The sequence below is a fragment of the Lampris incognitus genome, chromosome 8 (genome assembly GCF_029633865.1).
Source record: "Lampris incognitus isolate fLamInc1 chromosome 8, fLamInc1.hap2, whole genome shotgun sequence".
Taxonomy (NCBI): Eukaryota; Metazoa; Chordata; class Actinopteri; order Lampriformes; family Lampridae; genus Lampris; species Lampris incognitus.
The window spans coordinates 23,243,810-23,387,988 of record NC_079218.1 but is presented as its reverse complement, the minus strand read 5'-3'; the positions used below and the strand labels follow the sequence as shown (position 1 = coordinate 23,387,988).

Sequence of the window (144,179 nt, the reverse complement as noted above, 5' to 3'; positions counted from 1 at the left end):
CTGGAAGGTTCTCCCATCTCCACAGAGGAACGCTGGAGCTCTGTCAGAGTGACCATCGGGTTCTTGGTCACCTCCCTTACCAAGGCCCTTCTCCCCCGATTGCTCAGTTTGGCTGGGCGGCCAGCTCTAGGAAGAGTCCTGGTGGATCCAAACTTCTTCCATTTACGAATGATGGAGACCACTGTGCTCTTTGGGACCTTCAAAGCTGTATACATTTCTTTGCACCCTTCCCCAGATCTGTGCCTCAATACAATCCTGTCTCGGAGGTCCACAGACAATTCCTTTGACTTCATGGCTTGGTTTCTGCTCTGACATGCACTGTCAACAGTGGGACCTTATATAGACAGGTGTGTGCCTTTCCAAATCATGTCCGATCAATTGAATTTACTACAGGTGGACTCCAATCAAGATGTAGAAACATCTCAAGGATGATCAGTGGAAACAGGATGAACCTGAGCTCAATTTTGAGTGTCATAACAATGTACATGCAATATTTCAGTTTTTTATTTTTGATAAATTTGCAAAAAAATTCTACAAAACCTTTTTCACTTTGTCATTATGGGGTATTGTGTGTAGATTGATGAAAAAAAAAGGAATTTAATCCATTTTGGAATAAGGCTGTAACATAACAAAATGTGGGGAAAGTGAAGGGGTGTGAATACTTTCGGGATGCACTGTGTATGGAGAATGGCTTATAATAGTGGCCCTGGTACACCATACTACCACAGTATTCTGTGAGAACTTTTTAAAGCTTTGGCATAGGCTTTTTTTGGGGGATGCTGAGTAATGGAATCCCCGCATAGCTGGTGCACACCCTCTGCTCCCCATTTTACAAGTGGAGCCCACCACTCTGCAGATCTGCCACTGCAGCTCTTAGTTGTAATCACTGCAAAAAAGAGTCGTCCACCAAACATTCCACCCAAAACCTGATTTCATGTTTGGGTTCATCAGGTCTGTTGGGCATGCTCCCCTAACCCTCAGGTGGAGATCATTTGACACTGAGCCCCCTCCCTTGATAAAAGTATCTAGAACACATGGTCCCAGGACCAGTGAAACAACCACTAAGCCAAAAACCAACTGCAATTTAAGTCAAAGCCTTGGTGGGTGCCAGATTTTGGTGGGAAACAGCAAATAGTGTTTTTGTTTTACTCCACTCTTAAAGAGGTAGTGAATCTTTTTTTTTGTTAAGCTGAAAACATGTTAGTTTTACGCTCTACTACTACTACCATCGGCTACTCCCAGTAGGGGTCACCACAGCGGATCATCTGTTTCCATCTCTTCCTGTCCTTTGCATCTTCCTCTGTCGCGCAGGCCCCTTGCATGTCCTCCATCACCACATCCATAAACCTCCTCTTTGGCCTTCCTCTCTAGGGTGGTAAAATGATTTACCTATAGTGATAAATTCAACAAAAACGAAACATCTATGCAGTCTCTTTCTTTCAGGGAAAAACATACATTACCATCAACCCTCCTAAATTGTTTACATCATACGGGGGTCGGGGGCGGGCACACACATGGAGTCCAGTATGTTAGACCAAAACATATGATGCAAGTAGAAAGGCGACATGGAGGCGTTAGCCAGCTTAATTCTGGGTACACTTGTGAGAAGCTGGGGTATGGGCTTTTTTTTTGCCTTTATCAAAACATTATGGTGCTATGGTTCAGTTTTTCGTAAATACAATGACAGGGTCTCCCCTGAAATAATTGGACCATATTTTGGAAACTTCCTACCTTGTGAGTATTGAGATAAATTTGGCAGTGGAATTTGCAAAAATATTATGTAAATTAGCACAAAAAAAAAGTAGGTTGCACTTAATGCTCCATCAGGCAGATATGTTCAGATGGAAGAATTGCATGTGTGTACCAAGTTTCAAGACTAGCTGCAATGGTCTGGATCTTTTTGGCCTAAAGGTGGAACCATGACTGGCCAATCATTGTTATTTTGCAAATCTTGAGGCGCATTATCAAGATGCATCATCTGCCAAAATTTCTTGGTTTCTGAAGTATTGTGCATGATGGACAGATGGACGGAGACCAATCAACAGTTCACGACTGGTGCAATGATAAATTATTTTAGATTATGATCAATTCTTCTCATCATACAGGGGGATGATATTAAAAACGGGTAATTGTTATGATAACATGGGCTATTTTGTAGTATAGTCTTAAACATGAAATAATATAGTAGACACATATGATTGATTTGCTGCTGTCTCAGAAAAATACTTGAGGGAATATGAGCAAAACAACGAGACAGAGTCATTACACGGCTGTTTGATTTTGGCCATGGCAAAAAAAAAAGAAAAAAACCCTATGAGTTACACAGAAAAAAATGAAACTCGGCTGGTATGTCCACTGATCCTGCTTTAATTTAAACTTAGCAATTGTACCAATCTGATCTTCCTATAGATATCTTTTACCTCCTTTTGTTTTGGTATTAATTAACTGTGAGTTTGGACCAAATCGAGATAGAAATACCCTAACTCAGCCAAGGAGGCTTTAGTGTTTGATATTCAGAAGAGTTCCTTGGTCAGTTTCTCTCTTTTCTCTCCCTCCCTTCCTGTCTCATTGTATCAATTATACTAACTGCAGCCCAGAAGGCTTTCCCTGGTATATTTCCACCTTCCCGAATCTGTCACACAAAAGAAAAATCGATCTGCTGCAATTTTATGGCCTCCTGCATTATTACAGCTCTCAGGTAATATACCTTAACCTTGATACTATTTTAGGCATCACTCTATAGGCCAGTTTCCTTTTCCCCACTGCTAACACCAATGCTTGATGTTATTTGATGACAAATGGCATTTCTTTCAGCGGTGGCTTCTTCTGCCCTAACATTTGGATGTTTGTCCCTGGTACCCAAGGGTGTTTCTTGCAGGGAAATGATTTCTAGAGCTGAAAAGGTGCTGTGAATGACAATATGGGTGCATTACGGTCAACACAAGACCAGTTTCCCCCAAGCATTGATTGTTTTTGTACCAGCCAATCCTCCCAGATACTAGAAAAGAACAATCAGGCAACATCTTTATAAATGCTTTGTTCCCACTTTCACCCTCTCATGTCAATTATGTATTGCCACCAAGAAGTCAGCCGGATTAATGTGTTGTGTCAAGTATAATGCTGAATGACACAAAGGCCAGATATAGCACATCAAACATTCCTGAACTACAACTTGTTGACCCTATTCAAGACCTATACATAATAAACAAGTACATGCCAGAAGCCAAGCTGGAATCCACTGCAGACAAGGCTTTAAATCATTCATTGATTTAACTGAACAACTCGGGCAGAAATGCATAGAATGCAACCAGAGCAAGTAACAGCATTTCCAACCAGAAAAACAGCAAGCCTTGTTTTGTGAGTTCTCCACAGGGACCCTGGTGAAACAACAGTAATGCTTTTCTATAAGATCATTAACAATTGCTTTCCAGGTCAGTTGTTTGTTGGCTTGGATCAGTTGAAGGTATTTAGGTGCATGTGAAATATTTACAGTAACATTTTATTCGTTTTGGTCAACCTGACTTGCAGTGTTTCCCACAATTTTTAATTGCAGTGACTGACCCAGTCTATCAATAACAACCTATTAGAAGGGATAGTAAATATTTCTTTAAATTTTTTTGTGGCAAAAACATGTTGGTATGAATCGACGATGGTAGAAGTGAACATCCTCATGATAAATTAAACTAAAAACAAGACACATTACATGGCCCATCTGAGGGGGAAAACCTATGCTTTTTCTTATGCCCAGGGAAAGAAATGCATTCCTATCAACCCCCTCCAAATTGTCTTGTTTAGTATGTGGACATAAAACACACCGCGACCCATGTGACTCAGGCAACATGTGGGGTCTAGTGTGTTAGACTGATATAAGACAAGTAGAAAGGCAACACACCGGCATTAGCCAACTAAACTCTCTTGGTAGACTTGTGAGAAGCTGGGGTGAGATGTTTTGCTACAGCATTGCCACCATCACCCCCCCCCCCGACTCCCACCATCACCATCACTGACCCTCTTATCTGCAAGCCTTTTTTTCTCCAAGTGCTTACTTACTCTTTAATAAGGTGGTGTGGATTGTCTGCATTTAGTACTTCGGATTGTGTCACAGAGTACACATGCAACTGTCGTGACTGATGTCTATATAGCATTAGTTTGGAATTTTGGAAAAAGTGTTTTTGTGGGAGGTACCTGAAGATCCAGGCCCAAAAAGGGTAGAAGGTGTTGGTCTGCACCATGTGTATGCACAGCATGAGATATAATTCTGTAGGTGCCACTGAGTTCAACATTGCCCCCAGTTGACATTTCCAGTGCACTGACTATTTGCAACATGCTGCTTGGTTGCATCTACATTGTCTTTGTTACGACTGGCCTTAAAACTAATATACTGTTCACTATTGGCTATTTTCGTTAAGCAAGTGACCATTATGCAACAGCTTTGGCGTCTCCCTCGACTTCTCTAAAAAAAAGATTTATTCATCCTTTACTGACAATGTCAGGAAATGTCGAGTTAATGTTTCAGTTAGCCATCTAGCCAGGTTAATGCTAACATGCTATTCTGTTAGCACCAGGAAGTAACACCATCACTCACCTTTCAGATGCATATCACTTTCAAAACATTAAAAGGAAAAAATAATGAATGCATGAGAAATCTATTTGGGCCACCCTAACAAAATGGGAAACAGTATTATTACAGTAGATTACTGTAATAAAGATATTTGCAAGTGGGACATCTGGGTAGTGTAGCGGTCTATTCCATTGCCTACCAACACGGGGATCACCAGTTCGAATCCCTTTGTTACTTCCAGCTTGGTCGGGCATCCCTTCAGACACAATTGGCCGTGTCTGCAGGTGGGAAGCCAGATGTGGGTATGTGTCCCAGTCGCCGCACTAGTGCCTCCTCTGGTCGGTTGGGGCGCTTGTTCGGGGGGAGGGGGAAATGGGGGGAATAGCGTGAGCCTCCCATGCGCTATGTCCCCATGGCAAAACTCCTCACTGTCAGGTGAAAAGAAGCGGCTGGCGACGCCACATGTATTAGAGGAGGCATATGGTGGTCTGCAGCCCTCCCCGGATCAGCAGAGGGGGTGGAGTAGCGACCGGGATGGCTTTGAAGAGGGGTAATTGGCCAAATACAATTGGGAGAAAAAGGGGGAAAAATCCACGAAAAAAAAAGAAGGTATTTGCAGGTGCCAAACTGTCAGAATATTATCAACTATTATGTTTGACTAGGGGGTGGCACGGTGGCGCAATGGTTAGCTTGGTTGCCTCACAGCAAGAAGGTCCTGGGTTCGAGCCCCAGAGTAGTCCAACCTTGGTGGGTCATCCCAGGTCGTCCTCTGTGTGGAGTTTGCGTGTTCTCCCCATGTCTGTGTGGGTTTCCTCTGGGGGCTCCGGTTTCCTCCCACAGTCCAAAGACATGTAGGTCAGGTGAATTGGCCATACTAAATTGTCCCTAGGAATGAATGGGTGTGTGTGTGGGTGTGTGGGTGTGTGGGCCCTGTGATGGCCTGGTGGCCTGTCCAGCGTGTCTCCCTGCCTGCTGCCTAATGACTGCTGGAATAGGCTCCAACATCCATGTGACCCTGAGAGCAGGATAAGCGGTTAAGATAATGGATGGATGGCTGTTTGACTATTATAATTTGCTAATTCTCTTGTTATAATTTAAGATTTTTTAGCTTGCAGGGAACAGAATGAACAATTATTTTCCGTCATTTGCATGAATCATTAGGACGATGGATTATGATATTAACCATGTGTTAAGCTATTATGTGTGCTATAGTGATGCTGCATTTTAACATGCAACAGTGTGCCATGTGTTTCTGAAATGGCCTAACACCCAACGCATACCCAGCAGAAGGCAGACCATCAGTCAAAATTGGCTTAATGACTAAATAGATCAAAGGAGGCTGACAGGAATTGTGTGCAGTTAGTCTCCAGCTACTCAGCCAACATCCCAGTACAACAGTAGTGAGAATTGACCGATAAAAAGAAACTTGTATCGTGAAATGAACAAGACAGTCAACACTTCAGAAGAATTTGGTTTCTTTCAGCAAAATACCAGACATTACAGTTGCAGGACCGCTGCACAACCACCAGATATTAATCCAATTGAAGATTTTAGGGATTAGTTGAAACGAGCTACAGTATGTCAAGGAGAAATCTGCAAACAGCCAACTCTACCAAACTGTGGGTAACAGTGGTGTCAGCATTTAGCCTGCATCCCTGTGGAATGCTTTTAACACCTTTTCTGTGGTCAAGCAGGGGTGCAGCCACTAAAAGACTCAGCCAGTCATCAGTCGTCCACAATTTGCTGAATGGAGTCTGCAGATTAACACTGGGGAGCATAGAGGGATATTATATTTGGCGGGATATTATATTTGGATTAAAAATAACTTGCCCCATCAAATTGGAAGAAAAGCAATATGCATACACACCAATTATGACATGTGCACACGCACACAAAAATTAACACATTTGTATCTCTATGTGATATACTAAATTCATATACTAGCCTTTCCTTTTTATGGAAAGATCAGCTTCATATAAGTCAATATAGATTTTTATCAATCTCTCTTTCTCTCTGTGTCTCTGTGTGTGTGTGTGTGTGTCTCTCTCTCTCTCTTTCTCACACACACACACACACACACACACACACACACACACACACACACACACACACACGCACAGCATATCAGAGAGCAAATCACACAGAGAGCAGATCAAATGCCTCCAGCACCTCAAATCTGCCTGAGACGGCAGTGGGCATTTCATATTGAGTAACTCCCACATCAATATGGGAGATTGTTTTTCTGCCCCTGTACACGCTGGAAAGGTAGGGCTGAACCAGCGGCGCAAACCTTCTACCCTTTTTTTTTTCCTTTGACTGGAAAGAGTAATACTTGTGTTGAATGCAATATCAGATGTTAAACAGGGATGAGAGGAAGTGTTGACTTTGATAGAGTAGCCAATGTGAAATGGAGCCAACACAGGCTCTCCATCCGCTCTCCATCCCCTCTTCCCTGAACAACTCACCTTCACTGACCTCCCACCTCCCACACCTCCCTACAGGATATTTGTTGACAATTTCAAGATGTTGGTGGTGGAAAGTGGCTGGGTAGTGAAGGGAACAAGGCCCTTCCATTTTACAGGCTATCACCAATAAATTTAAGTGGTCAGGGGCGTCCAGGTAGTGTAGTGGTCTATTCCATTGCCTACCAACATGGGGATCTACGGTTCGAATCCCCATGTTACCTCTGGCTTGGTCGGGCATCCCTACAGACACAACTGGCTGTGTCTGCGGGTGGGAAGCCGGATGTGGGCATGTCTCCTTGGTCACTGCACTAGCACCTCCTCTGGTCGGTTGGGACTGGGGGCGGGGGAACTGGGGTGAATAGCATGATCCTCCCACACGCTACGTGCCCCTGGTGAAACTCCTCAATGTCAGTTGAAAAGAAGCGGCTGGCGACTCCACATGTATCAGAGGAGGCATGTGGTGGTCTGCAGCCCTCCCCAGATCAGCAGAGGGGGTGGAGCAGCGACTAGGACGGCTCAGAAGAGTGGGGTAATTAGCCGGGTGCAATTGGGGAGAAAAACAGGGGGGGACAAAAAAGAGGTGGTCATTGTAACGTAAGGGATGATGCCAGAGCCTATTGGTGTCAAATCAGGCTTTTGTTGGTTGCCTACATATACGTATGAGTGCTTTCCCACCACCTTTCCAACTCTTTGTAGCTTCTTAAATCCTTCAGATGGACACACTCTATTCTGATGTCTCGATATGGTCTGCTTTGCTCCAGCCCTTCCCATTGCTATGTTCTATCAAACTCTCATCTCCTGTATTCCTTTACCTGCTGTTGCTGGGGGGGTTGATTTAAAGATGGCAATGTTGAGATCTGTTGAGTTTATTTAGCTAAATCTAGTCATTAGAGAGGATGCCTGTGCTATAACAAATACAAAACGGATCTGCATTTTGTTTCAAGATCAGAGTCTCTGTACCAGCATCCCAAATTAATTGAAACAAAGCATACTCTGCGTACCACTCCTAAGCAGAATTGTTGTGAGGCTGAGTTGTAACTTAGAATAAATGAGCCCTAGCTGCTCTCCTGTGATAGAAACTCATTGGTGCATCCTTGTAACAGTGCTGAGTTGGTCTTTTTCAGTTCCCATCAGTTTTCTGGGGCTGCAAGGATGCATTTCATTTTGCATGGATATATTACTCTTATTCAGAGTTTAAAATCACCAAATGACCGACTCATAACTCACTAAGAGGCCTTGTGAGACTCACTTTTTTTTTAGAATAGCTGCCTAATTGGAGCATGGAAAGAGAATATGAATATGAACCAAAACAGCAGTATAGTTATTTGTTGTGATATACACAGTTGTTGCACAAATGAACCCCACATTTGTGCATAAAACTAAGGGGGACGCATTATGTGTGTGTGTGTGTGTGTGTGTGTGTGTGTGTGTGTGTGTGTGTGTGTGTGTGTAACACTAGTAGTAGAAACAAGTTTTTCTTTCAAGTTTTTCTCTCGTCAAGTCACTTTATGGAAATGTATTGATGTATTGTACAACTTTTCCACCATATTAACCTAGTTTTTCCTTGTTGGCATGGCAAGATTCCACTATTCAGAAAATATGTCATCTATTGTAAGAATCCTATCCAAAACCATATTGCTATTTTGAGAATAAAATGCAAATTAATAGGAAATTACCAGACTACAACTGATACTGGCAGACAGGCACAACTACTGAGGGGTAAGGCTGAAGTCTGTAGGGTATAAACACCACAGTGTTTCATAGCATGCAACTGCTCATTGTATTGATCACAGGAATTGGGCAATATTACAATCCACAACACTATTTGACAGCCTTCTCAAAGGCACTGTGTAATATTTCAGCCTTCCTGAAACATTGTATGACTGTAATCATCGGTATGGGTTGCTGAGGGGTTGTGATTGAAACAAAGTGAACAACTCTTGGCCCCTGAGGACTTGACTTGTCCAGGCATTCCATAGGGAACTACCCAGCAACCAAAGCAAACGGATATTTACTAAAGGCATTAAAAAGGCAGATGCTAGCAATTGTGCAGGGTATACGCTAACTTTCTATTTAATTAAACTCGTCTATTTTGGATTTGTTGTTAGCTCTGGTGCTGAACAATAGGGGTCAGCACTCGGGTAGAACTTGAGTCAAGAAAAAGAGGAAAAAGGTCTGAACTGTATTTGGGACATTTTAAAAGTAGGTTCACAAACTCCAGTGGTGCTCATTCTGGTCCTCAAATACCATTGGTACTGCCGGTGGTCCCCGAGGAGTGGATGTTCTCACCTGTTTTCTGTTCAATGGGTGAATGTGATGAACCACCTGGTGGTGGTGGGGGGGGGGGAAACCCCAGCTGTACTGGCAGTACCTGGGGACCGGATTGAGAATCGCAGCATTTCTCTGTGTAGTATTTTTAGGTGTCCTAAATGCCTCTTCTCTGCTCTGTTCTGCTCCATTTCCCCTGTCTGTGTCAGCAAGCAGAAATCATCGTACTCTCTCTCCTCTTTAGTGGTGATTCTCGCATCAAGACCTTGATATTACCATCCTCCTATGTAGCAATGGAAAAACAAACAGCAAATTACACAGGACCTTTTTAATTTTTTTTTTCTTGGATCCCCCCCCCCCTTTTCAACCCAGTTGTACTTGGCCAATTACCCTATTTTCCAAGCCGTCCTGGTCGCTGCTCCACCGCCTCTGCTGATCCGGGGAGGGCTGCAGACTACCACATGCCTCCTCCGATACATGTGGAGTCGCCAGCCGCTTCTTTTCACCTGACAGTGAGGAGTTTCACCAGAGGGACGTAGCACGTAGGAGGATCACGCTATTCCCAGTTCCCCCTCCCCATGAACAGGTGCCCCGGCCAACCAGAGGAGGTGCTAGTGCAGTGACCAGGACATATCCAGCTTCCCACCTGCAGACACAGTCAACTGTGTCTGTTGGGATGCCCGACCAAGCCGGAGGTAACACTTTCTGGATCCTGGTTCTAATCCCCGTGTTGGTAGGCAATGGAATAAACCACCACGCTACGTGGACGGCCTGACCTTTTTAATTTTTTTGTGGTGGAAATATTGCACTATATTACAGCATAAACAGCACTGATTTAGAACTATACTGTAATTTAGAGGTATGAAACCTAAGGACACCTTTTCAGCACAATTTATGTTCTGGACTACAACTGTGCAAATATTTAGCCTATACGAGGACGCAACTAAGCTGCGAGTTTTCATCATGAGCTTGTAGAACTTGTAACCCTTGTAGAACTCAGCACCCACATAATAGTTGTGCATCTGCCTACACAACATTACAATCTTTGGAAGCACCATCAGCATTGCTTGGCTATCAATTTAGCCATATGTCTGCTCTTGGTGAAAACGTGCTATCTATTAGATGGTCAGTTTTTCATTGACAATTATGCTGCTAACAATACTGCCGTGGAATTTACACATATATACAGTGCAGTTTGCAAATATGCTCTTGGCTGATTTAGATGGCAATGCGCAAGAGAAATAGCTGGCTGATGTCGTTGTTATTTGACCTGTCAAGTAAAGAAGCAGCCATCCTTGAATCTGTTCAGATGTCTTGCTGCTCCTTCACATTTCTCTGTTGTGGGAAGGCAGCACCAACATCTAATTGGTGCCAGCTTTTATTTCTTCTTTTATCCCTTTCTTTATTCACCTGTCATCCTTCCTTTGATCATATCTATTTTTTTTTCTTTTCTGAAGGCTGAGGCTTTGGAGCTCTGTCTGCCTTTGTTTCAAGCACCAAGATGACAAGGTCTACAAATGCTCACAACATTTTTTTTCACTTTTCCAGGGAAAATTCCTGCAGAGGCATTACATTTCACTGATAGGCTACATAAAATATATAACTTCTCGTGCTCTGACCAGATTTACAAAAAGTAAAATACCACTTTTGCCCTAAAAGGGAGTTTGGCAGAGAGCCAAAGGTGAAAACAAGCTAGCGAAACCACTGCATGTATTAGATAGCTAATGGGGTGGATTTTGTGTTGTAGCATCTCAACACATGTATTAACTGGAACATATGGCAATGTTTATTCGTTAAAATTTGACATAATGGGATTTTAAACTTAGTTACGCCTTGCAGTGCAGAACTAACATGTTCTCAGAACCTGATTTTTTTTTTTAATAAATGGATTTCCTGGCTACTGCTTTTCTATTTTAATGAGTCAGCCACGTTGATGTCTGCCCAAATAAAAAATAGAAACCTCTTTTCATCAAGATTAATAGTGCACAGAAATTGCTGTGTTTTTGGGGGATCTGCTCCCAGGTGATTTTATTCACCTGCTGATTTGCCTCTTGGATGAGCAAAGCTTGTGAAGCAGTAAATATCTTATTAATGTTAACATTTTCTAAATAAATGTTGCATATCTGCTTGAGAAATTAGCTTTTTTGCCTACAGTAATCACACTTTTCAATCTCGCAACACTTTCGGAAATTGACAGTTTTGGGGGGTTGTGTAACACAAAAACGGTGATTTATAGGACACACCATTCCTTCATATAAGGCCAGTCTTCCACAGCCAGGCAATGAATAGGTCAGTATAGACTGTTTGTTCTGCTCCACACACATACAGGAACTTGGGGTTCCTGTATTCGTTTTAGGAATTATTTCAAGAACAGTGCAAAAGGAACTATTGAAAACAGATTTTGACCTACATTTTCTGGGAAGATCCAGCCACCGAACGGAAAGACTTTTTTTTAACAAAAAAGAAATCAAGGAATTATCTTGAGCCTTGACTGAGGTCATTGTACAACTTGAGTGTGTGTATGCACGGATGACGCTATACGTGTGCATGTTGTGTGTCTGCGTGGGCTAACAGCTGGTGTTGCAAGTACAAGCGTCTCGGCTGGCTGGTGGCTCAGCAGTCTTGTAAGCCATGCTGGTAATGATAATCTTTATCTGCAGGGGCTCAAATCAAAGCCCACACCGTGCTGTCATATTTCTTGCTCAGCAGTCCTTCCAGTCATTTCCCTTTCTGAAGTGTTTTCTTTCTCCATGCGCTAACAGCCACGTAATGAAATACTGACGCTTTCTAGTTGAAGACAGCAGTAGCCCATTAAGGTTTGTACGATATTGGAAGCCACTCAATACATCTAACAGGGAAACCTAAAGTGGAATTTTTATTTCTTCCTGAGTAAATTTGATTTTAAGTAGCCTATTTAAAAAACATTCCAGCTGAAATTGTCTGCTGTATTTCAAGTAGACTCTGACACCTTGCATAATTTTAAGTAGAGTTCGTCTGCATTGACGTCTGGCATTTGATGCAATGGCTGACTTCTACACCTGGTCTCTTAGGTACAAAGCCCTTGTAATCAGTGAAGGGGTTGAGTAGCATTGCTCTTTACGACAGACTGGAGAACGGAGTAAGATACAAGAGTTTTACCTGTTTTTTTTTGGTTTACAAACTACTGGGTTCAGAATTTTAGAATAAGTGACATTATGCGATAGATTAGTGTGTATGTCCGTGGGATACTCAAGTACCCCAGAAAACGATTTGAACCCTTCACGTTATTGACGGAAATTACTGGGGTGCAAAGGGAAAAATAGAATTACTGCTCTAACCCATGACCTATAATGTTATCCAAGAAGGGCTACAGATGTTAGAGAGAGGATCAGATTCTGATCTGATCTCATTCACATCTTGGGAGATGCACAAGTTTTCATGAATCCGTCCTTGTAATTTTATGAAAACGAAACAGTAATTAAACTGTAAATTCTCAATTTTTTTCTAAATGACCGGGAGCAATCCATCACTCCTTTTTTATGATGGGGAATTTTTTTCTGGAAACAGGCCTAAGCCTAGAGTTGCAGAGCAATTAAACAAACTATGGTTCCTGTCTTCAACAACTGTCAACTTACACCAAAGGTTGTAAATCGCCCTCAGTCTCAAATAATGTCTTGTGGGACATAACTGGCTTGGACTCGGACACAAGTCTTCAATTTTTTCAAATGTTTAGTTTGTGATATTGAACTGATGACAAAACAAGGAACTCACTATTATTGCAAGTAAGAGACCATTTGACTACATGTGATTTGTTACTGTTCACATGAGCTTTTCTAAAACGAATAAAAAAAAGTTTCTAAAAGCTCCTCCTCAGTGCAGCATCCATTTTGCCATTATTTGCAATCAAGTTTGGATTTCCAAATAATAGAAAGTTAACCAATGGCAAAAGATCAATTAGACAATTTAGAGGGACTAAAACACATTTTCTGCAGTGTATTGTCAGATTTTAGACAGCCTATTTCATGCTTCCTGGTTTTCTCATTTTGTAGATTTCTCACTTAAAGTTGTTCTAAATAATGGTTGGGGTGATAAACCTCTGAGTTCGCCGTGTGAGCACCGGTTATAAACCAGTGATTGTGTGGACTCAACAAGGCAAGAACAGCAACAAAGACATGTCGGTTACTAACTTCAAATGGTGTGTCTGTCATTTCCTGTGTCTGGATTTCCTTTGACTTGCATGGATGATGAACTAATAATTCAGATGGTTCTATTGGACATGGACTGTCAGTCTGAGAATGAACAATCACCCTGCCCTCAGGGAATGACTGGCAGATCTACAGACCATCTGAAGTTGGTTTAGTGAAGACCTGTTTAAAGTGGCACTTTCATCTCGAATAGTAAATACTAACTAAACCCAAGATTTCCTGACATCTACAGGAGAAAAAAAAAGAACATGTAAAAGTTAAAATCATGCCAGGCTGGTTTTGGTACTCTGTGATGTTAGCATAGCAGGATAAATATAACTGGGGTTATTTTTTATATTTTGCGTTACATCAATCCTAATTGTCAAGTGGCTCACCAGGAAAACCCCCGGTGCTCCAGATGGCCAGTCCGCCATTTCTGTCAACCATTGAGAGGGGCTTCCTAGGCCTATCATACACCCATGTCTATGTGAGGTTCATGTAACAGCAGATATTTAAAGGTGATTAGCTTGTGTTCTACCTTTGTTTCAACCATTTTTTGATCTCAGCCTGTCACTACTGCCACCGACACTTTACACTTTACTCATACATACTATTTGCACACTTGTATAGTGACTGCATATTGTACATCGCTATTTATCAGGATATACTTTCTGTATACTCAACCGATTTTTCACTTTTTTCATTTTATTTTATTGCTGTTTCACTTCTTTTGCCGAACAGTTTTCGGAGTTTACAAAAAAAAAGGTAATTTCTCTGCTCATTGTACGTGTATGTGAAGCATGTGATGAATAAACCTTTGAATCTTGAATCTTGTCTTGGTTGACATGGGCCTCGGTCTTGGTTTTGATTTAGACGTTACTCATTACAGCCCTGCTGGTACGCCTTAGCGAGAAGCTCCCCCCAAAAAACTGTTCCTGTGGAGATAATGCCAGCCAGCCATGAAGGACAGGTTGCAGATGGGAATGTGCGTAAATTTAATATGACAAAGCTTTGCAGAAAAGTACAGTTGACAGTTCTCCTGATTTTACAGAACATTAAGGCCAGTGATCACCCTATTAACTTCTATTTAGAAAGGCTGTTTTTTTTTTCAAAACATGGTGACAAAGCAAGTTACATAGGAGTGAAAACATTCAATTTTCCCATTGTCTCAACATAAACACAAACAGTAGATGAGTTGCTATTTTCAAAAAATGTGAAAGAAATAAAAGTAAACCAAAAAAGAATGGCTGTAAAAATAAAATAATCAGAAAAAAAAACTGTGACAGCATGTCTGAAAAAAATTTGTTTTTAAGAATTGATTTAAAAGGTAATCTTTACTGTGTTTGGCAAACAGCAAGGTTTAGTTAGTCAACAATCCCTGATGAACACTCTTGTTTTCATTCCAGACACTGAAGGACCTACATGTGGACCTGAGCCGTAGTCTCTGGGATTAAAAAGTCTTTGTTTGGTGCCATATTTATCAGTACCCCTACAGCAATAAGTAAGGTCTCAAAATCACTTCTGGAAACGTAGGTCACCAAATCTTCTTATGGTGAAGATACTTTAATTGGCATCGTGACCCTGTCCTGTGAAAATTGCAACTTGTATTGTATGGAGCCCAAGTAAATCCATAGAGACAGAATACTGAAATGAATAGTTTCACTGTAGGCAGGATTCATGCATCCAAAGCTGCCAATTGCCCATCTACTGCCTCCCACAATAAAAACAGATATAATGGTGATCCCAACCCACTCAGTGTATCGGCCAGAAGTGAAATTATTATGTTTGTGTGTGGTAATGTGAGTTACATTTCCCTACTGGCAGGTTGGAAACAAAACAGGCTTCAGCTTTGTGAAAAGGCAGTAGGATAGCAGGCCCGCACTCTTCTGACCATGATTATCATGCCTCTCATCTTCTTCTCATGTGGTTTGTGTTACATTTGCATGCAACATTCTTCGTTTTGTTCATATCATTAAGGGTTCAACTCTGCATAGTTAATTCTGGATTGCGGTGTGATGGTTTTGGTTTGTGCCAATTTGTTTTAATTTCCTCTAAGATGATCCATAACAGATTTTAATGTCAAACTAGAAGTACTTCTCTAATTGTGATGACGTCATCCACTCTAGCCAGGCACAATACACACCCATTATAATTTCTGAAAAGTGCATAAAACTTAAATTGCAATTTCTCAAAAACTATGTAAGATATCCAAAAGCTGTTTAGAGCTCATAAAGTAAAAAGCGCTGACTTGTTTAAAACTTTGAATGAAGTTTGTAGTTTAAAGTATAAAGGAGTAGTTAGAGTTAAAAAAAAGTATGGTTTGAACATTCAATACATAGACTTCCACTGTTAAAAAAAATGTGAAAAAAATAAAATAAAAAAAAACTAATAAGTATGGAGAAAAAGTTGAAAGTTCAAAAAAAATGCATCAAGGAAGCTGAACATTTTAAAAGTAGACAAAGTTTTCTAGCTGAAAATGTGAAAGAGTAGGAAAAGTTGAGAAAATGCTGAATTTTGACAAATATGTCCCATTCATTCCAATTGTAAAAAAGTATCAATAAAGTCGAATAAGTCAAACAATATAAAAGATACCAAAGAAGTTGTATAGAATCTTGCATCACACAAATAAGCTGAAATTTTTAAAGTTTGAACTAAGTTTCTTGCTGAAAGTGTGTGAAAATAGATAGCGGATGAAAAACATGGACAATAATAATGAAGAGAATAAGAAATAGTGGGAAGAACATAAGTGTGCTACCTTCCAGGTATCCCACTAATAAAGGTGAAATGTAAGACACATTTATGAGTTACTGCACAGAAAACACCATGACCTCAATCAGTTAAATGATGGTGCTTTCATTAAATGTTAACTAGATAAAAAAAACATCTCCCACACAGAGTTCTATGAACCTGAAACTTGGCAAGAATATGCAGCAGGATGTATTCTGCAGCTTTGCCAAAGGAACCACCCATGCTCACTATATTCAGCTTTGTGCTGTTAGGACTTCTTTTTTTTTTTCCTGAGACTTTGTCAACTTTTCACCTACAGACAACAAAACTGGTATACATTTCTCACCCAACATTAAAGAGATGCCTCAAATTCTCAAAAAAGAAAAAAAAAGGAGCTTTTCTGACCGTCAGCTTATTCACATGAACTGTGATGGCCATCTCAAACTTACTGATTTTCATGCTATTTGCAACAATTTTATTTCCATCCTCAGGGCTTTGGTAATTTTTTACCTTTTGATACCAATACGGTGCATGTCTAAAAAAGACCCATCAACAAAGCTACACTATAAACTGACCCAACTGTAATAAACTGACCACCATTGACTGATTAACTTGTCAAAGCTCATGCTAAGCCACAAAAAGTCATAACTCAGTAATTGGTTAAATTAATAGAATATAAATTGAATAGCGATAAGAAGATATACCAACAAAAAAAGGGGGGTATCCATACTGCATCGCTGTGATAGTTCACATAGCCATAGCGCTCACAGCTGTGATTCATCCTACTGATTGCTTTTCAGTTCCTTTGTACAGCCATACACAAACCTCTCCATCTTTTTCTCTGAAGTCTGACCAGATATACTTCACCCACATAACTGCACTCCAGTCCTCTAATGCCTCATAGGCAGTCATGGATAGATTACTGAACAGGTCTGTTGGGCACAGGCCGAGAAGTCCAAAAGGGTTCAGGCTGCCCTAAGCCAAAGCCTGAAATTGCTGTAATTAACTTTTCATTTCTCACTGCAGAGTTTAAGGACTCAATCAATAGCAGCTTGCCACCACCGTCTTTATTTGGCTATGCCTTTGTTAAGATTAAAAGTGCTGCCCTTAACGGATCTCATTTGTGGCGATTTTGTTAATGTGCTCTTGGCTTTAATTGAATGCACCTGCTGTAAATCCTTTTGGAAGGGGGGTGGGGTGCTTTAGGTGTCCTTGTCTGTTTTCTATTGTCTTGTAATCTATGAGAAGGCAGTGAATGTCTCTAATCAAATTCATGGAAAGATGGTTAATTTCCACAAACCATTATATAAAGGTTGTAGTATTTGATATGAGTCAGAAAATTATGACCTATCGTCTTACCCATTTAAATATCCATCCATCTATCCATCAACATCTGCCAACTGGATTGATGATATGTCACTTTGTCTCTGTTAAAAGTTGGCTGTACTGACTGATCAACCCCCTCAAGTTATCTCTCCTTAAGATCTCCAACCCTCTAATCAACACATACAACTATAGTTTTACTTTGCATCATTATTTCAAGTAAGACCCTGTACTAGGGTTATAATTAGACTCTCACTTAAGTAAGGCAACAACTGTATGAACGTTGCCATGTTATGGCAATGCCATGTTATGACTGGATTATTTTTAGTCACTTGCTGCTGTGATAAGGGAACATTGAATTTATGACAAGAAGTCACTATACAATAGGATTTTAAGACAATTCAGTGCAAATCTATCCACAAAAAATTATCTATTCCTACCTGACAATGATTCATATCAACAGATGATTCACGTCGACAACACTGGAGCACCACCTCTTTACAGCCTCCCACATGACAACCAGATAGACTGTAGTAACGACGACCCCAACCCACCCACAGGGTATTCTTAGCCTGGTGCAGAGGAGTACTACATGAAATGATTTCACTAGAGAACAGCCCCCCTCCCACCAACCACCAACCACCACCAACACAACACACACACACACACACCCCTTTCTCTATTCTTCTGAAGCGCTTTCTGCCCTGGGGCGCCTCTTTTGCGGACTAAATGGGATGTCTTATTTTCAACTTCATATGGGAGCTGGTCTAATTTGTGTTCACCACAGTGCACTGACAACTACTTTATAAGCAGGAGACGGCCCCGTGGAATCCACAAAGTGAAGGGTGCATTTTCCACTCCTCTAACCCCAATTCCAGTCATTACAGTTCACAAACCTCTCCTCATCTGACCCTGTAGATGGTGTCAGACATCAGCTTTACTACTAAATGGTGTAGGTAAATTGTAACTGTAGAGGCAGGCGCAAAGTAAAAAAGACATGTAAATTGTGATAAGCAATAGGATTACTCTGGCCTGGATTTTGATGAACTTTCAATAGCAGATCTTACTCTTTGTACATTGCAAAAATTGAAAGAATAATGACCTATCTAAAGCAATTGCTGTTCAGTTATTGACCAGTGTATAAGAAGCAGACTTCAGTATCTCAAAAGACTGAGAGGATCCAGAGGAGGTTTCTATAAGACAACAGGTGAAGCAGTGCTTCACCAAAAAACAAACAAAAAACATAACACACATATCACATAAAACATCTTTTTTAAGATGCCAACATTTCATTAGAATTACTATTTCCTCTGTGAATCAAAAAAGAAAGTGTCACTGTAAAAAAAATGTGTTGTGGGTATTGTGCAACACAGCGCCTCAACAGGTGACACAGGGGAGTGTTCTGCTTCATTAACCTAATGTAAGTGAATTGAAGTGGACGTAGTACCTTACACGTTGTTGATTGGACAGTTATGGTTTATGACGCGTTTTAATGCCCCCCCCCCCAGTGAAGCAGTGCTTCACCTAGTCTTTCCTCGATCCGAAAATGATTGACACCCGTCCAACCAATCAGAGAACACCAGTTCAGCCTTTCCGATCCTATATTGACTTGTTCTCCAATCTTTATCATACCTTTTGGTATTCGAAGCGTGGTGAAAGTTAAGGTAAGAAAGATAAGAAAATGGGTCCGCGGTGGTGTAGCGGTCTAAGCATCGGCTTTGTGTCGATGCAGTTGCCCACTGGGGACTGGGGTTCGCGCCCCGGTTTCGTCAGATCCGACTATGGCCGGACTCGATGAAGCAGCAATAATTGGCAAACGCTGTCTTCGGGAGGGGGGCGGAGTCGGCTTGTGTTCGTCACGTGAATGCGTCTCTGTGTGTGTCGGAAGAAACAGTGGTTCGGCCTGGAGTTGCCTTGTCACGAAAGTGGGGAGACGGTCTCCTTCGAGACTGCCGGCCGGAGAGATGCAGTTGGCGAATGCATGCAGTACGAGGGTGGGTGTTTGAATTAAAATAGGGATCGATTGGCCACTAAATTGGGAGAAAAAAGGGAAAATCAGAAATAAATTAAAAAAAAGAAAGATAAGAAAAAGAGATTAGCCTAAGATATATTAGTGATTACTTGTAAATATAATAATCAATCAATCTGTTCAGATCTTTATTGTTCTTTATATTTGCATTTTTTTTATCTTGACCTTGTGTAGTAGCCATGTACTGTAGGCTAACGTTAGTTGTTCTAACTAGCTTAGCTAGCTAGCTGCTCCTGTCCTGTCTTTCGCAATTTTTGCAAAGAAGAATTATGATGGATGCAAACATCGTGGACCGGATCCTACGGCAATCTTTTCACACTTTATCCTATGAGGAACAGCTAGGAGTGAAGGCACAGGGGAGACCAAAACCTTCCATCAAGCTGGTGCAGAGTGGGCTTGGTAAGTCGGAGTTTTAAGTGTTCTAGGTATGACAAGGTGGAGTGGCTAACGGGGAGTGTGCTAACAAACCGCTTGTATTGCTGGCCTTGCGTGATGTTTAAGTGTGCTGCTGCAGGAGATGGGTGTTCTTCAAAGTTTGAAAGACATGGATTTGAGGACCTGCGAAATTTTGACAGATCTGTTAAGCTTCATGAAAAATCAAAGGAACATGTCAGTGCAGCGGTGCAATTAAGTCTGTTGGGAAATGTGAGGATTGATGAAGGCAAGCGTCTCCAGTTGGCAAAGCATAACGACACGTGTCATTATTGGGTTGTCAGGAGCAGGCATTTAGTGGGCATGATGAGAGTGAATAGTCTGATAATAAAAGAAACTACAGAGAGACGGTAGAAGTGTTTTCCCTCTATAATAACGTTCTGGCTGCTCATTTGAAATCAGTGAGGGATGTTTTAAAAATATAATGGGGGGGGGGACTTCACCAAACATTTTGGTCAGCAACCACCCCTGAGAGGATCAGACGTCACACACTTACTATCTGGTGCTTATTGCTATATTTTTGATTGGCTTGTGTTTATAGGTGAAGACACCCAATAACATATCACATACGGAGACAAGGCTCTTACTGAAGTAAAGACAGGACTCAGAGGCTACCAATTCCTGATTCCATGCAAATGAAAATCTAATATGACCGCCCCTAATGGCACCGACTAGATCTGATCTTGAAAACCCATCGCGGGGTAGCGTAGTGGTCTATTCCGTTGCCTACCAACAAGGGGATTGCCGGTTCGAATCCTCGTGTTACCTCCGGCTTGGTCGGGCGGCCCTACAGGCACAATTGGCCGTGTCTGCGGGTGGGAAGACGGATGTGGGTATGTGTCCTGGTCGCTGCACTAGTGCCCTCTCTGGTCGGTCAGGGCACCCGTTCAGGGGGAGGGGGAACTGGGTGGAATAGCGTGATCCTCCCACGCGCGACGTCCCCCTGGCAGAACTCCTCACTGTCAGGTGAAAAGAAGCGGCTGGCGACTCTGCATGTATCAGAGGAAGCATGTGGTAGTCTGCAGCCCTCCCTGGGTCGGTAGAGGGGGTGGAGCAGCGACGGGGACGGCTTGGAAGGGTGGGGTTATTGGACGGGTACAATCGGGATGAAAAAGGGTGAAAAAAAAACCCCATTGTGATGGCCAGCACATTATACACTTTAAAGTTGTGTAGCTAAAATGATGCATGGAAAATGCATATTATTTAGCATCTGACTGCATCTAACCGTTAAATTATTTTAGCAGAAAGCAGAGAATATACCAAAACACTAATTCATTTTGTGTCTGAAGCTGAAGGCTCTGTAATACTGTGTTCTAAAACTAACATTACTTTTCAATATATCTTATCAGTCAATAGTATTATTCTCAGACCCTTCGTAGCTGGAGATATAATCCAGAGGTTTTTGTCAATCCACATTATGACTCACTTTCTAGTGTAGTTATCCGACGAGCCTCAGGGTAGGTTCACAGAAAGTTGAATCAGTTCATCTGGGCACAACGTTTATTGGGAGAAACGTTTCCACACTCATTTAAATTACTCTTAGATGAGTGAGGAAGCGTTTCTCCCAATAAACGTTGTGTCCAGATGAACTGATTCAACTTTATGTGATTTCTTTGCCTGGATTATTGCACATGCATCAAGACACTCAGGGTAGGTTGCTCCTGCAAATACAGCTGTTGTATGATAGTTTTACAGATACTGGATGTTTTTGACTTAGAATTACACGACAACTACATTGACAAACTGAACAAAGCAGGAACATGCAGGAAAAAAGACTGTGGTTGTACATTGTGGCTATTAGCCTTGTGCCCCAATTTCCCCCCTTGAATTCCCGCCTCCGTAATAATAAAACCGTGAAGGTAAAACCCTCAATCTGGGAACAACCTCAGTTTCACCCTATTCAGCTTTCTCCAGAGTTGAAGTTAGCTGTTTTTTTTTTTAAACTCAACTGTTAAACTGTGTCACTTCTGTTCTATTTACATGTCCCTCCAGTACACCAGGAGGTGTTGGCTGACAAGTCAATATGTTGTCAGATACAAAAATTAACCACCTCATGTCGGTGAGTCAAGTGATGGTGGGGGTGGTGGTTACAGAAATTGCTGAATACACTTTGTTTGCATTTTGTTGCAGAGTTGTCTCTAAAGTGTCATATTGCTTTTGATGAATAAAGTAGCTCTCTATCCTTCTCTCTATGTGCTAGCACCCTTGTGACAGCTATTGCATTAACAATGTATGAAGCTTTCGCCTTATCATAATCATGACAGTTCAGTCACAAATAAGAGGGAAACGTGATTGTATTTTTTTCTCTTTTCATTACTGAAAAGAATGTGGTCAAGTATTCACTTGTGGACATAATTGGAGTCACTTGTGTATTCCCTTGTGGACATAATGCGGTTAAGTATTCACTGAATTAAGATAATAAACACAAAATGCATCCTACATAGTGACTATATCCATTCCATTCCATTATCCAAACCACTTATCCTGCTCTCAGGGTCACGGGGTAGTGAGTATATCTGTGCGATTTAATTGCACAGAACTGGGAGTGATGCCGTGCTTATGTTATCTGCAGTTTGTCACAGTTTGTACAGTAAGTGAACAGGTGAGAGCTCAGTGTCTAGAGAAGTACACTTAGACAACTCATGTTTGCTGTGGAGTGTGAAGCAGTATTTTTTAGAGACATGAGTTGAGCTATTGGCCAGCGCTATCACATTTGTAACTCATAAATTGTTGGGGTTTACCGAGTGTTTTCTCTTTGTTGGCATAGTTTTTTTTTGTTTTAAGCTGTGGTTAAGTTTTGACTATGCACATTGGCTAAAAAGTAAAAAGGTTCTTTCATTGTTCAAAGAAAGTTGAATCAGTTCATCTGGATACAATGTTTATCAACAGAAACGTTTCATCCCTCATCTAAGTGACCTATTCAGTCTAAAGAAGTTTTTAACATAAGTTTTTTAACATAACAATCCTGACTTTTTTTTCGAACATTTTTATAGTTTGCTGCCTTCTGTTGTATGTTTCCTTGTAAGCCATTTTTTACCCGCCCCCCTTTTTTTTTTCTTCTTCTAATTGATGGCCTGGTGGCCTGTCCAGGGTGTTTCACAGCCTGCCGTCCAATGACTGCTGGGATAGGCCCCAGCATCCCCGCGACCCTGAGAGCAGGATAAGCGGTTTGGATAATGGATGGATGGATGTACCCAGCCAAGGGGCGTCCGGATAGCGTAGCAGTCTATTCCATTGCCTACCAACATGGGGATTGCCGGATCGAATCCCTGTGTAACCTCCGGCTTGGTCGGGCGTCCATACAGACACAATTGGCCATGTCTGCGGATGGGAAGCTGGATTCGCTTCACTAGCACCTCCTCTGGTGGGTCGGGGTGTCTGTTCGGGGGGGACGGGGAACTGGGGGGAATAGCATGATCCTCCCACGCGCTACGTCCCCCTGGCGAAAGTCCCCACTGTCAGGTGAAAAGAAGCGGCTGGAGACTCCACATGTATCGGAGGAGACATGTGGTAGTCTGCAGCCCTCCCCTTGGAAGACTGGGGTATTTGGCCAAGTACAACTGGGGAGATAAAGGGGGGGGGTTGTACCTGGCCAATTACCCCACTCTTTCTGAGCCATCTCGGTCGCTGCTCCACCCCCTCTGCCGATCTGGGGAGGGCTGTATGATCAACACTTGCCTCCTCCGATACATGTGGAGTCGCCGGCCGCTTCTTTTCACCTGACAGTGAGGAGTTTCGCCAGGGGCACATAGCGCGTGGGAGTATCACGCTGTTTCCCCCAGTTCCCCCTCCCCCCCGAACAGGCGCCCCGACCGGCCAGAGGAGGCGCTAGTGCAGCGACCAGCACACATACCCACATCCGCCTCCCCACCCGCAGACACGGCCAGTTGTGTCTGTAGGGAGGCCCGAACAAAAAAAGAAAAAAATCATACCTTTCTCCCCTTGGTTTTAAAGTGGACACAGGATGGGCGGAAGTCAAATTACCAATCTGTATTTTGTTTCTTTGCAGATGTAGCACTGGTTAGATCTGGACAATTTGTATGCATTTAGGATAAAGACAAACATCACCTGTAGGGAGTTTAAAAAAACTTAACTGACTGCTCTAGTCAGAATAGGGTTCTCGGCTCCTGCACAACCACATGATTGGCTGATATAAATGTTCAAAATCTAACTGGTGGCTTGAAAGCTTGTTAAATGAAACTCTTAGCCTAATGTGACTGCATGGCTTCGTAACCACGTCTTGAAAAGTTCAATCAAGATCCGCTCGAGCAAAGGGTCACTTGTAAATCTATTAAGATAGTCACTGATCCACATTATTATTCAGTCCACTGAAGAAATTGACTTGTGTGTGTGTGTGTGTGTGTGTGTGTGTGTGTGTGTGTGTGTGTGTGTGTGTGTGTGTGTGTGTATATACAGATGTAGGAATAACTTTTAATACATAGCAGTAGAAGCTTGTTTCATGCGTCACGCACTCATCAGCAGCTGATGAGTGCTGCGTATTAAAAGTTTTTTCCCTACATCTATATTGATATTCCGCTCCTCATTTGTTGAGCACTTTTATCAACCCATTGACGGTTTCCAGGAAAAAAAAACTATACTAATATATATATATATCCATTATCCGAACTGCTTATCCAGCTCTCAGGGTCGCGGGGATGCTGGAGCCTATCCCAGTAGTCACTGGGCGGCAGGCGGGGAGATACTCTGGCGGTTTGGATAATGGATGGATGGATGTGTATATAGGTATATATGATATACCTAAAAACTCCTCAGATAATTTTTAACTTTTTTTAAAATTGTATTTTTTAATTTTTATTCTCATTTTATTAATGTTGTTGTTCATTTCTTTTGTTGCATAGTTTTGGAGTTGCCAAAAAATAATTTTTACTGCATATTGTACATGAAGTATGTGACAAATAAACCTTTGACTTTTGAATGTTGTTAGCTTGCATAGTATGGTTCAATTTATTTTTTTTCCTCTAGAAAAAGTACAGCTTTCATTAATACAAACAAATCTGTGGAGGCACTTACAATAAATTCACATAACTGCTGCCCACCCCACGCATTCCACATAAGATGAGAAATTTTATTATTTCCAGTTGGAAAATCTCAGTGGGCAGCAGCAAGATAGATATTAACAGTAAAAACACCTATACAATACCACATGTACACAGTTCCAATGAAAGTACATTTAATTCAGATTATTCTCATCTTCAAACGTCAGGCATAATTGCAGAAGCACACACAGTCAATGGTCTGCAAGGCTTGTCGTGCTGGACACCCCCTCATTCTCATTCTCCTCACACCACCCCTCTAGGTGGAGACTGTGGTGACCTTGCAGCCTGCTCGTGAAACTACATCGACTCAGTGTGGCACACACATATAAGCTATTTCTTTAGCTGAAGAGTGTGTGTATGTTCTTGTGAACGTCTGCGGACAGAATTTATCACCTGGACAACCTTCCTCTCTGGACACACACGCTTTCATGCATGCACACATACACACACAGTTAGATAGATGGAGGACTTATCATTTCTCATCCCACACTCTCAGGCCCCCTTGGCAAAATCAATAGGAAAATACCCAGATCTTTTGAGATCTTTATAAGTGAAACATATTTGATTGCTGCCACTGCTATCTGGTTGTCAATTAGAGGTGCATGTTTGAAGAATGTATGGCAGATTGCATTGGCGTTATGCAAGTGTGGGCGTTTGTGGGTGTAGTGGTCGGAGAAGGGAAGACCAACAGAATGAGAGCGTAGTGGCAAATTGCATGTTCTCAGCCCCAGTGATGTGGGTGTATAATTGAAGGTTTATACTTAAATATGAGCGATGTCATCCATTCACATGAGCGTTGAGGTGTTTCTGGCCACAGTGTGGGAGTGTGAGAAATATGACTGTACACACTGCCCTGCGAAGTGAACAGTAAGCAAAAGGAAGCCTTGGCGTGTTCTGTGTGTATCATATGTATGTAACATGGGTTTGTCTGTATTAGCTTATCTGTTTTGTTTTGTTTTGTTTTTTACCTGGAGCACAAGGCTCGGATATAGTCTCTACTGGGATAGCAAAGCAATTGCACCTACCCACACACGCATTAAAGTATATCTCAGCGAGTCAAGTGTTAGGCTGTGCTCTACTATTTGGGTTAGCTAAAACTATCCACTCTCAAGTTCTGATGAATAGTTGTAATTCCCCACCCATTACCTCACTGACAGCTGATGCAATTTCACCTGAGGACAGAGATCCATAGTCATTTTGAACATAGCTGTCTTTTCCCCTAGAAAATGGCTTAGGTTCAATGGTTTTGTTGATAGATGTCTATTGACCGTCAGTGATTACACACTTCTTCTTTAATAGAAACGGCAACAAGGCACCCTCTCACTCCTTACACCCTATACCAGTGGTTCCCAATCTTTTTCTTTGGAGCCCCCCCTATTTGTTTCTAAGAAAAGCTGAGCCCCGCCCCCCCCCCCCCGGCCCGCACACACACACCAAGAGAAAAGTGATTCCTTCCAAATATTTATTTGCAAAAATTAAGATAAATTATAGTTTTTTCCCCCACCTTTATCTTTAATAAATGTCTCGTTTCCATCCTCAGAACATCTGTGTTTAAATGTGTCTTGTCTTGTATAAGCTTAACATTTTTTTTCTTTTAACAACAGTAGGCCTGTTGTCATCTGACTCAGGCTCATTGAAACATCAAATTATTAATACCGTTGTCATTTTACAACCCAACAGAGTAGGCCTGTTGTCATCTGACTCAGGCTCATTGAAACATCAAATTATTAATACTGTTGTCATCTTACAACCCAACAGAGTACATAGTATTAGTTTTCATCTGACTCAGGCTCACTGAAACATCAAATTATTAATACTGTTGTCATTTTACAACCCAACAGAGTAGGCCTGTTGTCATCTGACTCAGGCTCACCGAAACAACAACATATTAGTACTGTTGTAATCTGACATCCACATGCACATCATGTAAAGTTGTGAACACTGTTTTTTGACAGACAGTAGGTCTATGTGTTATTTTGGCTCTAACAGTAACATTTTTACTGATTCTGTGCCATCCTGTTAATTCATAAACTAATAACACTGTTTTTTGACAGGCAGTATGTGTTATTTGGCTCACACAGTCACAATAACAATAACTTCTTCCTTACATTTTGTGACTGAGTTTGTGCCATCCTGTTCATTCAGAAATTAATGGCGACCTTGGACTTGCATACCTTTGACCAGGGATGGGGTGTCAGCTGCGATGCTTGTGACAGCCAGCCTAAAGTCCTGATGTACTCCGAGTCTGTTGCGGGCTTTTTGTTTTTATCGTTACAAGGGCACTGAAGGCTGTCTCAGACACATATGTAGTGCTGAGTGGGAGAATAACCCTTGTAACTGTGTGTTTGGCTAGTATTGGTGCAACAGCGTGTCCTTTGACTATCCAAAACTTTTTGTATCCGTTCTCCTGGAAATATTTCCTTGACACTGAGTCAGCTTGAAGGTCAGCAAGCTCATCATAGCTGCAGCCCCAGCCGTGCAGCATGCAGCAAGGTTCTTGTAGGGCAGATTGTTGGATTGAAGATAGAAGTCCACAGCCATAAAATTATCCTGGCCTGTTGTTGTTGTGGTTAGATTGGCAGACATAAGAATGTCTTGTTTCAAGTCATCACCGTCAACATATTGAACATAAACAATGAGCACGGACTCGTCTGACACTGTTGTTGTTTCATCCAGCTCAGTGGCAAAGGGAACATTCCTAAGCTTCTCGTGCAGCTGGTTTTGACAATCTCCAGCCATTTTATCAATTGTGTCTTTGACGGTGTTGTCAGAGAGTGGGACGGTTTTCACTTTATCAACCACGTGTGGGCCACACAGCCTCTCTACAACGTTCAGACAGGCGGGTTTGATAAGCTGCTGTCCAATAGTGTGTGGCTTTTTAGCCTTGGCAATTAATAGTGAAAACTCAAATGATGCCTCTATGGCTCTGTATAAATCACTGCCTGCTCGTTCAAATGCTTTTCTGATGTTGGCGGATCTTCTTGATAGCGCCACCTGCCTTTTCCTCTCAAAAAATCCCTGACTTTCACCAATAGTCTCTTGATGTTTTGTCTCTTGGTTTCGTTTCATTTTGCTTGGCTTCATGCTGTCATTAGCTAGTTTCTCACCACACATGACACATTCTGGCATATTCATATTCGAGACTTGTCCTGTCCTTCCTTCAAACCAAAATTAAGGTAGCTCTCGAAATAAAGCCTTACTTTCTTTCTTGACACTGAGTCATCCGCACTTTTATGTTTCTCAGCCATGTTGTTTCATTCATAAAGTGCTGCTGCTGACTGCAGAAAAAAAACGAAGATGAGCTAACATTAGCTGCTAGCTGAATAGCTACCTGACAACACTGCCCACTCAGTTTGATAGCGCAGATTGACGGGTCACAGAGGTGTGGTTACTAGGTGTAGCCCAACTACATTTTAGAAGGGGGGGGGCAAAAATGTGTCTTTTAAAATATTTTATATACAGACTTTTGGATAAAATAAATTATAAAGTAAGTGAGTTACTATGCTTTTATTTAACATGTGCACTTTGACAACCTCAGAGCAGAAAAGCCTCGCACACCCCCTATGATCTTTGGCGCCCCCCCTCCGCGCAGACAAAGCCTCGCGCACCCCCTGGGCTCTCAGGCGCCCACCCAAGGAGTGCACGGACCCCAGGTTGGGAACCACTGCCCTAAACTATAGGGTGTAAGGATTAAAAAAATGTCCCATGTATCTTGTGCTATAGGGCCTATAGCACAAGATACATGGACATTTTTTAATTCCAAAAGAGAGCAGTCAGTCCAGTAGTAGGATAGGCATTACAATATGATACTGATTATCTGAGTTTAAACAATCGGCCTCCACTCAAAATGTTAAAACATCTTAAATTTAATTTTCCCATTCCATTAAACCAACCTTTGTCTTTTGATTTATAATACATTGGGTGGGAACATAGAGCGGTTTCACCTTATGACTATCCATCATCCGTCATGTACTGAAAAGATGTGAGAGTGTAAGTAGGAGAGGAAATCTGATATTCTGTCCTGGTCTATAAAGTGAAAGAGAATTATGCTGAGGTAATGGCAACGTGACAAATGCACCACTGACTTGAGTCAATACCAGTTAATGTTCAATGCACAATGCACAGCAGCAATTCAGATTGATAAGGGAACCATGTATTTTGCGGCCTTGGGATCTTGGCTTCTGTAAAAATAATACATTATTTTAGGTGAAAGTGTAAACTTTAAAAGAATATTCAATATTCTCCTCTTCCTTGCTGGAAGCTATAACATTTTGTTTAGAAGTGGAGGATCTGAAAGCTAGGATGACTGTAGGCCTGGCAGTGAGAACATTATGCTACAATGCATGTGTATGAGTGAAATAGGTTTATGAGACAGATGAGAGTTGGTCTTACTGTGCCAGAGAGAGACATGGTGGAGGAAAATGTGACAAAAATAAGATGTTTTAGAGGAGGACAAAAAAAGAGCGTTTACCCTTTCTTCCCATTTATACTCTTTTTCAATACAATTCACAATTTCATTTAGCAGATGCATTTATCCAAAGCGATGTACATCTGAGAATTAATACAACAAAAGCAAGGATCTAGTCGTCATTTTTGTTCTGTGGCCACCTTGTCAGAATCATGTTTGTCACCCTCTGTAACTTTGTGTCCTCTTTTGTAGTAGATCTAATTGAGGTCAGTCGCTCTGTAGAGATGGGAAGGTAGTTAACCATGTTCACAGTCTCTAACTGTCTCAATTTCTCCCTTAGTGCTCTCTGGTAAGTATGCCCTACTCAGCGTATCTGCCAGTAACATATCTCGGCCTGGTACGTAGATCACTCTGATGTCATACTTTTGCAGTCTCAGTAGCATCCGCTGCAGTCTCTTTGGTGCACTGAGAAGTGGCTTACTGTGAATCAGTGTTGGGGGTAACGCGTTAGTAATATGTTACATTTAGGCAGTAACGGAGTGATATAACGCGTTACTGATACAATATCGGTAATATTATTACAGTTACTGTGCCCATGTAATGCGTTACCGTCTTCTATTTCATCTTTTATTTCACGAGTTTCTGAACGAAATGCCACTTCCACAGTCAGCGTCAACACCAGTCAGCACGAGATGCTATCTGACGCTAGAGCGCCGCGCGCATGTCTTGTTGATATAAATTCTACTGTCACTGAAGAATACTGTTCCTGAAGAAGCGTGCAATGGCGACGACAGCAGAGCCCGACTTTTTCAAAATGGATATACTCCCACTACTTTCAGTTTGTCCGAGCAAAAGAGAAGAACATCACTGTAAAGTGTAAAGTGTTATGTATTGCCGATCAGGAGCTATCTGCTGCTAGAAATAGCACAAGCAACCTGAAGAAGCACCTGGAGAGTTGCTATTAATGACCGCAAGCAGAGTGACCAGGAGGATGGCGCGAGTACATCGAAACAACTAAAGCTGGATTTTTCCAGACCCGAGTCAAAGTTGGTGGACCCAGGAGAAGTGCGAAGGCTGGTGGCGGAGTATGTCGTGGAGGACATGCTGCCTCTTTACTATGGTGGAATCACCAGTGTTCTGAAAACTTGTAGAGGTCAGCAGTAAAAGGTTGATTGTTCCTACTGTAACCAGGTGGAACTCAGTCTAGGAGGGTTACCCTCACCCACCGTTTAGGGTTACCCTCACCTACCACGTAGGGTTACCCTCACCTACCGTTTAGGGTTACCCTCACCTACCGTTTAGGGTTACCCTCACCTACCATGTAGAGTTACCTCACCTGCCATTTAGGGTTATCCTCACCTACCGTTTCGGGTTACTCTCATCTGCCATATAGGGTTACCCTTACCTGCCATTTAGGGTTACCCTCACCTAACGTTTACCCGTACCTTCACCCGAACACCTACAGCTCAGGCGGAACTTCCCCTTACTGGGTGACGTCATCCTTGTACTGGGATGAGGTTGTGTATCGTAGTGCTACAGGCAAATGTTCTGCACTATGGACCAGCCGCTCTACAATAGCATCAGAGTACCTGGAAGAGGTCAGCAGTAAAAAGTTGATTGTTCCTACTGTAACCAGGTGGAACTCATTCTATGAGGCATATGCCCGCATTACAGAAATGCCCCTCACTGTCATCAATAACCTCTGCACAAAGCTTCAGATTAAATTTATGAATGACAGGGAGTACCAGTTTCTAAAAGAATACTGTTCTATAATGAGACCTTTCACAGCTGCTTTAGACATTTTGCAGGGCGAGGAGAATTGTTTTTATGGAACACTTCAGCCAACATTAGAAATTCTTATGGCCAAAACCCTCGCAATTAAACATGGCCTATCGCAGATGACCAGTGGACTGCCAGACATCATTGTGACCGCAATCAAAAGTCGGTTTGCAACAACTCTTGACTCCAAGGAGGCTTTGCTGGCTGCTGTCTTGCTCCCCAAGTTTAGGCTCCGCTGGTTGAAAGAGGAAACGAGAAAAGACAACATTAAGCTGCTGCTCATTACGGAGTGCCGCTCATTTACAGAAGAACCAGCAGCCCTGACGCCTAATCCTCATCCACCTGTTGCTGCCTCCAGTGAGGATGACTTTTTTTCCTTTGATGCAGAGGCCAATGTAACCAGTGCAGCTATGTCAGTGGAAACAGAGGTGGTGGACTATCTCAAATCTGATCCTCTGTTGGAAAGCCTGCACAAGGTTTCCACGAATTAAAAAAGTGGCACTCCACTATAACACAGCAACACCATCCAGTGCACCAGTGGAAAGACTTTTCAGTCTTGGGGGACTTGTTCTCACTCCAAAGAGAAACCGTCTCAGTGAAGCACACTTTCAGCGCCTACTCCTGCTGCGTTTTAACAAGTTCTTTAGCAGTATGTGGTAAAGCCTTAGGTCAAAGCTAATTGCCTTCTATAGTTTATTTTTATTTATCATTTATTATTACTATCAGCCTTTATAAGGCTGTATGTTTCCCTTGCTTGTACTGCAGGTCTACCCTGTTTGGCTGTAGTGTTTTTTTGTTGTTGTTGAAATAATAGCCTACACTACAAGCTATGCACTTGTTTATTTAATGAAGTTGAGGTTATGTATTATTTTTTTCTTCATCCAGGACTTAAATGAACCATATTTTATAATTAATGAATGATGCACTAATATTTGTTGCTGTTGGTCCCATACTATTTCAGGGATGGAAAAAATGAATGCCCTTCTGGTGGCTGTATGTTTAGTGACACTCTAACATGAAGTTGTTGAAGTCCAAGCAATTAAAAAAAGCTTAGAAAAATATATTTTGTGTCTTGTCATGTATTTGTTTGTTGTGATGTAATTCTGTGTAATCAGCTCCAGTTAATCTGAGCCTCTGTGCTTCCATTATTCTTCATGAAAGAAGTAGTATGTGCTTTGATTTTTTAATGCCTAGGTTTCGGTGTTTAGGTTGGTGAAAGTAACTCAAAGTAATATGCAATCAGTAACTAATTACTCTCCACCTAAAGTAATATTGTAGTGTAAGTCATTACTTTTAAATGAAAGTAACTAGTAATATGTAATATATTACATTTTGGAAGTAACTTGCCCAACTCTGCTGTGAATATTCTCCAGCGGCTTATGGTTGCTCTTTAGAGTCACCTATCTGCCATAGGTATATTGGTGAAACTTTTCCATCCCAAACACTATTGCCAAACATTCTTTCTCGATTTGGGCATATGCCCTCTCAGTAGGTGTGAGTGCCTTACTACCGTATGCTACTGGTTTACCTCTCTGTGTCAGGGCTGCTCCAAGTCCTGTTTCTGATGCATCACACTGTAGCGTCAACTCGTCATCCTGGTTGTAGTATTTCAGAACCGGTGCATTGGCTATTTTGTCTTTCAGCTTCTGAAATGCTTCTTCCTGTACATCTGTCCATTCCCACATGTTCTCTTTGTGTGTGAGTTGTCTCAAAATCTCACAGTCATCTGACAGCTGATCATAGAATTTTGACAGGTAATTTACCATACCCACCAGTCTCTGTACCCCCATTACATCTGTCGACCTTGGCATCTCCCTGACTGCATGTACTTTTCCTGGGTCAATCCGCAGTCCCTCAGTCATCAGCAGGTGTCCAATGTAGGGTACTTCCGGTCGTCGTAGCTTGAATTTGTCTATGTTCAGTTTGATGTTTCGCTCTCTGCACCTGGTCAGAAAGCATCTGAGTTTCTCGTTGTGGTCCTGGTTTGCCGCCTCCTGTGTCATCCCTTCACCTGTGATCAACACATCATCCGCTATGATGTATACTCCAGGTAAGCCCTTAATTGCCTGCATGAGCTTCCTTTGGAAGATTTCTGGTGCTGGACTTACACCCATTGGCATTCTCAGCCAATGGTACTGGCCAAATGGGGTGGAGAATGTGGTGAGGTAGCTTGACTCTTCCTCTAATTTGATGTGCCAGAAGCCGTGCTTTACATCACAAACTGTGAATACTTTTGCCTTTGACATCTCTGGGAGGATGTCACCTATTGTAGGTAGGGGAAAATGGCTCATTTGAAGTGCTCTATTCAGTGGCTTTGGGTCTATACAGATTCTTGGCTTCCCATTCGGTTTTGTCACTGAGACCACACTACTTATCCAGTCTGTGCTTTGCTCTGCTGGTGTGATGATCCCTCTTTTATCCCGATCCTTGAGTTCCTCGTTAAGAGGTGTCATCATAGCAACTCGCACTCTGCGTTTTGGCAGTTTCACTGGTGGTACACTGTTGTCTATTTCAATGCGATATTCCCCCTCTAAACAGTCATCCCCAGTGAACACATCTTTGAACTCTCTTTTGATTTTCTCCATCGTCATGTGTCCACCACATCTCTCCTCACTCGCTACATGACTCAGTTCTTTTTTCACTATGCTGTCAATGGCCAGGCTATTTTTGTACTGTACCTTTATTAACTTCATGGCTTTGCTGGCTTCCTGCCCAGTAAAGGAATTCTGCCTTTCTGGTCCACCACTTGAAACTCCAGTCTGTACAATTTATTGTTTCTGGGGTTTCTGACCTTGATCTTACATTTACCCAGTGGACTAAGCCTGGTGTTATTATACATCACAAGCAAGCACTTTCTCTGTGTGCTCCAGCTGTGTGTCTGGGTTTAGGAGATGTACTGGAATCACATTGCAGGCAGCTCCACAGTCTATCTGGAAGTTAACTAGTTTCTTGCCTATCATCATTCCTGCACAGTTGTTGGCCTATGCTGTGACTCTGTTATACTTGGTTTAAAGTCTCCTCTGTTATGGTCGTAATGTCCTCATGCGTGTCACTGTCCTGCTGTGAGACAACATGCACTGACTTATATTTCCTGCTGTTCTCTGCTCTTGATTTGCATTGTAAAGCAAAGTCATTTTCTTTCCCACACTTCTTACACTTTTTTTCCCAAAAGCTGGGCTTTTGTTTTTGCTTCTCTCATGGGTTTTACCACAAAACTTACATTAGATCTAATTTTCTTTGCTTTTCATGGCTGTCTGTTTCAGGGCATGCACTTCCTCTACTATCTGTCCTTGAAGTGTTTTGCTGTTCTCTCTTGACAGCTCTGTAGCTCTACATATTTGCAGACATGTTTCAAGTGTCAGATTCTCTTTCCTGATTAGTCTCTCCCTCATTGCAGAGCTATTTGTGCCACACACATTCTGGTTTCTTATTAGCGAGTCTTTAATGTCTCCAAAATTACAACTACTGGCTAGCATTCTCAAGTCTGTGGTGTATTTGTCAACGTTTTCTGGTAATCCTTGGTTTCTCATAAAAAACCTGTATCTCTCAACAGTCTCATTTACCTTTGGATTACAGTGTCTGTCAAACAGCATCACCATTGAACTCATGGTTCTCCTCGCTGACGTGCTGCCACTTGCCAGAGTGTTCAAGGGCTCTCTCCCACTCTCTCCTATGAGATAGTAGAATAGCTTGACTCTTGTACTTTCCTCTGCATTGGGCATGGTAAGGTCCGTGTAAAACGTAAACTCCTCCCTCCAACTCTTCCACGACTTGGCTAAGTTTTTGAAGTCAAACAATGCTGGAGGTTTCAGTCCTTCCATTGCGGCGTCAGCTGTTCCCCCCCCCCCCGTTGCATTGGGTGGTTAGCCAGTCGACTAATCAAAGCTAATTAGCTAGCTAGCTGCACTGCTACACTCATCCACATCAAACGGCAAATAAAACTGTTGACACCCCTGCCACCATGTTTTATTCTGTTCCATTGTTTACTTAACCCTACAAAATGGACGGTTAAAGCTTTACTTTCTTACTTACACTCACCGGCCACTTTATTAGGCACACCTGTCCAACTGCTCGTTAACGCAAATTTCTAATCAGGAAATCACATGGCAGCAACTCAATGCATTTAGGCATGTAGACATGGTCAAGACGATCTGCTGCAGTTCAAACCGAGCATCAGAATGGGGAAGAAAGGTGATTTAAGTGACTTTGAACGTGGCATGGTTGTTGGTGCCAGACGGGCTGGTCTGAGTATTTCAGAAACTGCTGATCTACTGGGATTTTCACACACAACCATCTCTAGGGTTTACAGAGAATGGTCCGAAAAAGAGAAAATATCCAGTGAGCGGCAGTTCTGTGGGCGAAAATGCCTTGTTGATGCCAGAGGTCAGAGGAGAATGGCCAGACTGGTTCGAGCTGATAGAAAGGCGACAGTAACTCAAATAACCACTCATTACAACCGAGGTATGCAGAAGAGCATCTCTGAACGCACAACACGTCGAACCTTGAGGCAGATGGGCTACAGCAGCAGAAGACCACACCGGGTGCCACTCCTGTCAGCTGAGAACAGGAAACTGAGGCTACAATTCGCACAGGCTCACCAAAATTGGACAATAGAAGATTGGAAAAACGTTGCCTGGTCTGATGAGTCTCGATTTCTGCTGTGACATTCAGATGGTAGGGTCAGAATTTGGCGTCAACAACATGAAAGCATAGATCCATCCTGCCTTGTATCAACGGTTCAGGCTGGTGGTGGTGGTGTAATGGTGTGGGGGATATTTTCTTGGCACACTTTGGGCCCCTTAGTACCAATTGAGCATCGTGTCAACGCCACAGCCTACCTGAGTATTGTTGCTGACCATGTCCATCCCTTTATGACCACAGTGTTCCCACCTTCTGATGGCTACTTCCAGCAGGATAACGCGCCATGTCATAAAGCTCGAATCATCTCAGACTGGTTTCTTGAACATGACAATGAGTTCACTGTACTCAAATGGCCTCCACAGTCACCAGATCCCAATCCAATAGAGCACCTTTGGGATGTGGTGGACCGGGAGATTCGTGTCATGGATGTGCAGCCGACAAATCTGCAGCAACTGTGTGATGCTATCATGTCAATATGGACCAAACTCTCTGAGGAATGTTTCCAGTACCTTGTTGAATCTATGCCACAAAGGATTAAGGCAGTTCTGAAGGCAAAAGGGGGTCCAACCCGGTACTAGCAAGGTGTACCTAATAAAGTGGCCAGTGAGTGTATTACTTTATTAACAGAAATCCTTAACTCACACAGTTCAGTTACTTTCATCTCTAACCAGCATCACTCGGGGTCTGTGTCACACTAATTGCTCCTCGGAACCACAAACTAGGAATAACAATCCTATTGTTGACTACAAATACCAGGTGCTGTAAGCTTTTTATCCCTCCTACTACCATCTCAAACCACTTTTGCTTTTACTCAATTCCAATTCATAAAGTCAACATACAGGAAAAATCAGATTTATACATTTTGGTCAAAGATTGATACAAGGTCTTCTCAATGGCTGTCTCTTACCTTTTAGTTGTATTCTTGCACTTAACAGTTGACTCATTCGACAACAAAAGCGATAAGATGTCAAGGAGTTTGTCATGAACGCAGAAACTCATGAGACATGCTGATAACAGAAAGACGAAAAGCGGTGGTTGACTCATATATAAACGAGAGGCAAATTGCGGCCTAAATGGCTTATGGCCATACCACTCTGATGATGCCTGATCTTGGAAGCTAAGCATGGTTGGGCCTCGTTGGTACTTGAATGGGACTCCGCCTGAAAATACCAGGTGCTGTAAGCTTTTTGTCCACCTTGCTACCATCTCAAACCACTTTGCTTTTATTTTACTCAATTCCAATTCACAAAGCAAACATATATGAAAAATCAGATTTATACATTTTGGTAAAGGTTAGTACAAAGTCTTCTCAACGATCGTCTCTTACCATTTAGTCATATTTTTGCACTTTACACTTGACTCGTTCGACAGCAAAAGCAATAATATGTTACCGAGTCTGTCATGAATGCCGAAACTGGTGAAATGAGGCGATAGCAGAAAGATGAAGCATGCCGGCCAAATCACATACAAAATAGTCGCGCGCATTTGCTTCAACGGCTTACGGCCATACCACTCTGACAACGCCCGATCTCGTCCGATCTCCGAAGCTAAGCAGGGTCGGGCCTGGTTAGTACTTGGTGATAGCAGAAAGATGAAGAGCGCTGGCCGAATCACATATAAAAGACCCGCACGCGTCTAGCACAATGGCTTATGGCCAGTAGAGAAGATTAAGGAATAGGATTAAAAGAGAAGAAGGATTATTTCAGGGTGTTCGATGTGAATTTAGGGATTGAGGATAAGGAAGGGAGAGATATACAGTATGAAGAGATATTGAATAAGATTAAGAAGACATGGGTTTTTTTGGAAACTTAAGGGGGTTGAACCTGAAAGGGAAGGTGGTGGTTGTGAATTGATTAGTTATGAGTACGATTGTGTATAATAATAAAAAAATCAAACTTATATAGCGCTTTTCTAACACTCAAAGTCGCTTTACAATAAACGGCGGTGAACCAAGACAGCAGATAAACATAACACAGACATACAGGAGTGGATGGGAAGGGGGGAGGCTACGAGAAGGAGAAGCGGCAGCCACACACGACGCCAGCAGTACTCTCCGACTTAAACAGATACAAAAGGGCAAGAAAAACAAAAGCACTGTAGACGTCGATTTTCTGTAGGGGTTTACTCCCGTAGCCTAGTCCTCTCCCGAGGTATGCACTAGGCAGTGGCACTATTTAATCCATAACTGGGGGATGGTTCGTGGGCATCAGGGACTATCAACACACCGGTGGGCCTGCGTACTGCACGTCTAGGGGCCAAACCTCCTCCCAGTCCTTAGTAGTTCAGCCAGGGTCCAAGGTGTACCCAGTTACCGTGTATCGCCACGAGGAGGCACTACATAGGGCTTGCTGTTGGAGAGGCTATGTACTGGCAGGGAGAGACTTGAGTGCTCAGCTCTCCTGTTCGCATTTCTGCTAGCCAGCGGTGAAGGTTGAGAGTGAGACGTGACAGGCACAGAACACTACACCAACACACTAGACACTTCACAACAACCCAATTTCTTACAGAAGAATGTCAGACACACAGGACTAATGAAATTCTGAAGAATGTCAGAGTATGTAATGAATGTATTGGATGTGCCTGAGAGAGTGTTGGAGGTGAGGGAGAGGAGGAGGAGGAAGAAGAGATAGGGACAGGAGACAATCCTGGTGGCATAGAGACTGATGGCGAAGCGGAAGAGCCACAGTCAGCTGCATGCCAGGAGATGGAGGAGGAGAGCAAGGTCGAGGAGGAGGGAGGAGGAAGCAGCGGTGTGACTGCGGCCTTTGAGAGGATGGGAAGGAGGCTGACGAGAGACTCTATTCTGGCACACGGGTCGCTGAAGAGTCAGGCTGTAACAGCATCGGGGGACAGGAGCCGCAGCAACCAGAGAGAGGGAAGCTCGGGCACCCTGGCGTCCTTGCCTTGCGGGCAGCCGGGGCAGAGCAGGCCTCTACAAGGGCAGGGGAGTGAGAGACGAAGGCTGAACTCCAAGGATTCGGAATGGGAGGGAGTTACTAAGGGGAGGGAAGGGGGAACAAGTAGAAAGGGAAAGACTAAGAGGGGTAAATAACAATTGACTGAAAAGGGTATGCATCATGTTTTTTGTCTGGGGATTATTTTTCTTTATCTTTACCACTCACCATGGTCAAAATAGCATCATTCAACGTACGTGGACTACGTGACATAGACAAGTTCACCAAAGTCATAAAAATGTGTGATGCAGAAATAATCTGTCTTCAAGAAACCCACTGGGACACTGACTGTGAAACCAAGTGCAAGAAAAGGTGGCCTGGATTTTACTTTTCAAGCCATGGAACTCTGCGGGCACGAGGAGTAAGCATCATGGTGATTAGCCAAATTGAGGCTGATGCCACTCTAATAGACAAAGACATTGGGGGGAGGTGGGTTAAAGTGGGCTTTGTTTTTGAGAACACTGCATACAAATTATTGAACATCTATGTGCCCAACCACGAGGGGGACAGGTCTTCTTTCTTTCAAGAACTGAATATTATAGCTAAAGACTGTGACATCATAGTTGGGGACTTCGAATGTTAAGATGAGCAGGCTTGACATCAGTGATAACGGTAGTTATAAACAAGACTGTTCAAGAGCGGCCCTGAATTTGTTTATGGACAAGAATAATTTATGTGATTTATGGAGAACCAGAAATCCCATAACACGAGAGTACTCAAGAGTACAGCCACAAATGGACACTGTACGGCAAAGGCGGATAGATTTTTGTTTAGTCAAGAAACCACAGATCGACCTTTTTAACACTGTGCGCTATTGTTTAAATTTTATTAGTGATCATGCCATCCTGCATGTGGGAATGGGGGGTAAAAGGAGGGGGAGGGGGGAGGCGTGTGGCACCTTAATGCTAGTCTGCTGAACGGAAGGGATTATGTTGAATGTATCTCTAAATTGATCTCATTTGAATGTTCATAGCCTGGGTTTGCAGAAAATATTATAGAGGGGTGGGAGAAATTAAAGGTGAGGATTAAACAAAAAGCATTTAGTTTGCAAAAAAATTGAGCTTTAAAACTAGAGAAAAAGAAAGATCATTAAGAAATACAATTGTTAAACTAAATGCACAACCGGTTGTTAATGTTGAAAGGCTTGTGAATATTCAAAATGAAATAAATGAAATTGAAAGGATAAAATGTGAAGGTGCTATAGTGAGGAGCCATGCTCAGTATGCAGTAGAAGGGGGAAAAAGTACAGCTTTTTTCCTCAACTTGGAAAAAAGAAAACAAAATCAGTGTTATTTGCAAGAAATCAAAAATAAAGAAGGTAAAGTAGTGACCAATTTCGTAGACGTTCTGGAAACAGTGCAAACTTTTTATAGTGACTTGTTCAGAACTGAGAGTTCAGACATACAAGTTACAAATGAAATATTGGAAAAGGTGAGTGCTAAACTAAATAATGAGGACAAATCAATGTGTGAACAGGAAATAACTGAGAAAGATATAGAGTGTGCAATAAATCAAATGATGTCAAATAAAAGCCCAGGTAGTGTTGGGTTGACGGCAAACTTTTATAAAGCTTTTTGCAACGTGCTCAAACCAATATTACTGAAATTGTATAAAACAATGGAAAAAGAATAGAAGGTACCGGAGTCAATGACTCTAGGCTTAATCACTTTAATATTCAAGAAAGGGAAGAAGGATGAACTAACAAATTATAGGCCGATCACTCTGTTGAACAGTGATTACAAAATACTAATGAAAATATTCGCAAACAGAGTCAAACAAATATTACACACAATAATAGAACCCACCCAGGCTTATAGTGTGCCAGGGAGAGAAGTCACTGATACAGTACGCACAATAAGAGATGTGGTGGAGTATTTAAAGGAGACAAATCAAGCAGGTGTCCTTCTGGCCATTGATTTCAATAAAGCCTTTGACCGAGTAGAGCATCAATTTATGTTTAATGTATTAAAGAAGGTAGGTTTTGGAGACAGATTTCTAACTTGGGTAAAATTGCTATATAGCAAAGCTACAGGTAAGGTTAAATGCAACGGGACGTCCGCGGTGGCGTAGCGGTCTAAGCATCGGCTTGGAGTCGATGCAGTTGCCCACTGGGGACTGGGGTTCGCGCCCCGGTCTCGTCAGATCCGACTATGGCCGGACTCGATGAAGCAGCAATCATTGGCAACGCTGTCTTCGGGAGGGGGGCGGAGTCGGCTTGTGTTCGTCATGTGAATGCGTCTCTGTGTGTGCCGGAAAAACAGTGGTTCGGCCTGGATTCGCCTTGTCACGAAAGTGGGGAGGCGCTTTCCTTCGAGACTGCCGGCCGGAGAGATGCAGTTGGCGAACGCATGCAATACGAGGGTGGGTGTTTGAATTAAAATAGGGATCAATTGGCCACTAAATTGGGAGAAAAAAGGGAAAAATCAGAAATAAATTTATAAAAAAAAAAAAAAAAATGCAACGGTGCAACCACTGATGCATTTCCTCAGGAAAGGTCAGTCAGACAAGGCTGTCCACTATCTTCAATCCTGTACACAATAATAGCAGAGCCGCTAGGAATTTTATTAAAGAAAGATAACTGTATTAGTGGCATTGAGTTACCAGGGGGAGGATCCTGTGTCATCCAGCAATTTGCTGATGACACGACCCTAACAGTAAAGAACATGGCAAGCATAGAGAGAGCAATTGCAGTAATAAACATGTACGGTCGAGCCTCTGGCTCCCGCGTAAATGTAGGTAAGTCAGAAATCATGTTTATTAACATGGCTGAGCCTCAGCAGGACACCACACCTTTTAAGATACAAAGTAAGTATATAAAAATTCTAGGCACCTACATCGGTAAAGATGTAGAGGCAGCTCGTGATCTGTCACGGACAGAAATTATTAATAAAATAGAAAAATGTTTAAATTATTGGAAACTGAGAGAACTGAAACTCAAAGGTAAAGTAGTAGTTCTAAATAACTTAATATTGTCAAAACTAAATTATGCATTAGCAGTTATAGAACTACCCTTATGGGTATTAAATAGAATAAATGAAATCATAACTAATTTCTTGTGGAGAGCAAAAGTAAGCAAAATAGCACGAAAGACTTTAATAGGTAAGTACAGAGAGGGAGGACGTCAATTAGTAGATCTAGAAAGCAAAAAAAGAGCGTTCCGAATCAAAACTGTGAAAAAAATATCTGAGTGACTCCACAGCCCACGGCTGGAAAAGCCTGATGGCATACTTCATAAACAAGGTATTTAACATAGGCGATTTTGTGTTGCTGATGCAACTAAAGAGACCAATGATGGCGGGGCTACCAGGTTTCTATAGAGAAGTCCTGTCCGCTCACGCGGAATTCCTAAAGCATATAGACTATGCATGTGATTCGGTAAATGTTATCAGAGAAGTGCCAATCTTTCTAAATAGGAAAATTAAGAAGACAGGTAAGCTTCTGTGTAATAATAACATGTTAAGAGCAGGTTTGGTCCAGTTGAAGGACGTCATGTATGAACTGATCCCGGGTTTTCTTCCTCCCCAAGCCATATATGATAGTATAAAAGAGATAAATTATGAGGCCAAAATTACAGAAACAACAAGCTATTACAATGATTTAAAGGAAAGCATTCCAAAAGAATGGCGGACAACCATAGAGCAGAGAGTAGTACAAAACAGAGAGGGGTAGCTCCCAGCTATGTTGGTTGAGCAAGGAGGAGAGTGGAAGAGTATACATAGGTTGACAAGCAAACAGATTTTTAAAAAAAGTTTCTGGTACAGGCGTCGCAACGTCCGACCTCTCTGCCGTTCTGGGGCAAAGTTATGCCCAATTTGAATGTGGGGCAAATCTGGGGACAATGGAGGGTGAGAGGGAACAGCATCGAGGCAGAAGACAACGACTACAAAATCTGATACAATAAAGTGTTCACTAACGTTATTCTGCACCAGTTTGACAAGGGGGTCGGCAGGGAGTGTGACGTCTGTGGCCTGCTGCCTGAAACATTATTGCACATGTACGGGCACTGTTCGGAGCTTGCAAGTTTCTTTGAAACTTTGAAAGAGTGCTTAGTCCAAAACTGGGATTAACTTGGGACAGCGGGGATTCGTGGGATGTATTTTTTGTGCTTGGAGTGTGGGAGAAGAGCAGGGTGAAGAACGCAGCGCTGTGCAAATTCCTCTTAAGTCACGCCCGGTGGGCAGTCAAATCATGTCGGAACATTGCGCACTTTGAACGCAGAATCATCCTGGTTTGGAACATTTTCAAAAACATGGTCAAAAGACAAATAAATTACAGATTGACGCACGGCGATGCGGACTTCACCCTGCTCTTCATCAGAGACAGCCATCTCCTCTCCCTCAACAGCAGGGGGGAGATTGTGTGGAACTGGTGAGGGAGGGGAGGGGAGGAAAAGGTCTGAAATGATGTGAACGGGAAAATGATGACTATTGGAAGGGAAAATATAAACAGTTAAAGATGAGTTATGTTTTTTTTTCATTTCTCTGTTATGTTCTATTTAAGTTAAGGGGAGGATGGGATCATTCTGTTTAATGTGGAATGTGTGTGCTTTAAAATCTCAAAGTGGTGTTTTAATTTGGGGAAACAAGTATTGTAATGTCACTTTCTTTTAAAAACACAGTCTAAGGTTTGTTCAAAAGGGTTGATTTGTTTCATTTTCTGTTCTGGTTCCAAAGCACTGATTTAAGTCGATGATTTGGAAAGCATGGCTTTATTTTATGTGTAAAGAGAGACGGATACTATCTTGTGTAAGCGAAACAAAGTGTAAAACAAATGTAACAATGTGGAATTGATAGACAATACATGCAATCAAAAATGTATTTTTAAACAAAAAAAAATTTTTTCATAATAAAAAAAAACAACGCCCAATCTCGGAAGCTAAGCAGGGTCGGGCCTGGTTCCCGCCTTGGGAAAGGGTCATGACCCCCCCAAGTCCATATCCCTGGGATCCTAGGTTGAGCAAATCCTGGGATATCATGCCTTCATATGGGGAATTTGTGCCATCTCCTGGCAGGAAAAGGTATGACAGCTCTAGGCTAGATCAGTGCGCTAGCGTGCTCGCCCTGTAAACGGAAGATTGCTGGTTCAGTTCCCCGACCGGGTCATACCAAATACTCTAAAAATGATACCCATTGCCTCCCTGCTTGACACTCGGCATCTAGGTTTCTATTTAATGAAAGTAAATGGGGACTACAGGTGGAAACAATTAATCTTGCTTACTGTGGTGTATTAACAGTTCATCATCTATTCTCTGTTCGTTATTACATGCTGCCTCATCATTACACCATTCCAGACTTAGCTTGTGAGACATAGCAACATTGTTATTGTTGCTATGTCTCACAAGCTTCGTCTGTATTTTTTGCTTGTGACATGGCAAAAGGGAGACCTCAACATTCCAAATAGAAAATGGCTACATTGCATCATATGATATGCTAAATTATATACCAAATAAGCACATTTTACTAACACTTGTTATCTAGAAGACAGTCAATTGGATTGTTTTGAGTGGCAATCTCAGGTTAATCTGATGTTTCCAGATGACCCAGCCTTTCCACACAAGTCTTCATTTCAGGTCGCATTCAAGTAAGCATGCTCAGATTTCAGATTTTTATTGACTAACTGGACTGATTCCCAGAGGCTTGCTGGATAGTTTTGACAGCATCTCCTAGGATAAGAGGCATGGGACCAAAGCAGAAGACACTTCCTGTCATGGTCACTTCCAGTCATTATGGGGACATCTTATTTCAACAATACTAAACTTGCATTTAGTACACACACGGACATTGACAAATCTTTTATTGACAAAATTATTATTTTATTATTACTTATCAACTCACCAAATTTTAACAGTTTAAACAGCAGAATTAAAATGAAAAAAAAAAAAACAGACAGTGGGCATTTTTCTTCTCCGTAAATTATTATTTCATTTTAAAAAATCTCCATTTCACAGAGACCCATAAGAAATCACATATGTTAAAGCAGAATACAATTTTGCAAACAAATTAACAACTTCAAATATTGTTAAAATATATATTTTAAAATACAAATTTAAATATTTCTTTCTGTGTTACTGTTGGCATGTTGACCTCATCACTACATTGACTTGAGCGCTTTGCCTAATGACAGACAATCCCACACTTCTCAACATTAAAATGCCCCATGTTTGTCCTTTGTTTAAACTACCTATACTATGATTAATATAATTAGCCTTTTCACAACATTATGCACCTCTTTTAAACATTACCTAGGACTTAACTTGCAGTGCAATAACTTTAAAATAACAGTGCAATAACAGAACTTTGCAAAATAAAATGTAAAAGAAAAAACTGAGCCACAAATAACTCACTTTACTCACTACACCAGGTTTGGTGGAAGAACGATCCAGCATCGGATCCAGCCAACAGTTGAGCCCCCCCCCCCCAGTATTAATTGGTGTGTGCCCCGATCAGGAAGAAGAGAGAACAGGTGATCAAAGAAGCTGGCATCATCTGTGTTTGGGGCATATACGTTGGCCAGGACAACATTTGTATTAAGTTTTCTTTGTGAATTGGAATTGAGTAAAAGAAAAGCAAGGTGGTATGAGATGGTAGTAGAAGGATTTTATCCAGCATCCCCCGTGACCCTGAGAGCAGGATAAGTCGTTTAGATAATGGATGGATGGATGGATGGATTTGGCAACATTTTACGTCGGATGCTCTTCCTGACGCAACCACTAACCCTATGGATGGGGGCACAGGTAAAGCTCTGGATGCCATCCCAGTATTCATAGACTTGGGCCCATGTCAGTTGCAAAAAACATATTTATACATAAATAAGTATACATAATATTGTGTGCATATGATTATTACATGTACAGGTAAACAAATATCTAGAAACTGAAAGCACAATTATTTCCATGGGTATAAGCACAGAATAAAGTAATTTGTATGTCGCCACTTTACAGAGATGGGAAAGAGGCGGGGCCCAGGAAACGTTAAAATGGATCGGACCAAAGGTAATTGGCTGGGAGAGAGGCTGACAGATTTAGTACCCAACCGCAGGGGGCCGGCAGCCCACTTGCCTGTGTCAGTCAGGCACATAACACTTGGTTATTTTTGTTTAAGTGGGGGCTGGGTTATTTATATTTTGTGTTGCATCGACCCTAATTGTCAAGCGGCCCACCGGGAAAACTCCTGGCGCTCCAGATGGCCAGTCCGCCTTTGGCTGTGACTGATCAACTTTATACCTCTGTAGTTTCTACAGCTCTGCACGTTACCCTTATTCTTGAAACGAAAATCGGTACCAGTATTCTTCTTCTCCACACTTCAGGTGTCCTCTCAATTTCCAAGATAATGTTAAGCAGTCTAGTTAAAAACTCCACTGCCATCTCCTAAACATCGCCATGCCTCCACAGGTATGTCATCTGGACCAACCGCCTTTCCAATCTTCATTCATGGCTGCCCTAACTTCCTCCTTGCTAATCCACTGCATTTCTTGATTCACTATCCCCGCATCATCCAACCTTCTCTCGCTCTCTCTCTCTCTCTCTCTCTCTCTCTCTCTCTCTCTCTCTCTCTCTCTCTCTCTCTCTCTCTCTCTCTCTCTCTCTCTCTCTCTCTCTCTCTCTCTCTCTCTCTCTCTCTCTCTCTCTCTCTCTCTCTCATTTTCTTCATTCCTCAACCCCTCAACGTACTCCTTCCACCTTCTCACCACACTCTCCTCGCTTGTCAGCACATTTCCATCTCTATCCTTCATCACCCTAACCTGCTGGACGTCCTTCCCAGCTCGGTCCTTCTGTCTCTCCTTCTTTAGTGTCTAACCTCTCATAAAACTCACCATACACCTTTTGCTTTGCCTTTGCCACCTCTCTCTTCGTTTTATGCTGCATTTCCTTGTAGTCCTTTCTAATTTCTTCATCTCTGACTATCTCACTTCTTTGCCAACCTCTTCCTCTGTATACTTTCCTGTATACTAAACAGATTATGTTACAATCAAATACTCTCGAACAAATTTTTCAAACCAGCAGGTAGCGTTAATGTGACACTTTGGATACCAACTGCCACCAAAAAATAAAAATCAAAGAAAAAGAAAAAGATTCACAGAAACTCTCCCGATCCAATGTGATTTTAGATCAAACAGACTTGTCGGGTATTTGAATGCATCATTTTGCTTGAAATTAAAAAAAAAAAGAAACCTCTAATCATTTCGTTGTTTTGAGTTCCTAAGTTTTGGGAGCCATCAAGTCGTGTTTAGATTTGCGAAACTCTTGTGGGATTTTTAAACTAAACTTAACCTATCCTCAACCTAACCCTAATCTTAACCTAACACTTTTGTTCTTTTAAACTAACTTTTTTTTACCTAATACTTGTGAAGCACTACTGTGCTGAATCAAGTGCGCATGTGCAAGAGTTTCGCATATCTAGGGTAACCATCTAGACACGAGTACAAGAAATGGTCTGTGCTAGACTGGATTGGCCAGAGGGATGCTCTCACTGTGAATTGTTGTTTTGCTGTCAGGGAACTGGTGACGCTGTGGGCATTTGGTTGAGGTGAGTTGTTAAGGTTAGGATGAGGGTTAGCTAATCACAGGCATGAGAAGGCAGTACTACATGATAACACATGACACACCCACTTCAGGACCCCCGCCCCCCGATAATATTTCCCTAAAGGTAACATCATCAAATATGTCTCCTGCTTATCTTAGGTGTGCATAGAGTTTTACACCTAGACTTAGACTTAGACTGCTTTTATTGTCATTGCTTTATATGCATGTCTCATAAATACAAGGTAACATTACGTTTCACATGGACCAGAGTGCCACATAAAAACAAATAACATGCAATAAATATTAAAAACAAAAAGTGCATTAAAAACAAAAATTACTTCACAGACCTAAACATCACAAGCACACCTGACACAGACAGTGAGTGAGAAGGTCAAAAAGTCATTTTATGGAAGGTCTAAGTGTTCAGGCTGTTGAGGAACCTCACAGCCTGAGGAATGGAACTGTTGCATAGTCTGGTGGAGGCAGCACGGATGCTCCAGTACCTCTTGCCAGATGGTATGAGGGTGAAGTGGATGTGGGAAGGGTGGGTGGGGTCCTTCACGATGCTGAGAGCCTTCTGGGTGCACCATGCATCATAGATGGCCTGGATGGATGGGAGAGCAGTTCCTATGATCTTTCCAGCTGTCTTCACTATCCACTGTAGGGATTTGCGGTCGGAGGCCTTGCAGGTCCCATGCCAAACAGTGATGCAGCTGGTCAGAATGCTCTCTATGGTGCCTTTGTAGAATGTGATGAGGGTGGATGGGGGGGGGGGGGACTCGCCTTCTTCAGATGCTGCAGGAAGTGAAGATGCTGCTGGGCCTTCTTGGAGAGTGCAGTGACATGTGAGGACCAGGAGAGGTCCTCTGTGATGTGAACTCCCAGGAACTTAACACTGACTCCCTCCACGTCCATACCATTGATGGTCAGAGGGGTATGGTGGGTGCTGGTCTCTCTTTTTTTTTTTTTTGTATTTTTCTCCCCAATTGTACTTGGCCAATTACCCCACTCTTCTGAGCCGTCCCGATCGCTGCTGCACCCCCTCTGCCGATCCGGGGAGGGCTGCAGACTACCACATGTCTCCTCCAATACATGTGGCATCGCCAGCCGCTGCTTTTCACCTGACAGTGAGGAATTTCACCAGTGGGACGTAGCGTGTGGGAGGATCACGCTATTTCCTCCAGTTCCCCTGCCCCCCCCAAACAGGCGCTCCGACCAACCAGAGGAGGTGCTTGTGCAGCGACCAGGACACATGCCCACACCCGGCTTCCCACCCACAGACATGGCCAAATGTGTCTGTAGGAGCGCCCGACCAAGCCGTAGGTAACACGGGGATTCGAACCGGTGATCCCCATGTTGGTAGGCAATGGAATAGACCGCTACGCTACCCGGATGCCCAGTGCTGGTTCTTTCTAAAGTCAATAATGACCTCTTCAGTTTTTTTGATATTTAGGGAGAGGTTGTTGTTTTTGCACCTCGCCTTCAGTTGATCCACCTCCACTCTGTATGATGATTCATTTTTGTTGCTGATGAGACCTACCACTGTAGTATCATCAACAAACTTTATAATGAGGTTGGAGGTGGATGATGCTGTGCAGTCGTGAGTCAGCAGGGTGAACAAGAGTAGACTGAGCACACAGCCCTGTGGAGTGCCAGTGCTCGGTGTGATGGTCCTTCATAACTGGATGGATATTCATAATTTCGCCCATAATTATACATTTTCCCACAAAATCTTTATCATCATCCAACTATTGTTCTAAGGGCATATCAATTATAATTTAATAAGATCGAGTCTCACATTTTTACTTTTGGAGAAATACATTTTTTTAAGGGCCTGCATACATTAATGTGTGCTTTGGTGCAAGTCAAAACAGAGGAACAGGTTGGATAGTGAGCATGATCACCCCAAAATTTGAAACTCTTATCAGGAGTAAAGCACATCCCCAACTATCTCATTAGCCTCCCCAAATGCCTGTTAAGTGAAAACAGCCCGTTTAGTAGGCCTACTCAGATATTATCACAGTTATGCAGTTATGAGTTGTGATGTTCACACTCATCAGTTTATTAATCAGGATCAATTTGTTATTGCTAGAGAAATGTTCTCTGAATTTAGGGATGGAAATAGTTGTTTATTTCATGTTAAAACAAGGTTATGATGACATTGTGTATGTGTGTTTACTAGCCCATTTTTGAGAACTAAATTTGCTTGGTTTTAATTCTATAAAAGTGGGTCACAACTTAATGACTATAGGAAAATGTGGGTCCCAAGGCCAAACCAGTTGAGAACCACTGCTGTAGTGTGCACCAGTCTTTGGGCCTGTTCAGACCTGGCATTTTGTATCCAGATATATCCAAATTGCATCTAGATCAAGGCGAGACACCTAGCTGTACACACTTGGCATTAGGCTACAATATGTCTCTAATGTGTCTCAAATGTCCATGTGTGATCGGATCTCGGGTCACTGCTAGATATGCAAATAATCTACATATAGTTTCTGTTTATGTAATATACCAAACATCAACAATGCATGCCATCGTCAATTCTTTTCTTGGCTTTCCAGTGTGCTGAAAATAGTTGCCATACTGTTAATATATGGACCCCCCCCCCCCCGAAATATTCAGATATCATGGACAAGGCCACAGAATTACTCCTAATCTCCGTAACACACTGAAAAATGTCTTCCATCTTGTCTTGGCCCAACTGAAGTTACCAAAGATAATTTTGTCCCACCCATTATTATAATTATAATTATTAGTCAGAATATTATTAAGGGGGCAGACTATGATTTTGATTTGAGATTCCAGCCATCCCCTCCCTTGTTTGTCCCACTTAATTTTCATGCAGTTGTTGCTGTCTGGACATTTTTTTTCTTTTATCCGTGCTGTAACTCACATACGACACACACTGCTGGTGGTGGATGAACCCAGAGTCAAATATGGAGCAGAGCTTATTACAATTCTCATCTTTCAGTTTGTATCCTTTGAAAATGTCTGACAATGCTGTGGCATTAAATCTCATGAAATCACTATCAATTGAAGTCATTCCTTAGATGTAATATTATCAAAATACTTTAAAACAAAGCTTGCTGATCCTGTCCTGTGCTTCTGTCTTTTGCACTGAGTGGGGACATTTGCACTTCAAAGGTTTTGTCAAATGCGCTGTTGTCTACACGAAATGCCCCCTTCTCCAAAGACATGCAGGACTCAAATCGGTGGCCCCACAGGATCTCATCCTCTGTGTATGATGTCCGGGCTTGGCATGTCATGCCTGCAACACAATGAAGTGAACAATGCTGTAACAAAATGTTTGTTTTCTTAGACATCAATCTCAAACTGATACCCAGAACTCTGAATAGAAATTCACAATATTTGGTCACGTTTTTTTTTCTCCTTTTTTTTTTGTGAAGAAAAACTGCATGAGAAGGGGGATTGAAACAGCAACAGGAAATTTTGGGGATTTTGGCAACGATCTTTTTTTGTGTGCCACTATCGTAAAGACACCCGAGATGAATTTTCATCGAGTGTAATCTTCATAGTGTAGCAACAGGATGTACTACTGTGCAAAAGACTTAGGCATCCTAGATTGTTTATATAAATGGTCTTGGATGTTTATTTATGTTTTCTGAATTAGTGTTACTAGAAGAGAGCAAATTTTAGACTTCTAAACATTAATTTTCCCAAAAATTAAATGTTGCAGACATTTTTGTATTTCTTTAAAGAAAGCAACATATTAATAGACAAATTTTCAGATAAAAACTTGATTACTTTGTAGGCATATAGCCCAGTGCATGGTTAAACAAAGATAACAAACAAGTGCTAATGATCAATGACATAATGAGTTGATTGGACCAAACGTATTAACTGAAAACAGAAATGGATATAGAAAGAATCAAACTTGGAAAGGACAACCAAACTAAAAGTTGAGGGTGTGGCAGATGGTTAATCAAATCATCAATTCTTACACCATGGCAAGATTGAGCATAACAACAAGACACAAGGTGGTCATCCTGCATCAGCAAGGTCTCTCCCAAGCAGAATTTTGCAGCAAAGAGGATTTTCGAGATGTGCTGTCCATGCTGTTCTGAAGAAGCACCAATAAATGGGCATGGTTGAGGACCAGAAATGCAGTGGTTGGCCACAGAAACTGAGTGCAGCAGATGAGAGGTACATCAAACTGGCATCCCTCTGAAATCGGAAGAAGTCCGGCAGTGCTATTGGCTCTGAACTCACAGAAACCACTGGAACCCAAGTACATCTCTTTACAGTCTGCAGGACCATGTCGGTCAGAAGAAGAAAGATATACTGTGTGTGCGCAAGAGACCAGGTGGAAGCAGAGTAAGGCCAGGAGCATTGGAGGTGGGTTCAAACTCTTCTACCATGGTGTGGATGGGAGGAGAAATGGGGTATGGGTAATCCTGAAGGAAGACTATGCCAAGTGTGTTGGAGGTGAAGAGTCTTGGACAGAGTGATGAGTATGAAGCTGGAAATCGAAGGTGTATTGATGAATGTTATCAGCGCATATGCCCCGCAAGTTGGGTGTGAGATGGAAGAGAAAGAAGAATTCTGAAGTGAGTTGGATGAAGTGGTGGAGAGTGTACCCAAGTAGGACAGAGTGGTGATTGGAGCGGACTTCAATGGGCATGTTGGTGAAGGGAACAGAGGTGACAGAGGGGTAGGAATGTGGAGATGAGTGTCAGAACTTTGAATGTTGGCACTATGACTGGTAAAGGGAGAGAGCTGGCTGATATGATAGAAAGAAGACAAGTAGGCATACTGTGTGTGCAAGAGACCAGGTGGAAGGGGAGTAAGGCAAGGAGTATCGGAGGTGGGTTCAAACTCTTCTACCATGGTGTGAATGGGAGGAGAAATGGGGTAGGGGTAATTCTGAAGGAAGAGTATGTCAAGAGTGTGCTGGAGGTGAAGAGAGTGTCAGACAGAGTGATGAGTATGAAGCTGGAAATCGAAGGTGTGATGATGAATGTTGTCAGCACATATGCCCTGCAAGTTTGGTGTGAGATGGAAGAAAAATAATTCTGGAGTGAGTTGGATGAAGTGGTGGAGAGAGAGTGGTGATTGGAGTGGACTTCAATAGGCATGTTGGTGAAGGGAACGGTGGTGATGAGAAGGTGATTGGTAGGTATGGTGTCAAGGAGAGGAATGTGGAAGGACAGATGGTGGTGGATTTTGCAAAAAGGATGGAAATGGCTGTGGTGAACACCTATTTCAAGAAGAGGGAGGGACACAGGGTGATGTATAACGAGTGGGGGAAGATGCATACAGGTGGACTATATCACATGCATGAGGTCAAGTCAAGTCAGTTTTATTTGTATAGCCCATTACCACAAATTACAAATTTGCCTCAGTGGGCTTTATAGCAATACAACATCCTGTCCTTACACCCTCAGATCAGATAAGGAAGGAGGTGCTATCTGAAAGATTGGAGACTGCATGGTGGTGACAGGAGAATGAGGCCAGGCAGCATCAGATGGTAGTCTGTAGGATGACTTTGGAGATCAAGAAGAGGGAGAGGATGACAGCAGAGCCAAGGATCAAATGTTGGAAGTTGAAGAAGGAAGACTGATGTGTGGAGTTCAGGGAGAAGTTAAGACAGGCAGTGAGTGGGTGGTAGTGAAGAGTTGCTGGATCGCTGGGCAACTACTGCAGAAATGTGAGGGAGACAGCTAGGAAGGTACTCGGTATGTAATCTGTACAGAGGAAGGAAGATGAGGAGACTTGGTGGTGGAAAAAGGAAGTACAGGAAAGTAAATGGAGGAAGAGGTTGGCGAAGAAGAAGTGGGATAGTCAAGAGAGATGAAGAAAGTAGACAGGAATACAAGGAGATGCATTGTAAGAGATAGGTGGCGAAACAAACAAAATTGTGTGTGGTGAGTTGTATGAGAGGTTGGACACTAAGGAAGGAGAAAAGGACTTGTACCGATTGGCTAGACAGAGGGACCGAGCTGGGAATGATATGTAGCAGGTTAGGATGTTGAAGGATAGAGATGGAAATGTGCTGACAAGCGAGGAGACTGTGATGAGAAGGTGGACGGAGACTTTAAGGGGCTGAAGAAAACGAGAGAGAGAGAGAGAGTACGTTGGATGATGTGGGGATAGTGAATCAGGTAGTGCGATGGATTACCAAGGATGAAGTGAGGGCAGCTATGAAGAGGACGAAAAGTGGAAAGGTGGTTGGTCCAGATGACATACATGTGGAGGCATGGAGGTGTTTAGGAGATGGCAGTAGAGTTTTTAACTAGGTTGTTTAACACAATCTTGGAAAGTGAGATGATGCCTGAGGAATGGAGAAGAAGTGTATTGGTACTGATTTTCAAGAATAAGGGTGATGTACAGAGCTGTAGTAACTACAGAGGTATAAAGTTGATCAGCCACAGCATGAAGTTATGGGAAAAAGTAGTGGAAGCAAGGTTAAGAGGGGGGGGTGATGATTAGCAATCTGCAGTATGGTTTCATGCCACAAAAGAGCACTACAGATGCAATGTTTGCTTTGAGAATGTTGATGGAGAAGTATAGAGAAGGCCAGAAGGAGTTACATTGTGTCTTTGTGGATTTAGAGAAAGCTTATGACGGGGCGCTGAGAGATGAGGTGTGGTATTGTATGAGGAAGTCAAGAGTGCCAGAGATGTATGTAAGTGTGGTGCAGGATATGTATGAGGGCAATGTGACAGTAGTGATGTGTGCACTAGAGGCGATGGGTTCAAGGTGGAGGTGGGACAACATCAAGGATCAGCTCTGAGCCCTTGTTTGCAATGGTGGTACACAGGTTGATGGATGAGATCCGTCAGGAGTCTCCATGGACTATGATGTTCACGGATGACATTGTGAACTGTAGTGATAGTAGGGAGCAGGTTGAGGAGAGCCTAGAGAGGTGGATGTATGCACTGGAGAGAGGAGGAATTAATGTCAGTAGGAGCAAGACAGAATACATATGCGTGAACAAGAGGGAGGACGGCAGAATGTTAAGGATGCAAGGAGTAGAGTTGGTGAAGGTGAATGAGTTTAAATACTTGGCGTCAACTGTTCAAAGTAATAGGGAGTATGGGGGAGAGGTGAAGAAGAGAGTGCAGGCAGGGTGGAGTGGGTGGAAAAGAGTGTCAGGAGTGATTGTGACGGAAGGGTACCAGTAAGAGTTAAAGGAAAGGTTTATAAGATGTAGTCCATGGGCCAGACGATATTTCGGTACACTCAAGGTGGCAAAACTTACTTATAATTTTTGAAAGGATCCATGTCTGTAGATGATATTTTGGTATGATAGCCATTCCTGAGTGGCAGCTGTATCACAGTTATCAGCTCATGAAGTTAACCACCCGCTAAACTAAATTGCATTTTAGACGCTGGTGCATATCCTGGTTTAGCCTCATGGTCAGGACATTTTTCAATGTTCTATAATATTGTCTTTGGTATCATTTTAAAGGGGACCTTCTTAGCTTTCATTCAAGCCCTGTTGTGGATATTTCTCACAAATATAGAGGTCACTTGAGCTCTTCAACCCGTCAATAACACACATCTTTCTGCAGTTTTCGCCTAAACTATATACTTTCTTTTAGCCCTGTGGCATCTAGGAATATCAGGGACACAAAACACAAAAACTGGAATACTCACAGGACTGTAAAGATTCAGAAAATGTATAATATACCCATACTATTTCATTGTGTGAGGTGATTGTGAGCCTTAAATGAGAACTAGACCAAAGCCAGTTAGGTCACAAACTGGTTTTTTAATATTTTAAACAACATTGACGTTTACATATACTTAGTCAATGATACATGTAATCCCATATCATTAGTGGGTATATGTAATGGTAATGGGTAGGGTAATGGGTATATGTGAATATGGTTACATTATTGTTATCAAGCTCTGGGTAACCAAGTCCAGAATCAACATCCTGTGCATCAATAGACTACTACCACAGTAATACCATCAGAATCATCACACTGTCGTTCATCAAACTGCTCGTTTCTCTCATCATCTGACTCCCCAAGTTCAAAGTCCAGTTCTGGACCATCCTGCTGTTTTTGGTTAGTGCAGGTCTGTAACCTGCACATGTCTGTGCATGGAAGTCCATTTGACAGGCACATGCAGCTTGGCATTTTGCATGAATGCACACACTTGCATGTTAGCATTTCCAAGACCACATCTGGTGCAGGTGGGGAGCGCATCCAGTAAATGGCCAGCTTGCCTTCATCGTCTGTCCATCCATACTCAGTAGGGCTTGGCACCACAGGGTTAGCCTGCAGACAGCACTTCCATATTGCTGCCTGATAGTTGGCTCGTTGAACATGCATAAAGAGACAGTCTCTACATGGTGGCAGCTGGCTGGACTCAACCTCTCCCCTTTTGGTGCAGAAGAGCTGGTAACGCAGTTTGTTCACCTCAGCAGTGCTGCTATTAGCAACATACATCCGACAGGTGAACTGCTCAATTTTCTGGAACAGCTCATCACTCACATTCCATGTCTGTCCCAGTTGACTAAAAGTCTCTTGGCAGGAAGTGTGCTTTCTCACTATCTTCAGGGCATTCAGCTTCCCTCGACCAGCAAATGCACTGACAGTGTCACAGCCTGTGAAGGCATGTAAGCCAATTAGGCTGTCACAGATGCTGTCTCCAAGTGAACTTGCCAGTTTGGTGATGTCGACAAACCGTGTGCGGTTCTGAGTCCCACACTTCTGGTAGATGGGACAGGTGATGTCCTTCTGGAAGCCAAGACAAAGCACCATGACATCAGTGTCCTCAGCTGTGATGATAACTGACTTTGAGCCCGCATTTGCTGCATGCAATGCATGCAGGAGCAGACGGGTGTCAGCTTCTTCATGTGTGGAGTGCAGTTCTGCTGCTTCCTCACACCCATCTTCTGTCAACTTGTAGCAGGTTTCCTCACAGGTCATGTACAACACCTTGCCATGCAGCATAGCTCTGTATCGTGGGAGTTTCCACTCTTCCACCAGAAACTTGATGAGACTGGTCTTGTTGGAGGAACTGCACAGAAATTTTCTCCACTGCTGGACGTGGTGTCCCCCTGCAAGATTCTTGTACTGGAGAGTGATGTCTCCACCCCGGTTCAGTCGTTCAGCATCTTTGATCGAAGTCTGGTGATAGACATCAAAAACAACATCAATCCTCCCACTCTGTGCTCCCTCATGGAGGACCTGGGTCAAGGCTGACTCTGCCACCTGTGCAAAGGTTTTGTTGTTGCCATTCATTTTTTGGACCAGGCTCATCCCATCAATGATGGAAGTAGATGGGATTGGGATGTCTTCTGCAGGAGATACATTCTTTTCAAGCTCTCTGGCAAGTGCAGCCTTGTTTGTTTTTCATAAGGACCCATCAGCATTTGCCAGTGCCTATGGTAGTGGGCCCAATGGGTAGGCAAGGACATCCTTCAGATTCACCTTCCTGCTTTCAGCCACCAGGATCATGTGACTGAAAAGGTTTCTATCTGCGTTCAGAACCACATCCTGTGCTTTCTTTCCATGAGCTTGTTTTGTGCTGACATTGGAGAATGTTTTCAGACTTTGCTTTGTCATCTTGTCGTGGAATTTCACAGGTGGTGGGTCTGCATCTAACCTTGTTTGCTGGAATGCTTGGTAGGCCTCTCCTCCTTTCTCAAGAGCTCTCAAGAGATCTATGGTCACATCAGGTGGAGCCATGTTGCCAGTGGAGAGGCTAACCAAATCAATCTCATCAGGGGACATAGGATTGAGCCAGTTATTCTCCATAAGGTCCATGAGAGACTGGACATCTGCTTCATCTCTCTTGATCCTTGGACTCTGTAGATCTGGATGAGACCATTTGCACCTGCCTTGACCTGTCAGGTCTCTCAGCTGTCTGAGGTACATGCTTCTATACTCAGCTGTGAGATAATATTCGGTCACAGCTCCTGGCTTCAAGCTGAATCCCTTTGTCCCTCCAGCTGTTTGGGTGTCTTTGTTCACCGTTTCTTCTATAGCTTGGTCAACAGGGATTCGGCCAAAGGGATTGGTGGAGCCCAGTTGGACTGAGAAGCCTCCTTCCATGAATTCTGTGTACACATCTGGGTGTGTGATGGGCAGCTCAGACATCTGGGCGTAGTAGTAGGGGAGGTAGCGTGCATAATTCATGCTGTCATAAGCAAAGCACCATGGGATCATTGCTCGAATGCTAGCCAAGTGTAGCATCCAGTCTCCCTCTCTGGATGCTCGGATGAGCCCCAACAAGATTTCAACCATGTCCAAATAGGACATCCAGAAGTTCGAGAGGCTGCCGTTTCCACCTCTAAGGAACTCACGGTAGACTTCAAATAGATCCATGATGCGTGTACAAGAGCTGTTCTCGAGGACCTCCTTCAAAGCATGTTGTGAGACTTCTTTCCCAAGGCTGTCAATGGTCTTCAGTGTCTCATTCAGGTGAACCATGTCATTCCTGTGAGTTTCTTCCAACCAGGACAGGAAACCATTCAAGGTCAGTCGCATGAGAGCCTCATACAGGAGCTTGTGTAGTCGCACTGCCCTGTTGTACTTGCGGCCATCCATAACACCAGCAATTGAGCCTTCTGCAATCATGCCAGACTCAATGCAGAGGTCTTTGAGTCCAGCATCTTGGAAACGCTTTCCTATTATTGCCAGCAGTGTGCAGATGGTGTGGAATACCCCAAGCCTAACGATGATATCATGGAACTTGTCATGGTGTTTCCATGTGATCTCGACAGCCTTCGCATACAGGGCTTGGTCAAAGACACAGACAATCTTCCTCAGGGCTAAGCACTGCATGATGCTCAGTGACTGGTTAAGCACCTCGTTGACAGTAGACATTTGTGTCGCTGGAGCATTGATGGTAGGCAGATAGCCTATATTGTCGGGGATGACCGTCATCTCTCCTCGAGTCAGGATGTTGAAGCCTGTCCAGCTGCTGACTGACTGTTCTTCTTGTTGTGACATGCGTGCTAGGACCCAAAGAAGGTTTTTCTCTCTGGCAAGCTTAGTATTGGCTGCAGTATCAGCATCTGACTTTTTGCTTTGTGGTGGCCCTACCCGTTGTCCAGCATTGTAAGTTGGTAACATTGGTGGGGGTCCATCAATGCTTCTCTTCTTTGTTTTGGGAACAGTGGGCATAGGTTGGACAGGAAGTGGGTTGACTGGCTTTGCTTGCACAGCAATCCCATTGACTCTGTGAGATGTCCCCTCACCACTGACAGTTTCTTCAAGACGGTCGATATTGTCCCAGGCTAAAGTTGTGAATATGCCAGGATGGATGTTAGCTGGAAGGGCAATGCCACTCCCTGATGATGAGAGTTTCTGGAGACACAGGGCAGTGTTGATCTCTTCCATCTGTGAATAGAACACACTGTGACCAAGTCGGTTGAGGATGTTTATCAACTCTACATTTCCTGTCAACGATTTGACACTGAATGGCAGAACAATGTGCTTGGAAGGCTTGGTATTTCCACATGTCACTGCATATACTATGTCATGGCCAAATGACTGCAGAAGGCACTGCACTCTCTGGGATGCATGATCAGGATCATTTGAGCCTGTGAGTAGAGAGTACAGGAAGATAATGAGCGACTCTGGAATGGTAGGACATTCTGCTTCTGGTTTGACTTCAGGCGGCCAGGTTTGAGGAACATCTTGACTTTTAATGTCTGCTCTCAATTTGATGGCTGCTTTGGCTATAACATCTTGTGCACTGACACTTTTCAGGGTCTGCAGCTCCCTTTTGAGACACTGATTTTCTTTGGCAAGTTCCCTCATGGACAAGTTATCGGGATAGAGGAGGAATTTTCCTTTCTCATCAGGGAATATCTGCAAGGCTCCAGCAAACTCACTCACCAGGTTTCGCCTTATGTGCTTCTTGGTTGATTCCTTGACTTGGGCAATGCCTTGGGAGTTCATTGAAGCTACCAGTCTAGAAGAGAGATCAGTCCTTGTCATCACTTGAGGATTGCCAAAAAGCTCCATCCTGATGAAGAGGAACAGCTCATTGTATGCCTTATTCACAGCAGCTTCATACTGGGCTGCAGCATCATCATCTTCATTGCTGGCAACCTCTCCTTTGGAAACCTCTTCTTTGGTGTAAAGTCTATAGCATGACCTGTGGTAGTGCCCTTCAGCTGCTACAAGGTCTCTACTCACAATGGCAAGGATTCTGCTGTCCCTTTTCTTTGTGGCTGCACTCCTGATCTTTGCATCAGCTCGCAGTTCTCGACACTGCACCAGTACTTCTCTCGTATTCTGTCTCTTGGAATATTTGCTGTTTTTCTGACAAAATATGCACTCTGCATCATAAGTCCTAGATGTACTTGGAGCATGTCGAGCTACTCTCTTAGATTGTTTCTCTTCAGCAGAGACACAACTTTTCTTTTCTTTTGCAAGGAGGCCATCAAGAATTTGCTTCATAGTGAAGATACTGCGACACTTTCTGTGGTAGTAGATTGCTGGAATCTGTCCCTCAGGAATGTCTTTTGCCAGTTTCAAAACTGGTGCATGATTTCGTATCTGAGCTGCCCTGAGCAGAGTTCTCCATGAGTCGACACTTTGTAGTGAAACCAGCTTATCTGTATCATCAGAACAGTGGATAATGCACTCCACCCGTGGGCGCTTTGGTATTGGGTAAAAACTTGCTTGTTCACCAGTGGCCATATTCAGTCAGTTTTCACCTGCCACATACAAACAAATACATGTAACTTAGGTGTATGAACACTACTAAAACAAAGTTTACTTTGCTTCACCAGCGTCATATTACCATTATTTATCTTACATAGCCACAAATAGATACATTACCTAGTTGCTATGCAACAGCTGTATTTTGTCCACATGAGGCCGCTAAAATCAACACAAGATGAAAGTTCCTCGTAGCCACTTTAACTAATCATATTAACATATACATTAAAAGAACATGCTAACATTATGGGAAATTAGCTTACAATCTTCTCCAGAGTGAGACAAGAAGATAGATACCAGTTTCCTCTATATGTGTTTAGTAGAAAGCTATCTGGCTGCACGTTAGCCTAGCTTAGCACAATGAATGGAAGTACACAGTACTGGTTATCCTTGGTTGTTGGCCAACTAAGAACTGTCCCAGAGTTTAAGCTAGGCTAATCAGTACCAGGGGTGTTGAAATGCTATATTTGTAAAAATCTGGGCAAATACACAATCGTGAGAGGCACAGAAACAGGTTTCCTGAAAGAAAAATGAAATAGGTGCTCATTTGGAAAGGTTATCATGTATTATTATCTTCTGTTAGTGTACCAAACAAAATGGCACCAGTGAAGTTGTGTCACCTTGGGTGATATCGATATCTGGTCTGACCCATGGACTAACTGGCTTTGGTCTAGTTAGTTTCTTAGTAATAATGCCCTTCTAATTTAAGGTTCACAATCACCTCACACAATGAAATAGTATGGGTATATTATACATTTCCTGAATCTTTACAGTCCTGTGAGTACTCCAGTTTTTGTGTTTTCTGTCCCTGATATTCCTAGATGCCACAGGGCTAAAAGAAAGTATATAGTTTAGGCGAACATTGCAGAAAGATGTGTGTTATTGACGGGTTGAAGAGCTCAAGTGACCTCTATATTTGTGAGAAATATCCACAACAGGGCTTGAATGAAAGATAAGAAGGTCCCCTTTAAAATGATACCAAAGACAATATTATAGAACATTGAAAAATGTCCTGACCATGAGGCTAAACCAGGATATGCACCAGCGTCTAAAATGCAATTTACTTTAGGGGGTGGTTAACTTCATGAGCTGATAACTGTGATACAGCTGCCACTCAGGAATGGTTATCATACCAAAATATCATCTACAGACATGGATCCTTTCAAAAATTATAAGTAAGTTTTGCCACCTTGAGTGTACCGAAATAGGAAATTTTGGGCTCTGGCCCATGGACTAATGGTAGTGACATCAGTTATGTTGTATGGTTTGAAGAAGGTGGCACTGACGCATAGCTGGAGGTGGCAGAGTTGAAGATGCTAATATTTTCATTGGGAGTGATGAAGGGCAGGATTAGGAACGAGTATATTAGAGGGGCAGCTCAGTTTGGACAATTTGGAGACAAAGCAAGAGAGGCAAGATTGGGATGGTTTTGACATGTGCAGAGAGAGGTGCTGGGTATATTGGGAGAGGGATGCTGAGGATGGAGCTGCCAGGTAAGAGGAAAAGAGGAAGGCCAAAGAGGAGGTTTATGGATAAGAATAAGATGAAGAAGAAGAAGAGGGAGGAGAAGGAGAAGGGGCCGGAATTAATGGAATCCTCAAAGCTGAGAAGGACAAGCAGATCCATCCATCATACAATACCATCAGGGAGGTGTCTGATCAGTTCCAACTTAATTTTGCAGCAGGACAAACACATGGCCAAGGTCATAAAGAACTACCTTCAACAAAAAAGAAGAACAAGAAGTTCTACAACAGATGGAATAGCCAAAGTCTGGTCTGCAGAAGAAATGTAGCAAGTTCTCCAAGATGCTTGGAACAACCTACCAGTCGATTTTCTTATAAAAAAGCATGACACTGTACCTAAGAGAATTGATGCATTTTTAAAGGCAAAGGGTGGTCACACCAAATAACAATTTGATTTAGTTTTTAACTGTTTACTGCTCTTTATAGTAAATTGTAATACTTAGAAACTTTTCATTTCATCAGTTTTGGAAACGTCTTTGCTTTACTTTGTTTTAAATTTATTTCATATTTTTCCCTTTTTTCTCCCAATTTAGTGGCCAATCGATCCCTATTTTAATTCAAACACCTACCCTCGTACTGCATGCGTTTGCCAATTGCATCTCTCCGGCCGGCAGTCTCGAAGGAGACTGCCTCCCCACTTTTGTGACAAGGCGACTCCGGGCCGAACCACTGTTTTTTCCGACACACACAGACGCATTCACGTGATGAACACAAGCGGACTCCGCCCCCTCCCGAAGACAGCGTCGCCAATGATTGCTGCTTCATCGAGTCCGGCCATAGTCGGATCTGACGAAACCGGGGCGCGAACCCCAGTCCCCAGTGGGCAACTGCATCGACACAAAGCCGATGCTTAGACCGCTACACCACCGCGGACCCTGCTTTACTTTGTTTTCATTTTATTTTTAACATATGCAAAAGACCTTTGCACAGTACTGTACGTGCATTCCTTTACAGGCCATAGCTCAAAACTATGAAAGAAGTGGAGATATGTTTGCAACTGAGGTAAAGTAAAATTGTTATATGTGTGCCATAAACCAATCTGTGTTTCCAGGTAGTTTTTGTGCCTGGTTGCAGACAAAATGCTTAGCGAAAGCAAGGCTTCTAGGGAACTGATCTGAACAGTGATTGTGTCATTCTCCCATCGCCACCACACTATGCAACTTGAATTTAATTGCATGTTAAAGCAAAAAGTTTCCCTGGTGTTACTTTAAATATGCATGACAATATCCCAACAAACCTGATGCTTCCACGATGCCCTCAAGAATGATGATGATCTCTAATGTCTCCCTTCTCAGGCGCTCAGCCCCCACCTCCCAGAAGGGGCTACTTTCATTGATGATATGGGTAATGGTCTGAGGTTCCACTAATAGGAGCCTGTCTCCCCCAGTATCGTAGCCCAAGTTGATCTCTGACTGCTCCAGTGGGATGAACTCACCCTCCTTGGTTTGCCTAGACTTGATAAGCTTTGCACGGATCTTGGCATCCACCATGTGGCTCTCCCTCAGGTCACCAATACGGAAGAGCAAGCAAAGCTTCTCATCACGCTCAGATATGACACAGTGCTTGCCAAAGATGAGTGTCTGGGCTCTCTTTTGTGGCCGGGAAATCTTGACAAACATGCAGCCCACCATGAGGGCATCAATGATGGAACCTAGAATTGACTGGGCCATCAGGAGCATCACGCCCTCTGGGCAGTTAGCTGTCACCATTCTAGAACCATAGCCAATAGTCCTCTGGCTCTCAACTGACAGTAGTAGCGCTGACAAGAAACTGTCCACGTTGTCAAAGCACGGTTGCCATTGTGGGTCTGCAACATGTGACAAATCATCACGTAGCCAGGCATCCAGGAAGTAGATTGCCGCAAAGGCCACCCATGTGAGAATGTAGCACATGGTAAAGACAAAAAGGAACCAGCGGTACTTGAGGTCCACTAGTGTGGTGAAGATGTCAGAGATAAAGCGGCTTTTGTCCTCAATGGGACCCAGATTGACCCTACACTTGCCATCCTTGGTTACATAGCGCTGCCGTTGATTACTGGCTGTGCCGTATGAGGGTTGCTCATCACCAAGAAGCTTACAGTGCTTCTTAATGGTCTTTTTAATACACATGTTCTCCATTGCACCATTAGCATGGATTGAGATGTTGCTGCCACCGATTTGACTGCTTGCGTACCACTTAGAACTGAAACGCTTAAGGTGTCGACTGCGGTGCGAGCGTCGAGGTTTCTCTGTCTCCTCTATTGGTTCAAAGGGGGCTGCATGGATACTGTAACAACAAGGGGTATCTTGGTTTGTCAAACCCCGAGGACACTGGTTGCATGGGTTCTGAGTCTGAAGGGAAGGAAAGGTCTTCAGAGATAGTGCGGAAGCCGGGGAGTTTTGGTTGCTGCAACTCAAGCTTGGGATGAGAGGGACTCTTGTGCTTAGGATGTCAGCCATGGTGGACTTAACAACAGTCTGAATTGAAAGAAAATAATAGCATCATTAGGATTTTTCACGTTTCATTTTTCACACAATATGCACATGTTGTTTCCAGACGTAATAAAGTGTAATCAACTTTATTAATTAAGACGCGATTAATTTGTAAGGAAAGCTGTACCTTATTAGGGGAAGAAGTGTTGCACACAGAGTCTGGTGATCTGGGAAGGTAAGCCAGTAGATGTTTAGCTTTGAGAGTCTGCGTGGGAGGAACAGAGTTCCTTCGAGGGTCAATTCTTGTGGGACTTCTGTTTTGACTGTTACTTTTAGTATCTTGTGGCATGACGTTGCTGCACATCATTGGGAGATCATTGACGATACACAATGTCTTTGGATTTTTAAGTATGCTGTCAATGGCTCCTGAAGTTGCAGTTCTATCCCAGCATAGTCTCTGTTCCTGTTTCAACAAATAAATCACATTGAATCATAGGCCTTGTTGATGTCACTCAGTTTTGCAATAACAGCTGCAGATGAGGTGGAGATGAACTAAATCCCTTCAATCAGTTCAGCCTCTACTGTAAACTTAGGCTTTGTGGAAAATTAAATGTGGTATTTAATTACGATGGCTCAAGTAAAGACAGTGCTATTACTTCAGACATTGTCATTCGAGAAGCTTTGAGGAGAATTTAAATGATATAAATTTCATCAAAATGCAAATTTTCTTGCAAAGCACAATTTCAAATAAACTAACCATGTTTTCAATTGATGTTAACTCCAGCTTCACTTTTTTCAAACGTTATGATAAAACCTCAAATAACCTGAGATACACTATACTGTAGTAGCTGCAAGTTTACTGGACTTTACCAATAATTGTCAAATGTTCCTGTTGTATTAAGTTGCAACAGGGAAACCTCCTGTTTATTATACCATGCAGGCTCTCTAGTCTGATGTGGACGATCGTTGTTAGTGTCCAAGTCATGCTTAAATTTACTACACATCAAGGGATTATCACTACTCCTCCAAATTAATCTGAGAGAAATGAAGAAACATGACAGTAGATTTAAGGAGATTACTGACTATTTGCCAGAAAGAAGGCTTAGGCTAGATAACGTTTTGACCAGATGTGGTCAAATTAACAGCAGTCAATATCTTGTTTCTTATGAAAATTCCACCATGTCTTGATAGTGCTGTGCATTCTGTACCTACAGTATCAGACTGCAACAGACTATATAGTATGAGCTACGAAATATTTGATATAGTTTTTTACTGTCCCAGGGAGCAGATAGACTGGACAGTATTGTTCTGTAGAGAAACCCTACAGACTCCAATATGATCAAACTGAAAGACACAAACTGGCTTGTAGACAATTTGTAATTTCTCAGAATTATTCATAATCTGTGATCCTGAAAGAAGCCCTGTGAGATAATGAATTTTACCCAAATCACGAAGACTTTACAGTGACTGAAAATTATTGGGTAGCAACACTTTCCTTTCAAGAAGTTATCAAAAGTTGGAAATGTTTTTAAAAATAAGAACACCTGCAAGAAATTACGATATAGCTCTTGGGGAGCAGCGCATAGTAAAGTAGGTCAGCCATATTGAAAAAGCTAACTGTCAAAAAATTAAACCACCTTCAGCTATGTATGTAAAGCATACCTTAAGCAGAAGAACACAGCTGCTGTCAAGGCTCAGCTTCCACGTCCGAGATAGTGGGATACCAAGTGAATGCAATGTGGGTGTTCCAAGTGATGTCAGAGCGACACTGGCAAGACGATAGACAGTCCAGTCATAGATGAAGGGGGATGTACATATATACTGACCTCAACCCCCTGCCAATCTCCCTCAGCATCATTCAGCTTATCTCTGTCTCTCTGACAGCATTGACACACATCCATTTCAAGGGTTAGCATTTAATCTTGTTGTTACACAGGAAAAAAATAAGAATAAAAGGAAGCTATATACAGTGCATCCGGAAAGTATTCACACCCTTTCACTTTCCCCACATTTTGTTATGTTACAGCCTTATTCCAAAATGGATTAAATTCCTTTCTTTTCTTATCTATCTACATACAATACCCCATAATGACAAAGTGAAAAAGTTTTTGCAGAATTTTTTGCAAATGTATTAAAAATAAAAAACTGAAACATTGCATGTACATAAGTATTCACACCCTTTATTCAGTACTTGGTTGAGGCACCTTTGGCAGCGATTACAGCCTCAAGTCTTCTTGGGTATGAAGCTACAAGCTTGGCACACCTATATTTGGGGTATTTCTCCCATTCTTCTCTGCAGATCCTCTTGAGCTCTGTAAGGTTAAATGGGGAGTGTTGCTGCACAGCTATTTTCAGGTCTTTCCAGAGATGTTCAATGGGGTTCAAGTCTGGGCTCTGGCTGGGCCACTCAAGGACATTCACAGACTTGTCCCGAAGCCACTCCTTCATTGTCTTGGCTGTGTGCTTAGGGTCGTTGTCGTGTTGAAAGGTAAACCTTCGCCCCGGTCTGAGGTCCTGAGCGCTCTGGAGCAGGTTTTCATCAAGGATCTCTCTGTACTTTGCTCCATTCATCTTTCCCTCGATCCTGACTAGTCTCCCAGTTCCTGCCGCTGAAAAACATCCCCACAGCATGATGCTGCCACCACCATGCTTCACTGTAGGGATGGTATTAGCAAGGTGATGAGAGGTGCCTGGTTTCCTCCAGATGTGACGTTTGGCATTCAGGCCAAAGAGTTCAATCTTGGTTTCATCAGACCAGAGAATCTTGTTTCTCACGGTCTGAGAGTCCTTTAGGTGCTTTCTGGCAAACTCCAAGCGGGCTTTCATGTGCCTTTTACTGAGCAGAGGCTTCCATCTGGCCACTCTACCATAAAGGCCTGATTGGTGGAGTGCTGCAGAGATGGTTTTCCTTCTGGAAGGTTCTCCCATCTCCACAGAGGACCGCTGGAGCTCTGTCGGAGTGACCATCGGGTTCTTGGTCACCTCCCTGACCAAGGCCCTTCTCCCCTGATTGCTCAGTTTGGCTGGGCGGCCAGCTCTAGAAAGAGTCCTGGTGGATCCAAACTTCTTCCATTTACGAATGATGGAGACCACTGTGCTCTTCGGGACCTTCAAAGCTGTAGAAATTTCTTTTTACCCTTCCCCAGATCTGTGCCTCGATACAATCCTATCTCGGAGGTCCACAGACAATTCCTTTGACTTCATGGCTTGGTTTCTGCTCTGACATGCACTGTCAACAGTGGGATCTTATATAGACAGGTGTGTGCCTTTCCAAATCATGTCCAATCTATTGAATTTACTACAGGTGGACTCCAATCAAGATGTAGAAACATCTCAAGGATGATCAGTGGAAACAGGATGAACCTGAGCTCAATTTTGAGTGTCATAGCAAAGGGTGTGAATACTTATGTACATGCAATATTTCAGTTTTTTATCTTTAATAAATTTGCAAAAATTTCGACAAAACCTTTTTCACTTTGTCATTATGGGGTATTGTGTGTAGATTGATGAGAAAAAAAGGAATTTAATCCATTTTGGAATAAGGCTGTAACATAACAAAATGTGGGGAAAGTGAAGGGGTGTGAATACTTTCCGGATGCACTGTATATATGTGTGTGTGTGTTTGTGTGTGTGTGTGTATGTTTTGTCCTATGTATATTCAAAATTTAAGAGGCAACTGATATGACTTATGGCATAGCGCCATTGACCCATAGGTTAGATGAAGATAAAATCCAATTTACAGGGTTTTGAACTTCTGCAACTCCATTTCAGTAATAATACTTTGTTTAGTCTGACACTTTTGGAACAAACTATGAAGGGTTACCTTTCTGGAGAGAAGATGGTCATGTATATAGCCGAATATGTTGGAGAGCTACAGTTATTTTAGTTTGGGTTAAGGCTGGATGATATATCGATATTATATTGATGTCGGTGATAGACTTGATATCGTGTGGGATTTTGAATGTCGTAATAACGTGATAAGTGAGTGTTGTCTTTTCTTGGTTTACAAGGCTGCATTACAGTAAAGGTATGACATTTTCTGAGCTTGTTAAGACTATTGTAGCTGTTCTACTATATGCTTCTGCCTGCTTGGTCATAATATCCACATTAGCAGTGACTGTTAATTGTGATAATTACCAGTCCGCGGTGGTGTAGCGGTCAAAGCATCGGCATTGTGTCGATGCAGTTGCCCACTGGGGACTGGAGTTCGCGCCCCGGTCTCGTCAGATCCGACTATGGCCGGACTCGACGAAGCAGCGATATTGGCAACGCTGTCTTCGGGAGGGGGCGGAGTCCGCTTGTGTTCGTCACATGAATGCGTCTCTGTGTGTGTCGGAAAAAACAGTGGTTCGGCCTGGAGTCGCCTTGTCACGAAAGTGGCGAGGCAGTCTCCTTCGAGACTGCCGGCCGGAGAAATGCAGTCGGCGAACGCATGCAGTACGAGGGTGGATGTTTGAATTAAAATAGGGATCGATTGGCCACTAAATTGGGAGAAAAAGGGAAAAAATCAGAAATAAAATATAATTTTTTTTTATAATTGCCAAAAAGCTCTTGTTTGTAATATATTTTATGAAAGCATCAATAGTCATCCCGACTGTTTCGTCATAATATTGATAGAGGTATTGGGTCAAAGATATCATATTTGATTTTGTCCATATCGCCCGACCCTAGTTTGGGTACATAATTTCTAGCTATGGGCTCAGAAATCAAGGGGTAACCTATGGCGTTAAACTAACCAATATGAATTATAAGCAGTAGATTGACAAGTCTTTCACATCTTGGGTTGCTAGACTGATGAGATACAGCCCTTTGTGTGCCAGTTAAAGGTAGTCACCATATGCTACTCAGTTCAGCGGCAGCCATTTGTCTCTTTGCTGCAAGACTGGCAGCAAAGTGGAGGATGCGGACACTAATTGCTCATATATCCCAGTGTGAGCCATAGCAGGGGACAGGAGGCATGCCACATCCAAGATTGATCTTAAGATCCCATTTACCTTATTTCCATATAATGAGAATTAAAAAAAATGTAGTAAACCAGAAAACTGAGGTGGTTTTCACACAATCCCGAATTTACACTCTGAGTAATGCATCCAAGGCTGAGACGTAGGGCCTACAGAAGGATTACCTAATTTCAGACACTTACCAGGCCTTGAAAACATCCTCCGTCTGCAAAACAGACTTCTTCAGACATTTGCCTGTTACATCAGTATTTCATAAAAAAAATGTGATTGCAACACAATGAGAAAAGAATTGCACTGATTTGAACTATATAAAATAATACTGTTACTGAACAGGTGTACTAAAAAAGGATAAAGATGAGGATGCCAGGATTGTACATCTATAGATTTTCGAAATTATAGCATTTTACAGAGTAAAGGAAAGATTAAAGAGGCTTTTTGACACTGTAGCTGCAGTATACACTAAACCAAACTCGAACTATTGCTACTGCCAGTGTAGCAGCTGTAAGATGGTTGCTCACAGACCGAAGAACACCAGTCACACCTGGAATCAGGATCTGCACATTTATTCTAAGAAAAGTAGCATGGGGCACAGTCAATTCACACACAGTGGCAGGCTGTCTCTAATCCCCCATTACAAGAGCTTCTCAACTTTGCCGCTAATTCGCAGCCACGTCACTGCTGCCTCTCTTGTGTGTCACTAATTTAAGTCCCCCTTGCTACAACAGGTAAACTGGAACTACATATTCATTCGTTAAACATAAGGTTGGTGATATACAGACTATAACAGAAAATATTACACACAGGTTTTGAGAATGTTCACCAAAAGAAAAAAAAAGTAAAATAAAGATAACATGAACAACATATTGACTCAGCCTACACCAGCACTAACCCAGCTCAACCAAACCTGAATGAAGATTTCCAACCCCAGAGGACATACATCCATATTATATTAAAGCTGTCCCACAAAAAGGAGCTTTCTGAGCAAAAGAGTGTAAAAATGTCATTCTGCTAGACAGAGACTTGAGAGAAAAAAAAAGTGTGCTGTTGTAAAAGGCCTCACGCATTCCATTAAAAGGCATGAGTGCAAGTTCCTCATCTTTTCAGACTTGTTTTGAATTTTTGTCAGTCTTTTGAGTTTTAAAATTTAAATGTTACATTTGTTTTGGTTTTAAATTCAAAGTAAAAAGTCAGTGTTCTGAATGAGTTGTGTGTTATTTATGAAAAATACATATCCCAATTTACCAGTTGATGGGGAAAGTTGTTCCGAGTGCACAACCTGTTTAGCTATTTATAACTGTATTTTCATACAATTTTTATACATATACCACACACATACACACACACACACACACACACACACACACACACACACACACACACACACACACACACACACAAAGACTGAGGCTCATTATTATGCAGCTCCACAGGAGCGTCTCATAATTTCTCCCACAAAAGATAGTCGGCAGGACTTTAACCAGCTAATTTCTTGTCTTCTGGTTTACAGCAGTCGACTTCTTTGAAAATGAATGATTTACATTTCTGTTTTAGAGAACAGGAACATCTAGATAACTGGTATGGTAGCTTTTGCAAACTGATTAAAGAAGAAATGGAAGCTGGAGACAACCATTATCCTAAAATAAAGTTATTCAGTAAGAAACCTTATATATATAATTAGCACAAAAAGTAAGGAAATTTGTGTTTGGTAGGTTATTTCTTTGTTGTAACAATGCTTTTGGGCAATAAATCTTATACCGTTCGAAAGCCTGTTTATTTCCCTTTTAAATGGTGCCACATTTGTAAGGAAGATGCATTTGTGGGATGAGCATGAGCAGCAGAGCTGAGTATGTGGGTTTTGCCCATGGAAAAATTTGCCAAATCTTCTCTGCCAATGCCAAACAGCTTATTTTGCTGTTGCTATTGACTCTTGTTTTGAGCTTCTGGTACCCCAGGTGCTGACAATCAGGTGCCTGATATAAGATTTATTGCCAAGAAGCATTGTTACAACAAAGAAATAATCTACCAAACACAAATTTCCTTACTTTTTGTGCTAAGTTTATATATATATATATATATATATATATATATATATATATATATATATATATCTCAACACGGATACCGTGTTGATATTCCGCTCATTAGTTGAGCACTCACAAAACCATTGACGGTTTCGGAAAAAACCGCTATATATATGTGTGTGTGTGTGTGTAAAGCAAGAGTGTATGTCGTACAGTCATTGGCCATATCACCAACAATGACAAGATGGCCTACAGAGACGAGATTGAGCACCTCACATCATGGTGTACTGCCAACAACCTTGTCCTTAATGTGCAGAAGACAAAGGAGCTGATTGTGGACTTCAGGAGGTCTAGAAGCTGCAGCCACTCCCCCATACACATCAATGGGGTGGAAGTGGAGCGTGTTTCCAGCTTTAAATTCCTTGGAGTCCACATCAGCGAGGACCTTTCGTGGACATTAAACACCCAGGCCCTTGTGAAAAAGGCCCAACAACGCCTGCATTTCCTGAGGAGGCTGAGGAGCGCCCGTCTACCCCCCAAAATTCTCACCAACTTTTACCACTGAACCATAGAGAGCATCCTGACCATATGCATCTCAGTGTGGTATGGCAACTGCACCTCAGTAGACCAGAAAGCTCTGCAGCGGATCGTCAAGGCGGCCCAGCATATCACCGGTACCCAGCTCCCAGCCATAAAAGACATTTATCACAAACGCTGCCTTCAAAGGGGTCTGAGCATCAGCAGAGATCCCACCCACCCCAACCATGGACTGTTCTCCCCCCTGCGCTCTGGGAGGCGCTACAGGAGCCTCAGAGCCTGCACTACCAGGCTCAAAAACAGCTTCTTTCCACAAGCTGTTGCCCACCTGAACCTGGCTACCCACTGAATTTCTGTAGATATTTTTAAATATTTTGTACTCCAGCTCTTTTTTTAACTTATTTTTAGCTTTTGGTCTTTATGTGTGTATATCTTATACTGTGTTTGCTCATTTTTAACATGTGCCTGCACATTGTTTTTAATGACAATAAAATTGAATTGAATTGAATAATGAAATAGAATTGAAAGTGTAAGCCTGTACCAGATGTCAACAGGTACACAACACCCCTCCCCAAGCGTCAGTCTCACCTTGGGAATGGCCTAACAAACCATGGACATGCATTCACATAGACTATGCAGGTCCATTTCTGGGGGAGCTGTTCCTGATAGCAGTAGTTGCGCATTCGAAATGGTTTGAAGTTTGCCCTGTCCGAATAGCCACGTCAGCAGCAACAATTGAGCACCTAAGGGAGATGTTCAGCACTCATGGCCTTCCCCATACGGTCGTGTCAGACAATGCAGCAATTTTCATGAGTGCTGAGTTTAAGGGATTTTTGACGTCCAGTGGTGTAAGACACATAACATCTGCTCTGTACAAGCCTTTCCCAAATGGGTTAGTTAAAAGAGCTGTCCAAACAGTTAAGAAGGGCCTGAAGAAAACAGTGGGATCAGGAGGATCACTATAGATGTGCATATCAAAGTTCTTGGCGACATACAGATCAACACCACATGCAATAACAGGCAGGTCACCAGCAGAGATGTTATTCGGCCGTCCTGTCAGAACCAGGTTTGACCTGCTAAGACCGGATAGTCATGCTAAAGTATTCCAGAACCAAGAGTGCATGATCCGTAGAAAAACAGCACCAGACCAACCAGAACACTGGCATCAAGTGCAGAAGCGTGGGTAAGGGATTTCACAAGCCATAAGAAATGGCTACCCGTGGTGGTAATCACCAGCACAGGTCCTCTCTCCTACAGAGTGGAGGTGGAAGGCCAGGTGCTTAGATGTCTTGTGGACCACCTATTACTAAGAAGAGAGTCACAGACGCCACTCGCTCAGTGAAGACCAGCAGCAAAACCCAGAGGCTGACTGGGGCACTGAAAGCTATGGAGCCGAGCAGTCAACTCAGTCACTATACAGAGCCTGAGGACCAGGTACAACGACCACAAGCTGTCGGGGTGGTGATGGTGTGTGTGTGTGTGTGTGGGGGGGGGGGGTGAAGCTGGGCAGCCACCTCAGCTGCACGATACTGAGCCTGATGTTAGGGAGGAGGAAATAGCAAGCCTGTAGCTAGGGGGCTTGCACACAGCAAAAGGTCCACAATTTCAGGTGTTTTTTTAAGTCAATTTTTTTAAAGTGTGTCCCCTATTTAAATAACGATGTGCAATTCTAAACTAATCTAAAAAAAATAATCTTAACGACACTGAAGCCCTAACATTGTTAAAAGCGCCACTTTAGAGCATAGTTTCTTCTGAGTGGACTAGCTCTACTTCCTTCCTCAATCAAACGGAGCGTCAAGTCACGTATAGCTTTACTATAATGGAGCCAGCTAGCCGGCTGGTGATGGCTAAAGTAAACCATCCTGAAATCAATCTCAAAATGGGTCGAAAGGAGCAAGATGCTCGAAAGAGAAAGCAAGCTGCCATCCCACTTTCTCAAAACATTGGACAGATGTTCAGAAAAAAAGCCAAACAGGTTAAGTTTGTTAACTAGTTAGCTAGTTGGGATAGCTAAGGTATGCTGGCGTTAGCTAGCTAGCCATGAACGTTAGCTGTGAACATATTTTGGAGGGATGATTTTTGGTTACCCAGGGCTGCCAAGTCTCACCCTTTGGGAGTGAGAGTCACGCAATTATGCCTCTTCACACGCTCACACGCTCCACAATAATCAGCATTACTGAAAACCTTTCAGGTGTTCCTTAATGTGCGATATTCCTGAAGTAGTTATAAGAAATGATGCAATTTAAGTATTTAAATCGTATCACAGCTGGCTAAGAAGGCCATAGTATATTAAACTGCTGCAGATAGAACCCCATTCTGCTGATAACTGGAGATGATGATTGAGGGCAATATCTGGCAATTATATTAGGTTTTATTACACACTTTTAAATGTTCTTAATACTAAAGTGTCAAAACTGAATACAGTGGCGAACTCCCATCCATCATCTGAACCGCTTATCCTGCTCAGGGTCGTGAGGATGCTGATGACCCACTAAGGTTGGACTACCCCAGGGCTCAAACGGAGGACCTTCTTCCTATGAGGTGACCACGCTAACCACTCCACCACCATGCCGACATTGACGAACTCAAAAAAAAAAAAGCTCCACATGTTTTCGCCACATAACGAGACATGATTGAATTTGTTAAGTATAGAGGAATTGTAATACCTGCCCTTGCTTCAGGCCATATATCGAGAAATTTGCCAAGAAATTGAAAAAAATACAGTTTAATGGTCATGGTTTTCTTATACAGCTAGAAAGAACCCGAATTAATGTTTTAATTCACACTTCCTTCCAATGTTTTTATATCGGACTCATTTCATCGTCAAGTACAGTGGGGTTGTTTCTGACTATAAAGCTCAATGTACCTTGTCCACTCATTCATCAGTAACTTCCTTATGATGCCATTCTACTCAACAAACCAATTGTGCCTTGTTTAGATGAAAATAAATTTGTCCAACAGTTTAAGATATTACAATTGCATACCAATACACTTCAGGCCTCAACTGCATGTCCCATTTAACAAAATCTACTGATTAAAATATGGCCAAAAATTGCATGCTTCCCTGTTCAGCTTTATTCTGATTTAAGAAACTTGTTTCCAGTCAATATTGTAACGTGCATGGATAAGTAGACATGTTGGTCCTTGACTAACGAGTCGGACCCTTTAGTCGACTGGTTAACGTTGTCGCTTACGGGGTGGGAGACACGGGTTCGCGTCCCGGCTGTGGCGATTCCCGGGCTGCCCCCTGAATTCGTTACATTGTTGTCAGAAGTGGGCTGGTGCGACCGTGAAGTCATCGGAAGTGCATGAGGCGCGAGAGAGCTGATAAGAGCTGATATGCAGAAGCGCGGGGACGCGCGTCCCGAAGGAGGGGGGGTAGTGTAACGTGCATGGATAACTAGACACGTTGGTCCTTGACTAACGGGTCGGACACTTTAGTCGACTGGTTAACGTTGTCGCTTGCGGGGTGGGAGACACGGGTTCGCGTCCCGGCTGTGGCGGTTCCCGGGCTGCCCCCTGAAATTCGCTACAATATTAAGTACACTTCATTGCCTTCTCAATTTCAACAATCATATTTGAGGGTGAGCTAGGTCATGCAAGTACTCATGACTGCAGTAAATAACAATCTACAATATATTTTTTATACAAATTCTATCAATGAATGAAGACATTTGCCATGCTTTGTGGAATGTATTTCTTCAATGTACTATATAGATGGTCCAAGTAGGCCAGGAAAAGAAGAAGAAAAAAAAAAAAGGTCAACGCATAGGTGGCCATTTCCTGGTTACCCCAACATTAGCATAGCAACAAATAAAGCAAAACTGGTTGTCCTTTATGGAAATTATCAACATGTGGAATCTGACTGACCAATTTCCTGGAATGTTTATATGTATAATGGATAGCTTCTACAGTTCCAGTTTTAGTATTTTTAAGCTATACTGTAGTAATTCAAAATCAGAAATAATATAACATTTCAAATACTGGACCAAAAATGGCAATAAAATGTCAAGTTTATGTTCTGCATTTAGCCAGCCTATATACAAAGTGATTCAGTCATGAACCCATCATTAGCAATGTGTCATCTGCAATTTACTCATTTTCTTTTAGTAACGGAAATCAGACGGACCACTCTAGATGTTCCTGGAAAATGCAAGATTTTTTAGATTATTTGTGCACAAAAGGACAATTTGGCGGTACGGTGGTTAGCGCTGTTGCCTCACAGCAAGAAGGTTCTGGGTTTAAACCCTGGGGTTGTCCAACCTTGGGGGTTACCCCAGGTAGTCCTCTGTGTGGAGTTTGCATGTTCTCTCCATGTCTGCGGTGGGTTTTCTCCGGGTGCTCCGGTTTCCCCCGCCATCAAAAAGACATGCATGGCAACACGAACTGGAGTTGGTCCCCGGGTGCTACACGGCAGCTGCCCACTGCTCCTAGTTACACAGCTAGGATGGGTTAAATGCAGAGTGTAATTTCCCTAAGGGGATCAATAAAGTATCTCGAAAAAGGAAAAAAAGACAATTCAGTCTATTCAGAGAGGGTATAACATTTTATGGTTGTACAAGAACCCTCCCCTAGAACCAAAAAGAACCCCCAGCACGCAACATCACAGGTCAGTCTCTCAGAAGTCATCTGAAATTATTTTGAAGCTTCATAGGTTACCAAAAAGCCATTGCATTTATTGGTAATAACTGTGGATCTTGGCAAACATATAAACAAGCAGGATATCAATACAATTTTCCTCAGGAAAAAGTGCTAAAGCATAGTCTTGGGGGTTATTCTTCGCAAATGGCTATTTGATTTTAGTTAGAGCTATAGCTCGCCTCTCTGTGTTCTGAAACAAGGCTCGGATCAGACTCTTCATCTCTGAAATGGAGAACTCCAATGCCAAAGGACCTTTACCTTCCGCCCATCTGTAGACAGGAAGAGGAGACAGTTCAGCCAGACAATTAAATTCCAACCCTATTTTTTTGCTGTTCGTTTCCTTTTGTACATCTTGAATTAAAAGAAAAAAGATATGCAGATTTAGAGTAGAACAAATAAACAACATAGTTGAGCCAACTGGCTGATGGGCCGTCAGTATTCACAAAGTATGGTCAAAGGCTGACGCAGGAGAGGAAAAGGGGCTTTTGCCTTGATAGGTTACAAGCTTAATCAATATCGGTAGCTCAGCCTTTTTCTGTGTGTAAAAAAACAAAAACCAAAACATGTACACTAATGTTGAAAGGCATAAATGATGCTAATGAACAATCTCATTTTGTATAAGTAATATAAAACTGTGAACGATCACAAAGAGTCTGATAACAAATTTGTTTCTTACCTGTTGACTATCTCCTGCAGGTTGGCCCGCAGCACAATAACCAGTTCCTTGAAGGTTATCCACTTCTTAACATAGATGGGAACCTCTTCCTGGTATTTCTTATTCTTATTTTCCTCAGCCAGTGGGATAAAGACTAGGGGGCCTTCCTCAATGATGGTCTGGCACAGCGTGTGGAGGTGTTCCCCTTCTTCGGAGGAAATGTCCTGGAGATATTTAGAAGGAAGATAAAACCTATGATCAGGCACTATACATATACGTATATTCCATTCCATTATCCCAACCGCTTATCCTGCTCTCAGGGTCGTGGGGATGCTGGAGCCTAACCCAGCAGTCATTGGGCGGCAGGCGGGGAGACACCCTGGACAGGCCGCCAGACCATCACAGGGCCAACACACACACACATTCAAACCTAGGGACAATTTAGTACGGCCGATTCACCTGATCTACATGTCTTTGGACTGTGGAGGGAAACCAGAGCACCCGCAGGAAACCCACGCAGACACGGGGAGAACATGCAAACTCCACACAGAGGACAACCCGGAACGACCCCCAAGGTTGGACTACCCTGGGGCTCAAACCCAGGACCCTCTTGTTGTGAGACGACTGCGCTAACCACTGCGCCACGTGCCGCGTACACACACACACACACACATATATATATACACACACACACACACACATATATATATGTATGTATGTATAGATAGATAGTTTTTCCTCCGAAAACCACCAATGGTGTTGGTGAGAGCGCTCAACAAATAACAGCATTTCCTGGTTTACATACATACATTTTGAGAACCAAGAACTGACATGTCACCAACACATACTTTTGTTTTAAATTTTCGTATCGTTTACTCCAAAAGCTCATGTATAGAAGGATGTTTAGAAAGACCTCGAGCATCATTATTTTGGCGATGACTTCTGTTATGGCAGTGTTGAGAAGACTCCCCATGGCTTTGCAGTAAATGTTGACTGGCAAGACATCCTGCCACACTGTGCCCAGTTGTTTCAACTGATGGATGACCTGCAGTAAAACAATGAACAAACCACAAAAAAAAATGGATCAATTTAAATGAATGGATAAAGAATTAGTGAGACACAGGGTGGCCTCATATGGACGAGAGTGGTATTGCCTCAAAGTAAGTTTTCAATATTCAATGGCCCTTTCAAGAAAACATTTTCAAAAGGACAGTTGATTACATTTAAGAGCAGTCTGCTTATTTGTCTGATGATACAGAGCCTCCAATAATGTTATCCTGTGTGGAACAACAAGGTCAAAGATTTTTCTGAACTACTTTAGTAAGATTTCAACTAATATTTTAAAGTAAAATGGAATTAAAATGGAATTAAGGCCTTCAATTCAGAGTACAATCTTGGTAAATTAGATTACATCAAGGTAATTCCTACCAGTTTTAGGCTGAGGTTACTTTTCATTTTACAAAGTTTTTTTTTATATTCCTTCTTCCTAGATTGAGGCATTTGGAAATTTTAATTTAATCAGCAATAATCTTTTAGTCAAAATGGAAAATATATTTGCATCATCATCTCCAGACAACTAACAGGCGTAATCTTAGATTTTGGAGACAATATCGAAACTATTTGGAATTGGTAATAAAATTACTGTTGTTAGGCAATCATCAACCTTTGCAACTAATGCAAGCTGAAGTTGTACCAGAGAAGGTTTAAAACCAATAAATACAATCTTACATATTTCAAGCGGATGACACTTTATTTTCAAAAACTTTAGTCTCACCTGTCTTATGGCCTTGCTGGCAGCAGTGTAGTTGTCCTCATCATCCAGATTAGAGAAGTTGCGAGCAGTGGACAGTCTCTCAAGCAGCTCAGCTTTTTGGACATTTAGTTGTGTCAGGAAGCACTGGGCACCTATTAAACACACAGCTACAGTTCAACAGCAAGCCAGGCTTTTAAAATTATTAGTTAAGTCCTATGAACTGTTAGCATTCAGCAATTTCTGAAATTACTGTTTAGCCACCATAAACAAAATATGTTCTAATGCTGTCATTTAAGAACAATGGTACATTTATATCTTCTAACCCAGTGTTTCTCAACCGAGGGTCCGCGGACCCCTAGTGGTCCGTGGTGTAATTGCAAGGGGTCCATGAAAATACAATATCTTTAAAAAAAAAGATCCTAAGACATTTATAGAAATAGGATTATTTTACTCAAATGTGACTCAGACCTTTATCTACCTAAACTATAAAGGGTAACAGGACTTTTTTCTCTAATTACATCTGTTTCACAAGTGTAATTTATTGTATTTTAGTAAGAGATCTCGCTCCCGTTTGCATTGTTAAAAGTTACTGCATAAAAATTCTGTTGTTACATATATCTGAAAGTTACTGAATACATATTCTGTTTTGTTACATACGTATATCTGAAAGTTACTGCATAAGAATTCTGTTTTGTTAACTATATCTAAGTTACAACTGAAAGCTCTTATTTTTGCCCCAAAGAGTGAATAAATGCTATAATGCGATTTAAAATGCAGTTTCTACTGTTTCTATCAAATTGCAACTCCCCTCCCCCAAGATCAGGTAGAGGGGTCCTCAGGGTAGATCAAAAATACGCAGGGGGTCCAGGACCCCAAAAAGGTTGAGAACCACTGTTCTAACCAACATGCAATATGAGTTGTACAGCAGTAAAGTAGAGCTGGCTTACATTTGAGTCCTTTAATGCTTTTGTGTGATGATTTTTTGTTTGTACCTCTTTTTGTTTTGCTAATCACCAAAACCACATTTCTCAGTTCACTGTGATGCCAAGATAGATCACAGCCAAAAACAAACAACCTCATATGTTAATTGACTAAAATCCCCTTGAACATGGAACAGTTCGCAACTGAACAGTATCTTAAGTGGTTACTTCAGGTATCACAGGCACAACAAGTATTGATTTTGTACGGTCCCACGACTTGTGGCAATGATGTATCAACACAGTTATCAAGCAGTTTATTTTAATGTTATCTCTACTCTCTGGTTCTTGTTAATCATCTTTTTGACTTGTCTTAATATGCAATACAAGATAAGAGAATTGTACAACGTAACATATATTCTATCATGGCTGGAAGCCTATTAGGACAGCCACACTGTGACAAATGATTACGTTATAATTCCAGGTCTGGTGAATCTTAAGATCATCATAACCCATAGGTAAACTATGTAGGTCTACTGCTTTATGTCTCATTTTTCACTGTTTCACCCCTATTCTGCATTGCTATTCGGCCAGCTACTTTTCAGCATGCATGCAGCATCAAACTCAAGTCCAGTTTTCTTCTGAATGTCAAGGAACAGGTAAATAAATATGCGATTTAAGTTTTAATTCTTAGACAGCCCCAATCCTGTCAAAAAAAGAGGGTAAAAAAAACAAAACAAACAAAAACAAGGAACACTTCTTCCTTTACCTAACTTCCTGAAACAGGGCACCATGTCAACAAAGGTGGTGACACCCTCACTGAGGGGTTGGGGTAAGTGGGACCTGAAGTGGTGGCCCAAGGTGAGCAGGTGGTGGGCCAGGTACATGCAGTTGTTGTGCTGGATGGCTGCCAAGTGGGGAAATTTTAGTAAATTCTCCCTGGATAGTGGAGCAAAAACAGAGAAGGAGGTCAGGAGGGGCTTTTAACATAGAGGAAAACAATATTTAGTTGGACAAGAGGTAAATACTCTCAACTTTAAATGCTGATGATATATGTATGGTGAGATTCTCACTTGTGGTAAGTGGGTACAACGTCGTAGAAAAGCTGAAATATGTTTCTCACGGTGAAAAATAGTTGCACGGAACTGCAGGAAAAAAAACAAACATGCACAGCAAGACAAACATGAATTTGATTTTTCTATCAGTATAACATTACACATTATTTGATTGTGAAAATTCAAAGCACACTGAGGTCTTGAACAATCTGTGCTGGCATTTCTAAATTTGCAGGCGAGAAAATGCAGACCACTCTCAGTGGAAAACATTTCCCAGCGGACGTCAAAGTAAAAAAAACAACAAAAAAAAACAACAAAAAAACAAAAACAAAAAACATTTGTTTACAAGGGGGGAATATTAAGGAACATATGTTTCATATTTTTTAATTTGACAGGAGGTATTTATACAGCATTATTAGACCGTCAGTCATCATGGGTCGAGAAAAGTACAGCCTACCATTGTGTGGAACTTCCCACGGCCTCATACAGGGTGTTCAGTGCAAGCTCCATTAGCTGCTGGACAGACTCACTGATGCGACAACCTGGCAGACACATAGTCCTTGATGCCAGCTGCTTGTCGTTGTCCAGCCTCACCTCCTTCCTACACGGAGCATTGTTGGCCTCCAGTCTGCCTTTGTCTTCTGAACCCGGCACGGGCAGCTTAGGAAGTTGTAGCTTAGTGTCTTGTGTGATCTGATGGTAGAGGTTTATATATACAAGTTACTTTTCTCTAAACTGTTATAGAAAATGGATCAGTCTTGCATGTAAAATAAAGGCTGAGTACTCTGAATCTGTATTACCATGATATATTCTAATGATGCCATTTTCAGTGTTGTTTTTTTATGCCAAATCAAACTTAAGAATACACAAACATAGCAAACATAATTTCAGACAAATCCCAATCAATTCAAATTTCAAATTTAATTACAAATCCCAGTGCTAAATCAACCACCTGGGCACATGCAAGATAAACATGGCTGTAAACACATACTCGGACAGTGTTATGCATCTTGGAGGTCATGAGTTTGCGTGCTGCCACAATGACATCTTTGCACTTCTTGCTGGCAAAGTGGCAGTTGACATCCCTGGCATATTTGAGCAAGTCTGTGGAATCACTCTGCAGATAATGCATCTCCTTCAAGGACTTCTCAAACTCCTCTGTCTCCTTGATTACCTTCAAATGCAAAAGTCATTAATATGAAATAAACTGTAAATAGAGCTTGGTTCCTAAACCAGCAAAGATAAAATGAAAAAAAAGAAGAAAAAAAAGAAATATATATATATACATAATCCACTTTGCCACTTGTCAAAATCCTTTTCTAAAGCAATATTCTTGAGATCATGTACATGACATGTGATTATATATGTTTTCCTATACATTCTCCATGTGTAATCTATACATCCCAATTTTTTACATAATTTCCCATTAATAATGGGTGTTATAACACACTAAACTGGTGGTTAAACCTTAGTAGTTTCCAAAAAACCTCCAGCCATCTGAAGTTGCCAAGCACTAAGACTATGCTCCTGTCCTCCTGAACTACAATGACCATAATTCATTATCCCTATGTTAATTTTCCTTCAAGTTGCACAAATGGGCGGTGCTCAGATATGTACTGAATGCTGAGGTAAAGTTTGACATGTAGTCTAAGCGATATATTGAGGTAACCCACATTTCTACACATTCCCAATGCTGTACCCTCTCTTTAAACTATGCATAACATATCAACATGTAGTCATATGCAAACTGCGGTGAATCCATACTATGTTGTATTTCTCGAGCTGGTTGCTGTGTGTAGGAATGGAGTGGAGAAGGCACTCATGGATGATGCAATGAGACAGCTCCTCCCAAATCAAGTCTCCCAAGATGGCTGAGAGCAACTTCTCCCCCACGGGTACAGCTGAAAGACAAGAGATGCCAAAAACATTGTTGAAATACAAGACTTAGTATTGGACTTTGAAAAATTACATGACCGCACATTCAACTTTCCAGAAAATCTGAGAAACATAAATGACACTAATATAAAACAAAAAGCTGACAATACCAATACCGAAACTTGTGCTTTGTCAAGTATGACCAAGGCTCACATTAATTATTTGCCTGCACTTTCATAGTTTTCAGCCTCTACAAGGTCACATATCAACATATTCAAACATGAACATAAATAGGCTGAGTAAAAGAAAGCCACCTGGTGGCAGAAGGCTAAGGCGTACCTAGTAAATGTGAGTGTAGCGTTTTGAGTACCACCAGGAGCTTGGTGTAGACTTGTGTAGGACTGGAGTGCTCCTCTTGTTTTTCTTCCAAACACTGTAATGCCAGGATGGTACCCTCACCCTGCTGCTCTGCCACCCTCACCAACAAGGAGGGGTAGATGATAAGAGGCTTCAACATGTTCTTCAACAACACTTGACCTGAGGGGTGGGAGTAGGCAAGGAGTAGGGTTAAGATTTCAGGTGGAGGATGTCGGCTAATTGGCTGAATTTTTAATGACTGGCCATATTTATTATTTCCCCCCGAGATAGACCATCAGCTAATGCAATACATTTTTCTTTTATTAATAAGCAGAAATTCTAGATCCAAATTGTTTTATTCTAGGTCTTTGATGTAAGGGGTTGTTGAGAAATACTTAAGTGAAAGTGTTCATCAAATGTTTAACAAACAAATCAGTGACCAGTTTATTCGATTTGCCTTTTTTTAAATTTAATTTTATTGCGACTACTTGCCTTGTCTGCAGGGGCGACTGGAAGCTGCATCAATTACACTAATGGCTATACCTCACCTAGTGAAATATAATATGTACAGTCTGTATTGCCTTTGGACTATATAAATACATTATCCAGCCAAGGATCGGCATCATTTGGGAATGTCTGATACAGATACTGGTAACAGTGCCTTAAATTCAAGAACAATGTATTTTTGATTCTTAATGCAAGAGTTCTTAAGCGGGATCAGTGTGATAGAGTACAGGATGATAAGGACAGAGAGAGGACCAATTCAGTGATGACAGACCAGCAATTCGTTACAAGGACACATGAAAAATACAGACCAATGTCACTATCTCATTAAGTATAAAAATATCGCAGGAAATTAGCAAACATAACAATGCACAAGGGGGTTGAAGGACTATTAGCAAAATGGTAACATTAATTTTCTTTATAATGCACTACACAGCTAGTGAATTATCCTTCACTACTGCTTGGTAAATTAAATAATTCATTTGAAGATACAAATCTGAAGTTACATGCAAATAATAAATATGTTTGATTCTTTCCAGCACTGGTATATATAAGATAATGGCTAATCCACAAACATCTAAATCATGAACACTTTTGTAGTTGCTCACTTTTAATGGTTATCATCGGTTAAGGACTGTACAGGAAAGTTATGAATTGCATAGCATTTTATGTCTTCACTATAGCAGCCAAATGTAAGAGAATAAGACAAGCAGCGGCGAGTTTTAAAAAGTATTACTGTGACTGAGAAGCAGACATGGCAAAACAAGCTTGTAGACCTGTAATAACTTACTATAACATCACTAGCTGAATCTCAGGTTCAACCATGTTTTTTTTTTCTTGTTTGGCGGTAGCAAAGGTGCCGATACAACAGTACCGGGAACTCTTTCATTTTGGATCTCTTGGTTTTAGAGTGGTCAAACGCCAATGTAGTATCATAATAGGTTAATGAAACCAAAATGACGATCTTCAAAATTGTAGCTTTCAGTAGCTGAAAAAAGACATAAATGTGTGCATGCATTGTTATTGGTCAGAATGAGGAGGAACTGAATCAGTATTTTGTCTTACTGAAGAGTTTGATCTTGTGCTGAAGTTCTCCCTGGATGGCTAGAGCTTGGAGAATGCAGCAGAGCTGAGCAGGTGGGATATTCTCCCCATCCTTGCTACAACCAAGGGTTAGGCTGAGTTCTGTCTTCAGAAAGGACTTCAGACCTACTGGCTCTATTAGGAAGACATGCAACAATCATTACTTGTATGAGGATTTTTGCAGGACTCCAACAGTAGTTTTGAAAATAAAAGTGCCTAACCCATTACTATTCTTTGGCATATTGTGCCATTTTCGCAACCAATCCTTGTCAGAATCAGAAATAACATTATGATCTTTAGAGCAACCATTTTTTTTCAGTTCAATGACCATCTTCCAGGCCACAAATCTAAAAGAGAAAGCCCATAAAAGAACCATTTGACTGAAGCCAAATTGTCAGTTCAATTTAAGGAATAGCCAATAAAGGTAAAATTCAAAAACAGGCTTCAATTTAACCAATTTCTGGCTTTGATCAACTATCAGAACAACCATCAGAACAAAATATCAACACAAATCTGAACAAAGATTTTGAAAAGATCTCCTAAGTTTTGTTATGGCTAGAAGAGTTGTAAAATAAAAGGTAATTTCTGTAGCAACTGCATAAGACATCATGGCAAACTTAAGAGGTACTAGTGACAATGGCCAAGGGTAGGTGTGCCACACCTACACTTGTAATCAGTGTCTTTCTGTGTCCAAATGTTAAATGGTATAGTTGAAAAGCATATTTAATGCCTTTGCTCTTGCTTTGGCTAGTTGAAACTATCAGAAAACGTGTTATTAAAGTTATACCTGCAACACAGATACCTAGGTTGATTATCAGTTTGAAATTAAAGCAGCGACACATTGGAAAGCAAAAAAAAAAAAAATCCATAACCAGCCGACCTTTCACATTAACCTGACATGTATTCATAGTATACTAAACACAAAACCCCTCTCATTGATTTTAAAGGAGTCTCACCCTTAGAGGAAGGCAATTTCCAGACAACTAGTCGCTTCCATTCATCGCCCAGGTGGTAGATGAAGTTTTCCCTCTGTATTGTCAGCTCAGAGCTGAGGGCTCGCAGCAATGGCAGCTCTGAACTTTTCCACTCCTTAAGAGAATCCACACTGGCCTTTGCCTGATAAGACATTGGATCAAAAAGATTGATGGGCAGCCTCAGCCATCTTAGTTTATTAATTTTAATCCAATTAAAAACTACAGAGTACAGAAAACAAAACAAGGTTTTAGTTATGGTAGAAAGACTTATTACCCTTTCTAACTGTTTGGCTGTTTTGACATACTTCTTCTCCAGCAAGGCTTGTCCAAATTCCTCCATTGAATCTTGAAACTGAGACAACCACATATTTTATTTACAACCGCAAGTCATAATCATTACTGATGCAGAACACAATGTTTTGGCCAAAAAGACACCCCCCCCTCCATTAATTTATAAACATTTATAACTAGGGATGCCCCGATCAAGTTATTTTGCTGCTGATCCGATCCAACTTATTTAACAGAGTATCTGCCAAAATTGATTCCTGTTTCTATATTTTTTTCTACATCATACTGCAGCACATTGCAAACTGAGTACATTAGTTAGTAACAGTCCAATTCAGGTAAGATATGCTTAACATTCGAACAGCTCTGCATGAAGAAAATAGTGCCAAATATAAAGTGAACATGACAATAATATTAATAAACATACTATAATAATAACAATACTCATCATATTAAATCGCTTGTATGAATATAACACAGACCAAAAAGAAAGGACACACCAAAGACTAACATATGACCTCATTGTATTCCTTCAAATTAAATCATTTTAAATGTTTTATGTTAGGCATGTTGCAAGTGGCTAAGTCTGTTACTACTGCCTTGCCAAACATTGGCATTACAGTCATTATAGGTGGCCGTTGGGCTGCTTTCATTTACCAATTTAAATAAGTTCCACACTGTGGATGTTTTAGCCACTTGATGCTGTTGACTTTTTAAAATATGTGCCTCGCTGTTCAAGTAGTAGATAATATCAGTTTACAACACTTGGACAGAGTGCAATGGGGCATTTTCAACACTTATATGACAGCTGGTGTAGACTGAGAGCAAGGTAGTAAAATAAACAAAGCACTGAAAATAGAATGGGTTTGATATAGTTGATACCGATCAATTAAAACATCCCTGTTTATAACATTGTATGGACTCTCCATAAAAAGTAAAAATGAAAGGAAAGCAAGAAGGAGAGCAACGCAAATGCAAATCATGTTTGATGTCATATTTGGGCAGAAAAATATGAAAAAAAAAATCCATTATTAGTTATTGGTCCGAACTTTGGGCATTTTCCCCGTAACAGTTAATTGCCAGAAATGCTCGTATCAGCCAATACCAAAAAAGACCCAATTTTTAGAGCTTTATCACATTACTGAGCTTATTTGGTGTATCCACAATGAAAACTAGTTATTTACCCATTCCATGAAATGCAAAGTTTTTTTTAAATCAGTCATTTATGGACAAGTGTAATGTACCTCCTTTAGATGTCCAAGCATTGTTATAATTATGGTATTTTTCTCAAGCTGCTGCTTCAGCTTTGCATAATCGGCCACGGCAACATGGATATTTTGCTGCACCTGCATCCATGTGAAAACAAAAACTGTTATTTACCAACACAGAATCTGATGTAACTATTCAACTCATTGTAACATACAAATATGTATTTATTAAAATGTGGAAATTTAGGCACATAAATACCCCTCTTTCCTCCCAGTGAGACAATGGTAGCATTACAATCAACACTTTGCTGCCCATTACGCATAGTTCACAAATGAGACACAGCTTGCGCTCAACTGATCACTCACATAAACCAGCACATGTTCCTAGTTTCAAAAAGTGTTTAAAATATATTTTCCAGTCACAAATGGTGAATAAAATTTTTCAGATACTTGGTACAACTAGATAAATCACCACAAAATATTGCAACTGGAGCATTGTGGGTAGGTATCGCTCATAATACTGTCTACAGACATAGTGCTTAATGACTAGGAACTGGTTGTGTGCTCACTGTATTGAAGTATCGAAAACCAGTGATTTTGTTGGATGCTACATAAAATGTACTGACCAAATTTTAGAGGGGCCTTTTGTGTCTCCCCTTATATTTAAATTATAGGGTTCAAAAAGGCACTCAAATATTGTCTGTTGAACTGTTATTTTATAGGTGTTACAGATAGGTTGTATTGTAGTATTTTGTTCTGCTTATAAGATTTATCTTCAAGATTCTTATTTGTTACGTCTCATTATAGAAGTACAAGAGAATAAAATTCTTGTGTTTCTTATCTTACCTCTGTTTCAATATAATTTTTAAGGGCATTAATTTCCTTGGAGACCTCATCGATCTGTCCCATAAGCTTCTCAGAGCCTTGAAGACTTGGTAGGAACTCACTATACCTCTTGGTGATTACGTCACATATTTCTTCCTACAGGAAATGCATGCAGAAAACACAGATAGCCGTTGTGTATAACAATAATAATAATAATAATAAATCAATCTTACATAGTAGCCATTAAAGAGTCATTCAACAAACTAAATCTTACGGTAGTTGTGTCAAACTTTAATTATGTATCAGTTAGCTCAGCAGGTATTTTTTACATGCATTGGAACTGTGTCCAGAAGAACTGACTCAATTTTCTGGGATTAGAACTAACATTTGAATTATAATCCATAAACATGATGATTGTCTACTCAGTCTTCTGATGAGGTGAGCATTTGCAAATGTTTAATCTTTGATTAAAATTATGTAGCTGACAAAGCATTCCGCAACATGGGTGAGTTATGACATTTCACACAAAAATATTCAACTTAAACTCACCAATAGAAATCACGTAAAAGCCATAAACCTACACTTAACTAATCTCACACTCTGGTGGAGGTAGACAAAGCTGTTAGTGTGATGATCATGTATAGAATGATATAGAATCATGACATACTCATGTTTGATTTGCAAGGTGGGGATAAACATGTGTACTTCAGAACTGTGTTTTGTTTATGTATCATGAGTACCAGCAAATGCAAAATATTTGGTTCATGTGGAGAACCTTGAGAAGAGCCGCAAATGGTATGATATCTGCTGCAAGTCCAATTGTCTGATGTGTTAGGTTGCTGTGAACTTTGCCTGCCTTTCACAGTTCATATTCTTTCCATTGCCAGTGGTCTACGCTTATGGCATTATGGATAATCATATAACCCCTGTGCAGATGATTGTAGATTTCAAGCTTGCCAAACAAACAAACAATTTTCTGTTGGCATCCATGCCTTCCAGAGCAGAAGCGCTGGAAGGCATTTATACCCCTTTTCCACTACATATTACCGGCTCAACTCGACTCGCTTCCGTGTCGTTTTCCATGACCATACCTCCTCGACAGACCATGGTGTGGCTTTCCGGCTCTCAATTTTTTTTCAATTTCAAAATGTACTTTTAAGATAACTCCGCTTTGACCGCTTCAGTATTTAAAAAATGCCAGGTGATATCCCATGCACGCATTAATGACATAGTGACGCAGTTATGCGTTTATCTGACCAATCAGAGGTCTGCATTGATTTTGGTACTCGCTCCAGTTTTTTTGGAACCTCGACAAAGGTGGTACCAGAAAAGTGGTAATGGTTACCAAAATGCCAGTACTTTCCAGTAATGGAAAACGAAAAAAGAGTGAGTCAAGTCAAGTCGAGCTGGTACCATGTAGTGGAAAAGGGGCATTAGATCATAATTCAGAAATACCAACTTGGAAATATCCGAGTTCCAAGTATGATGGATTGCAGTATGAGAGTGCAACATGCCCAACCTTGCGACTAGGAACTCTGGCCGTTTTATTCTATTTCCCCCCACTAGGAAGTCAGAAAGCGAAAGCAGAATAAAATCTTCCCAATAACCTCATTGATGGACTGCATCCTAGTGCCAGAGGTGGGACTTTGAGAATGGGTGGGAATGCTGCGTTCCAGCTCCTATTCATAAAGGAGTCTTCTTTTTTCTCTTTTTATTATGAAAACATGCATAACAAATCTTTTTCTTTTTTTACACATTTACACAGATATATGCATAATTATTAGAACAACAAGAAAATGCAAGATACAAGACAGTCAACAAAGTTTAAAACACAGATAGACAAGACAGAAAATAGTGAGGTAACCGGTAGGCTCTAGCATGGCTTATAGCCTACAGGCCCCCCACCAAATCAAAGAAATCAATCATCAAATCATTATCCAAACCCCTTATCCTTACTCAAGGTCGCGGGGATGCTGGAGCCTATCCCAGCAGTCACTGGGCGGCAGGCGGGGAGACACCCTGGACAAGCCGCCAGTCCATCACAGGGCCGAAACACACACACACACACACACACACACACACACACACACACACAACTAGGGACAATTTAGTACGGCCGATTCACCTGATCTGCATGTCTTTGGACTTTTGTTTTTTGGACAAATCAAAGAAATCCAATTCAAAAACCACAGATCGACACGACAGTACAATAGTCCAGTAACCTACAGGGTTTTGCATGGCTTCTATCCACAGCCCCCCCCCCCCATTAAATCAAAGTAATAAAATATTAACACATAGACAGACAAGACAGAATCGTGAATATAAAGGAGTTACGGGATGGCCATTTAATTCGGAATTCCGAGTGTGAATCTTGGGAAAGATAACATACCTTGCACACAGTTAACGGCAGACAAAATTCCCTTTGCACATGTTTATTTGAAAACACTTGTAACTCGGGTCAAAACTTTTCTGTGGTTTTTTTTGGCAGCTATTCCAACACGTTTATAACTTTAACAGTTTATGTATTTTTTCGATGGACCTGGCCATTACTTCCACGCTAATGGCGTTGCAGACAGTCGCTAGCGCCTGTGCAGCTCCTTCCAGTACAAAAGCGTTGGAAATCGGGAATACTGACTGGGAAATAACAGAGTAAAACGGATTCAAGCGCTACTCAGCTGTCACGTCACGTCCGGCACGCTCCCAATGCCCCCCCCCCCAAAAAAACGCTAATGCGCAAAGCTAACCGCCGACAAAGTTTATTCAAAGTTTCAAACAAAGTCACGTGTTTAATTTCTCACACGTTGTGAATCATAAGAACATTTAACAGAATGTCTGCAAAGTGTGATTACACAGTCCACAGAAATTGTAAAATGTTAGCACGGCTAAAAGGCTAACCTTAGAATTAGTTTTAACTTGCCTAAATCCTGAATAATAAAAACACCCCTAACGATAAACAATTGATCTTTCCCCCCTTAAGTCAAGTCAATTTCATTTGGATAGCCCAATGTTAAAAACGAATCGTTTGGGGTTTGACAATATGTTCCACAAGCCCAACTTCATCATGCTAGCGAGTTAGCTTTGCTACATCTATGCTAGCGTTAGCTCACGTTTTACCTTGGTATCCTCCACTTTGCGCGACATCTTGCTTATTTTACTGGAGAGGTCTTCTTTCTCGAGCTTCCCCGAGCTGGCGAGCACTTCAGTCACAAAGGACGCCATGCTCCAGCTAACTGTTCAGCACAAATAACAACTTTAGCTTGAGTGGTTAAACTGGACCAAACCCAGGTCGGAACTTCAACTTGTTATCAGGAGCCGCGAGGAAACCTGATTGGTTCCCATTTCCAATTGCTGCAATTGGTTATCAAATTGAGCCGTCCCCAGTTTCTAGTGCTGTGATTGGTTGTCATATTGAGTCGCCACAGTTCCTAGTGCCGTTATTTGGTTGTTAGTGCTGTGATTGGTTGTCTGTGTCTGTGGCTCTGCCCCAGCCACGCAGACACAGGGTCCGTCACAAACCGCTGTGTTCTTCCAGTCTGTATTGGTATTGCTTGTACTGGTGTTATTTATAAATACAATTTGTTAATTAAAAAAAAATCAACAATATTTGATTTGACAGACGATTTTCAAGAGCATCACTGTGATTATAACAACCAAGGGAATTTTAATAAACTCCACTCTAGTTAGTCTTGGCTAGACAGACACACAGATAGATAGAAATGGCATTTTGTAGTGTTTTCTGGACAAAAGTGGCAGAAACAACAGATGTGTGAGGAGACAAGATACTAATAAGTAGATGTACAAATGGATATACAGGAAGGAAGTTCAAAAGCTTTATTGAATGTGATCACATACTGTAAATGAAAAAGCAGTGAAAAGCAGAAAATACAGTACTTTTTCGCAGCTAGAAATATCTGTAGCCATATTGTCCAACAGGTTGGACTTTGTTCACTGCAAATCCTGGTTTGTAGCATTAATTTATTCATACTATTTGCAGCTATGATACCACATGCTCTCCTCTTGCATTCATCCCACATACCTCAATGTTTACATAACATCATGTTAAAATTTTTATTTTTATTCACAATAGTTTTGGCCCACAGAAATGCCTCCTATTGCGATATGCTTCCAAGCTTTACCTAGAAATAGGATTTCTCTGTTCTTGTTGAGCACATTAAAAAGTAATTAAAAAACAACGTATAAAAAAACTATTAGACACTATCCATTGATGTGCTTCACAAATCTTGTTGTAACCCCTGTACAAGGGCAATAGAGGAGTTTGTTGGCCATTCAGCTACTGAGTGACCTTATTCCTCTGCCCAGGACCTTATTTAACACTGACAACAGAAGTGTTGTGTATGGACTCCATGACAGCAGCCAAGCGACTACACAAGTCATGGGAGAAGTTTAGGTGCACCTTAGGCGGGTCCTTCAACACCACCATCTCAGCGGAACAGTCCAAGACCCTGGGCAGGAATTCACCCAGCTTCACATGCAAGGAGTCTGTAGAAAAATGAGTGATTAAAAAAAAAGTAACTTGTTTATTTTGGTTATGTTTAGATGCAAAATTATATAAAATAGAAACAAAGTAATCAAAACAGCAACAAAAATGATGGAAGATCTGGAAATGATTTAGAAATGTAGCACAGACAAAACAAGATGGTGAAAACAGGAGACAGATTTCAAATGAAACCTTAATCAGAAAATCAAATTACTTTACCATTTTATTAAATATAATATATTCTTTGTGCTTGTGTTTTATGGCATACTATACATATATGCTAGTTTAAAAACCCTTAAGAAAAAAGTTATACAAAACATTTAATTCATCACACTTCAGTACAACAGTAAAAAGCATATATACAGGGATTTTGTTTTGACTGTATGAGCAACCTCCAAACTGTGGCAGTAGTCACCAGGAATAATTATCTACTACTACTACTATTACTTTCAGCTGCTCCCGTTAGGGGTCACCACAGTGGATCATCTGTTTCCATCTCTTCCTGTCCTCTGTACCTTCCTCTGTCATGCCAGCCACCTCCATGTTCTGTCTCACCACATCCATAAACCTCCTCTTTGGCCTTCCTCTTTTCTTCTTCCCTGGCAGCTCCATATTCAGCATCCTTCTCCCAATATACCCATCATCTCTCCTCCACACATGTCTAAGCCATCTCAATCTTGCCTCTCTTGCTTTGTCTCCAAACCGTCCAACCTGAGCTGTCCCTCTAATATAATCTTTCCTAATCCTGTCCTCCTTCGTCACACCCAATGAAAATCTTAGCATCTTCAACTCTGCCACCTCCAGCTCCGCCCCCTGTCTTTTTGTCAGTGCCACCATCTCCAAACCATATAACATAGCTGGTCTCACTACCATCTTGTAAACCTTCCCTTTAACTCTTGCTGGCACCCTTCTGTCGCAAATCACTCCTGACACTCTTCTCCACCCACTCCACCCTGCCTGCACTCTCTTCTTCACCAGGAATAATTATTAATCTAATAATCTTAGATAACATCTCTGTAAAATATGGATGTGACAGGCAGGGTGTGGTTTGGGTACTGAGCTGGATGGAGGCAGGGAGAAACGGAGTGGCTCATTTGAGCAATGGGGAAAATCTGTCACTGACTTCTCTGGGTATATACATGTATGAGTGTATGTATGACCAGACACGCTTAGTCATGTGAGGACAAGCGGACATGCTAGTCTGTGTGTGAGTAAGGAGGGGGAATGGTTGTTCTGTTATTTACCAGACCCTACGAGGGGATATTTCCATGACTGTGATATACTCCTTAAAAGGGAAAAGTTTAGTACAGGGCTAATTGATAAACTACTGGTTTGTGTAATATAAATCCTGCACAGTCCATCAAAAAACACATGTCTTTCCTTCTGAGTGCCTGGACCATGTTACAATTGCGAAATGCAAATACAAAAAGAATGACTGTTAAAGATGATGGAAAAAGCATATTTCCATTTGGTAATATGCACTATAAACTTACTAAATGATGCTGCGGTGATTCAAGAAATCTTAAAAACACAGACAACACACCAATTTAATTATTTATCATGGTGCAAATGTTTCAGGCAGATGCCCTTCCACAGCCCCCAAATAGCAACTGTCCGTGCTTTAAAAAAAAAAAAATTTTTTTAATATCTACTTTGAGGATCCAGCACCTAGACAAGAAAAATACACTTCTTGTTCATTCTTTATGACTCGAGAAATCTCACCATCCATATCTCTGCCCAGGCAGGAGCACCAATGGCTGCGGATGTGCTCCATGACATCACGGTCTTCCTGGGATAAGCCCGTGTCACGGCTCATTAGGTGCAGGCAGGGGATGACTATGTCATTCATGATGGCTACGGCCTCCTCCACCTCACTCTCATCACCGCTGCAAAACAGCTGTGATGCGCTCTCATTCAGTCCCTGATTGGTGGGGGAAGGTAGGTCAGTTCACTGGTTTGGACAAGTGCTCCTGTGCTTAAGCTCTTCATTATTGTGTTGTCTGAGTCTTCACTGTTAAGTATCAAAACAGATTACATGGCATATGCTTCTTCTCTGTCCAAACTTCTCTCCCCTCTCCTTCTTCTCCCAATTGTACTTGGCCAATTGCCCTACTCTTCCGAGCCGTCCTGGTTGCTGCTCCACCCCCTCTGCCAATCCGGGGGGGGGGGGGGGGCTGCAGACTACCACATGCCTCTTCCGATACATGTGGAGTCACCAGCTGCTTCTTTTCACCTGACAATGAGGAGTTTTACCAGAGGGACGTAGTGCGTGGGAGGACCACACTATTCCCCCCAGCCCCCCCTCGAGCAGGCTTCCTGACCGGCCAGAGGAGGTGCTAGTGCAGCGACCAGGACATACACACATCTGGCTTCCCACCCGCAGACACGGCCAATTGTGTCTGTAGGGACACCCGACCAAGCCAGATGTAACATGGGGATTCAAACTGGAGATCCCCGTGTTGGTAGGCAATGGAATAGACCGCTATGCTACCCGGACACCCCCTGTAAAAAGTTCTAAATTTCCTCAGTTGCTCTATCATTGAATTTTTTATTTTTGCAGTCTTTACAGGTGATATTCTCAGAGAATTCTCAAATTTATTCTCTTTCTAACTGCAACATAATTATTCAAATGCTTGAATTCGCGGATACCCTTTTTTTTTATCCTTAGATACCCTTAAATGATCTATTTTGTAATATTGCATTATGTAATGTTTTTATGTGCGCATCTAATCAAGTGCAATTTGTGTATGAGCAAACTTCGCAAAAAAAAATCTATGTTCCTCGTACCTTTACTAGAGTTTGGTATTTGACAAGATAAAAAAGTAAAAAGGATCAAAGTGCTACCGGTGAGCTCATTTCAAACCAACTCTCAAAATTTTGCAAGGTTATTCAGGCTAGATTTGGGCTACATTCAAACAGCAGCTGTTAATTTTCAGTTCTGTTATTTTCCCTCAGAACACTTTTAAGTGTCCTTATCTGATGTCAATAAGAACAGACTTTCATCCTAAGACAACTACCATGAGTGAATAAACAACAAATGTTGTGGTCATGACCATGATCAGCCATTTCACAGGCGATTTTTCAAATGCTGGTCAATGATTACATAGGCCCTTGAGTTTAGCTCAGGGACCTCATATGAAAGTGGACCTAAATCAGAATTGAAAATAATCACTTCTATATGGTTCTTTGTGGTCACTTGGCTCTGAAGAAATCCGATTTGTGTCACATTTGAGGAAAAAAAATAACTGGAATTGAGTCAGATTTAGGGTATAGTCTGAACACAACCTTGGAATGTGCACATTGCCTTCACCACAAGCAATTACTCACCGTGAGGCATTTTCTCCGGTAAAGTGCAATAACAGACTGCTCCACGCCCCTCTGCTCCCCATTCCTCAGCAGGATTGCATTGTTCTGGTAGGCATGAGCGAGGTAGATTAATGCATCCCGCACCCTGCAGCAAAACATGACATTTCAGCGTGTGAGAAGATATACACACAGTCATACACAGTCACGTCTGGCAGACACACACACACACGCGCACATACACACACACACACAGGTCATGTAAACACAGATATGCTGGTCACGTAGAGGTGAGCCGAGCGGCGGGTTGTCATGACAACACCTACTTCCCATGCTGGTACTGTTCCAGACCCGTCAGAAGGTAGACAAACACTGTCCGGAACAGTCTGTAGTCCTCATGCCACTGCTGCAGGAGGGAGAGAAACGCCAGACAGTGCAGTAAAAAAAAAAGAAGAATAGATTTCCATTTTATCTCATAATCTGCATTCACAAAATGAGGTACAAAAGAAAGAGGCAGTTTCTTCATGTAAACCAAATGTAGTCACTAATGATCAGATCCATGAGTCATAGAAATGATTGTTTGCTGCCTAAGGTAATACCAGGTATTCATCCATGTCCATATCCTCTGGCTTGATGAGGCGCAGCTTGGCTCGGGCTTCCCTCATGATACTGATGGCCCTGCAGGCGGGATGTAGAATGTTAATGGAGACTTTTGCACTCTTTGTTGTTGCCAATGTTGAATGATAGAATAGATTCCCTGTTGTCTGTACCTCTCATCGAAGCTGAGATTCCGGTCGGTGAACTGCTCCAGCAGTGCCCTTTCGATGATACGTTTTGGGGCCTTGTTCTGAAAGAAATAGACCAGGACATGCTGGAGGCGTACGTCTTCCTGGAGTGTGATCTTTTCTTGGGACAGCTCGAAAAGGCGGCAATACTCCTCGTGGAATGCCTGCAAAAGAGAAGTGCTCAACAATCAGTTGACAGTGGGATTTTGTTAGGATGAAGCCAACATTTTTAGTAACTCAGGGTTATCGGATTTCTATAACAGCAATTATAATATTTGCAATGTAAGCCTACAGTGAAAACACTGCTGCTTGTTTACCTGGCTTGGAAATCTGTACGCTGATTCAGAGGATTCAATTCATATTCATTAACTAAAAGACCTGAGATTGATCAATACAAGAAATATGTGTTTTTGCTCATAATGAGACTCACATTTTTCTAAGGTCAGTAGTTGATGTCTTTCATGATTTTTGTTTGCACTGAATTAAAATAGATTGTATGTTAAATCAAGATAGATTATGAAAATGGGGGAAAAAAAACCTACTGAAAAATTGTGTACAGCCAATTAGTGTCCTAGTTGGGGCTTCTTGTGTCATTGCTGTGTGAGGAGAGTACATTTGGAGTTTTTCTTTTACCGCTGCCACCAAATCTGGTTTATTTTTCTGTGGCTTTTTTGGAAAACTTGCCGGAAAATGTGCAAACTTTTCTGTGTTTATTTGCAGTTAAATTAGCAGGCATTAGTGGGAAATTACAAGTGAAAAGATAGTTCAAAAATGTGCTTGCTTTTATGTTTGATTAAACAATTCACTGTAATATATTAACAATAAGTTATGTTTGAAAATGTGCTTTCTTTCTTTTACTTTCATACAGTAAAACAAGGGATTTATTTTGATGATGTCCTGAAAGTGATCAAAAGGACACAAACTTGCAAATTTTACTGGAACATTTTAATTTTTCTAAAACATGCTGCTTTATTTTAAGCCTGTTGGATTGCTCCACATTTCATTCCAAGTGAAACTGAAACAGCCTCAATATTTTACTGGTTTGACTTAATTTGCTGTCCTAAAAAATTAAGCTTGGTGGCCACTGTTGCAATGTGGTGTAAATGTTGCAGTAATAGGAAATGCAGACTCCCCAAGGATCCTGCTGAGGACTACCTTAATGAGGCCAGCCTCAGGACCATCCTTATCGAAGGCATGTCTGGCCTTGGCTATGGCCATGATAATGCCTTGCATAGCAGGTGTCAGCATCATCTAGACAATTACACAATACCAGAAAAGAATGATTATAATCTAGCTAGAACAGACTGTAACAAACAAATGACAGAATTTATACGCTTGGAAACAAAATAGAGAGTTTCATTGTTTTCTAGGTATGTGTATTGCAATATCTGTCCAGAATCGTATCACCACATAAACTGCATGTGTATCATAATAGCAACAATGGGCCTCATTCGTCATTCATCAAATTTGTTCTTACACACCCATGGGATTTTTTAGCCCTGAAGTTTGTCTCAGAGACCAGTGTAGAACCTGGGTAACCGCTGAATTTAGACACCAGTTGGCTAACACTGATGTCTTTGCAAGCCTGGATGATTGCTCTTTGCAAGAGGTACACAACTGATGTAAGAGGGAAGGAATTACAAATAACCATTAGGCTATGCTTCTGGCTGTCAGAAAATCTTAGAGCCTAAAAAAATTCCATGGGTGTGAAAAAACAAATTTGTATGTACGGACGATTGATGAATGAGGCCTGATAAGAAGATCAATAAAAAAACCATCAATCAAATTTGCATTGTGAAATATAATTGATAAAAACCTTGATGATGTTTCCTTACCTCTTCGTTGTATCCATCGGCGTCAGCCCTCACCATGATCCTTCCCACATTGGGGATTTCAACTTCTGAAACCTCATTCTCTGGCTGACGCTGACGCTGTCGCTGTCTAACAGGGGCCTCTTCTTCCTGCTGTTCATCAGCTGGGGTTGATTCAGTTTCCGGTGCTGCACTGGATGCCCTGGCCTCAGCTTCCCTCAGTTCTGGGCCCAGCTCAGTGGCGCTACCATCAGTGGAACCAGAGCTGGTGTCAACACTGGAGACTGCCTCAGCTCTGTCTTCCTGCTCCACAGGGAGGTCTCTTGTTTCCTGGCTTCTTGTCTTGGTTTCAGGGCTTGGAGACTGGCAGGTATCAAGGATGAGAGGAGAGGGTCCATTCAGTCACAAAGCAAAATATCCAACAATTGAAATTGATGATACCTACTCTGATGCTCCCACTCTAATTATAGTTTGAATGAATATGAAGTGCAATAGGGAATTCACTTTAACAATGTCTCATAATGACGGTTCAATTGCGTATTGTAGGCTTCAGCATCCCCGCGACCCTGGCTAAGGATAAGCGGTTTGGATAATGGATGGATGGATGGATACTAAACTATGTGCTCATGTTCCTTCTAGCTATGCAACATGCTATTCTTACTTCGTTTGTGGACAGCAATAAATATATTGGCCACTAGAGGTCATGCGGCCATACGGAGAGCAGCCCACTCACAAAAGCTGCATGCCCCATTTAATCAACTGCTGGAAAAGAGGTCGTGGAGATGGCATGGGCTACAGTCTGTTTACCAACTCATTTCAAGTTGCAATGAAATATGGATAATTACCTGAGAGCTAGATCGGGTTAGTTTTATAGATGCCAATGTGAAAAATATTTACTATACCCGTGGAGTGTAACTTTTTTGAAAAGCAGAAGTCTTCTTACGCTTATGCCCTTTACAAATTACTGAAGGACACCATACAGGTCTAAGTTTGGTTTTTTCATATCCAGAAATATGGGGGGGATTGAGAGTAACCCTTCGAAATGTAAATTATTCTGAAAAATACCTTGCATTGTCAACGACAGCTATGAACTATAGCTATTGTACAGTACACTTGGAAGAAAAAAACAACAACCATAATTTCATGTATTAATGTGCACGTTTAGATGGTTAAACAGTCAAGTTGGTCATCTTAACAATCCCAAGGGTGTTTTGGTTACAGTTCAGCTGGTATAAAATTATCCTCATAGCAATGATTCAAGTAACAGCGTTGATGATGATTTGGTGGTGATCAGTTTCATTCAGAATAAGTAAACATGAATGAGAATTTAAGGAATGCAGCCTTTTATAGCCCCTTTGTCTAACATACATTATCGTGCCCAAAATTCACATATACTGATCAATGATTCTCAGTTTCAGCAGTCTGATCCATGATTATTGCTTGAAGGAATGGCTGGAGCATTGTGGGAAAACTTCAAAATATAGGCTTGGTAAACTGTAATTGATGGCTGGTTAGATCTTATTCATCATTCAGACTTTTGAAAGAAAATACGAGTTTAAAAAGAGTAAAACAGAAGTAAACAAGAACAGAACTCAAAGATTTAAGATTGCATTCAAGCACACATAGTGTATGTGTAGACATCTGTTTTTGTAGCTTGTTTACATGTACGTATAAGGGGTACTTGGAAGTAAAGAGAAGCAAAGATTGCTTATGCAGTTGAAGACTACATGACCCATGTGCTCTGGCCTCTAAAATAAATAGATACAATCCCATTTGAACATTTAATGGGGATCAGAGTGACATTTTCCACTACCACCATAAGGATCATGGATCCTAAAGATGACTGGCAATCAGTTAATTGTATTTATCCACCCATCCACCCATTATCCAAGCCGCTTATCCCATTTGGGGTCACGGGATGCCGTAGCCTATCTAAGCAGTCATGGGCGGCAGGTGAGGAGACACCCTGGGCAGGCTGCCAGTCCATCACAGGGCCGACACATTCACACCTAGGGACAATTTAGTATGGCCGATTCACCTGACCTACATGTCTTTGGGCTGTGGGAGGAAACCCATGTATATACCACTGGAGCAAAAACAAACGTAATTAATTAATTAATTATATTTAGTAGCGCTGATTAACACTGATTACTGTAAACCATTGACCTTGACCCCTCCTGCAACTTTTATTGTTCAACACAGCTTTTAAAACCCATTACAACTGGATTGCTTATCACTCTGCTAAACAGTGAAATGGGAGCTCTGACCCAGATGTACATCGTCATGCGGCCTAGAATTTCTGACCCACATACAGTGGAGGAGGAGGGGGATGGAAAATTTGTTGTGGACTGGCCCACCTGACTTTGCACGTCCTCATCACAGATGGGGGTGGTGTCAACTGGGGCAGCATTCTGGCAGGGGCTCAGGGCTACTGTGGTCGGCTTGCAGCCAAGGCTCTCTGATTGCTGTGGGGCTTGTGGCTCCAGGTCAACGGACTGCTCTGGGGTTGAGAGGGAGAGAGGGAGAGAGACTGTGAATGAGTTGGCTGTGAATGTTTCTGCGCTAATGTGGACTACTATAAAAGGAACGACATAATGTTTTTTCATGAGTGTGAATGTGAGATAGCCACCGAGAAGGCTCATATGGTGCAGGTGGCGATAGATAAGGATTACCATTGGGCATGCATAGATGTTGCCAGAGATTTTTGACAGTGCTGCTTGATGTGGTCTCATATGTAGGGACAAGTGTGACAATGTTTTTTGGGTTGAACTGCTTCTATGTGTAGCTGCCTTATTTATCAGCACTTGGGATTTAACATCAGAGCCCATGTATTACTGAATGACTAGTTCATGTGTGATTCCACACCGTGTTGACTCTGGCTACACATCACTCTGCTCTGCATTTCCTCTTGGTCTGTGTGAGTGTTGTGCCTGGGTTTGCCTCCTGTGTTCATCAGAGCGCTATCTTTATTCCAGGACTCTGTGTCACTAAATTGGTGTTGATGCATGCAACCACACCTGCCCTGTGGCAGCAGCATCTGCGGAGGGTGCTTGACGTGCTACTGAGGGGAATGTTTGACTCTTCGATATATATATTTGGCATTATGTCATGCTAATGTGTGTCACCATTAAATGCTTCATTGAGTGGTTATTGCTATTGCTTGTCTGCTCTGCCCATTTGGCAGCTGTTGTATGTCTGTCCGTTCCGGAAGAGGGAGACCTCCTCTTATACACTTCCTGACATTTCTCCCATTTTTTTCTTCTGAAAAGGTTTTTTTCTTTTTTCCTTTCCTCTGGAGTTTTCTCTCAATCAAATGCAGAGTCTAAAAATAGGAGGTGTGGTACAGGATGTAACAGTAAAGCCTTCTGGGGCTAAATTGGGATTCAGGGCCACACAGAAAAAAAAAAGAAGAGCGAGAGAGGCGTGAAGTGTCTAGACTTAAAAACTGTCACTGACTGAACCTGTCATATACCGTTTCCATCCAACGTTCAAATAAATTACAAGCAAAAAAACCAAATGTAGTGTTATGTGCCCTTCATTATATGTCCATACTTCAGTAACCACGAGAAAGATGGACCAGTTAAAAATAAGAAACTGATCATGTGATTCGGTTCTATTCCAATTTAATTTCTTTATTCTGCAAAAGTGACCAATTTTATGGGATTATATTCAATATTTAGGTAGTTCATTCCAAATGATAAAATTTGTGTAAAGTTGGATGGAATCACGGTTAGTGACAGTAATTTGGGCAAAGTTCAAAGGCCAAACAGCTAATTAAATCCTGGGTCAAAAGCCACACGGGGCAAAAACTCCAATGATAGCTCTTCCTCTGCCACAGACCTTCAGGCTTCACTCTGTGATCATCCACCAGCTCCTTCTCTGGTTCTGTCTGCTGCTCAGGAACAGTCTCCTGGTCCAGCTCCTCTGTGGGAAGTTCTGACTGCAGGGCTGGTTCTTCTGTCATCTGCTGTGTTGTGGAGGGACTTGGGCTGGAGGATTCTGGTGGTGGTGGTGCTGCTGCTGCTGCTGCTGCAGCTGCAGCTGGAAATGAGGCGTGCTCTCCTTGCGAAGATGCTGCCTGACAATACTGCTCCTCCCACTCAGTGATCTCCTGCTGGAACCAGCGGTTATCATCATGGACATAGCGCCTGAGGATCGGCGGAAGGGAATCCATGCCGTGCAGGACCTGGCCTGTCTCATCATCTGTGTCTTCTGGGTGGGGAAAAGAAACTGTCAGCACATTTGTTTGAGCCTCACTTATTTATACTCACCGTTTTCATTCCAGCATATTATTTACATGCATAGATTGCAGTTAAAAGTGGTTTGATTTTGTTAGCAGTGAGTGTGAGCACATTTTCAAAAGCAGGACTCTCATCTGGAGAAACATGCAACTTTCAGATTCCATCACAACTTAAAGACAACGGCCCTCCGTGCTGCAGCGTTTGTATTCCAATCCAAATCAGTCAGTCAGTCTTTATTTCAACCAGTAATAGCAATGGTATTTCTTTAGAGGGCGCCACACTCCAGTTAGAGAGTTGAGTGACTTTGTTCCTGACCAGTCCACTCTGGTTGAGTTGCATTTATGGCCATCTTCCTTAAATCAGTATTTACACATAATGAGATTCAGTGCTAGCTTGAACCACACTGTCACATGTTATTCACTACATGCTGATAAATGCATGTCTGCTGACATCTTAATTATTATTACTCAGTTATCAGCTGTCATTTCATTCAGCCTTTGAGAATCTAGCTTATTTTAAACTGTTTTTTTTTTTTAGAAAATTGCATGATAGGAAAAAAAAACCCTCACTGCAGCAACTTTCAGTGGAATTTAAGATATGACACATATGTTTGCATTGTCCGCAAGTTATGATGGAATAAAACTCATGAATAAATGAAAATTATGGGCCAAACCCACCTAAGTGCCATGCAACCACAAGTGGCATACACTGAGTGTACCTGCGATGAGGTGGGCCAACCTGTCATCAATGTACATCAGACAGTAGGCACTGGCGTTGGTCACACCACCATAAGAGTCCCGCACCAGCTCCTCCCAGGACGACTCAGTAATGGTGATGTCGTTATACTTCATCCAGCGCTGGTTGGCGTGGTCGTAGATATAGGCCCAGTAGTGCCCAGCTGATGCCTGGCCTTCATGGACCAGCACTGCATGGAGCTTGTATGGCACCTAAAGTAGATCCATTTGGGAGAGAGAGAGAGAGAAAGAGTTGGGGTGGGGGTGAGGGCAGTTACTCTTATGGGCAGTTAATTGGCTGGCTAGTTGATTAGGAAAGCTGCCATATAGTTGACAGGCTGCTTGATGCTAACAGTGCTCAAAAAGGTTCAACTGCACTTGGACATTTATTTGGAAAAAAAATGCTGTAGTGTAGCCACACATTGGGGCAGCTGCTTACTATAATGTCATTGTGGTAACACCTGTGCTTTTAAAATAAACCATGCATATAAATATACCAGGAAGAGGGAGGAATAAAAGCCATTCTGGGTGAAAGATTACTTATGGAAATGTTGCATCCCAATATACAGTTCCTCCAAATTGTGATGTTGCCAGCTGACCTTTCGAATTGATTAAACAACCTGCCAGAAAATCCAAATATTTTGCACACCGGCACCTTAAGAGCTGGTATTTCTGACAACAAGCTGTGAGCCATTCAGCAACAGAGCCACTGAATACAAACAGAGTGATAATTTATAAACTTATCAATGCAACATGCAGCACATTTCATCATGACAAATTTGTCATTTCTTATCATAATATTGTCACACACATTCACTTTATCAAAGACGACAAAGAGTGTAAACAGAATGTAAGATGTGGTGTTTGAGAGTTTTGCAGACAGAGAGACAGAATACCACACTATATTTTTATCTTCCATGTGACTCATACAGTAAACAGACAGTTATAAATAGCAATTGAAGGGGCTATAAAATGGGAGCATATCAAATGACAAAATTTGATACTATAAAATTCTGAAAGCTCTAATGAGGATTTTTTGAGGGCATCAATTATGTGTAGCATCTTAACAGAATATCCAGCAGCAAAATTTGCTGACAGATAAATACTCTCTCAATTTTCTCTTTCCCCCTTAACTCAACCCACCACAAGTCCCTTTTACTCAAATCTTTACTTTTGGAGCTAAATCTTAGTTCATCATTACCAGACCTTTTATGAGATGAAGAATTTAAATGAAACTACAGGGTGAATACACAAATGTGTCTAACCCTTCTCCATGCCTAGCAAACTGGTGAATATGTGCCTTGTCAACAAATAAGCAAAATACACACTTATGTTCACCAACAGTGTAAATGTCCCTCCCCCCAAAAAAAGTTCACAAATAACACCCATCCATCCATTATCCAAGCCACTTATCCTAATTAGGGTCGTAAGATGCTGAAGCCTATCCCAGCAGTCATTGGGCAGCAGGTGGGGAGACACCCTGGAAAGGTCGCCGGTCCATCACAGGGCCGACACACACACGCATTCACACCTAGGGACAATTTTGTACGGCCGATTCACGTGACCTACGTGTCTTTGGACTGTGGGAGGAAACCGGAGCACCCGGAGGAAACTCACACAGACACGGGGAGAACATGCAAACTCCAAACAGAGGATGACCCAGGACGACCCCAAGGTTGGACAACCTCAGGGTTCGAACCCAGGACCTTCTTGCTGTGAGGCAACCGCGCTAACCACTGTGCCATTGTGCCGCCCACAAAATAACATATGACTTTGTACTGCTGTCACAATAGGGGTCAAAGTTGATGTTAAAATACCAGTCGAATTTGTGTCCTTGTACCACATCCAACCATTAACAGAGCCAGTAATGGGACAACAGGGGCTCCACGAGTGATGCCACAATGCAGATATGTTCCTTATCTACACCTAAACTGAACTTGTGTACCTGCAATATACGGTTTGAGATGGATGCATAATTTCAATTTGCTGTATGCCAGAGTGGATTAGACAAATGACAAGCAGAGATCTTACCTGACAGAGGGTATTATCTGCATACATGCCTTCCAATATTTGGTTAATCCGGTCAATGTTGGCCTTTAGCTCTGATATGCACACAGGAGACCCACAGACATCAATACAGTGCAACCGGAATTTGATTAAATACATTTATAAAAACAAATATTTTCTTTTTCTTTTTTTTTCTTTTTCGGGTTTGATATATGGTATGTTTTTATTTTTTTGCATCTCTTACTTTCCACATAATGGGAACGCCTGTTTTATTTTGACAGGTCCTTATTCGGCGGAACATGAATGAATATGATCTGGCAGTCCTATTTGCTAGGGCTGTCCGGTGGAACCAAATGAAATCCAAACTAAAGACATTAGACAAGAACCTATGATGTCATCAAGAAAGTAAAAGGTCAAAAGAAAGTGAAATCTAGGTACAGGTATACATTTGGCATGGATGGTAAATTTGGTTATGCAAACAATCAGGACAAAGGCGCATTTTATGGTTTAAGATTTATGATGGGGTAAAATAAATTCAAGTATTAAACAAGCAAAAACATTTTCGCACCCACTGAATCTGTTTTATTCCAAAAGGCTGTAACCTCCATGTAGTGGGTAATGACTCATCACTCGTTAGAAAATATATAGTTATATTTGGCTTTCTGTCATTGATTATAAACTGTAGGGATGTTTAGTGTTAGTGTTTTTTTTTTTTTTTAGCATACCATTCATGTTGTTCTCCACCTCAGTCCTCCAACGCTGTAGGCAGGTTTTAAAAAAGTGAAGCTCTTCTTCCGTGATGCTGTGGGGGGCTGGGTGAGGTGGGTAGTCCATGGGAGGTCTGCACTGGGTAAAGGGCTTGTAGATGGGGGTCCTCTGGCAGTTGGCGACCAAGCCCTCTGATGGACTTGAGTCTAGTACTGGTTTGGCCTGACTGAGGGTGGGGTACAGTGATGGTCAGGAGGCATACCCACTACATTGGTTGAAAGATTGCTTATTGTATTCTGGAAATCTGATGAATGTATATACTGAGTTTTAAAATCAATGAACGAGTACCTGTCAATCAAAATTTTATTAACTATTATATTAATTAATGCAGATGTGCTGTTGTCAAATACAACTATAATTCAGTACAAAATTATGTGAATTCGTTTTTTAAACTTTCCCCCCCTTTTTTTCTCTCCAGCCAATTACCCCACTCACTCGGTCGCTGCTCCACCCCCTCTGCCGACCCGGGGAGGGCTGCAGACTACCACATGCCTCCTCCCATACATGTGGAGTCACCAGCTGCTTCTTTTCACCTGACAGTGAGGAGTTTCGCAAGGGGGACGTAGCGTGTGGGAGGATCATGCTATTCCCTCCAACCCCCCCCCCCCCCAAACAGGTGCCTGCCCGACCAGAGGAGGCACTAGTGCAGCGACCAGGGCACATATCCATATCCAGCTTTCCACCCACAGACACAGCCAATTGTGTCTGTAGGGACGCCCGACCAAGCCGGAAGTAACACAGGGATTCGAACTGGCAATCCCTGTGTTGGTAGGCAATGGAATAGACTGCCACGCCACCCGGATGCCCCCGATGTGAAATATTTTTTGGCCATCTTGCACAGCAGCAAATAGCCTAACCACTAGATAACTCATACCTCTTTTTGAGTAAATCCCTTAAATATACACTACCGTTCAAAAGTTTGGGATCACCCAAACAATTTTGTGTTTTCCATGAAAAGTCACACTTATTCACCACCATATGTTGTGAAATGAATAGAAAATAGAGTCAAGACATTGACAAGGTTAGAAATAATGATTTGTATTTGAAATAAGATTTTTTTTACATCAAACTTTGCTTTCGTCAAAGAATCCTCCATTTGCAGCAATTACAGCATTGCAGACCTTTGGCATTCTAGCTGTTAATTTGTTGAAGTAATCTGGAGAAATTGCACCCCACGCTTCCAGAAGCAGCTCCCACAAGTTGGATTGGTTGGATGGGCACTTCTTTGAGCAGATTGAGTTTCTGGAGCATCACATTTGTGGGGTCAATTAAACGCTCAAAATGGCCAGAAAAAGAGAACTTTCATCTGAAACTCGACAGTCTATTCTTGTTCTTAGAAATGAAGGCTATTCCATGCGAGAAATTGCTAAGAAATTGAAGATTTCCTACACCGGTGTGTACTACTCCCTTCAGAGGACAGCACAAACAGGCTCTAACAGGTACTATTTAATGAAGATGCCAGTTGGGGACCTGTGAGGCGTCTGTTTCTCAAACTAGAGACTCTAATGTACTTATCTTCTTGCTCAGTTGTGCAACGCGGCCTCCCACTTCTTTTTCTACTCTGGTTAGAGCCTGTTTGTGCTGTCCTCTGAAGGGAGTAGTACACACCGGTGTAGGAAATCTTCAATTTCTTAGCAATTTCTCGCATGGAATAGCCTTCATTTCTAAGAACAAGAATAGACTGTTGAGTTTCAGATGAAAGTTCTCTTTTTCTGGCCATTTTGAGCGTTTAATTGACCCCACAAATGTGATGCTCCAGAAACTCAATCTGCTCAAAGAAGTGCCCATCCAACCAATCCAACTTGTGGGAGCTGCTTCTGGAAGCGTGGGGTGCAATTTCTCCAGATTACCTCAACAAATTAACAGCTAGAATGCCAAAGGTCTGCAATGTTGTAATTGCTGCAAATGGAGGATTCTTTGACGAAAGCAAAGTTTGATGTAAAAAAAATCTTATTTCAAATACAAATCATTATTTCTAACCTTGTCAATGTCTTGACTCTATTTTCTATTCATTTCACAACATATGGTGGTGAATAAGTGTGACTTTTCATGGAAAACACAAAATTGTTTGGGTGATCCCAAACTTTTGAACGGTAGTGTACATGCATTACTTTAATTTTTCTACCACTAATTCAATGTACAGGGAGTTGCGCTGAAGAGTCAGGGTTGGGATTTTGTAATAGAAATGAGACAACATGTCTTTGTTTGTGGCATATACCTGCTGTCTTCGGAGACGGGCTCTGTGAGATGATGACCAGGAGGAGTAGGCGAAGAGGCGGCTGGCCTCAGGTCCTCGGCTGGGGACACACTTGTAGGCTTGGTCATGGCAAACTCCAGCACAAACTGCAGCATGTCAGCCAAGGGATACTTGGTAGGCCCCGAGCCGTAGTTTTTATAGCTGAAAATACAGAAAGTATTCAGTTACGGGATGCACAGAGAACAGGTATCTATTACAGCAGTGAGTTTATTTGGTTGAGTACTTGATTTTTTTACCCCTTGCTTTTTGCCTGTCAGCAGGAATATTTGAAGTAGCCAAAATCTGAACAAACCATTACAAAATCTCATTTATAATTATGGCAAGCACCCAACTGAGCAAGCAGTAGTCTATCTATCTATCTATCTATCTATCTATCTATCTATCTATCTATCTATCTATCTATCTATCTATCTATCTATCTATCTATCTATCTATCTATCTATCTATCTATCTATCTATCTATCTATCTATCTATCTATCTATCTATCTATGTCTGTATATCTGTCTGTCTGTCTGTTTGCCTGGTATTCATTCGTTCTGTACTACTTTGACTTCTAGAAATCTCAGCTTATTCCCACTGCTGAAACTTTGTTGGTCACACAGAATAACGAACATCAGCTATTTTCCAAGAAGTAAAGGTAAAACATAGATGCAAATAGACAGTGAGAAGACAAATTAGCTGATCTCTCAGAATGGACAGTTTAATGTCTTCTAAAATAGACTCTCATCCCAGCATTCCTTGAAATAAAAGTGGGCCTGTCACGCTGATCTCGGATCTCAAGCTGCCTCAGCAGAAAACTCACCACTCAAGTTTCTGTTGGAGGATGGCAAGTTGCTCCTTCAATCTTTTCACTTCTCCCCTCCTCCCATGGGTCTGTTCTATGTTTTTATGAAGATATCTGCAACAGAGCAGCTGGTGAGTAGATTTGTTTCTCTTGTGTTGAATGTCTTGCTTCAGCCACTCTACTGCAGAAGGTCCATACGGTGTACAGATCTGCTAAGTTGTACATGCTTCATGTTTTTCTTTTCTAAACTCTAACAAAAATCCCTCTTTCCCTTCAATCATGCTTTGAGCGCATTTCTGGTCTCTGTGATCAGCCTCAAATGTTTAGTAGATCACAGTTGTAGTCCGATTTCATTAATGCGCGCAATGGTCTATTTTATAACTGTCATGCAATAGAAGTGAAAAGCTTGTTTTCTAAACTTGAGTGTTTGAGACAAATAACTTGCACCTTTCACCTTCTAAGGCTTTAAGGATAGTGCAGCAGTGCAGCATGCAGGAACCATATCAGCTATATGTACGTGACGTCTTAATTCATATAAAGCTCACCTGTCCATATATATGATTTGTGGGAACTCTAATTTCTTGTGTATCTTCTCAGGGCGTCCGAGTTGGGCGTTGAACTCAAATCTGGACAGTTCAAAGGTCAGCACTGGTGGTAACTTTGAGAACCACCTCTGTAAGCAAGAGAAAATACATGCTCTAATTGAGGAACAGTTTATGCTTCTTTTTTTTGTAGAGTTTGCAAATTTATAGTAGATCAACAAACGTTGTTTCACTCACTGACCTCGCGACCAGATGAAACGACTTGATCTGAGTGTATGGGCTCGATCTCCCTCTCCACCATGGCACCTTCTAGACATTCGTCCAGGTTGTTGAAACCATTGACTTGCAGCGGATATTGCCCAAACTGCTCGATGTTGGATAAAGTCTTGCCTACACGTAGTCAAGGAGATTTTAAATGAATTACAATAGTACTTACGAATTGTGACAACATCGTATAAAATAGTTTGAATGCATACCTTCGTGTCTTCTCTCTGTGACAAATGTACCATAAAAAAGCTGGACCATGGGGTTTTTCTGTTTGTCCTCTTGGTTACTAAAAAAAAATAAATACAGCATTTATGGCAAATTTTGCAGCGAGAGACCAAGTGAACACAAGCTATTGAAACATCGAGTGTATGAACCACTGCAATATCTAACTTACTTGCCATTGGCCACCAGTTGAAAGGCATCCTCTAGCCAGTCCAAAAGTTTGTGGGTAAACTCACTGACATCCTAGCATGCACAGAGGATAAAGAAATTGAGAGAAGAAAAAAAAACAAACACTAGAAAGTACATTTCCTGGAAAAAATGTTTGGGCTCGTTCAAAGCATTGGCAAGCGGGTTACAAAGTGGTTGCTAAAAACTGCCCTTCCATTGCAAGATTTAGCGTTGTGCCATTTGTGCAGTTGCTACGTGGTGTATTGGGGGGGGGGGGGGTAAATGCACCTTAGCTTAGCCACCTTTTTAAACAGACTTGACTTTTACATGGACAGACTTTAGACTACAGTTTACCTTTTTCAGGGCGGACATGAATCTTCATTACATAAATTCATAGCAAAGTACATTATGGTGTAAGTCATGGAGAATAATATATTTCAATGGAAAAATACATAGAATATTGCTTTTTGGAAAATATTTCCCATATCGACAGTTAGTTGCCTAATTATTATCACTGACGGAGGATCATAGTTTGCCCAGCTTTTTATTTATGTACACCATTAGAAGACAGATAAAAAATAGAGAATAACACTGGCAAGCTCTCAAGGCAGAACAAAACTACTGATGTAAATAAGGGTGTGTTTTGTACATGTAGCTCATTTATTGTTAATGTGATTTTTTAAATTTAATTTGCATAATAATTTTGATTATTCTTATTATTCTAGGTGTTAAATATTGGTTAATATGGTTTCAAAACATGGCATAGGAATGGTTTGGTAATCTTTGGTGACGTCTTTGTCGAAGGCGCATTCACTTCATTTGAAACACTGCAGAAAGATAATATTCTGCAGAACCATCTTTTCAGATACTTATGGTGTGTAGTTTTGCTAAGAAACGCTTCCCATTTCCCTCTTTACCACCTACAAATGCAAGGGATGCTACACTGGAATTAGACCCTTATGGGAAAGGAAGGGTGTCAAAAGTCTATAAAACAATACAAGACATCAGCTCCCTCATGAAATATCGCTAAACTGGCCTGAAAGGAGGACTTGGATGTTAGACTCTGTGATGAGACGTGGCAATGTAGTTTAAAACGTATACATACCAAGTCTTTCTGCAATAAACATTGTCTCATCCAATTCAATATCATACATCGATTGCATTATTCAAATGAGAAACTGGCCAAAATATACAGCCTGGCACCAACCCCGAGTGCCTGAGATGTCGCCACAGTCCAGCTACGTTAGATCACATGTTCTGGTCATGCAAATCACTAGGTAACTTCTGGGTAAGGATTTTCGAAGCAATCTCCTTCATTTGTGGTGAGACAGTAGATCCTAGCCCCATAATTACTGTCTTTGGGGTGTCTCCATCAGCAGAACAACTTACTGTTCTCCAGGAAAACACAATAGCACTTGTAACGCTGCTGGCCCAGAGGCTAATTTTCTGCAATTGAAGTCAGTGAAACCTCCCTCGTTTAAACACTGGGTTGAAGGAAGTTCTCTCTATGACTCCATTAGAGAAGTTGAGCTGTAATCGGAACAGCTCCCGGGATAGATATATCAAATCCTGGGCCCCCTTCATAGAATTTGTCTAAAGCACATCCTTCACTCGATATCATTTTCCCTTACACACTTACATACACATAAGATAGCCAGTTGGACCAAATGATGCATAATGTTATACCCAAACACTGCTAACAATGTACATGTCAGGAATTGTCTGAAACCATATTATATGCATTCATTTATTTATTTACCCCCTCCTTTTTTTCTCTCCAATTGTATCTGGTCAATTACCCAGCTCTTCTGAGCTGTCCCGGTCTCTGCTCCACCCACTCTGCCGATCAGAGGAGGGCTGCAGACTACCACATGCCTCCTCCGATACATGTGGATTCGCCAGCCACTTCTTTTCACCTGACAGTGAGGAGTTTTACCAGGGGGATGTAGCACATGGGAGGATCACGCTATTCCCCCCAGTTCTCCTTCCCCTCTGAACAGGCACCCTGACTGACCAGAGGAGATGCTAGTGCAGCGACCAGGACACATACCCACATCCGGCTTCCCACCCGCAGACCCGGCCAATTGTGTCTGTAGGGACACTCGACCAAGCCGAAGGTATCACGGGGATTCGAACCAGCGATCCCCGTGTTGGTAGGCAACGGAATAGACCACTACACTACCCGGATGCCCACAATAGATTCCTTTTTAATATATTATCCTTTCTTTCAGTTTTTTAATTCCTTCACTTGTACATTTGTGTCTATGCTGGTGTATTACTTGTTACAAAAGGTTGTAGTTTATACCTGCTGGGCTTCGTTGGTCCTGAAGGCTTCTCGCAGTAACTCCACCGCTGCAGACGGGTCCACAAACCTGCGGTTGGAGCCCACCATGAGGGCGAAGAGACAACGCAGTTCCTGCATGAAAGCTATGTTCCTCTTGTCCTGTCAAACACACACCTCAATCAGGCCTCCACCCCTCCAACCCATATCATCTCACACAGACACCGGAAGAACTATGCAATACGTAGACAGGGGAAACATCTCCAACATAAACTTATTGTCCATTAGACTTCAACCAAAAGTGAGTTGTGTTATTGTCAACATCTACAAATCTCTGTTCAAATAGGTGCCTCAGTAATCGAATCAAATCTCACAGATGAAATGATCACTTCTGTGGTTGTTTCTGTCTGGCATGTTGTAGTGCACACACTGATTGCTTACGGTTAATCCCACATGTAGATTTCTGATATAAATTAGTCTGAGACAATAGGGAGAACATCAAGTAATCTAATACAGCCAGCCAGGACAATGTGGCTGCTAGGTTGGTAGCTTTATGATTATTACTGATATTGCACTTTTATGGCCCAATATGCAAGCTTCAGAGGCCTCCGCCCTTTAAACTATGAAATAAATGGTGGAGGAAAAAAAGGCAAATCTCACCGTAATACTGAGGTCTCCAAAACACCTACTTGCCTATCTGTTTTACATACCCTGAATTTGATGTGGGCGAGATGCTTTAATGTAGCCTCTCCTGGAGCATATTTTAGCATGTTTTCAGGTGAAATTAATTCATAAATTGCTGATACCCAACTTCACAGCCCCTTGTCTTTCCTTTATCCTTGGGCAACCATAAACAGGTTTTCTGAGATGTTAACTTGTTCCTGTTTCCCTCTGTCGTTAATTAGAATTGAGTCAACACCACACCAGGTCATCATGAGTGAAACTGAATCATGCATGCTAAATATTTACTGCGTGAATTATTTGAAACACCAGTCAAAATGCTTTTGTGTTCTCCTTTCATCATATTGGCTGAGGGTGCCTTCCTTCTTAAAGAAGTCGCGACACTACCTGAAACACTTTAAGTCATACTGCAGATTTGAATGTGATAATGCATGATACTTGCATTGAATTTGAACTATACAGTACAGTGGGGATTGGGTTTGAAATGTATAGTAGCTGAATTAACTTATGAGTAGGTGAGAAGGGTTAGGAAAAAGTAAGTGTATACATCCTCCTACTCCTTCTCCAACATGTCACAAATAATCTGATGCATACTGAGATCTGTTCGCTGAGTCTGATATGTGGATTTGTTGATCACTTCAGATTTTTGGCAATGGCTTATGTATCCATCCATCCATAATCCAAACCACTTATCCTGCTCTCAGGGTCACGGGGATCTTGGAGCCTATCCCAGCATCATTGAGTGGCAGGCGGGGAGACACCTTGGATAGGCCGCCAGGCCATCACAGGGCCAAGGCCAACACACACACACACACACACACACACACACACATACACACACACACACACACACACACACACACACACACACACACACACACACACACACACACACACACTCATATCTAGGGACAATTTAGCACGGCCGATTCACCTGACCTGCATGTCTTTGGACTGTGGGAGGAAACCGGAGCAACCGGAGGAAACCCACACAGACACGGGGAGAACATGCAGACTCCACACAGAGGACGACCCGGGATGACCCCCAAGTTTGGACTACCCCGGGACTCGAACCCAGGACCTTCTTGCAGTGAGGTGACCACGCTAGCCACTATGCCATTGTGCCGCCCATCTGTATCCTGCTTATTTACATGTCTGAAATAAATCATCATCATCATTTCATCGATGGAGGATATCGGTGTCGTATTAAGTTTTTGTTGTTTAACCAGCCAAATATCCAACTTCCCTGCCACTGTAAGGCTCCATCTCAAATGCCCATGACAAAAGTATACTCACTGAATGGCTCTTACACTTTTCCAGCACACGCTCAGACAGAGCGTAGTTGAGCACCAGTCTCCGAAATACAGGCAGGTGGAACAAGGACTGCAAAACAACAACAACAACAACAACAAACATAAGGAACATTTATTGTCTCTGTGAATAGATAGATCTATCTTTAAGGTGCACTATAAGTATTGATATTAAAGGTAAAGATTATAAATTTCAGGTATAGCATTTACCACCAACTAGTCACACCTAATCAGTTATCAGTTTCTTAGTGTGTTTGATGGCAGACTACATGAGTCAATACTAAGTAGTCTGCAGCTGGCGCTTTGAGTCAGTCAGTCTTATATGTCATGCACGATGAGTCACAAAGGGGCTTCTAAGCATTTATCAATACCTGGATGGATCAACTTTCCTCCTGACTATGAAATGAAATTACATTTTATCGCAGTTTTACCGTCATTCATACCACAAGAGATAACACGGGAAATATGAGTGGACATCCAAATTGTGTGGTCACTTAGTCTCAATCTGATATGGTGCTATCATATCGACCGGCCAAGGGGGGTGTCAAGGGTCCAGAAGCGATGGAGCTAAAACAAAGCAATTCAACTAAAACAAACAAACAAAAAAACAAACAAACAAACAACACTGATACCAGAAGTTCGGTAGAGAAAAGGGTGAAAATTGACAACCCTTTGACACTTAAATTAAACCATCTCATTTACCCATTCCTATTCCCCTACAATAGCCATTTTCCTCCAGGGATTTGAACTCCTAATTTGATGCAGGAGCATCTGAATTAAATAGGAGCACTCCCTCTTTTCTGTGCTAATTGACAGGGATGTAAGCTCATTCCGGGCTAGGACAGAAACGTCCGCTGCTCTCTCCATCATCACAAACCTGCACTATTTAATTATCCACACAGCCTATGCATTGCTACGAAGGCTCGGGTTTCTACTAAGCCACCCGAATTCAGTCTGAAATGGACTTTTAATACAATTAGCAGCATCGAGAGGCACGTTATATTTTCATTTGGAAAGAAAATACCTTATCGCTTCCCTCTGCCTTTCCTGTCGTTTTCAACGATTTAATTAGCGTGGCACTGGTGTATTGGAAAAGCATGATTCAGGAAGGTGGTTTTTGCAGTACAGTAGATCTGGGGTTAACCCAACTACAAAAATTTGGGTTTTTGACTTCCTGGTGGAATAATATTTTGAACCAGGTGACATGAAGATTGTTTTTTTTAAAGTTTCTAGAATATAAAGCAGGAGATTGAATTGAATGCAGCTGCTGTTTACATGCCAATTTAACCCGAAACAAGATCTCTTGGCAGGGTTAAAGAAAAAGCACAATCCAGAAAGACACCTGCTGAATAAATACAAGCGCCAAGGCTGTGTGACCCACTGAAATTAACTCTTGTAGGGAAAAAAAGGAAGGTAGGAAGGTACGGGAAACTCACAAGCTATTCACAGTCAGGTGAGGGATCTATATTAAGCCTTAACAGCGAGTTAAGGGAAGAGAGCATTAGAATAGGTGGACATTTAAAAAAAGGGAGTTTAGCGTGCTCAACCAAGTCAAACCGCAGATTAATTCGAACCCGGTTTCTTATGTTGGCAACGTTTGGTACTTTCAGACCTTTATATATTCCACTGAATTACTCAGAGATAGTACACCAGAGAGGGGTGAACTAGCTGAATAGATTGATGTTCTAAGGCAGAATCCACACTTTGTTGATATGAGAGGTTTACTCACAAAAATCCTTGAAAACTTGCTAGTGACAAGTAAGCTATCTCAATATTCTTTAAACTCATTATTTTTGTAAAAATAAATCTTCAACTGGAGTATTTTTTACAGACTGCATATGTAAACAAAGCCCCCCCCTTTTTTTTCTCCCCAATTGTATCAGGCCAATTGCCCCATTCTTCCGAGCCTTCCTGGTCGCTGTTCCACCGCTTCTGCCGATCCCGGATGGGCTGCAGACTACCATATGCCTACTTTGATATATATGTGGAGTCACCAGCCACTTCTTTTCACCTGACAGTGAGGAGTTTCGCCAGGGGGACATAACGCGTGGGAGGATCACGCGACCCCCCCTCCAGTTCCCCCCTCCCCCCGAACAGGCGCCTCGACGACCAGAGGAGGCGCCAGTGCAGCGACCAGGACACATACCCGCATCCGGCTTCCCACCCGCAGACACAACCAATTGTATCTGTAGGGACGCCCGACCAAGCCGGAGGTAACACAGGGGTTCGAACTGGCGATCCTCATGTTGGTAGGCAACGGAATAGATCGCTACGCTACCCAGACACCCTTACGCTCGATAATTTAACTAATGTCCAGCTGCCAAACACTGTCAGTCATTTGGTCATTAGCTCAAACAGGAAGTGGGAGACGTCTATGGAGAAGCAGACTGACAGCGGAGAGGTTTAGTCACACCAAGGGAGGCGCACATAGATAGTAGATGTAACGTACGCATATGCATTAATAAAACAAAGTCAGCTAACATTTAGGTTGACGCTTCATTAAACATTCACGAGCTTTCTTAAATTGGACTGAATTTAAAAACTCACTCGAGAACATCTCTAAAAGCCCCCTAGGATGTTGTCTACAGGATGTCGAAATAGCTTCGCAGGCTCGTTCGGTTGAGAGTATGGTGAACAGAGTGAACAGCGGAACTGGTCTGCGCTGTGATGTGCGTCAGGGTTTGGTTTTGAGCGCAAATTCTGTACTCATGCACGTCTTAAATGATTGGCCGGTTGGATAATTAGTTTTAAGGGCCAAATAAGCCACTGATGACTTCTCACCTGGATGACGGCACTGAACCAGCAGGTGTTGCCTACATTGCGGATGCCCACAGGCCAGTCTTCCTGGCGGATCCAGTCCGCAGGGCTGCAGAGTTCACTCTGGGCTTCGCATCTTTTCCGTTTCCCTCTGGCTGTGCTCTCCTCAGCACTGGCCTCCAGAGCCCTGGGATGTGTCAAACTATCGATCAGGGCTTTGTTAGTACTATTGACGAGCTCTCATCTTCGTTTGACCTTAATGGATTTGTTATCCCTGGTTTGTGTGTGTGTGTGTGTGTGTGTGTGTGTGTGTGTGTGTGTGTGTGTGTGTGTGTGTGTGTGTTTCTTTTAAATCTGGTCTCAGTAGTTACCATTTCTTTGCCTCATAACATTTTCCACAATTTAACTTCTATAGTTTTGGTTGCTAAATGGCAAATAAGTAAAAAAAAAAATCACCAGTGACGAGGTAGCAATCTTTAAAAAAATTTTTTTTGGAATCTTTCCCTTTTTCTCCCAATTTAGTGGCCAATCCTTCCCTATTTTAATTCGAACACCCACCCTCGTACTGCACTTGTTCGCCAACTGCGTCTCTCCGGCCGGCAGTGTCGAAGGAGGCGCCTCGCCACTTCCGTGACAAGACGAATCCAGGCCGAACCACTGCTTTTTCCGACACACCCAGAGACGCATTCATGTGACGAACACAAGCCGACTCCGCCCCCCTCCCGAAGACAGCGTTGCCAATTATCGCTGCTTCATCGAGTCCGGCCATAGTCGGATCTGACGAGACCGGGGCGCGAACCCCACTCCCCAGTGGGCAACTGCATCGACACAAAGCCGATGCTTAGACCGCTACACCACCGCGGACCCGATGTAGCAATCTTATTAAAGAAAAAGTCTTGAGTTATAAATGCTTTGGGTAAAGGATGCAAGGTCAAGGATTAATAGTCTATACAGTACTTGTTCAAATCGCTCTCCTCCGTGAGGGCATCTTTGGACTCCTGAAGGCTGAGCTCTATGGCGGCCTGTAGGTCATCTTTATGGAGTCCTGCGGATAAACACAACAATGGCACAACCAAGTGCTCAGAACATGCTCTGAAACAGGTTATGGTATGTTAACATAACCTGTTCGCATAACACAACATACAAGTGAACACACAAGCTTGAAAATAGCTCCTTTGCCACATTACTGACTAGCTCTACAAATGTGTAACAGTCATTCAGCCACTACTCTTTATCCCTATACTGCACCATTTTTACATTGGCCTAAATAACAAAGCTCTTCATCATCTATTCTTAGATGGTATTTGTGTAGTTATCAATCAATTATCGCTTTTTCAGTTTGTGTTCCATTCATTCATTTTTTTTTAGCTCACATTCTCCAGAGGCTGCTAACATATTAATACAGCATGCATTAGACTACACAGATTGTGCAGAATGATTAATGCATACTCTACTTGACAGGATGCTACCTTTCTGGCTCTCCCAGCCTTCTCCTTTGGGGTCTGTATTTTCTGGTTCCCCAGGGTCCTGAACCTCTGGCGGCTGTGCTGTCAACAGTCCAACAGCATGACCAATGTCACCTTGGCCGGCCTTAAAATCAAGACAAGCTAGCATTAAAAGCTGTGGACCAATATACAAATGTATGTGTAACTCATAAAAAAACTCTTAAAAAAAGTTTTGAGCTTTAATACATGACAGTCAGCCATCTATTTTGGGGTTTGGTTAGGTTAAGAAATGATGACTAAAAAGATTGAGTAGTATCAATCAATCAATCAATCAATCAATCAATCAATCAATCAATAGCTTTGGATTTTTGAATGTACTGGAAAACTCTGCAAAGCCTATAAATAGAATAATGAAAGATATTGTGAACGTAGGCTACTAGGTCAGAGCTGAAAGCATTTCTATATTGTAATACTCCTATTTATTTTCAACACTGTCTGGAAAAACAAAGCCAGCCTTCAGTCCACACCTTGTCAGTATGACTTACAAAAGGATTTAGTCATGTTCGTTCTTTGCTGTCTAACTTTAGGAGCGAATGCTCAATGCTAACAAAGAGTTTTTCATTCTTATATAAACCATAACATATAAGGCCACGACAAATAACCGTTTTAACTAATTCACTTTTATGTGTAAGCGTTTGCGGATACACATAAAAGCAAAACGTTTCTTGAGAAACAAGACTAAAATGAATCGTTTGCCATTTTGATGGAAACACCACTACAGTGTGTCTTAAATCAATACATCACCTTTTGGGGAATAAGCTCTTGAGCAATAATGTGAATTAAAAAAAATCGAAAACAGAAAGGAAACTATCGCTACTTTTCTTTTTACTCAATAGCAAGATGATACAAGAACATATTGCTCATGAATGTGGTACGTCTTTCACAGAGAGATTCGTCATTGTGTCCTAAATGTCCTTGGTCTTTCCGACTTACACTGAGGGCTCTGTGGAGGAGCTGTGGGTCTTGGATGCCAGTGATCTCCTTCAGTTGACTGATTAGCATTTGGGTCTGAGGAGACAACCACAATGAGTTTATCTGTCCCCCCCCCCCCAAATATATATCCAGTAGTGACGTTAGTCCCGAAACAACGAGTAAGGACTGGGCAATGACACATTCACTAACATCTCATTTTCTTTACAGACTATCTACTAATGTGTAACGGTTTTAAGGGTGGTTTGGGCCATACAGTAGGAACAGCAACAACTCTGACAGGCACAACGCTGTTAAGCACACATGACCCAAGTAAATAGGTCCTTTGAATTTATACCGTGGTCTGGGAGAATAAACATAGCAACAGGGAGCCTCCGTATACAATTTATTGCAACACTTAAAAAAGCTAACGTCTAATTACTGGTTATATCACTGTAAACTACTAATAAGACACATTAGCCCCTAGCTCACGGGTCTGACCCTTTAGCCGAGCGGTTAGTGATGTCGCCTTGTGGCGCAGTACGCGCCGTATCGAATCCCGCACCGGGCAAGAAAATAACCGGTTACATTGGAAAATAACCGGTTACAATATCACAAGTATTATTTAAAACGAAACTGTTTGACGAGCCCGTGACCATAACATGAAAAAGCACGATATAGCCCGCATCCCATTCACTGTTCAAGGCGCTACTCCACTCCAGCCTGCGGCCGACGCATGGTTTATCATTAGTTCGTGAAAATCTGATATTGATTTGGGGACAATGACATGGCTGGATAGCTAGCTATTCTTGTTATTGAACACACTGTCAAATGACATTTACTGTTTTTAAACCGTACGCAGTGTTATTCACTTTGGATCTTGCTAGCGTAACGTTAGCTTTCTGGCTGATAACGGAGTCAAAGCTGAGAGCTAAGCGATTAGAAATATGTCCCGTTGCCAAGTCGTATCTAGGGTTTGTCCTATTTACTGGAGTGGTGACTAACGTTTCCATTGCATAAGAACCTTATCGGATGGCAATTATTGTTCCAGGTATTAGTCAAACCCTGGGGTGGTACTAGGGAAACCGAGTTATAGCTTGTGAACATTTTAAGCTTTTGATTGCAAAACGCATGAAAATATGAAATAATGATCTTGGGGGTTTTTTTTTTTGGCAAGTGACCTTGATATAAGCGGGATAAGGCCCTTCGAGGTATCCATGAATTCCTGATTATGGACACTTCGTCGGGCAATATTGATAGTTTTTTTTTAACTGTCAAAAATCCCCACATTAAAATATTTATGTTCACACACTTGAGACAACTTAATCTTAACTGAGATGGAAATTGAATATGAGAAATAGACTTAAATAAGAATTAAATGAAATAGAAATGAGATGAATGAGCTCATACAGCCACATAAAACTGAGCCATCTTGTTAAGCAAAACATCCCTTTGACATATATTATATGCATTTATCCTTGGTAAACAATGTCACTAGGACAGTCCTGCAGTCATGTAACCTAACTGCTGTGACCTAATAGTATATGTGTGAAGTACAAGTTATATGTTAACAGAAAGTGCCTGCTGATTGAGAAGTGCTATATAAAGTCTGCCATCCCAATAGCAGGTGGACATGTCAGGGTATCTGTGCAAAGGCACACATGGAAGCATGAGTGTACGCACACGCACACACACGCGCGCGCGTACACTCACGCACACACACAACCCAGAGCAGGCAGACCAGACTTATATGGAGACTAAGGGGCTATCTGAGACCTCTCGCGGTTAGCCTCTATTTTAGGCCCCTGACATGGATAGCAGAGGACTGTTTATCATTCCACTCACCATGCCACCAGACTTGAGTGACAAAGGCAGTGGGTCCCACACACACACTCGAATCCGCTCTAATGTCCTCATAAAACAGAAAGCATAGGAGCACAAAGACTAAACGCTGGCAGACACATTTTTCAAGGGTGCTTCTGACGTTTACTGGCACTATCTATTTTGCATCTGTGTCCCCCCCCCCTCATTCTAATGTGTGTCTATTCCTTTTATTAACAGCGTTTAACCATAAAATACGATCTTGATCAATTACTAGTATTATTACTGGACTAATCAACAGGCCACCTGCCCCACCGGCCCCTACTGACAGCCACTCTCCCACACACACACACACACACACACACACACACACACACCACACTATATATTGTGATTTGTACATAAAATTGTACTTCACGTTTTACTGTTTAGATTTTTAGATTTGTTTATATATATATATGTGTGTGTGTGTGTGTGTGTATGTGTGTGTATGTGTGTGTGTGTGTGTGTGTGTGTGTGTGTGTGTGTGTGTGTGTGTGTGTGTGTGTGTGTGTGTGTGTGTGTGTGCATGCATCCCACACACTTTATTTTATTCTATTTTATTTACCTTTCCTGTATTATTAATTGCACCAACAACGCCAAGTAAAATTCCTAGTGCATGTAACGCACATGTCAATAAAAGTCTTTAGTTACATAGTTATATGTGAGTATACTGCACTATACCACACCACACCATACGAAAAGTATGAAAAAGCAACAGGCCACTGGGAAAAATGATAAAGTGCATGCTGTTAGAAATGCAACTGCTCTAGATGGCGTAAAATTGAGTCTCAAGGCAAATAAAAAGCTTTTTGAGTTATTTTGCATTGTTATTTCAAAGATTGTTGTGCATAGGGTTTCGACTATAGGCTGCCTGCCACTGGGTTATTTTTTTCCAAGCACTGCCATGTCACTTGTTGCGTTAATACTGACTCCACTCAGGTAGTACACAGTAAGCTCACCGAATTCGTTGAGTTATCTCCATTTTCACCCTGTTCAACTCTCATGACTGTCGAAGCCGAATTTCCTGTTGTTTTTATCCAAATGCCTTCAGCCCTGACCAGGAGTCAAACCAATCCCATCTGACAAACACCCCCGCACACAAACAAGCCGCGCCGCGGCGGCGCGCATTTGCATGTAAAAAAACAAAACAAAAACGGGCGACGTCAAATTAGGAATTCCTTAAGAGTCTGGATCCCCCGGATCCCGGACTTCCGTGGCGTGTCGGCAATGGCATGCAAGAGGACTTTGATTATTACACAGTTATCAGTATTCCCATTTGACTTAAATGAATGAAAGATAGCAACAAGTGGAGCGTTTCACTGTCTTTTTTTTCTTTGCTAATTTTTAGATCGACAACACAGGTTTTTTTTTTATTTTCTAAACGAAGCAGCATAGCTCAAGCTCAAGCGTGTTCGTTTTCAACCCGTATGTTATTTCGTACTCAAACCTGTGTTGATAATCGGAAATTAGTCACACACAAAAAAGACGTTCCTGAGACGCCGCGCAAATTATGGGGGACATATTCTTTAGGGATACACGATTTGGCGACACAGCGAACCCTATCAACGTGCGCGTTCCCGTAACGTGATTGGCAGGCACAGCCTTGAACCGTGAATCACAGTTGCCACATCCAGAGCTGTGAACTACTTCAGGCCTCCAGGGTTGTTGTTTTTTTCAGGACAAAATGAATATCATTTCAGTTAACATTAAGATATAACACACATTTACTGACTTAAGTCAATACACATGGATAATAATAACGGATAAAGCAAAACATAACAACCTGGTTTTGAATCCGCAAGAAAAAGACGATCGTTATTTTTTTCATTGATATGATAGATGCGACCTTGAATGATGTTAGTCATGCACTAAAAATGTGTGAGACTGTCAGAATCAAATCATCGAGGAGACAGTAGTTTGTACGCACTGCGACGTCTTGGGGGGTGGGGGGTCCCCGGGCTGGTCCCCAGGCAGCATCATCATCTGAGAGAAGTGTACAAGTAACTTCTCCACTCATGGGTCTGTTTAAAGTCCACACAGCAGAACTGGCCATGGATTTTACCAAACATGGACTAAGTGAGGGGAAGGTGACAAGGAGGGTTCTTATTTGGCAGATGAGGTGTCACTCCTGTTCTCCTCAACATGGTGTCTTAATCATCGCCTGTCCAAGGACAGGATGTTGTGTTGCTGTAAAGCCCACTGAGACAAATTTGTAATTTGTGATATTGGGCTATACAAATAAAATTGATTTGACTTTAATTATATAGAGGCCATTGCAGTGTCATCAAGATGCCAGTGGTCAGATGTTTCTCCCTTACTTGACAGCAAAGTAGCACTGTGGCGATATAATGAGTATGTGCCAAAAAACAGACACGAAATATGACCGAATATTTCTGATAATGATGCAGAATAACAGCGATAATTATAAAAAGCATACCACAATCAACAATGGTATCTCATCCATGACTGTCTTCCTTCTGGCTTGGCCAAGTTATGCAGGTGTTGCATCAAATGCGCCTGATCAAACTTTATATTCAGAATGTTTTTCCGTTGCAACATGAATTGAATTTATTGGGATTTATCATGATATTCTTGGTGCAGACATTGCTAACAACTGACCATGTTTTACAATACATATTGAAACAATACATATACATCATGTATCATAAATTACTATCTTTCATTCACTATTTATCTATATCTCTGTTCATGATGACTGCAGTGCAGCGATACTGCAGTGTGTCATCATTTCTTTTTTTTTTTCTTCATTGAAAAACTTCAGTAATGATGTACAAACCTCTAGGGATGTCTCTCTCTGGCTCTGTTTATTCCATGTATCGCCTTACCACAGCAATAGAAAATCAATATCAGAGCAGGGAAACTTTCCCACACTCTCTGCTTACCGTTTACCTTCAAACACAAAGTACCTTTACGTTTTTTTCCCCCTCTTATTTCATGGAAATCTGGATATTTTTGTTTCGACGGAGCAGCTTTGTGGATGTGGCACCTGAGTAAAGCTTAAAATCTTGGAGCTGAATTTGTAGGTACGCACCAGCGATGTCATTCTTCTGGCTGCTGCTGTTGCTCTCAGGTAAGATGCTCTGTTTCTCTTTTCAAGAACAACTACCAACTCTAAATCACACGGCTTATTTCTTCATATCGAAGACTGAATTACTTCTCCCCTGCAAGGGTCAAGCTCATGGAGTGCCATTGGGCTTTTGAGAGTTGCTTTGTGAAACTCGATGCTATCAAAATGCAGCCAAGATTTTGCATTTAGTTAAGCGATATTGCAAGTATTTTATTTTATTTGCAAGAGTTCTATGTAGCATTTTACATTACTTTTACCGTGTGACCTCAAGATGTGAGCCAGCTCCAAGTTTCTTTTCCACCATAATATTGTTACTGACATTAATGCGATGGTCAACGTCCTTTTCACATCATACTTTCAAGTTTCAAAACACACTTTGTCACATAATACACACAAAACCCTGAGTGGGGTTTTGCATAAGATTTGAAAAGTACACAGTATGCTCCTCTTCCTCATAGCCCGTCTGGCTGAATCTGTGCCAGAGAAGCCGAAAAGGTCAGCTCTCAACCAGCTGACCAGGACACTGCTTCGCAAATATGACTGTGGGGTCCGACCCGTTCAGAACTGGACCAGTCCAACCACTGTCTACATAGACTTCATACTACAGTCTGTCCTCAATGTGGTATGCACACTTTGTTGTCTTTGTAGTTTCAAAATCAAATGTTTTCATCTGAAAAACTTAACTGAAACTAAGTTTGTTGTGAACAATTCAAGTGGAAAAAAACAGTCACACATTAATCTTCAGAATCATGTTTATTGGCCATGTAGGTTTGCACTACATGGGCTTTGACTCCAGTTTTGTGGCTCTCTCAGTGTACTTAACATAGAATAACAACACCACAACGCAACAATCTTCAGATTTAAACTCAAGGATTGACTTATACAGGTGAAATAAGAGGTGATAAGGTGCAATGGTGCAGAGAATATATCAGAGATGCTGAAATAGATGTTAGCAGGTTACTTACATACATGCCTGAGGTAGATGGACTTGACAGAGCGTACCAGTATATGTACAATGTACAGTACAGTATATACAAAATGGTTGGAGTACAGTACAGTATATACAAAATGGTTGGGTTTATTTGACAGTGTAAAGTGTTCATTTGAATGATAGCACACAGAAAGAAACTGTTTTTATATGTGGTTGTTTTGGGGTACAGTGCTCTCCAGACAAATTAATGCTAGTGTGCCTATAACATTAAAGTTAATGTTACATGCTACATACAGCTAATATATGATAACATTTTGTCAGGATGGGAAGACCCAGAGCATTACGACAAGTATTTGGTATCGACAGGTAAGTTGCCTCTGATTTATTGCAGCGATGCCTTGTGTTTTTCATCATTCAAATAATAAATGACAAAATCGGTCCCATCTGCAGAGTCCATAACTTTATAACTAATTTGACTTTGATGAAGTCTTTTTTCTTCTTTTTTTTGACGCTTCAGTGATTGATTTTCCCTGCACAGCTGCATTTACAATGCATAATGTGAATACAACCAGAATACAGACTATCCACTTAAGGCTGCTTTTTGTGACAAGTCTCATAAATATGAGTCTCCTGGCAGAACTGTAGCTCCCAACTCTATTTTCTGATTTAAATCAGTAACATCCACCGTTTTGGTTACCAAAATAATCTAGCTAGCTAGCTAACTGGCCGTCCATCCGTCTGTCCATCCGTCCATCCGTCCATCTGTCTGTCTGTCAAATAATGAATGAATCGTTTTTGCATGCAGCCCATTGAAAGCAATATTGTGGTCATTTGAATACATATTAATGTAAATTTGCTGTGAGATTCCTCTCTGTTTGTTTGCTGTAAGATCTGGACAGACGAGTTCCTGGTATGGGACCCTGAGGAGTTTGACGGAATCACTGAGATCTCACTGCCATTAGATGCCATCTGGATACCGGATGTCATTGTCAGTGAATTGTAAGACGTCACTGAATGATTCTTTAGAAAATGTTTTTTTCTCATCTAATCTTCTACTCATTCTATACTGGCCCACCACAATGCAATAACATCAAATAGCTTTGAGTTTGTGTCAAGAATGTGCATCCAGCAACTTACATGTAGTATGTTTCTGTTGGTTTACCAGGTTTTATAGTAACATACCATACAGAGGTGCACATCCATATTGCCCAATACTAAATGCAGACAAGACTCATGCTGACATCCTAGACCTAGAGGAGATGGTTGCTGGTCTCAATATTCTGCACTGCTGTCGGCGTCTCACCTTACCTCAACTGTCATCCTTGTCTGTTTACCAGCGTGGATGAGGGGAAGTCGCCGCCCATCCCCTATGTCTATGTCAACTCCACTGGCTCGGTCAAGAACTACAGACCCATCCAGGCGGTGTTGGCCTGCAACCTGGAGATGTACGCCTTTCCATTTGACAAGCAGAACTGCACGCTCACCTTCCGCAGCTGGCTCCACTCAGGTCCTCCTCCAGTCTTACATGGGGTGGCAGAGGGCTGTGTGACAAGCAGTTGTCTCACTTGTACCGTTGGTTCAGTTTTTAGGTAGCATTAGGTCATATAATAGAGACGCCTCGGTCCAACTGAGCCCCCCAATTCTTCTGTGCTTTTCCTTTCCATCAAATGACATGTAAACGGGATGTAGAGGATGTTGTTCTGAGGCTCTTTGTTACATTTTGTCTAATGTGACAAAGAGCCTTGGAGGATGTCACTACTATAAGGCAATTAACAGTTAGTTAAGGCTTTCTAAATGAATGATATTGTCTGTGAGATGGGCCAGTAGATTCGTAATAGTATAGCTCAATGGCCTTTACAGTAATCCCGTCCTTTGGAACATCATGTCCTGTGAAATGGTAAAAATCTATATCGAAGGAGATGAAAATGGTGCAAAAGTAGCAGTAGTGTGGTAAGAAACTACATGCTTATCCTCAGTGACAAGCAGACACTCTCCATTAAATTTACAGGTGTACTAAAGGTGACCTGTAATTGTTAAGTCACTGAGAGTTTGTATTTCTATTTTTTTTTTGAGAGATGTTTTTCTCAAAAAATGTTGTGCAGGGGGTGGCTGGTGACATTTTTATATTTTAAGCATGGCCCTCTACTGAAAATCTTACACATGCTTACTCGTTTCAAGTACGGTGTGTGATTATAAGTGCAAGTACATGATCTATTTGAAAACATGATAGAAAATACACAAGCACTGCCACCTAGATGTTCCGAGTGTATGCATATTATAAGCAGGTCATGCATAACATCTCTTGCTTCCCCCCTTATTCATTCCTCTCTCTCTCTCTCTCTCTCTCTCTCTCTCTCTCTCTCTCTCTCTCTCTCTCTCTCTCTCTCTCTCTCTCTCTCTCTCTCACTCTCTCTCTGTCTGTCTGTCTCTCTTGCTCTTCTTGCTCTCTCTACCACATCCTCTCTCTTCCTTATTCCCTTCACTCCATCTCTCTGTTCTATCCTCCTTTCACTACCCAGCCACCCCTCGTCTTCCATCTCTCCCTCTTTCTTTCGGCTGGTCGTCTTTCCGTCTTATGTCCCCTCTATCCATCTCTCCCTTTCTAGTGAGAGAAATAGACCTGGCTCTGTGGAGGAGTGCCGAAGCCATTGCCAGCGATAAGAGAGAGTTCATGAATGACGGAGAATGGGAACTGCTGTCCATTCCTTCCCGCTACTGGCAGTTCCACCAAGGAGACACAGACTACGCCCACATTCAGTTCAATGTGTGTGCCTCCCTACGTGCGTTGCCATCCAATCATTTTGATAGTACAAATCAATGCAACTCAGGCAACCTTTGAAAAAGGCCAACACCTTGCAAGACTTAATAGTTATTTAGTCGTTAAGGTTAGGCTTTGGCTGCTTGGTGCACATTCAGTTCCTCACAAGATAGACTGTGACATTATTTAAAATGACACACAATAGAATATTGTTCTTCTGTGATTCCCCTTTTTGCTAGGATGCAGCCCATTTGCCTTTTGACTTCCTTCCTAAAACATGTAATCTGTCTCAACTTGTATTATTGCTCTGTTTTTTTTGTTTTGTTTTGTTTCCCCCCTGTAAGTGTCATGTCAGTCTTGAAAGCCATCACAGTGCAATCTGTAACTACACTGTGATGGCTCTCATTGTTTATTGATGGAAATGTTTAAATTTGGCCCACCGAGGCTTCCTCTCCTTTCTCATGCAGTGCCGGTATTAAAGTAATTGGCTGCAATCTCCATGGATTGGGCAAATGAGCTAATGCTAAAAAATGGGGTTGAAGCTGTTTGTGTCGTGTAAAGAGAGACAATGAGGGAGGGAGAGAGAGAGAGAGAGAGAGAGAGAGAGAGAGAGAGAGAGAGAGAGAGAGAGAGAGAGAGAGAGAGAGAGAGAGAGAGAGAGAGAGAGAGAGAGAGAGAGAGAGAGAGTAGCCATAATGAGACTGTCTCAGTGGCTGCCTGATCAATGGACTTCTTGTTAGTGCCTGAGGAAAATAGGCTCCTAGCCCATTGCAGGTGGAGACGGAGCGAGACGGCTTGGTCACTGTTAATTCAGCTCAAATAGTGTAGGGCTTTTTTGTAATGGGATGCCATGGCTGAGTGGACTACTGTTACACTATGATGGCTTTGTTGCTAAATGTAAATAGTCCAGATAATAGCAGATAGATGCATCAGTGTTTTTTCTTCCTATACCTACTGGTATAAATCCAGCGAGTCAAGTAAATTCTTTATGAGACAGTACAAGCCTGTTTCATGCCATAAGCAATCATCAGTTATACTGGTATAAATCTAATTTAACCAGAAACACCTGTAGCCAAATATCCCAGTGGAAGAAACTGGAAAGAACATTGAAATAGTGGATTAAGGGCGTGTTTGAAACAAGTGTGATCAACAACCAGTGATTGCAGTCTACTTGGAAATGAATCCTAGCACAGACTTGCAAACAATTAAGGTTACTTTTACGAAGATAGCTGCTTACTTAAGTAAGTGGTAGACAAAAGATGGTTTTACAGACTGGGTCCTCTGTATTTTGTGAATATGGAACAATGATATTAAAGAAAGTGCCTTTTCCATATCTACATTTTTTGAAACGTTTGAAACGTGACCCATCCATTGTCTGACTCCGGTGCATCCAGCTCAGTTCTCTCGTCATGTCCCATTCAGGTGTTGATCCGTCGTCGCCCCCTGCTGTACGTGGTGGGTCTGCTCATCCCCAGCATCTTCCTCATGTTGGTAGATGTGGTCAGCTTCTACCTGCCTCTGAATAGTAACGTGCGCATCGCCTTCAAGATCAGCATTCTGCTGGGCTACACCGTCTTCAGAGTCAACCTGATGGATGAGCTGCCTGCCACTGCGGTCAAAACGCCACTCATAGGTATCCTGAAGAGGGGGCTAAAGAGCAGATTATGATGCATTTGAGGTTCCCAGGAGAGACAAGATGTTTACATTATTAATATGTAATGTAATGTTCTTATTAACTGCTATCAGTGTTGTAATGCAATTTATTTATAATCCAATTCATTTACGTATAGTCAAAATAACGTTTAATTTTGCGCAATACATGTTTTTGTTTTTAATTTTGATTTTTGTTTTCCTTCTGTGGTAGTTAGTTAGTCCATAACTCTGCAAAAATGGCTTGTCAAAATTGAGACAAAATTTAACACGTTCCACTAGGAGAATCCCCAAAACAACCAACATCATCTGCCAGTGTTGTAAGATATTTCCTAAAACAAGCTAAAATCATCCAGTGAAGCATAACTTGTTAAGTGTAATCATGCATATATTAGACATAGCCACTTAGAGCAATTCTCCACAAAAACCTTATTTCAATTCTAAAAAAAAAATGTTCCTTTAGCTAAGTTACTAAGTTACACAACTTGGGTTATGTATTCTTAAATCATGATAAATATTCCTCCATTGTCAATTCTTGATGAAACAAGATGACAAGGTATTGCTGTGTGATTTAAGGCTGACTGCATATATGCCATTTTTGCAGCATACTGTGGCGACACTATTACAAAACTGTTACAAAGCTCGAAATTTTCAAAGTTGTAGCCTGCAAAGCTGATGTTCTGTTCAAGAAACAAAGAGAAAACAGACAAACTTGCAGTGATGTTTAGTTTCTGTGGTACCAGCCTTACGTCTCTGTCCCCTCCAGCTATGTTCTTTGCAGTGTGCATGGCCCTGTTGATGTTAAGCCTGGCCAAGTCCATCCTCGTGGTGAAGCTGCTCCACCACAGTGAGAAAGAAGTGAGACAGATGTCGGTGTCAGCATGCCTGCTGGACAAATATGGCTCTGCTGGCCACAGCTTCACCGAGAGTGCATTCACCTCCATCAAAACCCTGGATGACATCGTCCAATCTGGGGGTGAGTTAGAAGATCTGGAGAGAAAAGTCTGTTATTTTCTCTCAATCTCAACTGAGACAGTGTTAGATTTGCTCATTTCAGCCAACTCTGATCAGTCAGTGGTGTTGGTTGATTGTGATTAACAGCATCATTCATGTTTTGAGTACAACTTTGTGGTACAAATTGTAACACTTCCACCAAAAAAAGAACTTGCATTGACAGTGCAACTTTCTCCCTGTGTGCCCTCCAGGTTATGAGTTTGACCTCCCACCAGGGGAGGATCTTTTGTCTCTGAGCGAACCTCAAGACAGCCCCTCCGGGCTGAAGGGGCTCCTTCAGGAGCTGGTATCCCTACGCCTCTCTCTGTACCAGGACGACAGTGATAACTTGGCCCAGGCTGATTGGCTGGCCCTCTGCTCCAAGGTTGATCGTATCCTGTTCCGGGTCTACCTGCTCATGTTTGGGTTGTACACTTGTACCTTGCTGATGCTCTGGGCCAGTTGGAGCTTTGCCTGACCACAGTTTCAGAAAGATAAAAAAAGAAACTGTAAAATGCTAAGAATGTAAAATTTTAAAATGATTTTTACATCTTATCCACTCACACTTCTGGGACAATTAGCACGACGTATGAGCTACACTAGACTAGACTAGAATAGACTAGAATAGAATAAAATAGAATAGGATGTCCCTGTATGCCAGTCTTATTCAGCATTGCTTTAAAGTATTTAGCTAGCCTCACCAGATATCGCATTCCAATTGTGTGCATCAATATTGTAAATTTCCAGAGATATATAATGGTAGCTACTCTGTTATCATGATTTCCTCACATTAAGTATTTACAAAAAGATAAAAATGAGTAGGTTCCTTGGGGCAAATGCATACCATCAATGTGATATTATAATTTCACTATGATATTTCCACCCCACTCCCCCCTTTCATAGGAAAAAAAGGCACTGCTATAACTGTATTCCCTGTTGGTTTACTAATAGTCTTGAGTACCTCATAGAAACCTCTCTGGGAGAAAGATCTATATAAATGCAATTTCCATATTGGCAGCCCTTTGCTTCCAGTGGATCCTATTACAAGATAAAATGGAAGAGGGCTGCAGATGAGGAAAAAACGAGAAGCGGTTTATGTTTTTGTCAGTGCCTTGTTACCTGCTGTCTGAAGTAATTTTACGATCTGCACAACGCAAACTTTTAATGGAATCAGTTTGAGGCCAGGGAACGTGATCTTCTTCTGTAATCCAGTTTGACTGCTGCTCAGCTAAACACCTTTAATATTTAATTTTGGTTCTCTGTACTCTTGCTTTTTGAGTCTGCTCAAAATAATAATCTATATCCTTTTAAAATATGTAGAAAGTGAACAGAATAAATAATAAAAGACGTTTTTAAAGCCACTGTACTTGAGCATATAGTTTGTGGATGAAAAGACCCCATAGAGCTGAACTACTGTCAACATGCTTTATGCAGCTTTATTATTTATTTATTTTTATTTTTTGTATAAGTGTCTGTGGACATCCTAGAATAGCCATTCACCACTTCAACACTGCTTCTGGGATCCAGCCATGACACTACTGAAATTCTTTGGTCCATTATGAATATCTCTAAAATACTAAAGATTCTGTCTTTACGTGTCTTGATGCATGCTCAATAATCCAGGTAAGAAAATCAAAGAAGGTTGAATCAGTTCATCTGGATACAGAGTTTATTGACAGATACGTTTCATCACTCAACCAAGTGACATCTCCAATCTAAACTGACTACAGGTATCCCCATCCTCATAAACCCATTATCAACCTTATATCACCCTTATCACAGCATTGTAAGATGGTGACAGATGCACAATGACCGCAACCAATGACCAGTTTCATGTTAAGAGGGAACAACCATCCCTGAACCCAGGGGGGGCTCAGAGAATATCTGTCACCATTTTACAATGCTCTGAGTGCAAACATTCCCCAATCCTCTGTGAATAGTACACATGGCGATTGAAACTCTAGTGAATATCACACCCATATTTGCATGTTTCAGTTGTTACGCAACTGTATTGTGCTGTATTGTTTATAAGAGGTGGGGATACCTGCAGTCAGTTTAGACTGAAGATGTCACTTAGTTGAGTGATGAAACATATAACATATAAACATATATATGCAATTGTGAAAAGATATAACCTACCATGATTGTGCTATTGATGCCATGCTGAAAAAACAACAACAACTAATACGTAAAGGCAGAGGTGATGTTATGACAAGAAACACTTCATCCATAATGTTGGTCACAGACAGCATTTTGAGTATTTTGAATTACACATACTGAATGGTTCAATGTTTGCCCATATAATGTGTGCGTGTGTGTGTGTGTGTGTGTGTGTGTGTGTGTACTAAAAAAGCTTCAAGTCTCAAGTGTCTTTGTGGCAAAGTGTTTGCAAAATACAGAAGAACCAGATGAAGAAATTGGGCTTGACACACAAAAGATTTTGTTTTATTCATAATAATGAACTCTTTCACCAACATCAGTTCCTCTCTAACAGCTGTCTTATTTTTCTAATGTCTTTTTTTGGTGTGTGGCCATAGTTAATCTGACATTACCTGCGTGTCTGTTTCTTGCCGTTTCCATTTGATGCACCCAGGGACATTATTTTGCCTGACCGTTTACCTTTTAATTGTCAAGAGATGCATTTTGCACACATGCTCTATTGGAGCCGTGGAGCTTCCAAATACTGCCACGGTCTGCTAACAGGACCTCAAAAAGTACCAGTCAAGGAATTGACAGACTTGCTCATTCTCTCTCTCTGGCCAGGCTCACTCACTTGCCTCTGTTTAAGTCAATTAAAGACTAATTAACAATTCTGAGACCCCTCACTTTCAAGAGTCACCTCAGCTCAGCACTGGTAAATGGGGTCATTATAGCTGTACAGAGTAAAAGGCAGAGTCGAGTTTGGTTGTGGAGAAGGGTGGAGCAGGATGCATAAGTGTATGTCCACTTAATACACACCGGTGAATGAGGTGAGGGTTGCTGCCCATGCAGCTTTATCTACAGTACACTGTAGTCACATTTAGAAAACTTATTAGCTTTAACCTGGGACGACAGCCAGCTAAAAGACCTCATCCAGCACTTTTAGCTGGTAATAATGATAATGATGATAATAATAATATCCATCCATTCATCCACTATCCAAACCGCTTATCCTGCTCAGGGTCGCGGGGATGACAGAGCCTATCCCAGCAGTCATTGGGCGGCAGGTGGGGAGACACCTTGGACGGGCCGCAGGGCCATCACACAGGGCCGACACACACACACACACACACCTACACACACACACACACACACACCTAGGGACAATTTAGTACGGCCGATTCACCCGACTTACATGTATTTGGGCTGTGGGTGGAAACCAGCGCACCCGGAGGAAACCCACACACACACGGGGAGAACATGCAAACTCCACACAGAGGACAACCCGGCACAATCCCCAAGGTTGGACTACCCCGCGACTCAAACCCAGGACATTCTTGCTGTGAGGCAACCATGCTAACCACTGTGCCACCATGCCGCCCGCTGCCATAAAAATAATAATAATAATAATAATACTAATAATTTTTATAGAATCTTTCATTCATAAAATGCAGCTCAAAGTGCTTTACAATAGAAAAAAGAAGACGGATCAAAACAGTCACAAGCAGGAAGGAAAAAACTCAGTTTACAATGTGTCATTATGAAGCATTCTTTGTGTCGTGAAGGCATGCACCTCAGTTTGTATGAGTGGCTTTTTGTGAGAAGTCTCTGCAAAATCAATACTCACCTCTCACACAACCATTCAGCCAAGTATTTAAGCCTTTGTCAGAGTTCCTGAGCATACTTTTGAAATGACGCCATTCACAATAATTTAGTGAGTCGGGATCCTTGAGATAACTGTTATGATGATACAAGTTCATACGTTTGTTTGGAGAGCGTGGAGTTCTTTGGAGAACAAGGTTATAAAAGCAAATGGACAGAAGCATAAACAAAGGCACCGGCCTCTGGAATGGGAATACCAACCCTGCTTAGGCAAAGGGATGTGTGTGTGTGTGTGTGTGTGTGTGTGTGTGTGTGTGTGTGTGTGTGTGTGTGTTTGTGTGAAAGAAAATGTAATATTCCAATAAACTAATGTTAACATAAATACATTTAGCTTTTTTTCTCTAGTCCGGTACTGTAGCGTGTCAGTAAATGTTTAATGATAGCAGTCGTGAAGTATTCTGCTTCTACTCAATACTAATACTAATTACAAACAACTACTAATATTTTTAACATCACAATTCATAATTAATCTGGAGAGTAAACAGCATTTGAGGTACACAATTCTATTTTTCAATGACATATACTTTGAATGCAAATAAGGTGACAGAGTGCACAAAAAAAAGCATCAAAATAGAGCTTCTTTATAAAATGAAAAAAATGTGACGGGGGAGGAACCCCCGGACCCCCCTTCAGAAGTCCGGGCTAAGCCCCGCAGGTCCTCAAATCCGGGAAACGCCTCTGCCCCTACCCTTGACCCCATAAAGCGCCAATGCAAACAATACACCAGCAGCATATATGTATATACAGAATGTATATTCAAGACTGGCATTGTACTATACATACTATGTGCAATAGCAACATTGCAAAGGATGCAGTGTATTGCAAGGCAAACTGGGCCCATCAGTCATGTCAGGCTGAAACCCTTATTGCTTGAGAGAAAGCGAAATTTATCAAGATTTGTTTTTTATGACGATTCTTGAAGAAAAATGTTCCACCACATCTGACAAATTATATAACTTAGCATGATTTAATGTCTTTTTGGACAACTGCCTTATTTCCCCCCTCTAAACTCACCCAATCATTGCTGAAGTGATGAATAATTTGCAAATGGAGTTTTGACATGCAAAAGTTGCGTATATCTGGTGAAACTATGTAACACCTTTTTATTCTTTAACATTACAATACATGCAACAACAACAAAAAAGAAAGGTGCAACCCCCCCCCCCCCCCCGGAAAAATATTGCAATGTTGATTTCCCCCCCCATATTGTTCAGCCCTGCTCAATAGATACAACAATATACAACTCAATAGATATGGAAGGAGTGTCTAATAAAGTGGCCACTGTTACAGTTCAATACACTGTTCTGCAGCCCCACAGGCCACAATACAATCATCTTTTATTTAATTACCCAGATTCATGACGTACCAACCTGGTCACCGGATGCTTTCCCCTCAGCCTCCTCAGCTGAATTTGACTTTTAAAGGATGAACGATGGACACACCCTCCTCTTCCTAATGGTATTAGATGGCTTTTCATACTGAATTCAAGGAGGCCCACCAAACAAACAGCTACCATCTCTTGTAAAACAACCAAAAGGTATTAAAGTGTATGATTTTCCGGAAATTTCTGGACTAGACCCCGACAGCAAAACGCTACTCAAGACGTGAAGAAAAAAAAAAGAAAAAAAGTATAGTTTCAGGATGAGACTTTCGGTGAGCTGGACAGCCCTCGGTATATTTATGTTTCAAGGAGCACTGCAAGGCTGCACAGGTAGGCTAACTCACTGTTTTGTTTTTGCTTATATTATTGCTTATTCTTTAAAACCAGTCATATATCATATTTACATTTACTAATTTGGCAGACGCTTTTATCCAAAGCATCTTACAAGATATTATTTTCAGTGTAAGTGTGCATTGACAAAATGACTATGTAGGCAATTTATCATCAGGCAGAAACCAGCTATACAGTATTTCTCATGCAAGAATAACACTGTGTTGTTGGGGTTTTCTTTGGCTTTAATTGGATACATTAAAATCTTGTCACATCCGTTGCAGTGAAGAAAGTGGGAGCCAACACAGGAAGATTTGCCAATGCCACCTTGGTGCGCCTCTCAGAGTTTTTAAGTTCTGGGTACAAAAAGGGAGTTAGACCAGTGAAGGACTGGCGCAGATCCACAACGGTGGCAATTGATCTCATGGTGTATGCCATTCTCAGTGTGGTGAGTAAAGGTTTTTTTTTAGGGAGTTGTTCCTTATCCGATGCGAGGGTCTAAGGACAGGATGTTGTGTTGTTGTAAAGCCCCTTGAGGCAAATTTGTAATTTGTGATATTGGACTACACAAATAAAATTGACTTGAGTATCACCATGCTGAGGAAATTTAGAAGTATTTTTTGCAGATGCATATTCTGGAAGTATAACGTCCGCTCTCATACGCTGATAAAGTAGTCATTGTTTTACAGACGTACTATAAGAATGGATGCGGCGTATGAGACATGCAGGCTCATCACTGTTCCAAGTCGATTGTGTTTGCTGTTGTCAATGAATGTGAATTCACATAGATCCAATGCAATCACATACATGTGGGTCTGGGTGTGAAAACAAACACGCACACACAGTACATTGAGGGGTTTTTATGTGTAAAATCATATGTGCTTATATCTCACAATAGGATGAGAAGAATCAAGTTTTGACAACTTACGTATGGTACCGGCAGGTAGGATCAATACAAATCAATATCATACCAATTCATTCCAAAAGAAAAAAAAATCAAGTAGTCTTTGTATGAGTATCCATGAAAAAAAAAATCACTATTAGGCCTGCAAATGATGCTGCCAAAACAGATGCTTTACATAGCCTAGGCCCTACATCAATTGAAACCTATTTTTTCTTTTTTCCCTCTGTTTACTCATCTTTATTTAAGCTTTAAACAAATTTGTTTAAAATTTAATTAAAGAATTTAAAGCTCTTTCATAATCTGCTCTGTGTACCTCTGTTTTGACTCCTGCTCTCAAAATGAACGTAATTTAGGTCTGTTTATATTCTTCATTGGCGGCATGGTGGCGCAGTGGTTAGCTCGGTCGCCTCAAAGCAAGAAAGTTCTGGGTTTGAGCCGTGGGGTAGTCCAACCTTGGGGGTCGTCCCGGGGCGTCCTCTGTGTGGAGTTTGCATGTTCTCCCCGTGTCTGCATGGGTTTCCTCCGGGTGCTCCGGTTTCCTCGCACAGTCCAGACATGTAGGTCAGGTGAATCGGCCATACTAGATTGTCCCTAGGTATGAATGTGTGTGTGTGTGTGTGTGTGTGTGTGTGTGTGTGCGTGCGTCGGCTCTGTGTGATGGCCCGGCGGCCTGTCCAGGGTGTCTCCCTGCCTGCTGCCCAATGACTGCTGGGATAGGCTCCAGCATCCCTGTGACCCTGAGAGCAGGATAAGCGGTTCCGATAATGAATAGATGGATGGATGGATGTATTTTTCATTGAGATGCCGTCAGCATATTCTGACATTTGAGATGCTCTATTTCTAACCATATGCACCTTCTTATTGAATGTGTTGGAAATGTGTAAGGCTTGGACCGATGAGTTCCTGGTTTGGGATCCGGAGGATTTTGATGAGGTCAAACAGGTGTCGATACCCACCGCTAACGTGTGGGTGCCTGACATACTGATCAATGAGTTGTAAGTACAGGATATTACCATTCAAGGAAAATGTTAAGTAGACGGTCTTGCATTAATGCTAGCATTGAGAATCTTTACACTTCTTACCTGCCTGAGGGTATATTGTTAGCAAGCTGTATCTTCATTGAATATACACGAGAAAAGTGATTTATGGTGTGTCCAGGTGGCGTGGCGGTCTATTCCGTTGCCTACCAACACGGGGCTTGCCAGTTCGATTCCCCGTGTTACCTCTGGCTTGGTTGGGGGTCCTACAGACACAATTGGCTGGGTCTGTGGGTGGGAAGCCGGCACTAGCGCCTCCTCTGGTCAGTCGGGGCGCCTGCTCAGGGGGGAGGGGGAACTGGGTGGAAAAGCGTGATCCTCCCATGCGCTACGTCCCCCTGGCGAAACTCCTCACTGTCAGGTGAAAAGAAGCGGCTGGTGACTCCACATGTATCGGAGGAGGCATGTGGTAGTCTGCAACCCTCCCAGCCTCGGCAGAGGGGATGGAGCAGCGACCAGGATGGCCTTGGAAGAGTGGGGTAATTGCCCAAGTACAACTGGGGAGAAAAAGGAGGGAAAATCCAAACAAAAAAAAGAAAGTGATTTATATAAACCTGCACTTTTATTTTAAGTCTTAATATTACGCTGCATTAGCAGCCTGTTGTTGATGACGATCAAAATACTAACATGCGCTTCCAAAGCGCCATTCTTGGCAGATGCAGGGTCCAGTACCATCCAAAGCCAGAGAACAACATCAGCCTGTAGACTGTAGCTCCCTAGTGTGGTTATTGTATTACCATTATATGATGTGATTTTTTTTTTGTGTTCATTGCACTCACTTCGTTCTTTTATTTGGAATGACACTTGTTACATAAAACCCTGTTCATCCTCTTGTTCTTTATATTATTATCATTATTATTATTATTACCATTATTGTTATGATTATTACTATCATTATTATTATTATTACACTACACATTCTTTTCCATCTCTTGTATGAATCTCTGCTCTCCTGCAGCGTAGATGTTGGGAAGTCTCCTGACATTCCTTATGTCTATGTTACACATAATGGACTGGTAAGAAACTACAAGCCTATCCAGGTGGTAACCGCCTGTACTCTGAATATCTACAACTTCCCCTTTGACGTCCAGAACTGCAGTCTGACCTTCCAGAGTTGGCTCCATACCAGTAAGATAGTCTCCACTCCTTCCCCCGTTGTAATACCATGCACGGTTCGGAGGAACATTGTATTACTATTATAATTATTTCTTAAACAGGGCACATCAGTGCTGTAACAGTTCCTTAATAAGGGGAAAAAAATCATCCAAGACCCGTTTGCATAGACAAATTAAATATTGATTTTTCATATTGAATTGAGGGCTGTACAACATTCTCCCCACTAATTTAAAACCATCATTCCAACTTGTGTTTAAGCTATATTAAACAGCAAATAGTTTGCCGGCTGTGGTACTATGTTACATGGAATCATCATTTTGCCAGTGTCATATCAGAAATATGGTGGTCACGAGATAATAACCATAATTTAGTGATCATCAGTTCTGCTCCGTAAGCGGACACTTATACATTTACTCTTATCTAAGTAGCTGTCTTTGCTGCAAGGATTTTCCATTACCTTTTCCATTACCCTACCATTTATATCTGTTTGGGAGGTGAATTGAAGTATTGCCAGGACATATTTCAGGATTTTGTAAGCAATTAGCACAGCTGTTTGGCAATGCGCATGTACAAGCAGATTTAATGATCTCTCTTTTTCCGCCACAGTATATATTCATGGTGCAATCCAGATTCTATCACGGACACTGTGTCCAGATATGCATGCACAGTCAAATATTCACTGCTCAGTTCTGTCACCAGCAAAATGTTCAGTATAATCTACATATAATCTAACCTATATGTAGATGTGGCTTGTTATTTGTAGAGATCCTTTAGCACTGTCATTCTTCAGCTGGTAACACTTTACACACTGTTCCTATGGGATGTGAAATGTCAGTCTTGGATGGATATGTATTCAACTCAATCCTAATAGTATTTAATGGACTGGGGAGGATTAAAGCAAGCAGTTTCACAAAAACTCTTGCTCTAATCCTCCCCAGCCCACTGAGACTCAGGTTGAACGACTTTAAAATTCAACCCATGCCACCACCCTTCCTCGATGACTGTGGTTAAAGCACACGGTGGCCGGTGGATGCCAACTTGTAGAAACAACGCTAGTCACATTGGCTTCCTCTCAAATTGCTGCCTCACATTTTATCTTGGACCTCTAGTTAATGACATCAACATCACCTTGATGCGGAGCCCTGAGGAGCTTAGAGAGGACAAGAGCGTCTTCATGAACCAAGGGGAATGGGAGTTGCTCCATGTCCTGTCTAAATACAAGTCCTTCAGTCTGGACAACGATGACTACTATGCTGAGATGAAGTTCCATGTGAGTATATGCATTAAATTGCAGAAGTGCACCAAAAGTTAAAGAGAATGCAATCATGCAATTATTTTATTTTTTGGCTAATAAGGTTGTGCTTAATTTGTGTTGCTCTATTCAGAAATATTTGGAAGTATCTTTTTGGCTGTAAACTAAAGGAGTCATTGAGGAACTAAACAAACATCTATCACCTTGGTGCTGAGTGTTGCAGATCTAAACTGAGTCGAGCACAGAGTAATTAGAATACAATTTTGACTGAATGGAATACATATCTATCAAAGCACATATTAGTCATATTCTCTCAATTATTATTCAGTGTTCAGCAGTGTTTTTCCACATCTATTTCTGTCAAAAGTCCTCACTGGAAACATCAAGTATCAAAGGAGTTTGAGAATAAAAAAGGAGGATAGGTGGTGGTGGTCAAACTGACCTAATTTCTTCATGGACAAGGTGTATCATTAGCAGTGTGCATATTTGGTCAAGAACTGCCAGGATTGGGGCATCCGGGTGGTGTGGCGGTCTATTCCGTTGCCTACCGACACAGGGATCACCGGTGGGAAACCCCATGTTACCTCCGGCTTGGTTGGGCATCCCTACAGACACAATTGCGCCCTGTCTGTGGGTGGGAAGCCGGATGTGGGTATGTGTCCTGGTCGCTGCACTAGTGCCTCCTCTGGTCGGTCGGGGTGCCTGTTTGGGGGGGGATAGCGTGATCCTCCCACGTGCTATGTCCCCCTGGCGAAACTCCTCACTGTCAGTTGCAAAGAAGCAGCGGGTGACTCCACATGTATCGGAGGAAGAATGTGGTAGTCTGCAACCCTCCCTGGATCGACAGAGGGGGTGGAGCAGTGACCGGAACAGCTCGGAAGACTGGGGTAATTGGCCAAATGCAGCTGGGGAGAAGAAAAAAAAGGTATGCATGTTTTTTTGCCCCAACATATGAATTCAAGTGGTTGGGTGGTACAGCAGACAAGACTAAATACATAGGCCTTCCAATGCTGAGGTTCAATGTTCAAACTCTGGTACTGCCTCCAGATTGGCTGAGCTTTGCAGGGAGCACAATTGGCAGTTCCCCTAGGTTGGTAACTGGTATGGATTATGTGTCCCGCCATTGCATTTAGTAACTCCAACAGGTGGTGGGGCCCCCGTATATAGCTGCAGGTGGATCTGGGGTAATAGCGTGCATTGCGTTCCGACGGAGACGCCTGCAGCTCGCAGGTGAAACGAGGTGGTTGGCTGACTCCATGGGTATCTGAGTACCCCGTCTGTAACCCCCTAACCACCAACGGTGTTATGCAGTGGTGGCACCTGGGGACAATAGGAAATTGGATGTGCCGAATTGGGAGAAAAAAGTGGATTGGACTAGGAACATGAATGTCTATTTTGGCAAGCTTTATTTTTGTGAATATTCATGATCTTCTCAATACAAATGAAACACTTCATGTGTATTTGTGCGCACAAATGTACATATACATGCAGTATCATCACGTTTTATTGATCCAGATGAAAAATGAAATATTCCAGAAAAGCTATAGATAAGTAGGTGAAAAACAATCTATTCAGAACTCAAACTTCAAACCAATCATGACCCTAACCCTCGCCCTAATCCCATAATCCCAACCCAACGGCACCATGAACTAATTTTAAAGGTTGAATTTAAAATATAAAGATGATCACCTCAAAAGCATTACTTACAGAAAAAGAGAAGTTAAATTATGTGTTTCTTGATCTCTTTTTGAAGTAAGCTATAGTGGTTGCATTCAGCTACCATCACCAATTTCATCAAAACTTCCTCTTCCTGTCACTGAAACTGCAACTCCTAGGTGGTGATTCGGCGGCGGCCATTGTTCTACACGGTGAATCTCCTGCTTCCCAGTATTTTCCTGATGGTGATGGACATCGTGGGCTTCTATCTCCCACCAGACAGTGGAGAGAGGGTGTCCTTTAAGATCACTTTACTCCTGGGCTACTCCGTATTTCTCATTATTGTGTCTGACACACTGCCGGCAACCGCCATTGGCACCCCGCTGATAGGTGGCTGGAAAAATGAAAAATATGATCATGAATATAAATTTTCCTCAAATGTTGGCAGACATTTAATGATTTTCAATACGTGTATTTCTTCTCTGTTTGAATTTTGGACTTTGTAAAATTGTTCAGTATATTACAGGCATGATCGCCGATATATTTATTCTGTCTGTCATTGATGACATGGCACTGTGTTTCCCCTCCAGGGGTGTACTTTGTGGTGTGCATGGCGTTGCTGGTGATCAGCTTAACTGAAACGGTGCTGATTGTGCGTCTGGTCCACAAGCAAGATTTGCAGCCCCCCGTGCCTCACTGGGTGAAGCACCTGGTGTTGGAGAGGGCCCCTGTCCTCTTCTGCATCCACAAAAAATACCGCTTCTGCTCCATGCTGTCCTCCCAAGCCTCTGACCTGGAGCACTATAAAGACAATAACTATGGGACAGGTGAGAGAAAGAGAGGAAGATTGCGCCAAAGTGAAAGGAATGTAGAGTGAGATTTTGGGAGCGGCAGTGCCTTTGGTGAATGACATTTGACAAAGGTTAAGTGAGGAAGGGATAGTTAGGATGTTTTTAAAGGTAGCAAATTCAATAGCAAGTCATCTAAAGTACAAATTCATTGTTCAATGCCCACATTCATATTTCTGCATTATATTTCAAAATCTTTATCTATCTATCTATCTATCTATCTATCTATCTATCTATCTATCTATCTATCTATCTATCTACTGAAGTCATAGTTAATCCTGTCATTGTACCATCCTACAGCTCAATGCACCCTCCATCACACCTGTGAGATAGGCCGTGTGGGTACCCACCGCCAGAGAGAGGAAGAGCTGCTGGGTTTGGGCCTGCCCCCCTCCAGGGACGCCACACCACCTGTCATGGATAACATCCTGCAGGAAGTAACCTCCATACGTCACTTCCTTGAGAAGAGGGAGAAATGCCGGGACATTGCAAAGGAGTGGTTACAGGTCGGCTACGTGCTGGATGTGCTGTTATTCCGAGTGTACTTAGTGGCTATGATAGCCTATAGCATCACACTGGGCACACTGTGGTCAGTGTGGCAGATAGCCTAATGTTAACCTTTGCGGCCTTCTGTAGGTCAAGTTGAAGAGCGTGGCAGTAACATTGCCATCGTTGAGGGTTTGAGTCCCACTGTTGCTCATGGGGGAAGTACATGACGTGGTGACGACCAGGGTTAGGAGCCCTATTTCCTCTGGGGCCAGTCATTCTAAAAAAAATGTACACACTTACAATATCGTAAGCAATGCTGGACAAAAGCATTTAACAAATGGCATAAATATTAAAGCATATTAGTATATTGTGTTGGTATGATGCTGAAATGATGTACTAGTGTCACAGATGCCTTAAAATCAACATAGATTAGGCTAAGAGACCATTCAGGCTTACACAACACATTTGAATGATACAATGAAGGTTGTCAGTTAACAGTATCTGCACTGTAACATAAGCAACAAAAGAGATGTCTAAATTTTACAAACATAAAAGATATGCCTAAACTTTACAAACAACAGATATGTCTAAACTTTACAAACATAACAGATATGTCTAAACTTTACAAACAGATATGTCTAAACTTTACAAACAACAGATGTCTGAACTTTATAAACAAAACCGA

The 144,179-nt window shown here is 41.9% G+C and overlaps 4 protein-coding genes across 5 annotated transcripts; 1 reads left to right on the top strand and 3 right to left on the bottom strand.

The window, feature by feature from the left end:
- Positions 1–50,399: 50,399 nt before the first annotated feature.
- On the bottom strand, positions 50,400–64,279 carry LOC130116322 (G protein-activated inward rectifier potassium channel 3-like). The gene is made up of 3 exons (XM_056284242.1): positions 64,103–64,279; positions 62,742–63,960; positions 50,400–50,596 (listed from the first exon to the last, which is right to left on the bottom strand). Exons 1-3 carry the CDS (start codon positions 64,277–64,279, stop codon positions 50,400–50,402), a joined length of 1,593 nt encoding a protein of 530 aa, XP_056140217.1.
- Positions 64,280–75,973: 11,694 nt separating this feature from the next.
- zw10 (zw10 kinetochore protein) lies at positions 75,974–90,852 on the bottom strand. 2 transcript variants are annotated; one of them, XM_056284900.1, is made up of 16 exons: positions 90,681–90,852; positions 87,588–87,722; positions 86,778–86,879; positions 85,523–85,600; positions 85,231–85,390; positions 84,257–84,409; positions 82,670–82,867; positions 82,220–82,356; positions 81,447–81,629; positions 80,913–81,148; positions 80,474–80,545; positions 80,170–80,339; positions 78,505–78,635; positions 77,644–77,775; positions 76,752–76,954; positions 75,974–76,344 (listed from the first exon to the last, which is right to left on the bottom strand). In XM_056284900.1, exons 1-16 carry the CDS (start codon positions 90,783–90,785, stop codon positions 76,224–76,226), a joined length of 2,316 nt encoding a protein of 771 aa, XP_056140875.1. In that variant the 5' UTR covers positions 90,786–90,852; the 3' UTR covers positions 75,974–76,223. The 2 variants fall into 2 exon arrangements, with proteins under 2 accessions (XP_056140875.1, XP_056140876.1); XM_056284901.1 differs by lacking the exon at positions 75,974–76,344 and having other exon boundaries at positions 76,758–76,954; positions 77,579–77,775.
- A 522-nt stretch (positions 90,853–91,374) lies between these two features.
- usp28 (ubiquitin specific peptidase 28) lies at positions 91,375–122,300 on the bottom strand. The gene is made up of 26 exons (XM_056284170.1): positions 122,220–122,300; positions 119,422–119,496; positions 118,453–118,573; positions 117,941–118,028; positions 117,008–117,170; positions 114,213–114,299; positions 112,260–112,397; positions 109,959–110,029; positions 109,774–109,850; positions 109,539–109,687; positions 109,301–109,428; positions 108,774–108,869; positions 107,932–108,111; positions 105,671–105,879; positions 104,970–105,040; positions 102,923–103,151; positions 101,868–102,175; positions 100,456–100,493; positions 97,988–98,318; positions 97,308–97,403; positions 96,138–96,316; positions 95,967–96,045; positions 95,694–95,773; positions 95,392–95,515; positions 93,787–93,985; positions 91,375–92,066 (listed from the first exon to the last, which is right to left on the bottom strand). The coding sequence occupies exons 1-26, from the start codon at positions 122,262–122,264 to the stop codon at positions 91,891–91,893; spliced, it is 3,537 nt and encodes a 1,178-aa protein (XP_056140145.1). The 5' UTR covers positions 122,265–122,300; the 3' UTR covers positions 91,375–91,890.
- A 2,017-nt stretch (positions 122,301–124,317) lies between these two features.
- On the top strand, positions 124,318–143,616 carry LOC130116321 (5-hydroxytryptamine receptor 3A-like). The gene is made up of 18 exons (XM_056284241.1): positions 124,318–124,351; positions 124,807–124,970; positions 125,601–125,645; positions 126,169–126,278; positions 126,617–126,786; positions 127,886–128,043; positions 129,460–129,670; positions 130,454–130,663; positions 130,893–131,109; positions 136,122–136,192; positions 136,477–136,640; positions 137,091–137,135; positions 137,982–138,091; positions 139,092–139,261; positions 140,359–140,519; positions 142,337–142,547; positions 142,748–142,984; positions 143,306–143,616. Exons 1-18 carry the CDS (start codon positions 124,318–124,320, stop codon positions 143,614–143,616), a joined length of 2,799 nt encoding a protein of 932 aa, XP_056140216.1.
- The last annotated feature ends 563 nt before the right edge of the window (positions 143,617–144,179 follow it).

Bases quoted from the DNA above. Each gene is read 5' to 3' on its own strand.
- usp28 (XM_056284170.1), bottom strand. From the start codon at position 122,264: ATGAGAGTTGAACAGGGTGAAAATGGAGATAACTCAACGAATTCG. The intron at 100,494-101,867 runs GTTCCTGAGCAG...ACTCATTCACAG, and splicing joins AGGAGCTGGACCAGGAGACT to TCTCTCTCCCTCTCTCCCTC. The intron at 95,774-95,966 runs GTATTACCTTAG...TCCCTCCTGCAG, and splicing joins TGGACATGGATGAATACCTG to CAGTGGCATGAGGACTACAG.
- LOC130116321 (XM_056284241.1), top strand. From the start codon at position 124,318: ATGTCATTCTTCTGGCTGCTGCTGTTGCTCTCAG. The intron at 128,044-129,459 runs GTGTGTGCCTCC...TGTCCCATTCAG, and splicing joins ACGCCCACATTCAGTTCAAT to GTGTTGATCCGTCGTCGCCC. The intron at 142,985-143,305 runs GTGAGAGAAAGA...ACCATCCTACAG, and splicing joins AGACAATAACTATGGGACAG to CTCAATGCACCCTCCATCAC.
- zw10 (XM_056284900.1), bottom strand. From the start codon at position 90,785: ATGGCGTCCTTTGTGACTGAAGTGCTCGCCAGCTCGGGGAAGCTCGAG. The intron at 82,357-82,669 runs GTACGCCTTAGC...CTTGTCTTTCAG, and splicing joins GCTACACTCACATTTACTAG to CTGTACCCGTGGGGGAGAAG. The intron at 76,345-76,751 runs GTAAGAAACAAA...TCCTGTCTACAG, and splicing joins CTGCAGGAGATAGTCAACAG to ATGGGCGGAAGGTAAAGGTC.
- LOC130116322 (XM_056284242.1), bottom strand. From the start codon at position 64,279: ATGTGCAGCAACGTCATGCCACAAGATACTAAAAGTAACAGTCAAAAC. The intron at 63,961-64,102 runs GTACAGCTTTCC...CTTTCAATTCAG, and splicing joins ACACTTCTTCCCCTAATAAG to ACTGTTGTTAAGTCCACCAT. The intron at 50,597-62,741 runs GTTTGTTGGGAT...ATTGTGTTGCAG, and splicing joins GGGCATCGTGGAAGCATCAG to GCATGACATGCCAAGCCCGG.